The 126542-nt window shown below is 39.9% G+C and overlaps 2 protein-coding genes and 1 long non-coding RNA gene across 7 annotated transcripts; 1 reads left to right on the top strand and 2 right to left on the bottom strand.

Moving 5' to 3' along the window:
- Positions 1-13226: 13226 nt before the first annotated feature.
- Positions 13227-57550, bottom strand: FAM171B (family with sequence similarity 171 member B). 3 transcript variants are annotated; one of them, XR_010071940.1, is made up of 9 exons: positions 57249-57550; positions 35070-35303; positions 34263-34355; positions 32705-32863; positions 30715-30882; positions 27289-27405; positions 26369-26492; positions 20075-26095; positions 13227-19598 (listed from the first exon to the last, which is right to left on the bottom strand). XR_010071940.1 is itself a non-coding variant. In XM_063341047.1 (8 exons), exons 1-8 carry the CDS (start codon positions 57412-57414, stop codon positions 24760-24762), a joined length of 2397 nt encoding a protein of 798 aa, XP_063197117.1. In that variant the 5' UTR covers positions 57415-57550; the 3' UTR covers positions 13227-24759. The 3 variants fall into 3 exon arrangements, 2 of the variants coding, with proteins under 2 accessions (XP_063197117.1, XP_063197118.1); XM_063341047.1 differs by having other exon boundaries at positions 13227-26095; XM_063341048.1 differs by lacking the exon at positions 30715-30882 and having other exon boundaries at positions 13227-26095.
- Positions 57551-57632: 82 nt separating this feature from the next.
- On the top strand, positions 57633-79948 carry LOC134518361 (uncharacterized). Of its 3 annotated transcripts, none has more exons than XR_010071946.1 (3): positions 57633-57794; positions 68191-68342; positions 79540-79948. It is a non-coding gene; the product is annotated as an uncharacterized LOC134518361 (long non-coding RNA). The 3 variants fall into 3 exon arrangements; XR_010071944.1 differs by lacking the exon at positions 79540-79948 and adding an exon at positions 71190-71320; XR_010071945.1 differs by lacking the exons at positions 57633-57794; positions 79540-79948 and adding exons at positions 57802-58063; positions 71190-71320.
- Positions 67495-117474, bottom strand: ITGAV (integrin subunit alpha V). Its single transcript, XM_063341067.1, has 30 exons — positions 117069-117474; positions 112402-112529; positions 100367-100458; positions 99740-99854; positions 98377-98438; positions 96720-96765; positions 95036-95161; positions 94256-94300; positions 94023-94066; positions 93879-93935; positions 93366-93418; positions 92762-92964; positions 89132-89323; positions 88974-89019; positions 88280-88381; positions 87452-87510; positions 86294-86448; positions 83462-83599; positions 82616-82683; positions 81304-81451; positions 79991-80083; positions 78867-78946; positions 76572-76652; positions 75413-75518; positions 74346-74504; positions 72893-73006; positions 71124-71237; positions 70922-71029; positions 69875-69997; positions 67495-69492 (listed from the first exon to the last, which is right to left on the bottom strand). The coding sequence occupies exons 1-30, from the start codon at positions 117218-117220 to the stop codon at positions 69397-69399; spliced, it is 3105 nt and encodes a 1034-aa protein (XP_063197137.1). The 5' UTR covers positions 117221-117474; the 3' UTR covers positions 67495-69396.
- Positions 117475-126542: the final 9068 nt, after the last annotated feature.

The raw sequence follows: 126542 nt of genomic DNA on the forward strand, positions 1-126542 counted from the left end.
GTGGAAAACACACTTTTATCAACACTTAAGATGTCATGACTGACAGCATTTCATTATATGAGCTTGCTAATATACTGTACATCATTTTAGTCTTGAAATACAACATACTGTATGTTCAAATGAGGGAATCTAGAACAAATTTAAGGCAATTCACATCTTCTTTGTTAACTGGTAGTGTGAAATTGGATCTGTTCAGATGAACTTCAATTTGTTATAACTTAATCCCACTGCAGTTTTGCTCTTTACTGAATAAGTAATTATTCTTTCAACATTATGCAGCCCCACCTCAGGAGATGATACCATGTGTAAAAGGATACCTGTACTTAGACTACAGTGATATTAAACAAATGAACCCTTCCCTGATACTGAAACATACAGAGCATATAGAATATTATTGGGTTACAGTACTATTAGGTATATACTACCTTAGCAGAGCTCCATTAGCTTTTAACTAACCTGACGCTCTTCCTGTATTTGTACTTTGTTGAACACAAGCAGGCTCACAGCTTCCTGTGTGATGGTGATAACATATGTCTGACTTTGTTGTTGGCAGCTGGAGTGAAGGGGAAGACAATGCCCTTTGACCTGTGAAAAGCAGTATAAAGCTTATCAGATCCTTTCCAGATATCACTGAAGGAAACGGGCTGGAAGAGTTGGCCCCACATAGGAAATATATATAAAAAACTGTCAGTACTAATCTTTTTGTAATGTCATTAAAAATGTACTTTTGCAAATCTGAGTCCCTGCTAGACAACGTCATTTATACAAACTGAAATGAAGTAGAAGTGGAGACAAAGAATTTTATACCACACATTGAACTTAGGTTCATATCACTTGATAGGACTCAGTAGTCGGTAGTATCAAGACTGCTTCAGTTTACAGTGTCAAAATAATTTTTTCTTGGTGACTATTTCCCTGCTCCTCTTCTGAAGCAGGCCTCTAAAGGTCACGCATTGTATTATTATACACAACTTTTACCACTGAACAGTTCATTTGGGGGTTTTGTTTATCTGCAAGGCCTTCTAGATGAACTGTGATAAAGTAAGATGATGGACTGAACCCTACAAAAAAACCCATATTTAATAAAAAATATATTTGCAGGTAATGTAGGTGCTAGGATAATATCCTTACTGACCAGCCAGATATTGTTGTCAGGATTAGCATGTTAAGCTTTTAACAAGAATCACACTGTTTTAAATTGGTAAAACACCTATCTTATTTATCTTGCACTATATATTAGCAAAACCAGTTAAAGAGCACCAACACATAAGTTTAAAAAAAAAAAAAAATCACTCAAACTTTTTTTAATATGATTGTTAAAAAAACAAACAAACAAACAAAACTGTGACAATAAACAGAAGGTTGAAAAGATTATAAGCAGAGATTCAGGAAAACAAATTCTTCTTTTAGATGTGCTCACTTTGGGGGTATGATAACACCAGTTAAAAAGGAATTTTTCAGTATCTTCACTGACATAAGAGGCAACATTTCTAGTCATTTCAACTGGAGATGGATGCAAGAAAAAAAAAAAAAAGAAAAAATATAATCCATCATCCTCACATCAGGTAACCCAAAGAAAAAAACCCAAACCTGCAGTTGTCAGGTGAGGCATCAGCAACTGCAGCACTTCAAAATCTTCTCATGGAAAACATTTTAATTTGTTGGGTCTTTTGTTGTCTATTGTCCCAATACCAGCATTAATACGCAGTAGTATATAATAAAGTTTTGTGTTTCACACTCAGAGCCCCAGTCCTCTTAAACAACGGTACATTAGCAATGGTTAAATCATTTATTTAAGTAACCTGGTCTAGTGGAAGGTGTCCCTGCCCACGACAGGGGGATTGGAACTAGATGATCTTTAAAGTCCCATCCAACCCAAACCATTCTGTGATTCTATGATATGATTTAGGAGTCAGGAAATCACACTGGAGATCATGCTGATAGTATCAATATAAGAATGTAATCAAGAGTAACTATTATTTCTATATTATTTAAAAATATATTCTAAAATAACATCCAGGCAAGATTATTGGCAAGACTGAACATACAATGTTTCACTGCAGTATGCCCCATTTATCAACGCTGTGCTCCGTTCCAGGCATCTGTCACAACCCAAGCTTCATACTTCTGGTGGAGAGGAAGAGGGGAAGTAGGTTTTTCTGATTTGGGGTCTTTGTTGTTTTTTCTTGTATTTATAGCTTCTGAAATGATGTGGAGAGAATGTGGCTAGCTGATGTCTACCAGAGACCTGTACCTATGTGGCTTTACTCAGAAACTACTGTTCAGTTCCGGGAGCTCACAGAAGTCAGCGTTCTATCGAACAAATTCAAATCCCAAACTTATGATCATTGCCTACTGATCGTTACTAAAGCAGAAACTAGCTGATCAGAACTCTTTTTAGTGTCAATATCTCCTGAGAGAACTCATTCAATATATACTGAGCCCTGAACTCCCCCTCCTTAAGAGGGGGGATCAGTCTGGCAGGGAAGAGGAGAAAGGAAACATTCTGACAGAAAACTGAGGCACTGAGTGATTTTGTGCAAGGTCACTCAGGAAGTCTATAAAAGAATGAGGATGATTAGATTCTCCTCAGTCCTGGTCTACCATTAACCCACAAGGTCATCTTACTTTTTAAGCCTTAAAACGCTTACTTTTTTTACCACTAAGTTAGTGTCTCTGACAGGAGATATATTTTCTATTTCCATGATTTCCAGGAGATTTCAGAAATCTAATAATTCCTAAAATCTTTGATCTGATTTTTCAGTCTTTTTTTTTTTTTTATTAAAGATCTTCTTTGGAATAAAATTTCTTCCTGTCCTGCTCCCACAGTATTTAGTGGGATATAGTGGTTGTGAAACACACTTTGAAAATAGATATAATTAATTTGCAACCAAGGCAGGGAGCATCTGTCAGACTCAATTCCACAGAAAATAAATATTTATCCTGCGAATCTTGTGGGTTTAAGCACAATGTATGTACATATGTATAGAACAGGAGCAAGGCATATAAAAGGGAATACCTAAGCCCGAGGTGGGCATAGACACCTTCTTCTCCCCAGAAATGGGAAGGTCAGTACTTCACAGTGAGTTTCAGGGGGAGGAAGGGGGAAGGGGAGTAATGGCAGAGGCATTCTCCAACCTCTGTATCCAACAGCTGCCACCACATGGAAAAGATGACAAAATCTGCTTGGGGAACATAATGAATAAAGCATGAAATTTATAATTAGGACACTTACCTGGACGAGGAAATATTTAAGACTACATATCTGTCTTCTACTTGCTCGTATTTTGTTCAATGATTTAATACAGAGAGGGTATCCAAAAAACATGTGCACAGACCAGTATATAAACTAGCAAGACAAAAAGTCACCTTCCTGCTCTCTAGCCCAATTAATCTTGACTTAGAGCAGCATAATTTCAACAAGAGAGGGGCAGAGTTCCCTTTCTTGTATGATTTCACGTAGTTTAAATTCTGGAAATTAGAGACTTCCCAAGTAGACAGAAAATGGAGCTTTGACCTCCCACAGAGGTGGGAACTAAAATTGTCTTTGACTTTCTACTTCAAAATTAAATTCAGAACTGGGTTCCAGCAATATTCAACATTGCATCCCATAAGGGCAAAATAACCCATCATTGTCTGGACACTTCATGGCAACCCTTTAGAGAGATGAAGATAGATGATGCCGCCCATCTGTACCTCTTACAAAGTCAACAAAACTTAGGAGTCCAAGAAGCGTTTATGCACTGACATGAAAGATGAAGTTCTCACTGCCTTAAAAAACCATAAAACAAATCAAGAGGCAAAGAACATTAGAAAAAATGTGCTATTGCACAGCAGTTATTTCTAAAGCCCGTTAATACAGCTGGTTCCTGACACATAGCATGAGGGTTCTCACACAGGTAATACGCTATTCAAGCTGCTGGGCATGCTGTCAAAGATCTGCACTAGCTGGTCTACTTTGACAGTGAAGAAAGCAGTGTCATTTTGCATGCTGTAACATTTCAAGAGGATAAGGATTAAGAACGCTTGTACTCTGAGGCTAGTGGGACAGACAGAACAACAGGTGAATAAATACCAGAGCAGCTCTAGAACAGGAATAGCTGACAAGGCAATCATCAATTTGTATGAGCAAAACGACACATCTTGTGTCATGCCATGGAATAGTTTGTATCTGCAAATGGGAATGGTCTATCATGTGTTACATATAATAACCAAATATAACAATATTCCCCATTTTCTCCCTGGAATGACCCCCTGTACCTTGACTTGGGAAAACCCTGTGTGCAAAATATGCACAGTGTAGCTGTTAATCTGTAACATTAACTGCAACAGTTTATTTTCTTAAGCTCTTTCTCTGAAGAAAAATTCAACAAAATCTGAAATTTAGTCCTTTATAAATGTTTGTAATCTTATCCTTCAAAAGTTTAGCAAGGTACATGTACCTTTCTCAAACCTAGCATGGAGAATTGTATAAATAACAAGACAATGGACTGGGCTTCGCTATTCTCAGAACTCCTCTTCCCTCAGAGCAGATACATTTCCGTGTGGCTGTTAACACTATGAAATCTTATGTCGAGTGGAAGGGGGGAAAAAAGTGAAGTGTAATTTTTTTATTTCCTAAAACATCGTTCAGGAGAGATGTCACAGTGGTAAAGACAAGGAAAAGGACACGAACAAGCTGGTCCCAGAGATTTTACAAAAACTCTGTGATACCTAGCTAAAAATTACACCTTGAGGACTTTGCTTAAGAATGTTGCACCAAGCAGCTTTGCCTGCTGATCCTCTGCCAGCTCACTCCCCATTAGCCTTGGTTTGCTGGCAGGGGCCTTAACAAATTCCTTGAAAGAATGAACTCTGAGGATTATTTGACACACCGCTGAGTTAAAAGAAAAACAGTGGCCTCAGCATATTCTGATACTGAACTACACTGACTCGTGACAATCAACTGTTTGAAGGATTGGTACAAATATTTAAGGTAAAGTGAAAACAAACACGTTTTTGCAGACTATGGGGAGTGCAGCACTTCTCCCTAGCGACTGCGGCACAAACCAGAAACCCGCCGCCCTTCCCGCTAAATGTTTCCAGGACTGGCTTACCTTACAAAAAGCACGTAATAAAACACGTGTATTTCAAGTGCGTTAAAATAAATAAATAAATAAACATATAAATACATAAATAAATAAATGCCGCGGAGTGCCGAGGGAAGAGAACAAAACCGGGTGAGGAGACCACCCCCGCCAAGCACCCAGACACCGAGCACCTTCATGGTGCCATCGCCGCCACAGGCTGCAGGCAGCCGGGGGCAGCCACGGCGACGCCCGCAGCAGCCCGAGGTGGGCACAGCGTCCCCGGCAGAGGCCGAACCGCCTCGGCGGAGCGGCGGGAACGGGCCGCGGCTGCCCCCGGTGGGCTGAGGCGGGCGGGAGTCCCCCGAGCTCGGCCTTGCGGTGCGGGACGCGTTCGCTGAAGGGCCTCTGGAAATGGCGGCCGTGCCGTCGCCGTGGCGACCGGCCGGCGAGGCGGTCGCGGCCATGGGGCGGCGGCGGCGGGCCCCGGCTCCTAGCAGCACCACGGGGGTCGTGCGGGAGCCGGGGGCCGCCGCCTCCCTGTTGCGGGAGGAGAGCCTGGTGCCGGGGGACCCGGCTGGCGGGCGGCGGGGAGGCTGTCAGGGCTGAAGCCCTCGGCGCCCTTGTGCCCCGTCCCAGCTCGTTACCAGGCACCGCAGTTATTTCTGCAAAGGAGAACTGTGACTGACAGCTGGGGAAAGTACGCTTACATCAGTTTCTTCTTCGTAGCATGCTGTCAAAAACAGTCTCACAAGATCCATTTCAGACTTCGGAAGAAACCCATGCAGCTTCCCAGCGCCCCAGCCCCCGATGCACCCCAACGGGAGACACAGACCGCTGCCCTGACACGAAGCCTCACGCTGACATCGGGGAGATCGTTTCCTGCTGCCACGGTAGTTGCCCCATTCTCTCTCCGCTGTTGGGGATGTATTACTTGTCTCGGGACTCGATAGGCTGAATCAAACCCCACTAAATCAACTGAAGATCACTATTTTTGGTTAGGCTAGTTTTTTTGGCAGCCTAGTGAGTAGAACCAGGTCACTGAAGAAATCACATAAGCCCTAGAAGTGACTAGAAGAATACAAGCTAGGAGCGGGGCTACACCCTTGATTTGAATTCATTTTTTAAATTTATTTAAATTTATTACACTGAATTTACTACAGTAATAATACCCAGCTCCTCTCATCTAATCACACAACTAATACTTTCTCTGTAAAACCGTGTAAGACTATTACAAGGCCGCTCCATTTAAATTGTCAAGTTAAACTAACAGCTAACTAACTTTACATTGATGTTTTCACATATCAGATATTTTGATTATACATTGTAGGATACTGATGAAAAAGTACCAATTACCACGAGCTCGTGAATATAAATATTAGCCTCTCTTTTATGGCTTGCGTGTAGAACCCTTAAGGCACCACTGATATGAGTGTTCATGTCACCAGGCTGAAAGTTTGCGTCCTTGCTTAACTGTATGCCTCAGTCTTAACACCTGCTTGAAGGCACAGGAAGCATCACGGTGAGAAATGGCAGCTAAAAGAATTTTTTTACAAACCAACAGCAAGGAGAACCTCAATGAAATGATCTGATACGTAATTCTCTGCTAGTAATGAATTGGATTGTTCCTATAGTCTGCATTCTTATTCTTGGAGCTTAGACAAGGTAAATAACATTAGAAACAAAAGTTGCATCAGGGGTGTGTATGTTTTATGGCCACTAGTGACAATTCAAATGTTTTTCACTGTTACCTACTGTTCCTGATGATTACTTCTCTACAGAACAAATTCTAAATAATGTGATACTTCAGGAGCCTTATTCACTATTCATATTCTTCCAATTATGATACATTCTGCAAGAACTCAATAGCATCTCTCTGAGTAGATCACCTTGAACACACTTAAATTTTTAAAAAATTTAAACCACATTATTTTGCAAAGATTTAGACCTTCTGGGATATTGAAATGCTGAAATGCTGCCTGTTCAGGTTTGCTAGTTTACCAGCTGAAGCCAAAATAACCAGATTCTTTCTGTGCTCCTTAATCAGTGTCAGTTAGCACCTTTCCAGTATGTGAGAGGCACATTTACATCCTCTGAGCAGTTTATAATTTCAAACACTTAGCAGTGGAGCTTTGACCTGTCTCAGAATACTTTTTGCAAAAAGGAGCCAAGTTTACTTGAAAGTTGGGGAGCCCTTTGCAAGCCTGCAGCAAGTTTCATAATCTGGAAATACATAGTACTCAGCCAACTTGTGAAGTTCATCTTTGCTAGTTTGTACCAGCACCTTTAAGCAAGTTCACAGAAGATAGACCTTTCCAGATTTATTTAATTCAAGTGTAGCTTACCTGAACAGCAATTTTTCTTCACTGATGGCATGACAGTAGTAATATAAATTTAAACTCCTTGCTCACTTGTAGGATCTTAGTTACTCTCAGTAATTACTGCCCTTTAAGTCCAGAATTGATATGGAACAGAATCAAAAAGACAATTAAGCTGAAAGGGAAGGCTAGCCGAGTCACCACTGATTCCTTATAGCAGTGAATATATGTGTAATTATATCATCTGTTACAGTTAAGCAAGTTGATATTTGCAGCACCTTTGAAAATGGGATTTAAATATCCAGTTTACAGCAGCCAGTAAAATTTTAAGTAGCTTTCTTTAGCTTGTCAGTGCCCGAAACTGAGAATCTATTCATTCTATACATAAGCAACATAGCCCCCTAGCGATCAGCAAAGTTCCTGTGGGTTTGCACTCCTAACATCGGAGAGGCTTCTTTCAATTATTGTTAGATGCAAGAACAATTGATTAGTCCATATTTAGCTAAGAAATATTATGCAACAGCTGACCTTTCTAAGTTTCATAGGGAATGTATTGGCAGTTAGCTACTGCAGCAAAGAAACATGTCGTATTAATGAATATGCTGTATACAATCCTCTGACTTGGAAGGATACACCAGCCAAACGTGGAAACTTTTTACCCAACAGGTTCTCATGCAAACCTTAGCAAACTTGCAAAGCAAGTGGAACCAGAAATTCGCGTATCTGGGAATGGATTATTTCTCAAGCAAATATCATTTGAACTTGCAGCTTTCGTGAGGTAGGGGTGCACAAGGGCAGTGGAGAGACTCGCCAGGAGCCGGCAGCTCTTGCGCGAGATGCTGACAAGGCATTGCTACAGCAACCACGACATCCCCCACACGTATAAAAAGCAGCCTGGGGAGCGTGAGCGACCAGGAGTGTGGCACGGCAGTTCATGCAGGAAGGGCACGTGAGAAAGGCACCTCTTTGAAGGAGAAGCATTCCACTGGTCGAGCACAGTGACAATCTGCACAGGTCAAGGGCACTCATCCTACCTGACCCTCAAGGCAGAATGGTGGTCGCTCACCCAAAAGCAAAGGCTGCAGCTCTGGCTTGGGGGTCTGCACTATCTACCCCATGGTTGGCCGATGCCTCCTCTCAGATGGAGCTGCTGAAGGGAGAGGCTGCAGTGCGGACCTCAGGCTGCAGGAGGTGCCTCAACCTTTCTCCTGGAGCAGGGATAAACAGCATACCTGCCTGCAAAACATGTGCCCAGGTGGAGGACCTGCAGGAGGCGGTGAGGAGTCTGCGTAACATCAGAGAGGCTGAGGAGATAGATAGCTGGTTCCAAGCAAAATCTGCAGTGGACCTACAGCCAAACAGCCAAAAACTCCCACACTGGCACACACAGAAGGGAGGGAGGCCAGTAACACGAAAGAATGGAAGCTTGTGACGGCAAGGACCAGCAGAAGGAAAAGACTTCCCCCAAATCCTGAGGTGCCCTTGTAGAACCTCTTCACAGCTCTGCAGAATGAAGAGGAAAGACCCATTGCATCAGGAGAGGCGCTGGAGCTGAGTAAGGCCACCTGATCTGCTCCCCATATAATAACCAGCACAGCTAAGAAAAAGCAACAGGTGATAGTAGTAGGCAACTCCCTTCTGAAAGGTATGGGGGCACCCATTTGCCAACCTGATGCACCGCTAGAGAGGTGTGCTGCTTACTGGGGACTTGCATCAGGGATGTCACCAGGAGACTATCAAGCCTCACACAGTCCTTTGACTATTATCTGCTGCTGCTGTTTCACGTGGGCACCAGTGATACCGCCAGGAGCGGCCTGAGGAATATCAAGAAAGCTTATAGAGCCCTGGGAGCAGCTGACTCTGGGACACTGGTAGTTTATTCAATCTTCCTGGTCAAAGCGAAGGGGGTTGATAGGGCCATGTGAATCTGGCAAATAGATGGTTACAGGACTGGTGCCACAGTCAGGGATTCAGCTACTTAGACCATGGGACTCACTTTGAGAAACGTGATCTGCTGGGCCCTGATGGGGTCCATCTGTCAGAGAAGGGGGAGAGTATCTTTGGTCAGAGGCTTGCCAAGCTCATGAAGAGGGATTTAAACTAGATTTGCTAGGGGAGGAGAATCTCAATCCATCCCACTCCTACCAGTACGATGCCAGGGCCAGCAACAGATGCCCAGAGCCTGGAGAAGGGTTGCAGGTGAACAGGAGAGAACCTGGAGTGCAGCACAAAGGAATTCCAGCCACTCCAGCCAGTAAGTCAGCCTCATCAGGGGCCCAACTTAAATGCCTCTGTGCAAACATATGTAGCAAGGGGAATAAGCAAGAGAAGTTAGAGACATGGGCATGCCTGCAGGGCTATGATCTTATTGGCATCATGGAGACATGGTGGGATGGCTTCTATGGCTGGAGCATTGGAATGGAAGGATACAGGCTCTTTAGGAAGGACAGAGAAGGGAGACAAGGAGGGGGTGTTGCCCTCTATGTCAATGACCGTCTGGAGGGCATGGAGCTCTGCCTGGGTATGGATGAGGTACCAACTGAGAGTTTATGGGTCAGGATTAAAGGGAGGGCAGGGACAGGTGATATTACAGTAGGGGTCTGCCACCTGACCAAGAAGACCAAACAGACGAGGACCTCTACAGACAGATAGGAGCAGCCTCCCGTTCAGAAGCCCTGGTCCTCATGGCGGACTTCAACCACCCCGATATCTGTTGGAGGTACAACACAGCAGGGCATGAGCAATCCAGGAGGTTCCTGGAATGCATTAATGATAAGTTCCTCCTCCAAGTGACAGAGGAGCCAACCAGGAGAGGTGCCATGCTGGACCTTGTTCTCATCAACAAGGAGGGGTTGGTGGGTAATGTGAAGCTCAGAGGCAACTCTGTCTGCAGTGACCGTGAAATGGGGGAGTCCAAGATCCTTAGGGCAGCGAGGAGGGCACACAATAAGCTCACTACCCTGGACTTCAGGAGAGCATTCTTTGGCCTCTTCAGGGATCTGCTTGGTAGAGTATCATGGGATAAAGCACTGGAGGGAAAAGAGGCCCAAGAAAGCTGGTTAATATTCAACAATCACCTCCTAAAAGCTCAGGAGCAATGCATCCCAACAAAGAGGAAGTTGGGCAAAAATGCCAGGAAGCCTGCATGGACGAATAAGGAGCTCCTGGACAATCTCAAACACAAAAAGGAAGCCTACAGAGGGTGGAAGTGAGGACAGGTAGCCTCGGAGGAATACAGAGAAACTGTCTGAGCAGCCAGGGATCAGGTTAGGCAAGCTAAAACCCAGATCGAATTAAATCTGGCCAGGGATGTCAAGGCAACAAGAAAAGCTGCTATAGGTATGCTGGTGATAAAAGGAAGGCTAGGGAAAATGGAAGGAAACAGAAGACCTGGTCACCTGGGATATGGAGAAGGCTGTGGTACTCAATGACTTTTTTGCCTCAGTCTTCACCAGCAAGGGCTCTAGCCACACTGCACAAGTCGCAGAAGGCAGAGACAGGGACTGGGAGAAAGAGGTACTGCGCACTGTAGGAGAAGACCAGGTTCAAGACTGTCTGAGGAACCTGAAGGTGCACAAGTCCATGGGACCTGATGAGATGCATCCACAAGTCCTGAGGGAACTGGCAGATGAAGTTGCCAAGCCACTATCCATCCTATTTGAGAAATTGTGGCAGTCCTGGTGAAGTTCCCACCAACTGGAAAAGGGGAAACATAACCCTCATTTTCAAAAAGGGAAAAAAGGAAGACAGGCTGGTCAGTCTCACCTCTGTGTCTGGCAAGATCATGGAGCAGATTCTTCTGGAAACTCTGCTAAGGCACGTGGAAAATAAGGAGGTGATTGGTGACAGCCAACATGGCTTCACCAAGGGAAAATCATGCCTGACAGATTTGTTGGCCTTCTATGACAGGGTTACAGTGTTGGTGAATAAGGGAAGAGCAACTGACGTCATCTACCTGGACTTGTGCAAAGCATTTGACACTGTTGCATACAACATCCTAGTCTTTAAATTGGAGAGACGTGGATTTGATGGATGGACCACTTGGTGTATAAGGAATTGGCTGGATAGTCGCACTTAAAGAGTTGCGGTCAATGGCTTCATGTCCAAGTGGCGACCAGGGACGAGTTGCATTCCTCAGGGGTCATTACTGGGACCAGTGCTGTTTAACATCTTTGTGTGCAACATGGACAGTGGGATTGAGTGCACCCTCAGCAGGACCTGGACATGCATTTTAACATTATTGCTGAAAGAAATGATATCAGATGTGCTATTTTCAAATGTGCAATAGTAAAAGCGAGATGGTAAAGAACCTATGTGTAGCATCAGGTACATTCTGCAAGATGCTCAGAAGAGGACCTAAGCCTCCAAATAGTATACAGGAACCACCCACTTAGCCAATTTTAGTTTTCTTTAAGGCCTAGATTCCCAGTAAGTGTAATGAAGATTTATACCTGAATACCTGCAATAAATGTAAATATAAAGCCTGATTGAATGAGAAATACTTTTATTTTAACCCAGTCGTCAGCTCTTGATTAAACAGAAGAAAAAGATATGTGCAATAAGAACCTGCCATTTTTGAAAATTTATTCTGAGAACATAAAAAAATGGGAACATCTTGTTGAAGCTCAGCCAGATTTGCAACTGGACTTTTCCCAATTATCTTTCCTTATGTTTTAATAGAAATCAAAACGTGACAGCATGTCTAACAATGTATTTAGAACAAACAAAACAATATCATCTATTCACGCATACTTTAACTCTTATTTAAATGAGCCATCCGTATAGTTAGGATTTTGTGTTTTCTATGACAACACAGAACAAGTTGAACTTCAGTCAATTTTGATAGAATTATTTGCATTTACAGATTAGCTTATGACTGACATATCTAATTTTTACACGGAGTGAAATATGACAGAAAATACCATTCTCTTTTTTTGAATTGGAAATAAAATTCCTCCTGAGATTGCTTTATCTTCCTGTAGAGAGAAAGTTCACTCCATCTACTTTAAAGTATCTAATGGGTTTGCAATGGTTAAAAATAAATAAATGACTTCTCAGGAAGGTTGAAAATAAAAATGTTTTTTTCTGTGAGAGCAAGAAGAAAACCAGTAGTTTACTAGAAGTCTGTAGCTTCTCAGAGGATTAAAGGAGTGATCATTCAACACATGCAAGCGCTCCCCAGGGCAGCAAAACCTTTGCAATGTGCCTGCCTGCGGTCTTGCAGGGTTTCTGAGCAATGGTGAAAATACTGGAACGTGGCTTTCGTGAAGATCAGGAAAAGAAAAAGACTTGAAAAATACTAGTATTACATATAATTAAGCTCTTCTATATCACAGTCTTGTCACGTTCTTCTACCTGGATTTAAGTACTTTGAGCTTATTCATAGCTGGAACTGTTGCCTCTGTCTCTGCACTGTGCAGACATAGAGAAATACTATTTTATTTATTCTTGGAGCCACAGAAAGTCTCTAAATAAAAGAACAGAGAGATCAGACATCAGAACAAAACCTGAAATAATATTCTCCTCTGGGCACCCCTTTCTAACTGCAACAAAATCAATTTACACAGGGAATAACCCCACCCGCACTAACCAAGAAACAGGAATCAGATTTAAAGTGGATAGAGATGTCTGTGGTCAGTAGAAATAGAACAGAGAATGTGACTGAATTAGAATTGTTAAACTTAAGGACAATAACATTCTTTTGTCTTTGGAATTATGGTGATGATAGAAATACACATTTTTAGTGGTATTTAGGAAAAAAGCGTTAAGCGAGAGAGGTATGTTCCTAAACAATGTGTGACTTCAAAGACCTTTAAATAAAAGCTAAGGCACTGATGACTTTTTAAAACTTTTATTATATTGCATAAGCTATAACATTTTACAAATCTTAGTTACATTTTCAGCAACAGAAACACTGATACTGTAGTAAATAGAGATGAAAAGACACCTCTGACAAAATAGAAAAAGGTAGAAATACTTCAAACCAGGATGCTGAATATCAAGAATGTTTTACATGAACAATACCCATACTAGAGTGTTGTCGAAAATGATTTCCAAGGTAATGAAGTGTTCATTGAATATAAGGCTCCAGTGTGCAAGGTGGTGAGCACAGTCAGTGCCATGAGTTCACCTATGTGTCAGCATTGTAGAGCCGGGCTTTTTATGAACTCCATGCTCTAATGAGCACTAAAAAGTGCCTTTCTACACAATATTAAGATGTTGTAAAAATATTACTATTCTAACATGGACTGAAGTGCAATAAGTGCTTCAAAGGAATTGAATCAATTAACCGGGGAATAAAGTACCAGTACATTTTGGGGAGGGGGAATATAGGAATGTTCAATAAGTCTTAAAATGACTGGAAAAAAAAAATAATTTGGTAAAATAGTTTTCAAGCTGAGAGTGCTAATACTAAAAATAGTGACAGAGTTTTCCCCTGCCAGTCTTAAAAAAAAAAAAAACAAAACAAAACCCAAAAAAACTGAAGCCATTTTTTTTGGTAATCAGAACACACTGAATACAGGTTTTAAAAAAAAATGAAGCTCAGATTAAAGTCATTTAAACCACCTTTCATATAAATTCTTTAACACAAATATAGTTGCCTACTGTTCAAAGAGTGGCACAAATTAGTGCGAACTGCTATAAAAGAATGCTCATTTTTAACTGTAGGCACAGTGCTGTGTTTCGCATAATTCCACTGAATTAAAAAAAATATAATTTAAAAAGCAGAAACTTGGGTTATATGAACAATGCAGGTTAGGCTCCACATTGAGATAAAAATTGGTTCTAGAAAATAAGAATTAAGTACCTGTCTCCATACACTTTCTGTTTTCACTGGCAAGGAAGATTAACAGCTGAAAAAAGGATTTTTATCATTATAATAGTTTTTATATATAAACATATATTCGTTTCATTTTTGAACTTAAAATCCCAGTTTCATACCTGTAAATCCAGTGACTTCAAGACGCTTACTCTTGACTTATGAAGTTCAAACAGATCCCATATGTAGATTTTAAAAAGATACTACTGTTCAGATTGCTAAAGATATTTTTTTTTTTTAATTTCTTTTCAAACATAAAATACAAAAAACCCCAGGGTTTACAACAGTTACCATCATCATCAACATGCAGGAGTCAGTATTCCAACATAAAAACCACTAGATCTGCTTTTTAAAATATTATAAAAGCTACATAACTGTAAGTATGCGCTGCGGGGGTTTTGGCTAACAGAAAACATACCATAGTGTGCTTTTCAGATAGTCAGGTGTCCCACTGATAAAATAAGTCTGATGGAAGAGAAAGGCACTTCAGCAGGCTAATTTATCTTCACATTTTCTTAATATGCAGTGCTAGACAATGGATGTAGTGCACTGCCTTTTAATTTGCAGTGTTAGATCAGTAATACTGTTAACACGTTTCATCTTTTAACTTATGAGAAGAGTTTCGACTGGTGCCCGTTCGTTTCATCCTCTTTGGTACAAATTACTGCATAAAAACAAAGCAGAGAACTGAACATTCTTACTTCCCCAATTATTTTTTGTGCGTCATCTGTAGTTCTACATTGGTAAACAATGTCCCTAATCGTCACGTCAGTTTTGCTTTCAGGTCTATAAGATACCAGAGTTCTTTTATGTTCTGACAGTACTAGAAAGATTTTTGCCGTTAATCAAATGGAATTAAGTGATTTCTCCCTCACACTCTTCTTTAAAGAATTTCTGTAACAGGTGTCATTTGCCAGCAATCTGATAATTACTGTCCATTAGCTTATTCTAGGTAACATATCCAGATTCACGTGCATACAGCTGCATACTATTTAGCCTGATCACTTAATTTATGATACATCAAAGTACTGACCTAGGCTTTTTCCTGCAGATGAATTCATGTGGCCTTCGCTAACTCCATTAACCACCTTATCAAAACCAGGGAAGACCTGGAACTGATAAACCCTTCTGCAAGAAGAATCTCAACATCGTGTATCGCAGTCATGCCGGGGAAACGCTCCTGAAGTTTATTAACCGCCTTTCAGCTTAAATATATGACAAAATTTGGTCTTGAGTGTTCTGTATCTTTCACTTAAAACATGTATGTGGGGTTTTTTTGCAAAAGGTGACAGCTCAAGAAGCATCTTGTGAAGAATTGAGACACAGTTCTGGCAAACATTTGTGTTTTTCAAAAATAATCAATTCCACTGAAGCACAAATACATATCAGTTTGGAAACACACATCAGAAAGAAGCTACATCCTTTCAAATTTTCCCACTCATTCCCCTCTCTTTAGAGGGAGCTTATTTCAAAGGTGCCTCAGGCATGGCCCACTTATTCCCACGGTAATCAACCTCCAGATTCAAAGTCAAAACCTCTGAATGTTTCCCCGGCCTTTCCAAGAGCAGTGTGCCATGAATCCTTGCTACTTTTTGTAGAGACATAATTTTAGCATTAGCATTTTAGCACTCTGTTAGTGCTGCGATACCGAGCCAACAGAAGAAAAAAATATTAAAAAATAAGTTTATTGATTCCTATAAATTCATATGTTGGAATCATACATAAAAATATTTTAAAAGTATGAGTTTGACCACAAAGACAATCTTCATGATAAAATTTTGTCTTTTCCACATAATCTCTGGAATTAAAGTCCATGTAGTCAAACTCCTTTTTTTAATGATCTAAAACCAAAAAGAATTCCAGTCGCTAACAGATAACATGGGTTTCCAGTGCATGAATTCCAACATACAGCTGGAACATGAAGACTCAGATAATATATCCTGCAAATATTGAATATAAATATGAAGTGTAATTCTAATAATGTTAGAGTTATATAGATTTTTTAGAATACAAGATTTAATGCTCATGACAGGGCCAAGGAAAAATTCCCTGTCATTGTGTGCTTAGGGGCATCACCTGTTTTCATGTAGCAGTTAACTTTGCAGATGCAACTGCAGCAGTAATTTCTCTCTACAGAATAGTTTTCTCATATTCTGACACAGAAAACAAGTTACGTATTTATTCTTAATATAAAACTGAACTTTAGAAAAGCCTTTTCAAGTGTTACCAGCAGCATAAGACATTATGCAACAAACGCTAGCAAGTTACCCACAGAAAAGTTGGCGTATGGGATCTACAAAGAAAGCGAAGCTGTTGCATGACTGGCATGGATGGAAGGAACAGCTAAAGACAGCCTCGGAAGTGACATTACCAGAACTGCAGCAGGTGCTCTCCAGAAAAAATTTAAATATTCCACTAAAAGACATGCCCACACCCCCATCTGGCAAGGGAGGAGCTACTCTCTAGTAGAGATACCAATCCTATAGATGATGAGATACCTGTTTTTCAGAAAACTTTATTCAATCTTTCTTTCTACCCCTGAGAAGCCTAGCAGCAAGAAACTCTTGCAAGAAGATCTGTTCCACTCTGACTTGCTTTGTTGGCTAAAAGCTGAAGTGCATCACTGATGCACGGCCTTTAAAGGGGCCATTTTGCACCACAACATGTGCAAGGCAAAAATGAGACTAAATCCAGACAGCCAAAAGCTCTTTTAGAATGACGGTACGGAACCGAACTCCGCTCTTTGCTCTTGATCAGGTAGCAAAGCAGACAAGAATCTGCACTACAGCACTCCCTCTTTTGGCACTGTTACTTCAAAGTCTCAGAGTTATAATTGATCTTTTCAACATTTCTAATCTTTTTTCTTTGGTGACCAGATACCTGCTCTGATGCAGAACAAGAACACTGGAGCGCACAACTTCATGTCTTTGAACTCACAGGAATAAAGCCATTTAAGGTAGTCTGTATTTTTTAATGATACAAGTAACTTGGAGGAATTAGGTCTTTTTGGTATGTACAATGAAAAAGTGCATTAAAAAAAATTCTATAATACATTTAAGTTACTGTAGGTAAATGAAATTTCAAGTAGAGATGTATCAATTTACTATTAAAACCTCAAAGCCGTTAGCTTGTCAGGGATTTTCTGCTATGTTCAACAGTAGGTATATATTCTCCGGCTGAAAAGGGAGTCATCAGAACTGATGCAATTCTCAGAGCAGGGCAGTATCGAACCTCAAAAAATCAAAGTAGCTTTCAGAAGAAACACTCAAAAAATATATAAATGGATTCCTACTCATACATATAACAAAGTAAAGGATGAAAATACCAGCATCTTGCGCTACAGAGTCAGTCATACACACAATCCAGTGGAACTCAATATAGAAAAAAAGTATTGTGAAAATGTATTTGGCATAGGAAAATCGAATTACAATTACCTATAAAAGGAGTACCAAAGGCATGCTAACATGACAAGCCATCTTTCCTGGTTTCAGCTGGGACAGAGTTAACTTTCAGCAGAAGCTGAGAGGGAGCACAGCCAGGACAGCTGACCCAGACCAGCCAAAGGGATATTTGGTACTGTATGACATCATGCTCAGTATAAAACTGGGGGCGTTGGCCGGGGGCAAGGCGAGGGCAGGGTGGTGGTGGTGGGGCGTGGGGAAAGGGCAGGGAACGGGGATTGCTGCTCCAGAATGGGCTGAGTGCCAGGTTCCAGGTGGTGAGCAATCGCACTGTGTATCATTTGCTTAGTATATTCTTCTATCAGTATTATTGTTATCATTTTTCTCTTCCTCCGCTGTTCTATTAAACTGTTGTTATCCCAAAGCCACAAGTTTTACCTCCTTCTTTGTGATTCTCCTCCCCATCCCACTGGGGAGGGGAGGAATGAGCAAGCCGCCGCATGGTACTTAGTTGCTGGCTGGAGCTAAACCATGACAGTCCTTTTATGCACCCAACAGGAGGCTCAAAGGGTTGAGATAAAACCAGATCTGAACAGAACATGTTAAAACATGTTGTATTTGTAATAAGCATTCACCGCCCTGGTGAGACCCCACCTGGAGCTCTGGAGTCCTCACCACAACAAAGACATGGACCTGTTGGAACGGGTCCACTGGGAGGGCCATAAAGATGATCAGAGGGCTGGAGCACCTCTCCTATGAAGACGGTTGGGGTTGTTCAGCCTGGAGAAGAGAAGGCTCCGGGGAGACCTTATAGGGAATGGAGTGGAGAAGAGCAAGAAGATGAGGGGTAGTGGTTTTAAACCGAAAGACAGGAAGATTTAGATTAGATATTAGGAAAAAATTCTTTACTGTGAGGGTAGTGAGACACTGGAACAGGTTGGCCAGGGAAGCTGTGGATGCCCCATCCCTGGAAGAATTCAAGGCCAGGCTGGATGGGGCTTTGAGCAGCCTGGTCTAGTGGGAGGTGTCCCTGCCCATGGCAGGGGGGTTGGAACCGGATGATCTTTAAGGTCCCTTCCAACCCGAACCATCCTATGATTATATTAGTTTAATAGTTGCAGGTCACAGTGTTGCTTTATTTGTTCTCAGAGTTATGTAACACCTTACTTGCTGTATATGCTGTTTATCGGTATTTATGTGCCGCTCTCTACTCGTAGGAGTTGGATCAAGGTTACCGCTTTGCTGTATGGAGCAACACTGGCTTATGGTATAAAAAAAATATCATTGATTTTAAGACCAATATTGTATTTGTATTCAGAATTGCCATCATCTTTGTACTTTGGGAGCCATCTAGTGGAAACTATCAACGATTGCATTTTTTACCTTTTCTCGGAGAGCCAATCTGTGGTGGAGGCACCTTCCTTCATCTTCCTCTTCTCCATGCTAATTACAATAGCTCTTAAGAATTTTTAATATTCTTAGGATGTTCAAGCCAGCACGTTCCTATTTCTATGTCTTCTGAATGTGTTTCTGGTCTTAAAATTGTTTAAGGTTAACAAGCAATTTAGGAATATGACCGAGGCTCTGCCAAAGTATGGTGACAGGCGTAAGGGCATGCAGGAAAATATGGGCAAGTATCTAGAGAACTACTCACCCCCAATGGTCGGAACTTACTTCACTCATGAACGACTACAGGACCCTTATAAAGTGACAGAATGTTTGAAAGAAAAATGCTGTGGCTATTCCAGGGAGGCACAACTTACTGCGCTGTGCTGGGCCCTGGCCAGTATCTACCAAACACTGCATGATACTGTGCAGCACCCTCCAGGAGAAGAGAGGGAAAATAAACCAACAGGTACCGCGATTATTCCAACCCCTGCGACAGGCATTATGGCTACTCCAACCCCTGCAACAGGTGCTGTGGCTACTCAAAACCCGAAGGCAGGCGCTCCAGCTGAACCAGAAAACCAACTTGTGCCGGTATCAGTTGCCCCTGTACATAAGAAGAAATACACAAAAAAATTCAATTTGCTTAGATCACAATGAACCAGGGCCATCGCGAGAACAGAAGAGGTAGGACCAGAGATAATCACCCAGTCCCTATCCCTGAGTGAGCTGCAAGATAGGTGAGAAGATTTCAGCTGCCATCCAGGTGAGCACATTGTTACTGGCTGCTCCAATGCTGGGATAATGGGGCCAGTAGTTTGGGATTAGAGAGTAGGGAAGTCAAGCAGCTGGAATCCCTGTCTAGAGAGGAGGCATTAACAAGGTGATTGGGAAAAAGACACAAGCCCCCAGCCTCTGGAGGGGACTTCTGTCAGGCGTGAAGGAAAGGTACTCCTTTTCAAGGAAGCTCTTACATGTGACCAAAGGCAAGTAGACCACCATGGAGAGAGGCATCCAGTACCTGAGGGAATCAGCCATGCTGGAGGTGATTTAGAATGATCTGAGTAACGAGCAACTACCCACCGATCCAGATGAAGTCCAATGCACACAACCCATGTGGCAGAAGTTTCTGTGGAGTGCACCATCATTGCATGCCAACTCACTGGCTGTACTATCTTGGAAAGAAAACAAGGGACAAACAGTGGGTGAACTGGCTGGTCAACTCCAGAAATACAAAGGAAGTTTCACTTCCTCCCTATGGGCCTGCACCTCAGCTGTGGAGAAACTGCCAGACACATTAGCTGAAAAACTGTCTGAGAACTGTCCCAAGAGTTCCAGTGATTCAAGGACAGGTTCTGACCCCACCTGTACGGAGCAGTGTCTCAGCTGGGGAGATGGCTCCCTGCCCCTGCAGGTCTAACGGTGTGGTACAGGGGGCATGGTGGCTGGCTTGGCGGGAGGCACATGAGCTGCTGGTCATGTACGCAAAGAGTCCCCAGCCACATACCCCGGATACCCAAGGCCACCAGAGACCACCTCAGCCAATGAGCCTATTGAGGAGACCCCTCAACCAATCAGAGCTGTATATGACCACAACCCAAAACAGATGACCACAGTTCAGATCCGACGATCCGACCCAGGCTATAAAACTGGGCACCCACTGGAGACCCGCTTTGAGTGGTTCTCCTCAGAGCAGGGGGGTCTTGTAATTGGAAGCCCTCCCTTTGGGTTGGGACACCGTCCAAACTAACTTCCCGGGATTGAGTGTCCTCACCTTACAGGTGAGTGGTTTGTGCGTTTTGAGTCATCGTTCTAAGCTTATATTCAGTTACGTACCATGTAATATTAGTTCCCAACTGACATCCTGAACCGGTTAGTGTCTGCCCAGGTGTCTGTAATATAAGATTCCTGTTCAGTTTGACTCTTCTACCTTTTTCCTGACACCACTAAAACCAATTTTTGGAACATATTTTTGTCAGTCTTACACTTCTGCGACACCAGTGCAAAAACCTAACGGGGAGTGGAGACTAACAGTAGACTGTCATGGCCTGAATGAAGTGCTGCTGTGCCAGACACACTAGAACTCCAATACAAACTGTATCAAAGGCAGCCAAGTGGTACGCTACAACTGTTATCACTAATGCGGGTTTCTGTCAATCCCTTTGGCAGCCCTACCCTTTTGCCATGGACTAATTCAGGCTGTCCTGTAACAGGGTGAAGCTCCGGAACACCTGCAATACATTGACGACATCATCATAGAATCATATAGGTTGGAAAAGACCCTTGGGATCATCGAGTCCAACCATCAACTCCACTCTACGAAGTTCTCCCTTACACCGTATCCCTTAACACCACATCTAAATGAGTCTTAAACACGTTCAGGGATGGTGACTCCACCACCTCCCTGGGCAGCCTGTTCCAGTGTCTGACCACTCTTTCTGTGAAGAATTTTTTCCTAATACGGGGCAACACAGCAGAAGTTGTTCATGAGAAAGGGAAGAAAATAGTTCAAAGCTTTCTGAAAGGCATTTTTGCCATAAAACAAAGTAAGGTCAAGGGATCTGCACAGGAGATCCAGTTTTTAGGAACAGGCATCTTCAGATCCAAATGGATTTGATCCACAAAACAGCAGCTATTTCTCCACCAACTAGCAAGAAGGAAACAAGCTTTCTTAGGCATGGAAGGTGCATATTCCAAATTACACTCTAATTGTAAACCCTCTCCATCAAGTGACCCAGAAAAATGATTCTTAATGGGGCCCTGAGCAATGACAAGCTTTTGAACAAATCAAACAGGAAATAGTTCATGCAGTAGCTCTGGGACCAGCCTGGGCAGGACAAGGTGTTAAAAATGTGCTCTACACCACAGCCAGGGAGAATGGCCCTACCTGGAGCCTCTGGCAGAAAGCACCAGGGGAGACTTGTGGTTGACCCCCAGGGTTTTGGGGTTCGGGATATAGGGGATGTGAGGCCCACTATACCCCAAGTGAAAAAGATATTGGCAGCATATGAAGGGGTTCGAGCTGCTTCAGAAGTGGTTGGTACAGAAGCACGGCTCCTCTTAGCACCTCAACTGCCAGTGCTGGGAGGGATGTGCAAAGAAAGGGTCCCCTCTACGCATCACGCAACTGATGCTACATGGAATAAGTGGATTGCACTGATCACACAGTAGGCTCGAATGGGAAACCCCAGTTGCCCAGGAATCTTGGAAGTGATCATGGACGGGCCAGAAGGCAAAGATTTTGGAGTATCACCAGAGGAAGAGGTGACACCTGTGGAAGAGGCCCCACTGTATAGTAAACTGCCAAAAAATGAGAAGCAATATGCCCTGTTCACCCATGGGTCCTGTCATATTGTGGGAAAACATCAGAGGTGGAAGGCTGCTGTGTGGAGTCCTATACAACAATCACAAACTGCTGAAGGACAAGGTGAATTGAGCCCGTTTGCAGAGGTGAAAGCCATCCAGATGGCTTTAGACGCTGCCGAACAAGGATAGGGAAGCCCAGTGTGTACCTCATGGGGATTTGATTTTGGGTGAGAATAGCCAATGAATCAAATTGTAAGATGTTAATTGCTAAATAACCCTGCCACTGTATGTCATCACTGCTACAGTCGCTATATGCCATATCAATGGTATTACAGTAAGAATCATCCAAATTAACAAAGGATGAACTTTGACGAAACCAAGCAAAGTGCAGCGGTGAGGGAACTAGAACTGGCTTCAACAGTTAGCACTCTTATATTCAACTGCCTTTATCTCAACCCATGAGTTTTACCTCTTTCTTTACAATTGTCTTCCCCATCCCACCGCAGAGGGAAAGAGGGAGCAGCAGCATGGTACTTAGTTGCCAGCTGGAGCTAAACCATTACGCCTTCTTCACCTCTGAAGCAGGTAAGTTGTATAATTAAGCCAAATTATTTTGGCCAATTAAAATTATGGACTTATCTGAGCACTTATCTTAAACTTACGTGTGAACTCAAGAGGAACATCATATTTTGTTCATGAAGCAACTGCACACCAGAAAGGTGGATTAATGTATTGCTAGTACCATTCTGGTTACCTTGCATATTCTTCTAGAAAAAGGACTCAAAAACTGTCAATCCCAAAACAAGAGACATTTCACAGTAGTGTTTCCTGAGTAAGTATTCCCAGAAGCCCAGCTGCGTAGGAACTCTCCTACAACTCTCGAGTGTTCTACAGGGCAGACCACTGAGTGTACCTCAACCCACAGTTCAGATACAGGCATTGTATGTTTGGGTCTTGGTATAGAACCTTAACCAAGCTCTAAGGGAAACATTTATAAAGCTTTTTTAGGATGATTTATAATCAAATTGCCAGAGCCAAAATGCTGGAACTTATTTCATCAGCGGAACAGATTAAAAGCCACAGAAAGACGTTCTATATACCACTGTATGATGCACATTAAGGGATGCATCTACTTTTCTGTTAGCCAAAGCTGAAACGATCACTTTGACAAGATGAACATTAAAAATAAAGAATATTCTGATGGCCTTTTCCTTCCTCTATACATATCTTAGTTACATTTCATGCATTCATGACTTTTGGTAAATTTAACTCTAAGATGAGTCATAAGTAGTATTTATATTACAGTATAGACCAAATTTTGCGATCTGCTCTCTCATGCTCATAAAAAAACCCCCAACTTTTAAAGCCTGTTTAACCCCTCTGTGATGCACAACCTAGACAAAAGCAGCTCAGGCTGGCAAAATGTAGGCACATAAACCTGCGATGATCTTCCATTTTTTAAAACAAAAAATAAAAAGTAACAGTCTTGAACTTTCCTGCTAAGGGAAACTATTTCAAAGGCTTAATTTGTCTAAACTTGCATACCTTTTCATTATGGGCCAAACTCTAACTTACAAATCTGCAGGGATTCAAGATTCAACTGGCTCAACAGCATGCAGAAGAGATTTTAACTAATGATGAAGCCAAAACAAGACATTGGGATCAGCAGAAGCGGCAGCTCCACATGCTACCAGAACCAGTCCTTTTCTGCTGGATGTGGCCACTTCACAGCAGATGACAATCTTCAACGTCCACAGTTCATAACAAAGCAGATTAAAGCAAAGCAGACTGGCAACATCTTAAGACAGCAGGGACCACGAATTGCAGTGGTCACAGAGCTTGTAGACTTCCCCCTTCTGCCACTGCTATATGGAATGGCAACCTTTTGCAGCGGGATGGGCACACAGGGAGGGCAGTAATGCTATAAAGCTCCGCTCCTAAATCCAACAGAGCTCATCTGCTGGTGTCATGGAAGTAACTGATGAAACATTTTACATCATACAAAGAAGCAGTAACAGATCCCTAGAAAAGTTCACATATAAAATACTGTACAGATGGTCACATTGATTAGGAACAAGGCTGAGGGATGGCTTTAACTAGTCTACCAATGAATTAGCAATAAGTATGAAAAAATTAGAATGCATGCCTACATTTCTCACTGTGCATTCCCAGAGGTACATCCAAGAATGACAGGCTAATTAAAATGTGGGCCTTCCCTATACTGACAGCAAAATCAAGAACTGGAAAATTTTAGTAGTAGCATATCCCTGTTTTCAGTTCACATTGAATATCAACTGCCCAGTTGACATTTAGTAACTCAATCTGTATATTTTAAAAAAATGTAACTTTTCTTGATACTAGAAAACAACATTTCCCTTGTAAATCCAACACTGCAGCATTACAGAAGCAGCCAAGAGGTCAATAACCAGCAGGGAAAGCAACAACACAAAGCACATTGTGTTTTAATTTATAGGAATAAGTGGCCTCTCCTCTCTTTTCTTCCAGATATTGTTTTTGCTATCTCTTTTCATGATAGACGGTCTATCCCTTTTTTTAGCAGAAGGGATACCAGATTCATGACTTCCTGATACGGTTTTTCTTCTTAGACCTTCTTCATCATGCTGCTCTACAGCTGGCCCATTCCCTCCATCCAGAATGTGCCTCACAGCCTGGTCCTCTGGAGTGCAAACAGTAGTCCCACTTTCACTGCTACTCAAATCCAGATCTTCCAAATAAAGGATCTTCGAATGTGGCATATTTTTTATGAAAGTTTTCTCTCTCTCCAGTTTCCTACTGGGATGATGCTCATTCATGTCCACACCAGAGTCCAGACTGGTATCATTACTCTCTGTTTTTCTGCCCTTTTTCAGATCTATGAAAGAATGCCTCACTTGAGCGATCGGCTTCCCATCCAGGGAGACAAACCATGCTCGGGGGTGCGGAGATGGTTTTCCTTTAGAGAGTTCCAATAATGTTTGTTCTGAAATACCTTGAAGTTCAGATGAAAATGGAGTCATTACAACTGCTTCGTTCAATGTCCCAGGAACAGACACAGATTCCAGTAAGCTGTTAGTGTACCGGCCCCAGTTTGATGTTTGAGAAGGTAAGCCCTCTTCACTATCTAATGTGCTGTTTTCATCTCTGCAGACAGAAGGCTGTGGATGAGAGTGCAATGGCATTTTCGGTAACGTTTGCATGTAACTGTCACGATTCATGGGTTCCACCATGGGGCTATATACTAATTGCCCTTTTCTTGGCAAAGTTGCTGATTTAGCAGGATGCAATTGTTCTGGGGAGTGGAAAAGGTCAGAAGTTTGAAGAATAGCAATAGGTTGATTGTAAATATGCATTAGATGTTCTGGGATATGGGAAAGCCCATACATCTCCTCTTTCAGTGAAAGGTACCTGTTTTGGTCCTGAATGTCCCTAGGAACCTGGGAAACAGTACTGTTACCATGCTTCTGCTGCTGTAAATGCCTAGCTACAGCATTAGGCTCCAACGAATGGGCTGAATTTCTTGACTGACCAGTCTGACAGGATGACTGATAGGAAGCATCCTCTGCGTACATTTTAAAATTGTCTCGTGATTTTCCATCTTCTGTGTCTATGGACATCCTTCTTTGGGGGCTGTATGAAGAAATCTTCTGTGTATACAACTGTGACTTATCCTCCAACTTTAAAGACCCTTTGACAGCATTGATGTGATTTATGTGAGTTGTTGATGTTGTCTGATCTTTTTTTATGACCTCCAGCTTAGTTGTATTTTTTTCCTTCTTTTGTGTCCGACCACATTTATCCCTATGCAAAAGAGATGCAAGGTGACTGCAGAGCATACTAGGAAATACTAGACTGTTGCCTACCAGAGCTGAAGATTAGATTTTGGTTACAGTTATCATATAATGCGATGTCACAAACTTAAAATGAAATTCTGTAATAACTGTAATTTTTGAAGAAATATTAGGCTACACGTTATAGCTTAGCTAACAATATGAGTCTCAACTTCAAAAGATTATTTTATCAACCTTAAACTCCATTCATGCTGAGCATATTAGAGCCTCTCTTTTTGCTTACCTGCAGTAACAAAGAAGAACAGCAAAAAATCCAATGATAATGACAACAGTACCTCCCAGTATGGCCGTAAGGAACACCGTGTGATAGGCTGTTATGTCCTTGGAAACCGCACTAATAATAGATTCTAGATTATCAAAAAAACCAGACAAGAATTAGTTCTCAAAAAACAAATAATTATGCTTGATATGCAGAACTGTAGCTAATAAATTAAACTACTTTTCCAGTGTTTTTGTGTTCCTATGGCACTACATTCCTCCTTCCCTTTTCACCTTGCTATTTCAGCAAACTATAAAATATACAAACTGGTTACAATACAATGGATCTTCAAAGGGTCATCTCAAGTACTAAAGCATTAACGTAACATCTACTCAATTCCAGTCAAATTACATTTCTATTAGTTGTCCAAACTTACTTAGAAACATGGTCTACGTTTTCTATTTAGTGATTCTGCCAGAAAGTGCTATCTGTTTTTAAATTTTGACATACTTCTCTGGTAAGAATGAATTTGCAAAACATGCAACAAGTCTACAGAAAACAGAATCCACTGGGACCATTTTTCCCAAGACTAATTTTCTTGTATTTCCTCCTGTCATACATGATCCTCAACAGTAAGGGGTACAGTCCCGCTGATTTTTAGATCTCCATAGTCATGGTTCCCTTGCAGTCCTCTTCCAAAAGATAGTGACAGTATAAACATATAAGTTCAAATACGGTCTGGACTGTTCCCCTTACAGCATTTGAAGTTCTAGGAAATGGTTATGTGCACAAAGGCACACTATCAGGATTCAAACAAAAGTTATCCAACTGTTGAAACCACATGTCATTTTTCTCTGTTGTTAAATAAAGCAATCAAACAGACAGCCTTATGATACATTATTACTTGGGTCACTCAGTAATTTCTCTGCCAGTTGTTGCAATACCTCTTGTTCCAGGCAGCGGAGCTGCTATCCAGTAGCCTAAGTGTTGAGCAGTGTATGCCCATACTAATTGACCATCTGCTTCCTTTACGATTCCTAGCCCACGGCTTACCCAAGCACCTGAAAAAAAAAAAAAAAAAGGACAAAATATTGCTCATGCCATGCAGGATTCTTCTATATCTCAAACAATTAGCAATTAAGCTATTGCCAAAAATACACAAGAAAAACTGAAACTTCTGACCTATACACTATTTATTACATAGCTTTAGCTAAACATGCAAACTTTTGACAATTTCATTGCAGATATCCCTGCGTGGACATTTACTTTGAAACAAGGCATCAACACTACTTACCGAAATTAATTTAATATAATTAATTTTGTATTAACAAATGTCTCTCATAGATATGCACACAAATCATTTGAAAATTCCTATTGTTAAGCATGTATGAAAGCCAAGGTTAAAAACAAAATCAAAGAGCAGATGATTTAAGCATACAAGTTTAACATTAGTAGGAAAGAACTTTAATCTAATAAACTACAATAGGATAAACAATATTTGTATTTAATGTTTCTCTCCTCCCTGCTCCAAGGCAGTAAGAGTTCAGTTAGCTCAAGGAAAGTCTATTGTTAGGGCACAGATTCCACACCATCTGTTTGGCAATGCAAAGGACAGGTATTATGGTATGCCAGCTTCTACAATTAATAAAGCATGCAGTAGAAGAGACAGAATTACACTTAATGCACTTGAACACATTTATTGTGGGCCATCTGTGAAATTCTAAGGACAGAAAACAGCCTCGTATAAACAACCTTACATTTTCAAACTGCAAACGCTGAGTAGAGAGAACCACCAGCTTTTTTAAAACAACAATAACCAAAGCATGCAAAAAGTAGAAGTCATATAAGCCACATAATTCAATTTTCCTCCAGGACCCTTCTTTCAGCAAAGCAAAAGGAAATATCTATCAGCAGGAGGTAAAGATGAAAACTGACACATGCCACATATGCACGCACGCACACACACAGTATCATTCGGCAGTAAAACTTGCAGCCTTCTCCTGGTACTTGTGATGGTTGGCAGAGGGCAATAGCAGCAGCAGCCACCCAGAGCCCTGAAAAAGGTGGTTTCTCAGTTACCTGGAAAACCTTTTGTCCAGAATCAGGAGCAAGACCAGCCGTAAGAGTCTTCCATCCCTAACTCTCATATGGAGGCAACAACAGATCCTCAAATTCTCTGTCCCATCAACTCTAAGGCAAGATGTCACTATACTGTTGTTTTACAAGTATAGAGGGTGGGCTTCTTACAGGCAGATAAAAAAAACAACACAAAACACCACTTATAAAAGACAAAAAAATTCTAGGTCTCTAGAAGTCCTATCTTCACTGAACAAACCTGTAAGAAGCTATATAATCTTTGCTATCCTCTTCAGTAAATTATACCTCCCCCCCAACAGACTCCATAGAAAATAGCATGTATTAGGAAAAACATTAAAATGTGATTTACGAGTAAGCACATATTGTCTATGATTTACTGCCACTCAAACAGAAGGTTATTTGTTCTTAATGTAATGTTGCAATGCAAGCTTTTTTTTTCCTGGTAATTCTATTAAAATCCAGAAAGTACTTTTAGTACTAACGAGGCAAAATATTTAGTGAGAAGGAAGCCACATTCAATACACATCATCAAATCCTGCATTTACAGCAGCTGTAATATAATATCAAAACCTCATTTTCCAGGAACAGTCTTGGTACTATTCCACCTAAAGTAACCCCAGGGAACACTGCACGAGCAGACACGTGAAAGCAGTTTCTATGGTTTTTTCCTACTGCATATGGGTCAATCCACACAACATCAAACACAGATCTGTTCCCTTACCACTATCAATACTGACATCGAAGCTCTAATTAACATTTACCCAAGGACTTCAGAGTTTAAAAGGATGTGTCTTGCTGGGGACATCCTGCGTATAACACCTTGGATGCCAGAGCCTCACTGTTCAGTGCAGTGGTAGCTCTCCATTCAGCTCCGATGGGGGCCTACTGCTGCTTACAGACACTCTTGAATGCTTGCTGGAGAGCTGAGATGTTCAGCTGTCCTCAGACACCAGAACCTTGACTAAGGAATGCCTTGCTATTACTCGGTTACCGCAGGAAAAAGTGGTTATTGGGTCAGCATGCCATGCTCCTGCTCTTGCTCTACCCTAAGGAGGCATGTTGAGTAGGCCCCTCCACACCCACATACACATCACACACTCGTTTATACTCGAACTTGACCCTGTGCAGAGCTTCTCTGTCGGCTTTTTAATAATTTTGTTGACTGAATTTTCTGTTTAGTGAGTTAAAACAGCTCAGTGTAGGTACAGATGAGCACAGGAGCTGGCAAAAACAGCTGTGGCAGCAAGAAATTACATCCCCTTGTGATATTTTACCTAAAAAACCCTTTGATGAAGAATGCTATCTCTTATCACCAGAAACCCCTCTGAAGTCTTCTAGGTGTATAGACAGACTTAATCTTCTACACCAAAAGTTATTCTATTCATTCTTCTCCCAAGAGACAACCTAGCCAATTTTTTGTTAGCACATTCTTAATTCAAATTAATGCTCATTACAATAATCAGGTTTTTTCTTGAACATGTAAACAACACTTCGTTAGTGTCCTCTTCTGTACTTCCAACACTTTAATAACAGCTTTTTGCCTTAATAAGGAGTAAGACGCTTACCTCTTCACTCATTTGCATATTTCAAGACAAAATGTGACGAAAAGTACAAAGTACAATGTAAGACAATCAGGACACTAATCCACACACACCTAATACAGGACATCTAAATGGGATAAGTGTATATAGCTCATTACTCACTCTTAACTAAAATTAGACATGAAGGGATGACAAAAGGTTTAGAATGTTTAATCCCCAGCCTCCCCTTCCCATGCATACTGTAAGAACTATGTTGTTCCCTTTGATAACTCTTACTTCCCCTTCATTTCACTTTCTGAATTACTTTTGTTAACTGAAGTAACATCTATTCCAGTTTTAGCGTCAAAGGATCTGTAGACCTATACTCTAGGAAACAAAGCATCCCAATCTTCAATTCTGATCTGTTTTCTTTTAAGGCAGCATTCAGAAAATTAATAGGCTTAAAATTTAACATCACCTAAAATGTATCTTCCCTGAATGCTTAGCCTCCCATGGATAGGAATGCTAATGAATTTTACCAAAGCTTTTTGACCTAATGAAAACAGGGAAATTTCTTTGAACAATTCAAGCTAGTCAATCAAAAAACAATATAGAACCCCTAATAAAATTTGTGACTATTTACCGCCACCTTATATATTAGTGCCATCACTGTTCCATGTCATACAGTGTCATGTGCCCAAAACTACATACATGTGCTAAAAGGTAGAGTAACAAATAACTTATCCCACTTACCAGTTGTCATATCGAATGTCCATGCAGGTATAGCATCTCCCAATTTTACAGTACTTGTGGAAAGAGGAAGCGTAATCTGAATGGCACCATTTACTTTCAGTTCTTTCCCAGTCAAAAGAACGTTTACGCATATTGCAGCAAGAGGAGCTAATTCCATGCTTTTGTAACCTGAATGTGAGAAATCTTGTCTGTAACTCTCGATCCATAGTGTAGTTAAAAAAAAATAATTTAGAATTAAGAATCTATCACTGTAACTAAAGGCAAGCGCTCATTCACATCCAGCTAGAGAGTCATCTGTCACCAACTTGGTCAAATAAAAATCAACATTTCTTCACTTCTGGACTTTTAAAATCTTGTGATTAAAATAAAAAACAGTAATTTCTATACCAAATCTGTAAACGAGAAACAGACTTTTGACGTATAGGCTCAGTGTTGACTGTAGAACCAATGATTAGGCAAAACTTGTCTTGTGGTGGGGGGAAGAAGGGCTTTTCCCCTCAGATAATTTGATTACAAATATGTTTTTTGTATAATTGCAATATACATAACATTGAGTCAAACTGAAGACATATACAAATATACGATTGCTGCATTTCTCCTTAGTGTAACAGTCCTCAAACTTTCCTGTAAGGATTAACTTTCTAATTTGGCAGTTGTAATTAACTGAATAGTTAATCAGGAGGCTTGTCAAAGCACTGAAAGGAAATGTTGCATATAAAAAGCTTTAAAATGCAGCCTGAAAGTTTGTTTCCTTTGTTTTCCTTACACTAATTTGCAAATATTTCAGAACACACAATATGACAGGATGGTGAAAGAAGCTGAAACAGAATTAGTAAGTACCAGAATAATGTTAAATCTATGCAAGCTGTTAGAAGTTGGTTGTGACAAAACTCCTGGTGCATCAGATATCAATCAGCTTCCACCTCCCCTAGAAGGAAGCCTACTCCTTTAGGAGTGTATGAATAATTTAAAACACATGCCAGGGGAATTGAAAGGAAAACTCAAAGGGGAGAAACACTGCTTATTCTCTTATGCTTTACATTTAAAGAGGTGAAATATAGATAGGAAAGGTTTTTAAATATTTAAGTCAAGATATTAACATATATGATGATTTTAATTCAATGAAAATTAAAGAGAGCATTAAAGTTTCAAATAAGCCATGTAGTGGCCTCCTCGCGTGCTGCAATGAATTGAAGAGCCTCATGGCTTCAGGTCCACTGGGAATAAAAAGAACAAAAGAGAGATGGAACTGCACATAGCACCACCTACCAGAGACTACTGTATTTATGCAAGTAAAAATAGCATCTGATAGACTGACAAATACTAAGAGATCCAACTGCGTATGAGCACAGTTACAGTGACTCATAAAACCACTTACTGCTTCTCCAGTGAAACAGATGCACGGAAAACGTTAGTGCAATTGTGCTCTGTATACACAGTGACTACTTGGTTTCAAACGGGCTTACGCAGATTAACTGCCTGTGAGCCAAACGACATCTTCCATACAATCTTTATGCTATGTGTAAAGCTCTTAGAGCCAACCATTCTAGTGAAAGTGCAAGAAAACTCCACAGCTGAAGTCAACTGCTGCAGCTTCACCAATCTCTTTAGGTTCACCTAATTTCCACTCTAGCCATAACCACATTTTTTAAGGTGTTTACTAAACCAGTTCCACAGTCTCATGAAATCCCGAACATATACATATATACATATACACACATCTATATAAAAGGCGGACTCTAAAGGAGTGCAGTAAGATACGTTATGGTCTCATACTACATGGAACAAGATAAAGAGAGACGGCTATTACTTACCTGATGTGTTTATAGCTTACTCCTATAGAACAAAGCTTTGTGATTTAACGCAATGGAAGCAGGTTCAGGCCCTTTTAATTTAAGCCTGTGCTTTTCTGAAACACTCTGCACTCATATGCATTATAATTTAAAGATTTCTTCTTTTAAAAAAATTCTTAAACACCACATTTACGTACCTGATTTATTAAGAAGAATCCCTGTTGTATAAAGAAAGCTGTCCACTTTCAAAAATTGCTCTGGCACTGTCAGATAGGCGGTAACATTTGTAATATGGTGATTTGCTGGAAGCTTTATTAAAAATTTTGGAAACTGAACACTTGGTTGAGATTTGGCATCTGCAAAGGCGAAATATTTTGTCTTAGCAATGGTAAAACAGAAATCCATTTAGCATAACAACCTGTTTTCATCTATTTTCTCCACGGTTGGTGTATTTCTAGTCTAGCACTTGTCACAGTGTATTGGGTTTGCGTGCTAAGGTTTTGGTAGCAGGGCGGCTACAGGAGTTGCTTCTATAAGAAGCTGCTAGAAGCTTCCCCTATGTCCAATAGAGCGAATGCCAGCTGGCTCCAAGACAGACCTACTGCTGGCCAAAGCCATGCCCATCAGTGACAGTGGTAGTGCCTCTGTGATAACACGTTCAAGAAGGGAGGGGCGGAAAATGCGTAACTGCAGCTGGAGAGAGGAGCAAGAATATGAGAAAGAAGAAACTCTGCAGGCACCAGGGTCAGTGAAGGAGGGGAAGGAGGCACTCCAGGCACCAGAGCAGAGATTCCCCTGTAGCCCATGGTGAAGACCACGGTGGGGTGGGCTGTCCCTCTGCAGCCCATGGCAGTTAATGGTGGAGCAGGTATCCACCTGCAGCCTATGGAGGACCCCACACTGCAGGCGGATGCCTGAAAGAGGCTATGACCCCATGGAAAGCCCACGCAGGAGCAGGCTCCTGGCAGGACCTGTGGACCCGTGTGGAGAGGAGCCCATGCTGGAGCAGGTTTGCTGGCAGGATTTGTGACCCTGTGGGGGACCCATGCTGGAGCAGTCTGCTCCTGAAGGACTGCACCCCATGGAAGGGATGCACACTGCTCCACAGTGGAGCAGTTTGCAAAGAACTGTAGCCCTTGCGAAGGACTCACGTTGGAGAAGTTTGTGGAGAACTGTCTCTCATGGGAGGGACCCCACACTTATGCAGAAGAGCATAAGAAGTCCTCACCATGAGGGGGAAGGAGCACCAGAGACAAGTGAGGAACTGACCACTACCCCCATTCCCCACCCCCCTGCACTGCTGGAGGGAGAAGGTAGAGAAATTGGAAGTAAATTTAAGCCCAGGAAGAACGGAGGAGTGGGGGGAAGGTGTTTTGAGATTTGCTTTTATTTCTCATTATTCTACTTTGATTTGATTGATAATAAATTAAACTAATTTCCCCAAGCCGAGTCTGGTTTGCCTGTGACAGTAACTAGTCAATGATTTCTCCCTGTCCTTATCTCAACCCACAAGCCTTTCGTTATATTTTCTCTCCCTTCTCCAGCTGAGGAGGGGGAGTGATAAAGCAGCTTTGGTGGGCACCTGGCATCCAGTCAGTGTCAGCCCACCACACACATCCACGCAATTAACTGAAAATGTGGCTTTGAGTAGACAGGTATTATATGAGAATATGAACACACCTGGGTTTTTTTTGTATATGTACAGATTGTTAATCACAAAGTATTTAGATTATTGTCTGCGTACACTGAACTTACCAGACAGTTTTCCAGTAATTAAGATAGTATCTTCAAACAGCCATATATTAGCTTGACTTTGTGGGAATAACGAAAGCGTCACAGACGAGTATACTGTGGAAAGTGATAACATGTTACACTATGCAACCAAAAAAAATCCTGTAAGATCTCCAATTCTGAAGGAATAGTGAATAGAGCAGTTAAAAAAAGAGTATATGAAGACTGCATAAATAAATTACTCCTATTGTCCAGAGCAGGAATTTTAGTGGTTAGGCAGGAAGACCTCTGCTGTATGTTTGCTACTGTCTTATGCCTTCTATGGATAAACAAGTGGCTAGAATTCTTAAGAGTGCATATCTTTTAAAAAAATATAATCATTAACTTTTTTTAAGAGCATGCAATAGTTAAACAAGGAAACTTGTGAGGAAAAACTGCTGCAAGGAAGCTGTAACAACAGGTTATATCTATTACACAGGACTCAAAGCACTGGCACTCCAGGAATCACTAAAAACATGATTTTTGTCAAAACACATTACCAGCCCTTTGCTAAGTCTAGGCAAACAATTTCTCAGAATACACTCATGGTATCTCAATATAACCTACTCAGAGTTGGTTGTAATGGATTATTTTCTGTTTTACAATAATAAGCATTTTGAAAAGTCTAACAGATCATTCACCCTTACATCTACATTGACAGGCACCACCTCCCTTGACTGACTTCATTCAGCTATTTTCAGTTGACGATAACTACCCAGACTGCTGAGGAAGAGAGAAATTTAATTACCGACAGATACAGTTTAATAATAGGACTGTAAGACGCTTACGTACTTGGCATTCTCCCAATCTTCCAAGGCAAAGGTGTTAAAATGTAGCCATCCTTGTATGATACGATAGTTAAGCTTAATCCCAATTTGTAGGGAACTTTTATTAACACAGCTCCATTGTTTCCAGTAAGAGTAGAATTTGTCTTTGTGTAGTTAACAAACACTTCTACAACCGCTTGTCGCAGGTACTGATGACTGATGATGTCATTTACTTGAACTTTTAGCGTAAAAACAGATCCTATTAACAGAAAGAAAAAACAGGAGGTCGTAATACATCATAGCTAAGGATCATAATTTAAATCTGTAAAGAAGTCCTAGACTTTACACCTTAGCTACTCATCCACTGTCCAGTGGATCTCTATCTCAACAGAGGGTAAACTCTGGCTAAAGGGAGGGGGGTAATCATACAATTATATGTCACAGAGAAGAAGGAAGCAAAAAACCCTTGACATGGGGCACAAAGATGCCAAAAGGTGTTTACCAAACTCAGCAAATATAATAACTAACTAGTTAAAAAAAATAATAAAAAAAAATCAACAAACAAAACCAAAATTACAAAGCAATTCTTCCCCTTTTCATTTAAACTTGAACAACGCCTCTGTGACAATGTGAGATTCAACGTGCCTTGCAAGTGCTCTGCAATACCACGCTGATAATACAGACGGTCTTGTTATCCGAGCGTAACCCTTGGCTTGGGTCACACATTTAAAGATGCACCTTGAGCTTCTGAGAACAGAGAACCTAACATCTACAGACTGTGGGATAACACATTTATATTTACATATGCAAGATTATTATAAAGTAACCAAACGCGTCCCAACACTTTGACTACTTTAATCTATCATCTCCCATCAGATGTACGCTTCTGGTCTCGTTTTCACCTTTCTGTATTGCAACTTCTAAATAGTATTTGTCTACGGCTGATTAGAGCATCTGACATTCCTTTACAATAGTGTCTCACAGAGATCGTAATTACAGTGACTGACCAGTACGTCCACTTGAACAACAGTCTCAAGATGCTCTGAATTACATTTAATTTCTCTCTCAACTTGATTGTAAATAAGCTATATGGGAGTTATTTCATAGACAGCAGGTATGTAAAAACAGATAGAATTCCATGTTACTTCCAGTGTGAAATTAAGTTGTTAACATAAATTAAAGTGTCTATGGACCACTGTTAAAAATATTTCAAATAACACCAATTTTCCAGTATTTTGGTTACAGACATACTACTATTCAACACCGTCACGCTACTTTATACCCAAATATTGCCAAATATGTTAATTATGAATATGCATTTCTATTTAGGTCAAATGTCAGGCTAAGTTTCTTTGAAATTTATCTACGTAAAATCATAGTTCAATTTCATTATGTTACCTCCTCTATAACCAAGGCTGACATTGCACCAAAAGATTACTACCACTGACTCTGACTTAAAGGAACAGGCCTTGAGAAGCCAAGCGCAATCCATCAAAAAGAACAGTACGTAGTGAAGACATCCAAGTTAGGCCTCTCTGAAATAAATACGTATTTAGATCTATTGTATGCATCCAGCATACCATATATTCAAGCAAAAAATGACCTGCACACAACAAAAGCTACATTGGCCTCATTTTATTACTATTTATTGCATACGCCGCAAAAGCTTAGCAGCTGTGCCAGTTTGGCTCTCTGCAGTATTATAGAAAAATCTACATCTCCCTGTGCAAATTAATACATACTTTCAAAAAAAAGAAAAAATATCCCAGTGGTACTTGAACACATTTGACTGAATTAAACAGAAAATGCACAATAATCTTCAAACAATGTCATCTGTCTTTTTCCTTGTGCAAAAGTAAAATTGCTTCTACATTGCTGTTGCTAGAGGGTTTTTTAATCACATAATAATTTAAAAACAACTTTGTCATCTAAGCAAATTATGGCTACTAAACAGATCTTCTAGGCATTGATCCAGTTACACATATACTAGCATGATTGCAGTGGTTCCCAAAACTTGGAAGCCAGGTCAGTTGCCCTTGGCCAATGACTATTTAAAAGACTATAAATAGGGAAAACACACTGTGTACAATATTCTGACCCTGTAATTGCTTGGAAGCCAGAATTATTTTGTGAAATAGTATTTAAAAAATAAGAAATTCAGTAGTACAAAATTCAAGCTCACGCCAGTAGGAACCAATACCAGAAATGTTGGTATAAACTAGCATTTTAACAGCCAGAATCAAGTCAGGAGGAAAAGACTAGTATAATTACTTATAGCTGAAATTACTTACAGCTGAAGTAATTCATAAAAAATTAAGAACTAGAATGTACTCAGACTCTTTCTTTCAATCATTTCGCACTTTTAATGTATATTTTTTCCATTTTCTCTTAACAAAAAGAGCCTAATGAAAACATGGGGCTGAGGGAATTGCTACATTCCTCCTTCATCTGTTAGTAAATTCAACGGCTATTTCGTGCAAAAATATTTCTTCCTCTCATCTCCTTCAGTTACAGCCATATTAAAACACACTTTTTTGGAAGCTTTTGGTTGAAAAAAGAAATAGACTGCAAAAACGTCGAAACCTATACTATTTTCACTCTCTTAGCTAACTGACAAATATCATTGGCTACTTTTAGCCATGCTCAGCTTTCCTTACTTCTTTCTCCTATGGGTTCCGAAATTGCCAAAGCGTTTTTCAAAACTGATACTCTGCCTGAAATGGTGCTGAGAAGCTGCAGCAGCATGGTTCCAAATGCAGACCGAAATCCCTGGGGGCGGGGACCTGCGTGTGTGTTACTGAGACAAAGGTCTCCCATTAAAAACAGAGTCTCATACAATACAAGCTCTGAAAGTGTAATTACCTGCATATTACCGCCTTATAAAATGAACACCCGTTAATATTAAGACAAAGATTAAAGGAGACTCAATCCCTAGCTCTCATTGCTTTTGGCCTTATCTTTCGTGCTGACACAAGAGTCTTCCTGACAGGAGAAAGTATGCCAATCCGCTGGGAATTGCTCCCTCCCTGCAAGTAATATATATGAGCAAATTGTATTATTTTCTAATATCAACCAGAATATACTCTGCCAACAAGTTGCTTGAAGTTTGCGTGCAATGATTTTGGAAAGAATTTAAAAAATAAAACAAAACCAAAATACTTTCTATTTCCCAACAGTAACAGTACAGAAGATGTGAGCACACAATATTATGCCTCTGAATCCAGATGCTAGTGAAATGATGATGTGTAAAAAAATCCAGTTAAAAAAGCCAGAATCCAACAGCAACAATTTTCCTCCCCCACAGCCACGTTTCACTGTTGTTTTGTATAAAACTGAGTGTAGCAGAGCATCCTACAGCAGGCCAGCTGTAACGGCCCCGCTGAAAGCAACACAATCATAAGGTCCTAAGAGCTCAGACTGTGTGCGCAGTGGTACTCCAACACGTATGACTGATCTGTATCTTTCCAAACTTGATACCCCCTTGACCAACTCCCTCCTCAAACTAATTCCTTCACACGCCTCGCATGCATTTAATGTGCAAATTCATCAGACTTATTTATGGCATTGAGTTATTAATAATATCATATTAACACTCATGACATCTAATTTGCAAAGAAAAGCCTGCTTTTTTTGTTTTTTCTTTTTATAAAGAACTTAATGCACACATCCTTAAGGACACTTTTAAGTCTCAAATACGGTGGAGACCGTGGTAGAATTTTTAAGTCACAATAAAATGTACTGAAAAACATTTCAGATGCAAAAATGAACTGTTGGTTAATTGCTTAATAAAACCAAAGCTGATAAAGTAAACAACAGATGAAACTTGTGCTTTATTCTGGTCACTAACACTTGCCAAACACAAGTGGGTCAGCTGTATCTGAATATTAAACAGATTTGACAGAACTCCTACAATTAGAAGAAAAAGCTCAGTCTTGGCTAATTTGATTTGAGCTGCCTCAGAGGAAGGGAGATTTGTCTCTTGGCAAGTCCACTGGAAATGCCAGCTTCTACGACATTTAAACGTTTGCTGATAAATGTTCATCCAAATGAAGCAGTTATTTAGACAAAGGGAAACAAGGCCTTCTACCACATTTAGCTACTTCAGAAATGTCACAGCCAGTCAAATATGACACCTCATTTCTTCGAGCAACAACATCTAATGCCTGGAATTTGGCTTCACATCACTGTCCTAACTCATAAATCATGTCACAGAATTAAGCCAAAGAACTGCCTGGAATTGGAAGATGGGTACAAAATACAGCAGTGCAAAAAAATCTCTCTCTGTAATACCCTATGTAATTTGTTCTTAATTCTTTAGCTGCAGATAAGCATATCATCCGGTTACCATATTTATCTGAGATTTAATTAACATGATCAAGGCCAGAGACCTTACAAGCAGCAATATATTGCAAACTACACGTATCATTAGCTGTGAGATACAGCAGCGAACACACACACATGCAGAGCACTGCGCAGGCAGTATTTCTACACATTTTGCTACCCAATCTTAAGTTCCTTTTCCCATTTATCACCAAGGTCCTATAGCAAAAGAGGGCCTGCACCTTGAAGGAGGCAGTCACTCTTCTCAAACACACAGACAACAACCCAATTAAGCAATTATCTTATGGAATGGAAGGAACAGCAACTATAATTAAATTATTCATCAGCTCCTTCCTTCAGAGTAGACTTTTCTCATCCTTGCCTAGAGATGTTCAAACCCATGCCAGAAAAGGCACATGCTTACATGTGTAGGAAACTGCCTACGTTTCTCCCAGCTATCCAGACAGATAAAACGCGTGCCGCACAATTTGCTTGGTCTTAGATGACTGAACAATCATTTTCCCATCTTTTACGTTCATAGAACACCATATTTTTTGCTTAGTATAATTAGAGATACGAAAGGTACACTGATCCGTAAAGAAGAAATCACTTGTTCTAAGAATATCAGGTTTTACTATGCATGCAGGATTGCAATGGATATCACTGTTGGGAAAAAAAAAAACAACAAAAAAACAATGACATACACAATCTACACAGTCTACACACATCTGGCTTTAGTAAAAAAAGGTCATATAAAAGCAATCCCCCTGCCCACAAAAAGTAATCATTGCTTCTTAAAATTTCCTTAGAACTACAGTAATGCCAATGACAAACTATAAAAGCATATCTATAAAAAGTAACAGCCTATTATACCTTTAAAGCTCATTAAAAATCCATGTACGTGAAGGTGAGCTGTGGCACCAACTAGTTGACACAGGAATGATTTAATGCCAAAGTAAGCCCTCCTCACCACAGCGCGCCATCAGCCTGTGGTTACCTTTTGTTCTGTATTAAGGTACAATGCATTGACAGAGAACAGATTTTTCTGCCTTGCATAGTGCATTAAAATGACATAATAGGTGACCCTTAAACTCTGGTAACTATTTTATGGCTATATTCTGACAGTTAGTGTCAGACACTAGGATAAGCTCTCTGACCGGTTTTCAATTATGCTTCTCGTAGCTATCATATAGCCTGCAAAATCTCATTAATAACCCCTACATCCTAAGGTTTTCTAGCTATCAGTATTCTTTTATGCTGTCTTACTCCATGCAGTCATTTATAGACCCTACATACAGTTGGGCATGTACACGTATAAAGACATTTCTAACACTACACCAATAATTCTATATATTCCAAAATTGGTAACAGAATATCTCATTTAAAAATGAATTTACGTGATTCTTCTTTAAAAAGATGTTTATATGCTATTTATACGCTCCTCCTCTGAGTTCAAATAATACCATAAAATAAATGCAGTAAATACTTTTTCCTCCCTAAAATGACACAGGAACACTACTAAAATACAAAACACACTGCAAATGTTTTGCTCTGTGCAGTTTTAACTTTGTCTTTATTAATTAGTTACAAGTATAATCAACACATTTTATTTGCAACACACTATAACTGAACTGAGAAGCAAAGAATCTCACACAGTTCACAAAAGGTCTGAGGAAATTCAGCAAACAAATACCTAGCCAGCTGTAAAAACAAATTTCTCTGGAAAAGAGAACGCTAGATTTAGAGAAGAACACCACACACGTAAGATAACAAATATTCTACCTGGCAGAAAAAACACTTGAAAGTTCACAAGTAGCTGACCCACATTCATTCTTGCGCTTAGCACAAGGTTAAAAGTTGTACCACCCCCTCTCTAGAACGGGCCTGGGAGTTAAAACTTTCATCCTGTTAGCGAACAGCCACGTAACTAACTGCAACCACAAAGTGACCACCGGGCAACACGGGTGCATGAGGACTGACCTGGGTTACAGGGACAGCTAAAACTTGCCCTTGTTTAGTTTGAGCTTTAAGCAAAACCGCACCGTGATTACTCTTAATTTTAAAGCAAGTACGGACTGCGCCTTGAAATGCGCTTTGGAAAAAGAAGATATTGACATTTTACTGCCCTGTGTCAGGGGTGCCGTTCAATAGTGTGCAACTCTAGAGACTTAGAGAAAAGTGCTTTTAGGCAATGCAAGGATATTGTACAAAATTAAGTATTAAATAAATTGGAGCCCAGAACTAATCACCATTTGCTCTGTTTGTTTACGAACAGCTAATCCTGTGGAGGTAATACCACCACATGATCCATACAGTACAGTTCTGTAGCTTAGCGTTCCCTTAACATATTTTAATGCACGATTGAACATTAAGATGTATATTTAAGAGAACAGCTTTGGCAAAAATTTCTGCAATGGTGCAAAATACATTACCGACTTCCAGGGACAAATCTGCAAAACAGGGTCTTGGAAAGTAGGACACCACAGTATTCCCATTGCCTTATTTCCGGTCAACCAATTTCCACAGAAGCCATCAACAAAAAATCCCAATTATGAAAGAGCTAAGGCTAGATCCTGAGGGGGACAAGCAGTGCCTTCTACAGAGAGAACGGCTGTTACAGTCATTTTACAGGAGAGAATTTAACCCAATCTAGTCAAATTTAGATGTCTCCAGGAACCACTTGCTTCATATTCAAGAGAAACTGTAACAGATTAGAAATTAGAAAAAATTTGAACACACTGTTACTGAAGTGGGGGATTTGTCTCCCATCAGGCTACACTGGTGAGGTTTTGCTGGAAAAAAAATTATGTTCTAACTTTTCAAACATTTTCTTTTACAATTGCTTCAAATAAAGCACTGTTTCAGATACAGAGAAACACTTCCATATTTCAATAGCACGTTCTGTGATAGGCACGTGCAGACCACAGCGCCAGAGTCATTAAGCATCTGTACATTGATAAGAAAAAAAATGGAAATTATTTACTCGAAGCTCATTCATATCAATACATGCATTATTCCAGCACATATTAGTCTTCAGGTGGCCCTTCTTCCCACCTTACTGAGGGGAAAAAAATAAAAATAAAAAAATAGTACTGCAGAAAACATCTCACACACTATCCAGATTCCTCAGTTCCAAATCAAGATTAGGCTGCATCTCTTGGAACAACTGGATACATTTGCTTTTAAGAACTGAACAAAACAGCAACATAGGAAAGATGTAAACCCAACAATCTACCACGATCTCAAATGAAAACTTCTCATTCTTGCTCATGTTGCTTTCTGCTTGTTCATTGCTTTCGCAGTTCCTACTTTTCTGTGCCTTTCTTACTGCTCTCTTGTCTTGGCGGAGCTCTGCTCAGTCTCCTTCCTCCCAGCATTCATCCCACCCTGGAGTAATCTCTGTGATGATGACTCGTATTTTAGCTCACGAGATCACTGATCATGAAGGAAGATCAATACCTTTCTAAAGATAAGGGGTTTTGCAAGCTTCATAAACTAAAAAGAGAGTGATAAATGCATTACGTAAAATTAAATGCATTGAATCAAATCCATCAGGATGTGCACTTTAAATGGAGACTTGAAATCTATCAGACTGAAAAACCACAGGGTATTATTGCCTGTGGCAAATTAGCACATGATCCAGAGCAAACTTCAAGGTTCTAAGTAAATTAGTAGGTCAGAGACTAAATATTCATTTAGTTCAAAAGAGACCCAAAATCCAGTTTCATGTTATAAAAAAATTGTATCAGACACTATGGAGAAGCTGACCATCTGCTGAAATACTGGGGAAAGTGCTACATATTTCACAGATAAGAACAAGGCCTCTTTCTCTTCGAAGAGGGATTTTGGTAACAGAGAGAAGTAAATGAATAAATAAATCACAGTACTTTAGAAATCAACTGTTTTTCTCATTCATACATTCTAGGGGTTTTTCCAGCAAAAAAAAAATATTTATAGACTCAGCATCATTTTTTTACATAGAATTAACACTGAATTTTTACTAATGCTTTTACAAAAAAAAGCTGCTCACTGAATTTATTTACTTGCAACAATTTTGTTTCACTTAAACAGAATAATTATTTTCCTCTTATACCAACATATTTCAAGGTTTTATATTTTGTATGTATGCGTGTATATAAACACAAATCTTAAGCAAACAAGAGGAAAGTGAGTTTTGTTCATTCATTAGAAGGAGGTAAAGAAAATTACAAAAAATTCTTAATAGAATACTTGCTCTCAAATATTAGTTTAAATTTATGCCTCAGTAGTACTTAGACACTGAAATAATTTCCAGAGTAGTGAACAGTCATCAGATCAGTGTAAATCAATAATCCGATTTTCCTACAACTTTTGGAATTGTATCCTCCAAATTCAGAAGCAACTTAAAAGAAAGATCAAATTTAATCAGGACTAAACATGTCCAACATTCAACACTGGCAAACTTCAGCTATCACATTTTGATAGAGGATGTACTTACCTAGCGTGAGCCAATTCTTCAGAGAAGCGAGTTTAAAAACTCCTAGTATTTTTCAAATAGACATTACTAACTTTCTAGCTATCCACTTCCATGACACACTTGTACAGATACAGACTGCATCACTACCTTGAGTTCATACTTTAAAATTGTTACTGCGCTTCACAAACACACAAACTTTTAGTGCTTGTAATTATTTTATTGGATTTGGATTACTTTATGATCTGGACAGCCTTAGAGTTCAAAATCTGCACTATTGCACAGGTAAATTAACATTTCAGCTTTTTAAATTTTAAGATCTGTTGTATATAAGAGTGGACCGATTTAATGAGTTATATAAATAAATAAAACAACAAACAAAACAACCCTCTTCCACAACCGAAAGCTGAGTAATACCATTGTAAGCGGTTACACTTCCAACCAAGATCTCAGACCAGGTACATAAAGAAACTGAGTAAGCATCATATTCATTCCACAAATGTTGGCACAAACTGAATACTGATGAAATTAAGGTCCTGAAAAATAAAACAGATTATAGGCTGTATCCTTCATGATTACTACTGCGTAATCAATAAACATCTTCCTGGAATGATCATGCTTGTAAGAACTATGCGAGAATGCCATCAGGCTAATCCATAAAGCTACTAACAACTGACTCGCCTATTCAGTGGGAACATACCCACAAACGCTTTCAAGTGCACCTACTAAGATATATCAAGTAGAAAGAAATCAAGCATTTCCCTTTAAATATTTTTATATGGGCTACCTAAGCAAGAGCTATGAAATTTAGGCATGAAAGCAGCTATGAAGTCTAGATGGGATTCCCTGCCCCCCCCCACCCCATATTCCTTTAGCACTGTGTGGTGTACATGTCATTAAAAAATTCACTGGAATATTTTTAAGTGCATATCATGTATTGCTTTAAGGTCCTCATTTGGTTGCATGATGTTTTTTCACCATTAGATGCCTTCTTCATTTAAATTACATATTAAAATCAGAATATTTCACCACCCAAGTCAGAACATGAGAACTCACAGGATACAATAAACCAGAATTTCCATTACAGAGTTGTATTTCACATGCCTTTCTGTACTGGTATATTGGCATAAATAATGAGAGTTCCCATGAAATTCAAAATTGACACCTGCTAGTGAAGCTATAACAATTACAATTACCATAGCAACTTTGCATTTTTATTTGCTGCTATTTTGTTGCATCAGCCAGTCTGGTTCTCAGAATTCTGGTTACTATGGAAGACGGAAGCTGAGAAATTAATCTTCCTGGATCAAGGGAGATATGCAGCAGACAAGATCAAATGCTGCAGTCTGAAGAGCTTCACTTATTTAGGATTCCTTTATTTTAAATATCATCTTCTGTAACCTTAGATAGGTGAGATAAATGATTAATATTACAAGACCAAAGTCTTAAGCAAAACTTATACATCAAAGACAAATTTGCAAGAGAAAGAGATTTAAATGAGCTAGTAAATACTATTAATAGAGCTCCTGAAGCCTACAAAATAGAACACCTTTGCCCAGGCATTTCAGAGGCCATTGTAAGATTATTTTTTTCATCTCAGTTTACTCACTGGCTAATACTAAACCTGTAATACTGCTCTCATTTTTTTTTAAAATGACTGCCTGTATCATTCTACCTTGCATCAGAGTTGAGGGAATGAAAAAATGAATGTTAAAAATTCACACTTTGTTATAGAATACTGGGAAAAAAGTACAGAACGGAAACATGAAAATCTGCATAATACTCTATTTTAAATATGCTATCTTATATACCCACATTACACTATATGCCCTCAAGAAAGACAGGCAAGCGCCTATTAGGCAATAAGCAAACAACATGCATTTCCTACTCATGAACTTTACAATCAAACCTTCATTATATAAACAGAAAAAAAATAAATCGTTCAGCGTCATCTCCTTGACAAAATGAGACCACTTCTCATAGAAAATTTCTAATGATTTGTCAAACCTACCCTTTAACAGTCAACATACTTGGTCAGAGGAAAAATATTCCAGTAACCCTGTAGCATGAATCACCTTTTTTTAACCTAATGGATTAGATAGAGGATTTGTCTCATGTAATTCTTAGTGGTGGCTAGTAAGTGGAATTAGCTGGAAAAAAAAAAAAAAAATATCTGTGCAAGTTCAAACATCCCCTTAATTTGGCAGAGTGAAAAAAAAAAAAAAATCACAGGAAAACACACCTTCTTCAAACATGACATTTAATGCCCTAAAGGTTTTAACCTCAAGGCAGATAGGCCTGTATAAACTCACAGTGGCATAATATAACCTAGAAACTAGTAATTCAAACGTCAGTGCATGTTACTCACTAATCACAAAGGAGAACTATTGATGCATTCAGCAATGTTATTCAAGAACGCTATTCTTTACCAAAAATAGTTTTCTTCCCCAAAGCTGCAAAATTTGATACAACTGCTTAAAGAAAGATATTTGCAATGTTCCGGCCATGTTTATCTTTCACTTAGAGGACAAGATCCTCTAACCCCTCGGAAGAAGGCCTGTGTGTAAAGACATATGAAGAAAATACAATTGGAAGTTTGCAGGCCGTCATATCCTAAGTGTAGTCCTATACATACAGGATGGGAATTTTTTAAACGCGCTACTTAGGAAATCCATATTGCAGCAACAAAACAAGAGTACCCAATAAGCTAAGTTGAGTTGAGTTTCCTAAACTGAATGATAAAAAAAGAGTCACAAAACAACAATAAATATGACATTAGTTTTTAGAAAAATGATTGCAGATTAAAATGAATGAAGATTCCTACTAATTTTAATTAAGTAAAATTCCACAGATGCAGTAAAAAAAAAGTGTTTAAAAAAGAGAAGGATCTGTCAATTCAGACAGATAAAGCAAATAATTGAATCAAGACTGCCCCCATAATAATACAACTCTTCTGCATACATGCATTGAGGTATATAGTAGCAATAGTGAACATATTAATGATTCAGCCATTGCCCCTTTGAATCATTACTGCCTCTCTACAGCCCAGCACAGGATGAAGTGCTCCAGGATCCAGCTAAAGGACAGGTGTTAGAGATGAAGCTGCTGCCCACCGTGTCTCCAACACAAACACCACCAACACAGACACACAAATTCTCCCTTCGCAGCAAGTAGCCAAATTACCGTAGGGAATAACTGAAAAACAACTCAGCACCATGGAAACCTTTCTAGGATGACGGAAACATTTTTCTTGACACCAAGACTAAAAATGGGGCAGCTAACACTGTTTTTTCCCAAAAAAAAATACTCAGATTCATTCAGCACCTCTGATATCATGCCAACTGGACTGGAGGGAAAAAATCTACGTAAGTATTTCTGTGACAATCTCTTCCATGAAACACTGAAGAATACAGGAGACAGAACTGTAGTGGGGCAGGTTTTCTATACTGTGCTTAGGAAAAAAAGAAAAAACATAGAGGGAAAAGGAACCAGATAACTAATTAAATGGCTAACAGCTGTGACAAATTTTTATGCCCAACGCTGCACCAAAACCATGCAGTATCTCAAAAATGTTTTGCTGGGTCTCCAGTCCAGTCAACTTAATTGCAGGATTTGCTCACATCAGTGGTTCATAATCCAAAGAAAATCTATCCTTCAGCCCAATGAGAGTAAGTCTTCTCCCTTGCTCTCACAAAAAATGAAATAAACTTCTGTGATACTTAGCACAAGTCATAATTCATGTTATTAACAGCTTTTATTGTTCCAAATACATGCTCTACTGATGTCATCCACTTACACAACATAAAACTACTCATTTCTCCTATTCAGTCACTTAAGGAAAGACTTCGGAACAGAGGAAAAATATTTTCCACAATGATCTGGAAAAGCTTTTTATAATTCCATTATTTCTGTAATAATTGGAAGGGGCAAGCACCTCCTTATTCATTCCAGCAAAACAGCCCATATTTTCAAATATCTTGACATCATTGAAATTTTTTCTAATTTAGCTCACATTAGCACAGACAAATTATCAACCAGATTTGCTACCTCATAAAAAATAAGTTATACGAGAATGTTCCAATCAGTTTCATTTGGGAGCCTTGCCCATATAAAGTAATTAATAATAAATAAATGTGGTGCCTTGCCAAAATTTCATAACCAGAACTCCATGCTATGCACTGGTATCTATTTCAACAGACTGAACCAACCGTATACATCATATTCATAAAACAGCCCCAAATCAGCAGCAGAGGATAGAATTCCACTTTCTTCTAATTTACATGCATTAGAGGAAAATAGCCTACCCAAAATGAAATGCAGAAGTTTCAAGAAAAACATTAGCAGCTGACACACCCCATAATCACGTACAAGTCCCAGTCAGTGATTTATGGTTGGACTCCATGATCTCAAAGGTCCTTTCCAACCATGAAGATTCTATGATTTGAGGAGGGTACAAAATGCACCCTCAAAGTCTGCAGATGGTAACGAGATAAGGATGCAGCCAATATGCTCCAAGAGACCTAGAAAGACATATGGGCCAAAAAGAACCTGATGAAATTTAACAGGGACAAATAGGAAATGATGCATTTGACCCCTTCCAGCAGTACCTGTAAAAGACTGACTGGCAGGGCAGTACTCTGCTGAACGCATCAGGGCGTCCTGATGAGCAATAAGCTAAACATGTCAGGAGCGCACCCTGGAAGCGACGAAGGCTAACAGCGCCCTGCACTGCATCAACAGAAGCATAGCAAACAGAGCAAGAGAAGTAATTAATCCCTCTCACTTAGGACTCGCTAGGCTGCATCTGGAAACTGCATTCAGTTTTGGACCCACAGAAACAAACGAGCCTTGTTTAAGCTTGCAAAGGAAAAGCTTTGGGGGACCTAAACAATGGCCTTCCAATACCCATGAGTTTACCAAGAAGATGGAGCCAAGATCTCTGTCAAAATGCACAGCAGGAAAATGAAAGGCAACAGTCACAAACTGCAGGGAAGGATCCGACCGGAAGGATTTCCTCTGCCTGAGGAAATATTTTTCTCCCTGAGAATAAACAGTCATTGGAATAGGTTGTGCAGAGAAGTTCTCCATTCTTGGAGGCTTTCATGGCCTGACAGGAAAGAGCTCCCAGGTCTGAATTCAGTGTCAACCCTGCTTTACACAGGTTGGACTACAGTGCTCCTGATAGCCCCTCCAGCCTCAATATCTCCACAGTCCTCATAGGTACTTTCAAATCACAGAAAACACAAAGAAAAAACCCACAAAGAACAAGCCTAATCTTCACTTGATTGTGGTTTACTTCAGCTGCTAATTTTAATACACTCAGCATATCTGGCTGGATGTTTCAGTAGGAGAACAGCATCCTATGACAATTTGGGGCTCACAAACTGATGCAAATTCTACGCTTTATTAAGGAAATAGGATGAAAAGATATACTTCATCTTGCATGGGCTTACTTGATAACACTTGCAGTCAATGAAAACAGAAACACTGAACACTGAAAGTAAATCAGTTTGACTAATGAAAGAGTTGCTCAGATGCGCAACAAAAATAACCTACAACACGAAACCTGAAAGCTACGTGCACACTCTAGTGGGAAAGCTCAATCGTTGAATACAGATAAAAGACAGATGAGAAATAAAGGAATAAAAGTATGTTGTCCAGAAGAAAACATTTCAGAAGAAGCACATGAAGTACTAATGACCATCTAGAAACTAAATATAAAATTAAAAAACCAAAAAATAAATTCAACTCTTTCCTCCAAAATAAACTGCGTGATAATGGGTCAGTGCTCTAGTTTATCTGGATACAACTACACTGTGTTTAGTAAAAGCGCTCAAGCAAATACTCAGTTGTACACGCTAAAGCACTCATTAATCGAACGACACTGTATAGATCTTAGAGTGCTTTTGGGGTGCAGTGCTCATGTCAATAATGCATTTCAATGAGAGTATGCTGGGGACATGTTGAAGCGTTTCTGAGATTCTCCATATTTTGCTGCTTCATGACCTCCTAATGCACATGGCTCGATATGCGCCTCGCACTCATGCCTAGAATCACTGCATCATATTCAACACAGAAAACCCACTCCCCACCACAACTATTCAGCCACCATTTGCAGGTTAACCTACTATAGCTGCCAGTAGCTCAGATAAGACCCACAACAAAACTATCAAATTTTTCAAAACAGGACAATGAAAATCAGAAGGTAGAGGGCCAAGATTTTTTTTGCTCTCTAACCCACCTAGAGCCACAATTTATTTCCACGTAATCTCAATGAGAGGTGACCTCTTGCCTCTTCCACTGGTAGGACTGCACCGTCTTAGGTACCTGGCACTATCAACAGTAAATGCAGAATGTAGAAGTGAGAAGGGTCACGTGGAAAGTCCACCAGGAGGATCTCACCCTGTAACCCATCTCCTTCAACTGTCTCATTTCCACATCGTGAAGGGTAACAATTGTGCCCTGAAGTCTGACTTACATCTTTCGGTCAGTGGAGACTCTCTTCGAGCCCACATGATGAAGCATAATCACAACGTCAGGGAAGAGAAAGAAGGACAAGAAATTGAGGAGGAAAGAATCCCACTAGAGATGTGGTGGGGCTGTACAAAGACATGCTCCATCTGTGCTGCAGCCTCAGTTGTGGTTTGTAAGGACTGCCCTTTCCCAGGGACCCAGCTCTTCTGCTGGATGGATCCGGAGTGCCTATTCCAACTGAAAAGATGAGATACAGCTTGAGTGAAATCTCCCCTTCTAAACACCTGGCTTAGGGAGAGAGGGCGCTCCTAAAGATTAATTCATTCTCTTGAGCTTTCTAACCTTAAATTCCCTAACACAGGTTGTTTCAGCAAACACACTTTCATATTGCTAATTGTTAAGCTGTGCACACTCATATCCTCCCCTCAAGCATGTGCTAGCATGAAAATTGTTTTCAAACCTCATGTTTTCTCTAGAGCAACCAGTGCCAGAAAAGCAAAGCAAGAAGGGCAATAGCTGCTTTGCAGCCTGCTGAATACAGCGTCTTGGAGACATGTGTGGAAGATGACAGTTTATGTGCACACATGAGGTGTGCTGGAACACCTCTAGCAAGCTAGGATTAGGTAGGAGGAGCTAGATCCGGTGGTTTCACCCTACTGAACACAGAAGCGTTATTCAAGAGTGCATTAACCCCTACGGTGCAATGGAAATTCCTGATTATGGGATCTGGGTGCTCCTGCAGCACACCAGATTGCATAGATCTATGAAAATGCAGTATCAGGAGTAACACAGAGGACTCATCTGCTCTGTCACATTGTGCCTCAAATCCCCATTCATTACAGAAGGATATAGTGAATATAAAAATATGCATCTTTCAAGACGACAAAGTAACCTGCGCTATTTTTCTAAGTTTGACATGCCAAAAATTAAGTTTATTTTGAATAAGCTTTCCTCTCAGATCTTTGCCTCCGTCTTCAAAGACTTCATCTACTGAGCTAGTTCACAGAGAAAGCATGCTATAGATCCCCACTGACCCAGATAGCAGTTACATTCCAAATCCTGAAACTGCCTTTTTCTCAGCCTGACAGCAATTTTGTGAATGTTTTTACATACCAATTGGCCTTTGATGATGTATCGTCTGCCAACAGATTGACAAGTAATAATGAAACTTTAACAAAACAAATAAGAACTGCAAAAGCTACCACCTTGCATTAGGTAGCTTCCTGCCATCATTCATTACTCTTGCTTGCTGCCACCTCTCCTTACCATCTAACTGTAGGTCCCGTTTCTGTGAACGTAAACACATTTCTGCCCTTGTCTCTCTCAGTTCTTTACAATGAAAGCTACTATCAACACAAGTTTCTTGAAATCAAGTTTTCTGAAGCATAGAGCATGATGCTGTATAATATATTACAAGCTTCAATAAAAGCAAGCTTTCAACTCAGAAGAGCTGCCCACCCCTTCAGAACTCTTCAGTACCTTTTTGTTTATATCTGTTCTTTTCTTCAAAAATAAAAATGTGTGTGTTTTTTCATTTGTGCTCTACCATGGAAAACCCCAAACTCCTCTTTTTCTTGTATTAGCAACTGAGTGACCTAAACCATGGAACACACGGACAAATAAATTATTTGTGAATATTTCTCTTTCATTATTCAGTTCTGTCTCAAAACGCTGATGCTTTATCACCTCTCTGTGTCCTAGTGCCCTTCCTGATATTTTGTTGCACTACTAAGCCTCAGATCAGCACAGAAAGCTAAGTCACTTAAGAACATCAGCTTCAATAAATCAGGACAGGTCTAAGTCTTACATTCTTTCTCTACTTTCTCACCTAGCTGAGAAACCATTATTGCAAATCCCAGAGGCTGAGAATGTCAAGAAAACTGAAAAGCAAATCAAAGAACGTTTTCTGAGCTTACTTCCATAGGTGGAGTTAGTTGCTTGCATTAAACCATTTTGCTAAGGTGTGCATGTAATTCTTTTGGAGTTCTATTTCATAATGGAAGAATTATTTTTCACCATATCGAAAGTCAGCTTTCCAAAGTTTCATTAAGGTTCTTCATATTAGAAACGCATAGATCAGATGCAAACATTTATTGGGAACCTATCTAAAACAAATCAAAAGTCTTCTTTTAAAGACTGCAAACTATCTCCTCCATGTCCAAATAAAAAACAATTACTACAATTTAACCCATAAGCTTTGACAAGTTAAAAATAAACCTTTTCCCTGACACCAATTATATTCCAAGACCTACTGGATAAGAAGGTTGTGTTGCTGCTTGTATAAAACAATTAACCTCAGTGCTGATCCGAAGGCCCTAGTTAAGACAGCCCTGACTTCTTCAGCAGGAACTATATCCTACACAATGACTCAGTCATGAAAATTACTGAATTTCCTTCTTTATAGGAATGCTACAGAATCTCCTATACATCTTTTAATTCCTCACTCGTTTTCTTGGGGAAGGTATCTGACTGTAACAGAAGTTCCAAAACAGAACTGGATTTATTGCTGCCGTACTAATCCCCTATCCAGTGACTGTAGAGACAGTAAACCATAAAGCTTGTTCCACCAAGTGACAAACAAGCCAGTCACATAGCACTATATATATTATCTTTTTCTTTAAAAAAAAAAAAGCATAGTTATATATTATTGCTTAAATTCAAACCCAGATTAACAGAACAAGCTATCAAAACCAAACGCTCCTCCAGATACCTTATGTACCACCTACAAACCAATATACAAGTCATTAGAAAAAACATTTCACTACCAGAAACATTGAAAACAGAGATTAGAAAAGCAGCAAGTCACACGAGGATGTGTCAAAAATATTTCTGTTCCAGTATCTCAAACAAAAAGGAAGCACGAGAAAGTTATCTCCTCCTTGAATGATGAGGAAGAATAAGACCATGTACAAAAGAGTTTAGAAAAATCTTAACTAGGTATCTCATCTAGAACACTGCTTTGCGTTAAGTAGCAAGTCATCACCACATGCAAGCAGATAGTATAAAGAATGAGCATAGAATCAAATTTCACAGACAGTGTATTTGTCTCCGACAGGTACAAAGGTAATCTCTTTTTCTCTTCTGAGTTTGCCAACAATCATGTATTTATCTCATCGGTCTCAACAAACAGAACTAACTGCACAAATATGCACAGTAATTCCAATTCTCTCCTCTCCTTTGTTCAGGACCACTGTTAGCTGCTACTGCTTTTTTAATTTCACCCTACAAAAATCAAGCTAATCTTCCCATCATACACAAAGCCACCTGCCAAAAAAAAAGCAAAATAAATTTCTTTTTCCCTGAATTCTGGAATGTGAGGCAGATTGGGAATGGTCTAAAATAAATACAATGGTAAGTCTTTTCTTGTTTACGTCTGGGTTACAAAAGGTATGAAGAGTACCCACAGCATAGAACATGCAGTTGTATGACAGAAACTTGAAGAAATAACACCTATTTCAAAACATACTTCAAGTCTAATTTAAGGTCTCAACGTGGAAAAAAAAATTCCAACATTACGATGGTGTATGTCATCCCGTGTGCTGTCTATGTCTATACTGAGTGTGTTATTCAGTTAGTGGTTTCTGCTCTGTTTATTGCCCAATATCTGCATTATAAAGAGAATAACAATGTACCACATCCAGAGTATCCCAAGCATTGTGAACATTAAAGAACACAATTCACACCTCCTGTAAAGATGCATCCCAATAAAGATAAACAAAAGGGAACAAGGAAAACAAGATCAGACTTGCCTGGATCAGAGCCAGGGCTATGATTTACTGAATTCTGTGCTCAAGCCTGCTGACCTCAATGCTGAGTATTTGAAGCTCCCAGCGACTTCTCTTGGATAGCTTCTGCATGCCAGAGTCCAGATTTCTAAACTGCCACACAAAAAATGGAAAAACTCACTATGAACAACAAGGAACCAAGATAGCTTCTCCACTTCAGCAACCACCACTCTAACCAGAGAAGCCTGTCTCTCTCTCCTCAAAATTTTTTTTCAAAAATTGGGAAGAATAGCTACATCAATTAAATAACACAAGTCAAGAGTAACTCCATGAACCGAGTCCCTCTCGTGCACATCTGCTCTGCCTCATCTTTAGAATTTACTTATTCCTTTTGGCAGTGTTTTTTTTTTTGTTTTTAAGGGAGAAGAAAGAAGGGATGAACAAAAAAACCTATTCGGTCATGATGCACAACTACCTTCTCACTACTACATTTACATGTCAGCAGTCGAGTCTGCACCCCAAACCTTTGTACACAGCTGTGCTGACTTTAGCATCTCTTCTCAGAGAGCATAATAATTACACTGGCAGAAGTCTGCTAATCCAGAAGGGAATTGATCTGTAAAACTGTATAATTAGCTTCGACAGAACAGGGACATCGATACAGGAACGTCAAATGAGAAAAGCTTGCGAACTCCAGCCTTAGCTCTGCACCTTCCCTATTTTAGGAGGGTAAGGCTCCTTTGCTCTAGCAACACCGGGATCACAAACACACAGCGTAAATCCACATTCAGTCAGACTCCTCCTCACTTCCAGAAGCCACTGCCTGCCTGGCAGTTCCCAGCACAGGACCTGCAGCTGCTGCAGGAGCGGCCTCTTCAGAGCATTCCCCTTAGGGATTACTCTGTTGCCAGTCTTCTGCTGGAAAGGCAGCTGCCATTTATCCTGCCTACCTTTCGGCTGTAAACCATCAAAAGATAATTTCATGGAAAAAGACATTAGTATCTGATAAATACCTATCTGGAGTTAGGCTCTCCCTTTTTAAAATCTCAAAAATGTCGGTACAGCAAAACTTACATACGTGCTTCACTGAAAGGAAAAACCGCACAAAAACCAAAGGTGCTTTGCAGCTTCTTCAGAATAATGACAGTTTCATAGCAGTGATTACCTTGTCTTTATAAAAGATAAATCGCTATTGGCTTTTTTGAATTTTTTTTCTTGCATAAAAAAATTGATCAAGATCATTTAGAAAGCCAGCCAGCAAGTGAAATAAAGCTCTAACTGTATTTAAAAATAATATAAACAAATGCTGAGGATCAGCTCAAATGATAATTTTTAACATTCACGAACTGGGATTGATCATGAAAGCTGCCTACTATAAGACACCTTCAGGGCTCTCATACCTCAAAACCTATGAAGCAAATAAAAGAAAACAACAGCAACTAGGCACATGGGTCGCAACAACAGCAAACCAGTAGCATCAGCATCACATTGTTTGGTACGAACAAAGATTTTGGCCAGGACTGAGGGCAATAAGGTAACTGAGCTTCTTGAAAAGAAATCAATACCTGAAATCAAAAAGGATCAGTGAATTACAAAACCTGTCTTTTTTTTTGCCACTCAATTTTTAATGAGCAAGATGTTCACTGCACAAGTTAGAAATGCTGCCAATGCCTTTTAAGTGGCGTTTGCTGGTGATTAATGGTATATTCCTCTAAAAGCATGATAAGAAACAAAATCATGATAAATCAAAAGGAAAAACCAAGATGTTTATCAAATACCCTTCTTTGAAGTCTTATGGTTTAAATGTTTAGAACAGAAAAACAAACAACTCTCCCTCCAAAAAAAAAAATCAAACCAAAAACCAACCAAACATAAACCCAACCAGAAAGCAAATCAAGGCATTTTAAGAGCGTATCAGAAGAATTTAAGAATGTATTTGTATTCTACCAAATACAGTTTCTTGTTCTAAATCTTTAAGAAGTTACAAGTAAAGACCATCATTCAAGATCTTTGCTTATATTTCCTAATTAACATACATACTTTGGCAGCTTTGTAAATTGGCTTCGATTCAGCAAAATATTAACCATATGCCTGAAACTAAGAACATTTTATACCTTCTTGAAGTCAACTGGAAATAGAAACACGCATATACGTTAAAAACGAAACATATGCTCTAGTGATATGCCCAAATGGAGTCTTGGTGCTAAAAGGTCCTAAATAATTCATGTTTGAAACCATTTTGAAATTCTTTGGTGAAAGGCAATATGTCAAGAAAAATACTGGATTTATCCTAATGACTTAAGACACTAAGACTTCACAATATACATATATTTTTTAAAGTAGACGATAGAACAAACACTGTATCACTTGCCCCAGTTCTGCAAAAGGGCAACCTCACATGCTTGACCGCAATACCAAGGCCAATACTGAAATAAGCACATTATTTTCACGCTCTCAGTTGCTGGATAAACGACGCATTTCCTCACTCTGCAGAGGAGGCGAAAAAACTAATGAGCTCAGCAGCCCCATCACTCATTTGATGGGCTTAAGACACACGTATCATCTAGGGTTTGTTTATTTTTATACTGATATAAATTATCACAGAAATAAATATATGTATGGTTCATATACATATTTTATACAGGCATATATCTTGCTCCGGTGACTCCTGCCAGCAAATAGGAACGCCTGGAGCCACGCTTCCCGGGAGACCATTTGCCTGGCACTTGAAGGAGCATCTCCAGCTAGGTCAGACACAGGCCACACCATTACTGGCTTGGATTTTTTTTCCACCACGCCGGTGACACGCCGCAGCAGCCGCATGCGGATCTTGTGATATTAAAGATGGATCCGCCGGCCCCGTAGCAGCCGCCACGGCCCCGCTCTACCTGCTTTCGTTAAAAACGCAAGCGGCACGTTTCGTGCTTGGGGAACGGCGCCCGTCCCTTCGCACGGCAGCGCAACACCCGGGCTGCCACGGAGCAGCAGCGACAACCCGGCGCCGGGTTCAACCGACGCGCCCCTCCGCAGCCCGGCGGGGAGCGGCTGGGGTGGACGCTGACCCCCTGCCCGGGGAGGGGAGAGGGAGGCGGCGGGGCTGACGGCGGGGTCCCGACAGCGCGGCCCCGGGGAGGGGAGAGGAGAAATCTCCACAGGGAAGGCGGGAAACGGGCGGGGGGGGAGGAGGGAATCTGCCCGGCAGCGGGAGGAGGAAGAGGGGGGTGGTCGGTACCTGAGGCGGCCGCGGCGGCGGGGACACCCCCCGGCAGCGCCGCCCGCTGCTGCTGCGGGCGGGTGGCGGCTGCGGCGTCGACGGGAGGCGGCCGCCCCATCAGCAGCAGCATCGCGGCCGCCAGCCCCAGGAGCAAGGAGGAGAGGCCCGCACAGGTCCCCGGCATGGCGAGCAGCCTGAGGGCAGCGGAGGCATATTGCGAGCGAAGACGCGGGCGGGAGGCCGCGACCAGCGGCTCCGGCGGCGGCGAGACCGCGGCGCCAGTGGCCGGCCGGGCAGCCCTGCGCCCGCACCGCACCGCCCCCCGCACGTGACGGGGGCGGGCCCGGAGCGCCGGCGGCGGGGCCACCGTCTCGCCGAGGGGGCGGAGGGAGGGAGGTGAGGTGTCGTGTCCCCGTTAGTGGGGAGCGAGAACCCCGGCTGGAGGTCCGCCGGGGCCCTGCGGAGGACGGGGAGGTGCAGGCGAACGGCTTTCTTGAGGAGCCTCACCGCGAGCCGCTGACGGTGGCGGCGGAGGTGTGCTGCGCGGCCGGCCGTGTGGCTGAGGTGAGGGAGAGCCGGGCCGGTGAGAGGGAGGGCGCCGAGGCCTGAGGGCGCCGCGGCCTTAATATAATAGGCCGAGTTATATAATAATACCGAGTTAACGAGGAAATTAAACGGCGCCCTCCAAACCGGCAGCATTTAAATCAATTCTAACCCTTGTTGCTGAGAGTATTAAAGCACATTTGGCAACGCCTATGCAGCACATTACATTATGGGACAGACGTTTATGATTGCCTTGTGTCAACTTGAAAATCGCCTTCACTCAGGCACTGGTAAGTGGCCGTCATCATGGCGAGCATCATAACTGTATTAGGAGTATCTCCTAAAGCTTTGATTCTACACACAGGCATGTCTGTGCCTTATTTACATGTTTATTCACATTAATGGTCCTGATACCAAGCATTACACATTTTTTAGAACGAAGGATACACATTAACATAGGTAAAATTGAGATGCGTGTATAGACACAACCTACGGTGGGATCATGGGAAAATTACTGAAGTTGATCACGGCAGATAAGGCAGCTACACCTGAGCAAAGGCAGCACATCTGGACAAATAAAACTCACCCACAGCATGCAGCCATCTGCGTGGTTGAGAGCTAAACACCCATTGGGACCACCTCACAGCGAATTTCATGTTAGTTTTCACGAGTGTGCCCATGCCATGATTTCAGTGAGGCAAACACCTCATTCATAAGGCTTTTCCGAACTCGATGATACTACATTTTCAATGTGTGTTTGAGTAGTGAATGTAAATGTCTTTGACAAGTATAAAATCACTTTATTTGCCTTTTAATAAAATAAAGATTGACCAAATAAAAATCTTTATTTTGGACATAATGACATATTAGGCCAAATTCTGTAGTTTTCAGATCTCAGAAAATTTCTTCAATGCAGGGGAAAAAGGAGGAGAACAGAGTTACAAACTATAGAAGAATAGAAATTTTCCCATACTGACAGGAGGAACTGCGGGGTTACAGTGCATATTTTCAACAGATATCCTATAAAATCTAAAGGAAATCTAATACATTTTTCCTTATGATTTAATGTCATTCTACACAGTACAATGTAATTCATTGCCATTAACAATGAACTTCAAATAGACTTGGGATTGACATAGAAAATCCAATTTACTTTTGTCGTAGTCGCTGTTAGTTTGTTGGCACATTTTGAGACCGCTGAAGAATGGACTGACTTCAGTCACTTGTGCGTTATGAACAATCACTCCCTGCAGAGTAATGCTGCAGTGGGAAATGTACACCCTCCTCTTCATTACTTTTCTTTAGAATAATTTGAGTATGTCAGTCTCCCTTTTCTTCATCAGCACCAAAAAAAAACATGCCATGAAAACTTTATTTCATTTGATGGGGCTTTTCTTTTAAGTAAGCAAAAGAGCACAAAAAAGAGACAAATAACACCATCATTTACTTGATGTGGAACTCTCCTCCATCAGCTCACAAGGAGGAGAGATTCTCTCTTTTGTTTAGAAAACATGTGTTCAATGCCTACTTGCCTTGAACCAGGATACTTGCCTAGTTAACATCCTCTCACCCAGCTTCCTATTTCAACCTTTTATCTGCACACTGCAAAGAATAAGAGGCTGCTTCTGCACCGCTTTTGTGAGAGTCGAATTGATTTTGGAATCCCTGCAACATTGCGTGTTCTCAGGTGGAAGAAAGGGGTCTACAGAAAGCTCGATGCTTTGAGCAGTTTGCTTCGAATGCTGGTTTTGGCTGGGATAGAGTTAATTTATAGCTGTAATTGCTGTTTAGCAATTAATTGGCAGGCTCCTGGGCTTGCCATGGGGCTTGCTTGCCTTACTGTAAATTAGCCTTGTGCTTATTAGGGGCTGCTTTTTTGCTTTTGCTGCTTGCTGTACTGCTGTATTGCTTGTCATCTTACTCAGCTGTGCCTGGGAACATTTTGGTAATGGCAATGGCGACGTGCGTGGGCTGGCAGACGGCAGAGCATCGCTGCTGTTTCTGTGCTGCTGTACTGGACATGCTGGAGCTCCAGCGTGAACTCTAGTCAGAGGGACTGTCACCTGTGAATGAGTCCATGTGGGAGCAGGACACCTTGAAGCATCTGTGGCTGCGATTATGCCTGTGCCGCTGCAGGTATACCTCTGAAGGGATTGCGGCTCAAGGATAAGTCCATGCTGGAGAAGGCAACACCTCAAAGCATCTGTGGCTGTGGGTAAGTTCACGCTGCAGCAGGTACACCTTGAGGCATCAGTGGCTGTACACGAGATCATGCTGGAGCACCTCAAAGCATGTGGCCATGAATAAGCCCATGACAGAGCAGGTGCACCCCTGGAGAAACTGTAGCCATCGATAAGGCCATGTTGGAACAGTTTCACTCCTGAAGGGACTGTGGCCACGCTGGAGCAGGTACATCTCTGAAGGCACTGTGACCCATGGATAGGGCCACACTGGAACAGTTGCACCTCAAAGCGACTGTGTCTGTGTATGAGTTTATGCTGCAGCGGGTATACTCCTGAAGAGACCACGGCGCATAGATGAGGCTCCACTTGGAGCAGGTACACCCCCAAAAGACTGCAGTCTGTGGGTAAGTCCAAGCCAGAGCAGGGCAAGAGGAGGATTTCATTGCAACGTTAAGCTCCATGGTCTGGTCTAAAGGGACTAGGGGTGGAGATTGCAATGGAAATACCTTTAAATTGTTGTAACCCATGATTTGAGTTGCATGTTATGGGAATTACTGTAGCAGGAGGCCCTTGTTGCTCGCCAGGCTAGGAGCAAGGGGAGGAGTTCATTGCAACGTTAAACCCTATAACCTGTCCCAAAGGGATGAGGGGTGGAGATTTTAATGGAAATACCTTTAAATTGTTGTAACCCATGATTTGAGTTGCATGTTATAGGAATTACTATAGCTGGAACCACCCAAACCAGTGGAGGATAAGCCTTACAAGAAGCGGTGCAAGTGCAGCAGTGACCCGACCTGAGGTGGCTGTGGTACCCAGTAACTCCACACAACACACCTCTCCCGTCCTGAGTGACACCATAACAGATGGACCCCGCAGTCATGGACTAAGTGACCTCGGTGGACATTTTGTGGACATTTTACTGGGGTGGCCCCTAGACTAGGGGAATGGTATCTGTGTACTATATCAAAGGATAGGAAGGGTGGTGGTGGGTAATGAGGATGTATTGCATAACGTGGGACCTGAGCGTGACATAAATGGTATCAAATAAGGGGTGGAGAATGTGCTGGTTTTGGCTAGGGTAGAGTTAATGTTCTTCACAGTAGCTAGTATGGAGCTGCATTTTAGATTTGTGCTGACAGTGTTGATAATACAGGGATGTTTTAGTTACTGCTGAGCAGTGCTTGCAGAGTCAAGGGTTTTTTTGCCTCTCACACTGCCCCACCGCGAGTAGGCTGTGAGTGCACAAGAAGTTGGGAGGAGACACAGGTAGGACAGCTGACCCCAACTGACCAAAGGGATGATCCATACCATATGACATCACGCTCAGCATGCAACGCTGGGGGGTAAGATGAAGGAAGGGAGGGACGTCCAGAGTTATGATGTTTATCTTCCCGAGTAACCGTTACGCATGATGGAGCCCTGGTTTCCTGGAGATGGCTGAACACTTGGCTGCTGATGGGAACTAGTGAATGAATTCCTTGTTTTGCTTTGCTTGCATGCACGGCTTTTGCTTTACCTATTAAACTGTCTTTATCTCAACCCACGACTTTTCTCACTTTTACTCTTCTGATTCTCTCTCCCATCCCACTGCGAGTGAGTAAGCGAATAGCTGTGTGGCGTTTAGCTACTAAGTTGAACCACAACACTTTGTTAATGCATTCGTCTGATGAATGAGAATGTGGCGTTGAGAAAATGTGAATCACACACATGTCCATTTCTAAATCTTTGTAGACTTGGGCTTTTAGAAAGGTATAAATTAAGTTTATTTGGGGAGGAATGGTTGAACAAACTTGGCAGCTGCAACATTTTAAACTGATTATGTGGATATGCACAATTATTCATTTACAAAGTTCTGAAACAAATCTGTTAAATGTGTGATAAAAGTTTTACTGAAAATGGCTCCAAAAGGGGAATAAGGCATGTGGAAATTCATTGTTTGTACTGCATTTAGATAAATTACTGAGAAGGGATTAGAGTACATAGTAACACCCAATTCATAACAAAATAATCATAATCAGGATTACGTTTTCTTAACCAAATTTTCTTTGAAAAGAGGTTAAAGCTGATAAATAATTTATTTCAACTACCTGAGTATTTAACTTGAGGAAGCATGTCCAGCAGCAACTCCTGTACTCTTTAAAGGTTGCTCACGCACTCCTCAAACTTTAAACAAGTTATAACCATTATGATCAGCCACTGAAGGGATGTAACACAGCACCTGATATTTTGTCAGGGACTGAAAAGCGTGTACACAAATGACACATAAATGTAGACAGAGATTCTGCAAAACTCTCTGAAAAACAGTAACACACAGACATGGTGTGCTTGTGAAACTGTAAAGACTGGTAATGTGGTATTTTACTGGTTTGGGTGGGTTTTTTTGCTTCTCACATTTGGAAGGTCTGTATTGTGCATTTGTGTCCTGCAAGCTTAGTCTTAGCATGTCCTGTGTGTCTGTCAAGAGAGATAATGATTCAGCACCAAACTTCTAGAAGGTTTATCATAAAGATGCAGTAAAACTGACTGATTGTGAAATACCTTGTGAGAAGATGGGCTGCTGACAGCACGATCCCTAATTCTTTATGTATATGAGACAATATATTGATGAGATCTCCATACAAATACTTATTTTTTTAGAAAACAAAGTCTTTTCAGTTTCTTTCCACAGTGTTCTTAAAATTACTTGAACTGGCAATTTAAAAATATATGAATGTATTAATATGTAATAAAGTATTAATATATTAGTAATTAATTTACAAACTCACTAATGATGAAAACATACAATAAAATATCATACATGTATGCAAAGAGCCAGACACCTAGCCAATGTAAAGCAGCATAACTCAAGCGCAGGCAATGGAGTTGTGTTGATGTAAATAACCTCATAAATGATGTAAATCATTTTGTGTTGTGTTGATGTAAATAACCTAAATAACCTGTTGATGTAAATAACAAGGGCCATCATTTTATTTAAGGTGGTTATGTCATAAAGATGGGAATTTGAAAACCACTCTGTTACCTTTTTGCTGTAATGAGACACCTGTTGTCCCTAATTTCTCAGTAACACATTAATTTGGAACTGCTAAACAGATGTAGTGATCACTGCGCTGATAACTAACTGAAGGTGTCTTATTTAACAAAAACTAAGCCTGCGTTGGCTGCAGCGTGTATTGAACAAATAGCAGGAGTCCTGTTTTGCCTACTGCTGCTGTGTTTCTTGTGCACATTAGATGAAGCTACTGTGAGGTCACTGGAAGCTGTTAATTATAACACAAGTACCAGTTTTTCATCTTTTCAGTGTCCTTTTTTATTATCTTCTTTAGTTTAACAAATTCTCTAGTAGCAATCCAGGGAACTCAGTAGTTCGGAGTTTTTCTAAAGGAATCACAAGCACCAACATTTATTTATAAATAAGTGTTCTAGCAATGTAAAATAAACATGTATGACTTTATTGTGACACAAAATATTTACTGTCACCCACTCACAAAGATGAGAGTGACTGTTGATCGGAAAGAATGTAATACTAAGATAAAATTAGTCTAATAATACAACAAGAAAAGAAACACCACCTCTCAGAATTTTCCTAACCAAAGGACAAGAATTCACCATTTTCTACAGTGATGGGGCAGCGATAAAATCTGAAATATTTATTTTTAGTATCCACAAATTTTGATAGGAGATCAGTTTTCTGGTGACAGAATATAATTTGTGACTAGATCCTTTCTTGCATGCGATACAAAATTTTTTGACTCAAGGTTAATATGTGTTGCTTTAGCTAGGAATGTAAAAGTTGTGTAAATGTGACCTTTTCATATTCAGTAGCTAATTCTGAATTACAAACATACTATGAAATATTTTCAGGTGAATTAAATGCATTTAAAAAAAAATACATCTAGGATTAAGAAAAACAAAACCAAACAGAATTCCTGTTAATGAAGAGGTATTTTATTCCAAAATTCTAAATATCAGAATCAACTCAACACTTACATTTTTCAGTTTATCCAATCATAATATTTTGAAATTGCATACATATATAGAAAAATATAACCTAATAAAATCAATCAAATTTGAATTAGGATGAAAAGAATGAGCTAAAAAGAAAACCATAGCTTAATAGCTATATATTTGATATCAGTACAAAATTACTGTCACAATACCCACAGGTTTTTTTTTTTTGCAAGATTTATAATTTAATAGAAATAAGGTGACTTCAAATGTATATTGCTCTCCTTAAATGTACCGAAGGCCTTTGAAATAAGTTCATAGTTACTGAAAATATTCCCATTTATGCTACAGCTATTTACTACTACTAAGAAAACCAGAATGCAGCAGTCTCATTAGTATGTTAATTTTCTGCTTGTACAAACAATGCTCTACTCATTTAATGCACGAGCAAGAACAAAAAAGGCAAAAAATCCTATTACAAAGAAATAAAATGTTACAATTTCAACATATTTGTATCATAGCAAATACAGGTTTCCTTCATGGACTAGAAAGGGACACTAAACCTGTAAAAGTTTTTTGAAGATTCAAATGCTACATTAAATCTTGATTTACTTTGCAAAACCCAAGGGTCAAGTTATTCAACCTTAATGCAGCATATTTGGAGAAGGTCATTGCATGAAAGGTTAGACTTCCTGCGTTACACACTGGAAAAAGAGACCAAAATACTAAATACCATAATCACATGAAACAGTAGTAGCACTACAGACTCAAACGCATTATTGAATAGTCTCTAGACAAATTTTCCAGAAAGGCCTAAAAGAATATTGTACCAATTCTCAATAACTCAACAGTTAGTAATGGATACACTTTAGAATATACATCATGTTTCACCCAATGTGGGTGATCAAAAACTTTCCATACCATTCATTTATCACCTCCATTTAACACACTGGTGTTGCTGATGCCCTGAAAAATGTTGACCACTGCAAGTAAACAAATGCTACATCCCTTCCTAGGCAAACCAAAAGAAACAGACGACTTGGCAGTGAACTAGATCTGATTATGTTATATTGCACTTGGGAGTTAGAAGCTAAAGATTCCGTACCAAAGAGGTCAGATCCCACTCAAGTCAATGAGAGTTGTTAGAACTTAGCATATAATCTTGATCCAAACGGTGGGATTTGTTTGTGATAGGGGGCCGCTGCCAACAGAGAACTAATGGGTTCTTCCCATCTCAGAAACAAACAAAACCAATCACCTCTCTGCTGTAAGGCTCATCCGTGGTCTGCCACCACCTTTTTATTTTCTAGATTTCAATTTTCCTTCTATAAAATCCTATTTATTTATTTTTTCTTCATTAACAGCCAGCAGCATTGAACACAAAGGGTCATACTCAACTGCCAGCTGCAATGAATGCCAGGGTTTCTTTGACTTCATTAGACTGTGGAATAGGTCTTAGTCTGGACCAAAGAGAAAACCTGACTGGATTTTCACAAGGGTAATGCTGCTCTGTGACTACTTGTAAGGGTGTAGGAAAAAATACTGCAGGATCTATGCCAGGGTAAACAACAGCAAACCCGAATGTTGCAAAAAAAAAAAAAAAAAAAAAAATCATCTAAGCTCAACATGAATCCTTCAAATCACCAAGAACATGCTGATTATAGTTGAAATATTTTCAAAATACCCGTGGGAGTTTACCTTAAAGACTACTGAAGCATGGACACAAGTTTAGAAACAATATTAAAAATCTTTGCTTGGAATAAATGTTTTATAAAGAAAAAAGAGCATACGTAATAAACTTTCTTAAAGTTTCCACAAACATCATGTGAATCAATCAAAGATCAACATGTAAATCAAAATTTAAAACAGCGAAATGAGACAAAATTATCAACTTGATACTGATATCTGCGAACATTTCCTCAAGGATTTCAACTTATGCTGATAAATGTATCCCGTATTTGACTTTGCAGTCACGCTTAAACAAAAGCCAACTCCACAATTTGGTAGTTTCTTGAAAGAAATGTAAACCTATAAATTCGGTTCCTTGCTTTATGTTTTCTAAATGTTGTCAAATATAGTAATAGATAATATGCATTTAATAATATAAATCACTTTTTAATATTGATGATGAGATGCTGCAATAATTGCAAACTAGAGTACTTATAGAATTTCATGTTTCATTACAAAAGATACAGCTCTTTTAAAATGTTTTCATTGTCTAGTTACATAGCTGTTGATTTAATATTCATTAAAATATGCTTCTGAAACATAACTCAAAAGAGGACTAATTCTTTGTTACTGTACTTGCATTTTTTTTTAATGCTTGCAGTATGCATCTTATGCACATCAATTTTGACTCAAGGGCATTAATTTCATTCCACAATACATTTTTTAAAGTTTCCTTAAACGGTTTAACGTCATTCTACAATATTTGCTCTAAGAATACATCAATGCCTATAGGTCAGTATGAAATTTATACTGACACAAGTACATACGTCGTCTGTAGCCTTATTGCTGAATCTGGAATGTGACATCAAATGTTTCCTGCACCCCCATTCAGGAAAACATCCTGTTCAGCACCTTCCTGAAACACAGATGTTACTTTAAACTGAATTTGGGGTGTTATATCTATGTTCACTAAGTAACCTGCATACTCCATTGACATATGCTACTGGTTGTTGGTTTTTTTAACCAAACTGGAAATTAGTGGACATGGAAGAAGCAACTATTTGCTTTTATTCTTCACTAGAGTGCAAGAAAATAAAACCCACTTAAATAAGTCTTACTTTATGTAACTTCAATAAACGGAAGAAACTTTCCATAGCTACAGTAGTTGTACCAATAAAATGTACCTTTTTATCCTGAAAAATCAGCAAAATGAGAGTTTCCAGTTGCCACACTAAAATTAAGATGCAGGTAGCACTGGCATTAACAACGCCATGGCATCCCTTCCACGTGAACTGAAGAGATCTTGATCCTGCTTTTTTTAAATTTTATTTTAATTTCCTTATAATGCCTAGACATGCAAGTAGTCTAGTAAATTTCAAGTCAACACGGTGTGTACATGTAATGAAAGCACACATGTAAGAATTAGAGCTATAATCTGTCTGACAGTCTCTTAAAACTATTAACCTACTAAGATTAAGACTGGGTAGAAACAATCTCCTTACCTATAGATAATCAGTTGACAAAGCCTGTGAACTAGAAGCCTGTAACAGAAATTGTATTTTGTAGAAGTCACATTTTGAGGCCAGGGTCTTTACTGTATTACTAGTAATAGGACTAGAAGTAAAGACAAAAATAAAACGTTGGCCACACTGAGACCTTGAAAATTCAGTGAGTGTGGAATCATGCCCTATAGCCTCTCATATAACTAATTATATCTAAACAAATTGTCTAAAACAAAAACACGTAAATGGATAAATATGCAAGCCTATATTTGATATACATACTGGCCCCCAAAGTCTTTGTGCTGGCTCTCAATGACTCAAATGCCATCACGGTTCAGTGAGTAAGAATGGACTTAACAACAAAAGCCATTTGTGGATTTGAAGTCTCCGAAAGGATGCAGAAATGAGAGTTGAATCAAACTGTTCATTTCAGATAGTTCTAGGTTTATTGGGCATTACAGTATTTATGGGGGAGATGCAGCTTTGAACAAAAACCCCAAGATACAAAACGAAACCAAAGCAGAGTTTTTGTCCTTTTAAGAGCTTGTCTACGTAGACACCTCACTGGTATGATTACAGTAGAAGTTGTCTCTTCTGTATGTGGCTGCATACAGGCAGTTTATAATGTAATTTACTCCCTCACTGGAATAAACAAATCTCATATAAGGCACCTTTGTAATAGTTTAACTATGTCCACTCTTTCAGATTTGTGCAACACAGCTACACGTGGTTGCAAGCCAACCAACCTCCTGATTTGCAGTTACATGTCTACTGAAATGCATACAGACAATGTTCTTGCGTACTCTCTGAAGTATAAGAAGCTTCATTTTATCACAACAATGCTGAGTGAAATAAGCTAAGAATGACATAAACCCGTGGCTTTAAACCACTGAACTTTTGGTACGTTTAAAAAACAACAATGAAACAAAATATTTAGTGTCTTTTCTGGTAATGAAATGTATTGAACATAACAAAATGTCTTATGCAATGAAATGTCTTTTGTGCAACGAAACATACAACGAATGAAAGGAAATAAGCCAGATCAACCTTCTCTTTTCCAACCCTTTCACACTGCCAGCTATACTCTGCTTCATTTGACAAGCTCCCTGTTCTCTCCAGGCAGGTGCGTGGCTAAAGTACTGATGTAATCTAGAGACATTTGGCTGGCAGATAGTAGAGTTGAAGCAGCCCCTACATTACTCCATCCTGCGCTCGGACATGGTCAACCACAGAATGTGAGAATTAACAACGGCTTCCTTACAGTGCATCAGGTAAGCTGTCACGAAGCATTCCCTCCGTTCTTTTGCCAGAAACTGAAATTTAACCCCAGTAATATACAGACTTCAAACCCTGTGGAGCTTTGACTTGTGAACATAAAGACTATGAGTTTTCTCATCAGGCATGTCTGTTGGCAGCCGCAGTGCAACATCTTGTCCCCGACAGTACCTGCATGGATCCATGCTGCCACGAATTCTGTGGAACACCTGGATCCTGCTCCATGGAAATACACAGCAGACTCTCTGGATCTTGCCCTGAATCTTTTCACTAGGTCCCACAGAAAGTACATCATCCCCAGCTTTCTACCACTCGCTTCCATTTCCGTAGGCTCGATCCCTACAGTAAGAGACCTAGGACCTGGCGAACAATATTTGCAAAGTCTGGAGGGAAATCACAAGACAGATGACTGAGCAGGAAGGGGAAAAGACATGCAGAACAAGCATCAGATGTGAATGATTCCACTGAATAATCTCTCTCATATTTTTTGAGCAGGCAGAAAATCATCAGCAGAGTTAATGGGTCAAAGAATATTTTTCAGTTTTATAAAACAAGCTATGTTCATTTTTTTTGTGCAACTAGCTTTCAAGAGCTAGGAAACGAAATGTAGTGCACTCCAACAAAAAAAAAAAACAAAAAAAACCAAAAAAACCAAAAAACAATCGAAAATAAACATGTCATCCAGCAAGTATCTACGGAAGCTGTTGGCTTCACGAGCAAAGGCAGAATCTGTGTAGCAATTCATGTAAAGTTGGTCCGTGAATCAAAAAAGATGATGTCTCCTACATCCCAGTGAGCAAAATCGTAGCACTACATATTACTTAATTTCTTCACACACAAATCAGTGCAGATGTGTTAGTCACATGTATGAACATAATTAATACAAAAAGAAGGATTTAAATATATTGCTCTTATTTTGAATGTGCTTATACCTTCCGAGACCAGCAGCTTTGCAGTCGTGAGTGTTTTTTCCTTAAGGGGGAAACCAATATTCATAACAGAGATGCAGGCATTTTAAAATTTCAGAATGTCTTACAGATAAAACTCTGCTTAAGCCTCTGATGTTCCTTCCCCATTCTCATGCGGTTGCAGCTGTTCTCTTTCTTGTTCTTCCTGAGGTGGTCTCACACGTTTGAAAAAGCCCATCTGTGATTCAGAGAACAATAAAGAAATTGCATTGTGATTTTCAAAACATACACCCATACTTTCTCTTTGCTTCTTGATCAGATCTTAACTGATTATTTGATTTTTTTTTTCCCCCTCCTACTCTCTTTTTCCTTATTTTTGATGTCCAAAGCCAATAAATATCAGCTGAAAAATTAAACTGAGGAACTCAGCACAATCACAGACATCCTCTTTTATTCAACTTCTTCCTGAAAAAGCTGAAAAGTTTTTATGGTTCTCTAAAAACTTAACTGATTTAGATGATCAGGAGACCAAGGTATTTCCGCAAGATGCTGGTACTGTTTGAGTACACCAAAAGCGGGGAAAAGAAAACAATATAAAAAACCCCAAATCCAGTACTTACCCTGTACATAACGAACACTAGAACAGCCAAGAGCAATAATCCTGCTAGGACAGCCAAAATTATAACCCACACTGGCACAGGCATAGGCTGCGGTTGAATGCCCCATGTAATATTTGTAGTAACCTAATAGAAAAACACAATTACTCACACTTTGCTCAGCAGTGACATGCCAAGTTCATTCATGCAGTTTAAGTCTTGTATGTCTTTATTCTACAGTGTATAAAATTATCTTAATCCAGCATAAATCTCACATTGGGGAGAAAAAGTAAATGGCTATAGATTAATAGTGATATAAAGGCTTCACTGACCCAAATTTAATAGGGTTTTCAAATTAAATAAAAACAGGAGTTTGAAGGTTTGGGGTTTTTTGGGTTGAGTTTGCGTTTGGTTTTTTGCAACCAGAATACCACGGCAACGTGTATTCTGTAATGCTTGATGATTTTCAGTAGAACTGTAGGAATCTGGAGATACTTGAGAATTAGAGAAAAATAATTCAGGGCTTTTCCTTTTTTCCTTTTTTTCTTAAAAGGCAGTATTCCTTGAAACAAAACAAAACAAAAAAATCAGCTCCACAAGGCTTAGTACAGATAAACCCGTTAACAATAGGCATTAGAAACCATATTAAAAATATAAATCAATCACAATCCTTTTCAAGACCTTTCTTAAGATCTTTTATGCTATAGTGCTTATCAAAAACTTTCAATTTGGCAGCGCAAATAAATGGCCTATATCTTCCTTTCTCTTTGCACCCTCTCTTTCTCTTTGAAAGGAGTTCATAAGTTCTCTTTGAAAGGACTGTTCATAATTTTTTTTTCTTTTTTAGTTAAGTCTTTAGAGCTACAAATATTGTTAAATCTAGTTTTAGGACAAAAAAAAATTTGTTTCACCCTCAATTGTATGTGTAGAACTGAAATTAATATACAAATCAAGTATTTGATAAAATTACAGTTATACCAAGCCACAAAAAAGCTACTCAGTCATCCTTGGTTTTGTATTAATTTTGAAGTAATTAAGTGTGGTAACTCAAGCTGGATGTAAATGACTTACTACTGTAGAATTGTGGATATCTTCAAAGGAAAGGTTCTTATAAGGGAACTCTATAACATTGAAAGAAGCAGATGATTTGAGAGAATAGGAGTGATTCTGATTTTCTTTCTGCGTAAGAAAAAACAAAATTAATATTGCATGTGGATACAAAAATCGGTTTTTGTGTTTCAGAAGCACGGACAGAATATTCACAGTCACTCACATTCATGAAAGTTTGGGTCCAAAGGCGTGATTTTAAATACAGTATTGCACTCTTTCCTCTTTCCAGGTGGCCAACTTGACAGACTATCTTTAAACAATCAGCAGTTCCACAGCCCTGCATATAAAAATAGGAAGGATACTGAAAATAGGAAAATATTTCAGAAGTCATTAATGGCATTAATTTACTCATAAACGTACTTCATTGCCCTATTTTCCTGGCAAAGCACCATAAACTATTCTGACGTATTAAATAAACCACAATATTGAATAATTACTTATAGCGTTCCATAAGTTTGCATTCAGAAAAAAAATTCTGTGGGCCACCTGAATCCCAAAGGTGAAACAGCTGCCAGTAGCTTCAAGGTACGTACTTCTACCTACATACTTAGGGAAAAGTTGGTGGGTGGGGGGTGGTTGCTGATCAATTCACGTTACCATCCTCCACGCGTTTTTCAATAGGAAAACTCGCAGCAATTAACTGCGCCTGGTGCCAACAAAATGTGCTTTGTTGCATTCAATGGAAGTCTTCAAACTTGACTGACTGACCTCATCTATAAGCCGTACGCTTAGGGCTACAGAAGTTCAACTGGCCTTTCTCAACCACATTTCCATTAATATCCATCAGATAATACTGATTCTAAGCCATCAGTATTTCAAGAAGAAAGCAGAGCAAAATGGGCCTTCATTTTATAATTGTGATTTTAGCTTACTAGAGATAAAAGCACTGTACAGTGTAGGTACATCTGCCAGTGCAAGTATAACTCCATGAAATTATTATGAATACTGGATATTAGTCTCTGGTGTGAAGTTCTGCTAAGTCATTAGGAAGATCTGGCAAAACCCAAGGCCTTTAAAGAAACAAAAACAAACAAAAAAAACCCACCCAAAAAACCCCAAACCACAAAACAACAAAAAAAGCAACAGACTTCCGAACTGCATTTACAGATACCGGAGAATACTGACAGCTTCTCTCTTAAAAAAAAAAAAAAAAAAAAAGTAACTTTTCTCACCATAAAATCAGAAATTAATTCCTCTTTTCACTTTCTTTGCTCAGCTCTTTTTTCGTACTCTCCAGAGCCTAAAAGTTTCTGGAATCAGGGCTGTACTGCCTTAGTCCCAATGGTCCACCCTAAAGTCCCATGCATTTCTGTCAGCTGCCTGCCTGTCCTGCCTTGCCCAAAGCAGAGAGACCTTCATTTATCTAAGAGCACTTAAAAAGACAGTGATGCAGTAATATATTTACTTCATATCACAGATTACTTCCAATCTTGCTTAGAAAGGACGGGTTCCCCACGTCTGATTGCAGAACGTCCACTGACCAGCGAGGAAACACACGTTGTGAAATCAGCTGTCACTCGTAGCAAAGATGACGGCTGCAGCACACACCTGCTTCTTCGCAGTTACCCCATTTTACCAGCCTTCCTCTTATGAAGTATTGATTTTCAAATTCAGAGAATAGCACAGCACAGGTGACTGACAATGAATTAAGTGCCCAACTTGACCTTGGTTTTTAAGGACTTAAAACACAGCACCACAAAACCGTAGGCGAGCGGCCTCATTGGCTGACTACCCTGAGGAAAATGGATTCACATTGGAAAAAAATAAAAAACCACAACAAAACAAAACAGCTCCAGAGCATATGACCTTTTTGTCTGTTAATCATTTAAATACAGAACATGGATTTTCTGAAATGATTCTTCATCTCATGGAGCTTTCATCTCTCCATTAGAAACCAAAAATATTATCAACATACCAACGCTGAAAGCTTACCAAGGTATGCACATCTCCTTCAATGGCAGTTATATCCCTTCGACTGATACGATGATCACGATTATCTTCCCTGCTAAGTGTTTCATTCTTATCATCATCTTTAGAAGCAGAAATCTAGGATACACCAAGGAAACCCAAATAATAAACAATCCTTGCATTTCTATATTTCAGACTTCAAAGGTAAGGTCAGAAAAATATATAACCAATCAGGTTTCTCTCTCTCCGTCATAGCTATTTTTCAGAACTTGGCTTTACCTACAACTGTAACTAAAATGTCACTCCTGCCTTTTCTAGATCACTGATGCACATTTCTACTAACACAGAGCCTTGAGTATATTAATTCTTCTTCAACTTAAAACTTCTTTATGTATAAAAAAAAATACTCTTAGAATTCAGTAAGTAATTAAATTTTGTAATCTTCTATTAAAGAATTTTCCTCAACATTTCAGTTTTTAACTCTGAAAAAACAGTACTAGTATGGTACTGATGTACCACATACTACTGTACCCGTGTACACATGTTCAGACGTACACAAAAGCTTTTTTAGGAGGGGCTTGAGAAACTATACAGTAGGTTTAATAAATGATTTCAGTAATCCCTTAGAAATTCCCAATGTAAAATTGAAAATTTACATATGGAAAAGATTCTTACAAATGGTATAGCAAAAGCAGGGAAATTTTTATTTATATATTCACGACAGTTGCTTTCTGATTCTCAAAGATACATGAGTATTCTTTGTTGTTCTACAAGTGGAATATCTTCCCTTAGTCTTTTTATACATACGTTTGCTTAAATTCTTCTAGAAATAATATACTGATTTTTACTACTTGTTCTAAATTGTCTTAGAATTCAGCTCTCTCAAACTTGCTGGTTTTTATCTGGTGTTTCTTTGTCTAGTCCAACTTTGGAAAAAGGCGTTTCTTCTGCTCTGTGCTCTGCACACTGCATGTTTTGCTGGCACTGATAGTATATTTTTAAGCCCCACTGAAACACCTTTATTGACGTCTGTGGCATTTGGACGAGGGCCTACATAAATAAGCTAGTAATAGAAAAATTAGTGCCATTTTCTTCTAAGAAATAAAACCAAGAAAATTTACATAAACCGCCCAGAAGGATCTGGAATGTTTTTGTTCACGACCACATTCAATACAATTCCGTTGCTTTGGGTTTAGAACTCATACAGTACAGTCTTCAAGGAAAACAAAAACAAACAAAACAAAAAGAAACAGGACAGATTTATCTTTGGGTTGACAATCTATTGTCTACCTTTTATTCCACCTGCTATATACATTGATAAGTACTATCAAACAGTGCTGTCTTGTTCCTCAGCAACAGATGAAGGCTTAACTTGGCATGTGTTACATATTCTCATGGATTTGGGTATTTTGAGTGTGTTTCCAAAACAAACACACACACTTCATTCCACTCAAGCAAAAAGAGAAGTCCCGCTTACCTTAATTTTCAGTGGATTGATTTCCATATCCGAAGTGCAGTTCATAGGCCCATCAATTTCATACTGAACAATATACAACAGTGTGTAGTTTTTATATTTGTACGGCCATTGCAGAGTCATCATCACCTTGCTGAATGCGCTTGGGCCGTTGTTTCTCAGCTGATTATGAAAATAAAGTTAATGCTGCCTTCTTTATTGATGTGCATATAGTTGTTACTTTATATTTGAGCCATAAATGATATTGCCGCTACCCCAACCTCCAACCACTTGTGGCAATAGCATCAACAACTTTACTTAAAAATGGTAGCTAAACTTCAGTCCCCAACAGGCAAGATTCAAAATTACTTCTGTAATTTGACAAAAACTACTTTGAAGAAAAGCTACATGGCATCAGGCTTTTTGCCTTGAAGAAACATAGATTTATTTTTTTTCCTTGAAAAAAACGTATGGTTTTTGTAGTGTATCACGTGAGTAACAGCCACTGTGTCTCAGTCAAGATACTCTGAACACCCATAAGTTTATTTAGATAAGTGGTCTCTTAAGTTCTAGAACAACTTTTAACTACTCTTATTCGCACAGCGCTCTCAGTTAAGTTTTGTTTAATTAAAACAATCTAGATTAAAGCCGCGATCATTCTTTTAAGGAAATTTTAAGTACTTCAAAAAATTTTTTCAAAGCAAAAGACTTTACAATAATGATTCGAAACAAATGGAATAAAAATGAGGATACTGAATAATTTACAGCCACGAGTCATTTTCTGAGTTCAAGTTACTTCAAATGTTTTATCTAGATTTCAAAGGGCTAGAAAATAAAATATGTGTAATGATGTAAAAAATCAGCTTCTATTTGGTTGCTCCTGTCACGCTAATTGCAGGCCTTCCAACCCTTCTTGCAGATACCAATTATTAACCCAGCATTAAAAAAAAAAAACCGTATCTTTGTTCCCATGCAAGAACAAAATGAGGAAAAAAAATTACCATTTACTACAGAGAAAAGCTACATCAGAATACTTCTTTCTTTTCATTTATCACAGAACTGTATAATTGAATTTGGTAGTGATTGTATACCTCATAGATATGCTGAACTAGAGGCCCAATATCATCTTCCGTTTCTGGATTCTCCTTCGGCTGCCAGTTTGCAATAGGAAGGAATATGTGATCAGGAGATGACACGCTAAACAGTGGAGCAAACAAGTCGTTTATTATAAAGTATGAAACTATAAATGTAATTCTCTAGAACATCTCAAAAAATCAACACACTTAAAATACAATCTCCAATTTGTTATCTTCTGTATATAAAAACAGAAAGAACAGAGACTGAGTAGCTTGTATATTAAATGTTCAGTTTTCTTCTCTACATGAAAAGATGAACCTTGCATTTAGAAACATTTTTTTCCTGTCCTAAACTTTGGATTCATCCTACAACAGCTATTAAACCATTATTAGAATTAAGATACATACGTGTCATCCAAAAAACCATAAGCTGTGAAATACTTTGATAATGAGAAATATCGGTGATGTAGAGACTTATCAGCACAGTCGTAAGAATAATTTAGCACGCACTGAAAACAGTAAAGCTAGCAATAATGCTTTTCAGTTGTGCCATCCCCCCACCTCTCAGATATTAATAAAATTAGATCACAATTACGAATGTAGTGGAAATTTTTAAAAAATGAGGACTCAGGAATCCGAGTTAACTGTCTAAGCAAGAGGACTGTATAGCTTTTAGGTGTGAAGTACCGATTTTTGGTAAGCAAAAGTAATGGAGGTAATGGAGTCATTAAAATATTAATACTATGCTTAAGGCTGAAGAAGGCGAGGGCATTGCAAACTTACCTTCGGTAGGATTTTCAGCTTTGGTTTTAGGAAAGGTTTCAAGGGTTTTCAGATGAAAACCCAGTCAGTTTGCGGAGGAGGAAAGTGATCTGGAGAAACGCGTGCAACTGCGAAAATGAGGGGCAATTTTTTTTTTTTTTTCCTAAAACACCTCTAGTAATCGAGGCACAACATTCCATTTTGGAATTCATTTTGCAATTGTTTAGAATTATTTAAGACCTGGAAGTCTGAAGGGTGGCTAGAGAGAACAATACTTTCTTTATGATTAAAAATTCCATAAGGCTTCCTGAAAACTTACACAGACCTGAAAGAAAGCTCATCTAATTATACAGAAGCAAACATGCAAAGCTCATGTGAGAAAGATGTTTACTAAAATAGCATCAATGCTTACCCTCTAATTTCAACAGCTGCTAAAATGGCAAGGTCAGCCTGATAGAACGCTACTGGACTTAGATTATCATACAGGTTGGAACTGCAGAGAAAATAAAAGTTAATTTCTTAAATAAAATAAACTAAGTATTTAAAAAAAAAAAAAAACACACCTAAAACAAAAAATCTCCACTTAAAATAACTCTATGTAACACCACCACGTGACTCTAAGCCACTGCAGGAAAGCAGATTTACTGAAAACTAAGGAGCACATTCCAGCAAGTTCTCACTTAAATGCGTGCCAGTCCCACCCTCAGGGTAGTTCGGAGGTCCCTCAGCAGGAAGCCGTCCATAAAGGACACGAGGCTAATGCTGACTGTTCCTTAGCTGCCGCGTGTAAGAAAATTCAAGCGCCAGCACTGTGGGATAACATCAACTGCGCAGCTAGCAGAGCCTTAAGTTCCACTTTAGGGCATCTGTTTTGCTCAGGGACCTCTTGGCCTCAAACTAGTCCCAAGGCAGAGAAGTACGCTAGGGCTACTTTTGCCTACCCCTCTTCGCAGTGTTTAAAGCGGTTAACATCCGATTAGATATGATAAACAGTTAACATCAGATACACCAAGAGATGACAAATATTAAGGCACGTAGAGTCATTCGTACATAAAATTTCTTTGGACTTTCTTTGTAAACAGAGAAAAAGAAATACAAAGAACACTCCTAGACCCCTCAAAGTGGAGCTGGGAACAGAATCCTGATCTCCTTCAACGCATCTGATTATTCTACCTGACCAATTTCCTTTAGAAAGATCTTCTTAAATCCTCTAATTATTTTTCACTGCTGCTGTAATCAAAAGATATGGCCAACAGTGTTTTCTTCCCAAACTGTAAATACTTCATCCTTTCAGGGCCTAGAGTTGTTCTGCTAAGAGTTGTGCCAGCTATGGAAATCTAGCTTTGTTAGTTTAACACAACCAGTGTGATCTTTAAAACCTCTTCAAGGTATTACCTTGATAATATCTGCCACTATAAACCGTGATTACCGCGTGCAATTTTGTATTTGCATTCAGAAGTCACGGAAGGAATTTCCTTCTGTAAAACCTGTAAAGCGTTACAGGAGCTTCCTTTCTCTTTTATCAGAAGAGAAGCGTGACTTGAGCAACCTCACTGACTGGTTTTTTCCCCCCAGAGAAAGGCAGGTAGTGACTGCTGTTAGCTTAAGGAATACAACAGACACCCCACAGAAGATCACTTCCCGCAAAGAAGGGGAGTCACGTGCCACTGGCACAGCTTACTAGCTGACAGAGACGAGGGAGAAAACCGAACAGACAGCCATGTGAGATCAAAGAGATATTTAATGCTGCCAAGGCCTTTGATCAGTATAGCAAACCACCGTACCATGAAAATAGAGTGGCAGGTTTAACTTACTTAACTCTTGTAGAGGAAAAATGCATGTGCAGATAAGAATAACTTATTCACTACGTTAAAAAGAATGGAACCCTTAAATGGAAAATAAAAAAGCTTTTGATCCACCATGGGGGGGGAAAAATGCAGCTGTATTGTACTGTCCCTTAAGCAACATAAAACCGTATTGGGTAAAGAGACTCCTATGGGTCACATCTCCAAATCTTAAATGTCATCTGCAGTAGGTATAAATTCATATTTATTATCATATTTATATGAAAGTGCTGTGCTTATCTTATAATTAGCAGGAATACTACTGGTTTGTTCCATTTAATTTTTAGACTCTCTCATGCTGGCTACTGTACAACACTTAAAATGGTTCACTGCATATTGCTTCTGCTCAGACCATCACGTGCATTGCCTTTTCTGAAAGCCTAACACCTCTCATCTGCAAAATACATAAAATTTGAAATTCTGGCTTTACATCAGAAGGAATTTAGAGTTCAAACATCAGTTTCAAAACAGGGCTAGAAACTCAAGGACACAAGTCATTCTGTGTCACTACACAAGTGTCAGGAGATCACAACAGTACGCAGATAAAAAAAAAAACAAAAACAAAGCATTTCTTGAAACACTTTAAATGGTTTTGTTCCTCGTTATTAGTATTTCACTTGTGCCATGGCCTGTCTAAAAGCCGTAAGCAAAAGAAACTGCATTCAAACATAAAACTGTGTTTTCTTACATTCTTTCCTCTATTTTGGAAAACGTAATTGATTAAAAAGGTGTGTTTGTTTTTTAAACAATTAGGAGGCAAAGACCAGAGAACTAGTCCAGAGGGAAACTAACTGCTCGGTTCACAGTCTATTTACTTTGCACATTATCCACCAGGTGAGGTGCACACTCACAGATTCCCGTACCTTCGGATTTGCAAGTCAAACTTCACAGAGGTATCCATTTCAGACTGCTGGTGCACGCTGAAACGCAGGCCAGCTAATAGCTTTAGGAAAAAAACAAAACACCGTGGTTCAGTGGAAGCACAATAAAACACACGAAAAAAGCTTCCTAACACTATTATGCTACAACCAAATTGCTTGAGGCAGGTGGTCATAAAGAGAACACACACAGACAACTGGCAAATAAAACTTGTCCGGTTCACCAAGAGTAAAAATCTTTCCGCAGATGTCAGCCAACGCATCACTGCCACAAAAAAGAAACGTAAGACTTAAGTCATGCTCACCTGCCTTGCTTCAGCCATTTTTACCCATAACTGAGCATCCCTACGTGTTACAAAAAGTACCGTAGAACAGAGCACCCTATAGTCATTCTAAATTCAGTCCTCAAGGTTTGTTCTAAGTCAGTGCATGACAGTTGCTCCAACATCTGTACAGTTCGGTTTGACATACTTTGAAAGACTTTGGAAATAGCATTTATTCATCTAACCAAAATGCCTCTTGGAAGAAAAGCGCCGAAGTGCTTATAATTGTGACTGACTTTCACTTTATTTCCTCAGAAAATAAGACTTATTATGTCATATCATCTTAATATCTGCCGAGTCCCACTAATAGCTTTTTTTAATTCTTCCAATTTCAGCTACATTTGGTGGAAGTGCGGAGGTTTCAACTGGACAGAACTCTCTCTCAAACTCCACATAACCAGGCAGAGGAGAGAAGCGCTATTAGGTTTCCACTAAAATAAAGGCGTGTTATGAGCTAACTCCTTATTATATACTAAAAAATACATGTCAGATAAATCTAAAGACAAACTCGTGAGGGACCAGAGTTCATTAATTCCACTGTTTAATGAACTACTCCTTTCGAGTTGCATCATAAAACTCATGAATACTCCTTTCAGCCTTCAATTTAGCTGAAAAGTTGAAACCAATTACCACCGAACTAACCAAACATGTGGGCAGCTAAACGTCAGCTAGATCTAATCTTAAATCCCCGTGAGCAAACATCCTGCCCAAACGCTGCTGTTATTAAGAAAAATGCCAACTGCACTCCTGTTTGAGCTACCAGACACCTGTTGGACCAAATCTTACCTTAGTTCCTGCTTTCATGGGATTTCCCAGGTCACAAACTACCATGCGAGTTTGATTCTCTGTTTTAAATGCACATGATAGTCTTGCTAAAGCCTGCAATAAACCAGAAAGAAATATTAAGGAATGTCATTCTTTACATCTGGACACTTGTATGAAAGTCTGGAGAAAAACTCTAGATATGCTGTGCTATTAATTTTAATATAATTTCTCAAACCTAACACGATCAAGCACTGAAATTAAATAAAATCTGAATATGAAAGTCTCCATGGAGACAAATATTTTTGATATGAGACAGATGCTCTTTCCAAGATTATAAAAAGAGAAAGTCAATACTCTTATGTTGGGGAGCACTGATGATTTTTGTGATGTAAAGCAATTCTCCACGTGATTCTTTAAAACCTATGCGAAGAAGCTTTGGCAATTGGGCCAGGGTTAAAACTGTCCAGAGGAAAATAAAGACTAGAAGGTAAAATAACACAAATACTTATTAGCTTACTTAAAAAGAGGTCTTAGAGGAGCTATCAGATTTTGGACAAAGCCGCATCACAAAGCTCTAAAGTAGCAAACTGGAGAACCAAACCAAGGCATGGTCCAACATATTTGAATGATGTGGTACCAAAGTTGGAATCCTTTGATATGGGGTGAAAATAGTTTTCCCCTTAACATTCTGCAACTTTCAGATATATTGAGTGATCATAGATTACACTGGGGTGAATGAAAACAAGGGTGAAGAAAATCTGAAAGTATATTACTTATATATAGCTATAAATGGGCTAAAACAAAATTTGGACTATACCCATGTGTCTCCAAAGAAACAGAAGGTATACAGACATTTTATAATACAAGAAGGGAAAGTCAGGAAATAAGTTTTAATATTCTGTGTAGTCAGGACCTGACTACACCAAGGGAACTGACACCCAAGACTTTCTACATACTTTAGTGGAAGAGAATACTAATACCCAACATCACGTTTTGCCTCACAGGCACCCAGCTCTTTACCTAGCACATGACACGCTAAGTCTAAATTTAAATAAATTAATAAGGGCACTGTTCAAATAAAGACTTGTAGCAGGTAAACTCTGTGTGTCAAGCTCCAACACACATGATTCGCCTTTGTTGCTAGCAGTAGGCTCTTAAACTGGAACCATTCAGCCAGGTGTTATATATAGCCTTGGGGCTTGCAAGAACCTTGTCGCTTTTTTTGGTGCCTTAAGATTGAAGCGTAAAAATCACCGCTGACAGACCCTCTCCCACAGACTTACATAGCGGCACCTGCAATGTGACTACCCAAAGGAAGATAGTTGGAATTTTACCTCGTTGTTACGAACAACACCAATGAAATCTGCTTGGGGTGGAACAATGACAAAGAGTTCTGCTTCATAGGCTCCTTCCCCTTGATTCTGAGCACTGACAATTAGTGTCAAGGGATTGTCATCACCAATATAGATCTGCTTCTGATCACTACAAAAAAACAAGTGTAAAAGTGAGCTCTGCATTCAGGTTTTAAAAGTGTATTGAACTGAATGAAGTTACAGAAACAAGAGATGTTCTGAAATTGTAAAGACATTAGAGAAATCTAGAGGCAGTACGTATGCTTCACGAACGTCAGGAGAGCTCTACACTATGTTTAAAACAAAAACATGTCCACAATCGCAAAAGTGGAGCAAATATTACACGCTGTTTTGTAAAAAAATTTTCAGTAAGATTTACAATAAACTGCAAAAACACTGGCACCTTCTTTAACACAGACCTAACACTTATGAACCGCCAAATCACTGAGTGCATATTGAATTACGTGCCTACTTAGCAGAGATACAAGCATACGTTTGTAACAAAACTTGACGGAGGGCTCAACTGCAGAACACAGCCATGACCTCTGCAATAATGTTTGTTCCAGAAACAAAAATAGTTATCTTTCCAAACAATGTATTTTCAATTCCACTACAATGAAATCTAGCCATACCTGCACTGATGTAAAATGTTTCCGAAGCATTTGCATGAATGAGTATGCTTGTGAACTGTACCACCTACATGCACGTGCTATAGCTCTGCGCCAAGGGCATAAAAAACAATGTTTATGAATAGAGATGATACACTGAGACTGGCTTTTGAGCATACAAACCACAAAAAACCCAGAGTCGTGTAAGAATGATGAGTTAAAACTTGTTTCTTTTTTCCGCGTTTAATAAAAGATAATTACCAACACCAACAAATCTTTTCATACTTGTGACAACAGAGGCCTTGGCCACTCCTTGCTGGGGTCCACGTCTTTGTGTGTGTGTCTAGTATTAGATAATGGAACAGTAGTACAGTTGCAGCTAACTGGTTTACGCTTGCTATGCGTACCCAGCTCAGCAAATACACAAGTACTGTGTACTTATAGTGGGGGCTGGGGTGGGGGAAGGTAGCGTGTGCTCTCCCTGTATTACCCGCTGAAGACATCAGGTTACGAAGCAGAAAATGGGTTTTCCTTATAACAAATAAGCATGAGTTTAGATTGTACACATTGAGGAGTCCTACTGACTTCAATATATCCTTTTACCAAAAGTATTACAAGCTCCTGAAGTTTAGAATTTAAGTAGGGAAGTTACTTTTTCCCCTGAAGTATTTTTCTCACGTCTTTACCTTTCTACGGAAACCTCCAGCTTTGGTTTGCAGACATTATCATCGCCACAATCCAGCAGAATATGTGCCTATGCAAAAATCAAATGCATATTGTTTTAATAATTCCTGCATCTGTTCTAACATACATTTCCAATAATACTGTTTCACCATCAAATGAAAAAGTTTCTAAATAGCTGGGACTCCAGAGGTCCCTTCCAACCCCTATCATTCTGTGATCCTGTGAGATATCTTAATCTCCTTAGTCTCAGAAGAGAATAAATGAGGTTTTATATACGGGGGACACTGTGCCTAATCCCGCCACACTGCAATTCTAGGACCGGTGTCTACAGATCTTAATCCTCTTTCCACACTTTGAACAATCTGTTCATCTTGAGTTGCATCTCCAATGTCCTCTTCACAAACAAGTGTTAAAACTTGTATTAAGGGCAGAAATAGAAAAATTATGTTTATTACCTTAAGACAACTCCAGGGATGAACAAAAAATACATAGAGCAGCATAGCACGAGCAATGGATGAAACACTCTAATCCTTCAAATTTAACACCTTCAATACTACTCTAACTGCTTTTCTTCAGAAAACTCTTAATCAGTATGTGTGAAAAGGAAGTCCAGCACTAAGGAATAATGTGTCGAAAAAGAAATTTGACACAGAGAGAAGGGAAAAAAAAAGAGAAGACACACATACAACAACCATCATTACCTCCATAATTCAAAGACTAAAGCCTAAATGTGTATTTTGGTATCTTAATTTTTCAGAAGTGCTAAAATGAACTTGAGTATTGAATAAGTATTGAAAGCTGAAAATAGGTTCTGGGTCCTCTCATGACAGACTGTGTAAGGAGTATACCTGTCTGCTCATATTAGCAGGAGTGAACTGGTTGAGGATAGGGTGCAATCCTGTTGCATCTGCAGCTGTTCTGTAATCCAGACGATATTCCATAAAAATAGTAATGGGAGTTAGTTTGTCTCTAAATTCAGATTCATCCTGAGGAAACCAAAGATTTGAATTACAATTACAACATGTGAAGAAAATAACAACAACAAAAGATATCCTTCAGAAGTCTCTACAGGCAACAAACATCCCAAGAGCAATACCGAGCAGTATTTTCACATATTATTCATGTTGTAGTAGGAACAAGGAACCCAAAACAATATTAAAACTTTTGAGCTCTTTTCAAACCAGAAAACCTGCAGCATAAACGTTGAAGATTTTGAAGATGGACAATTTCAGCACTAATGTGCCTGTTTTACAAGTGGTAGACTGGAGCATACAGAAGTATTGAGTCATAGAGCTGTAACAGCGAGGAGCCTAAAGGGCTATACAATTCCATTCTTTCCCGTCAGACAAAATTCAGTATGCTTCTAAGACCCCTCATAGATATTACTCTTTGGACTTGTGATTTTTCCTTCCTAAAATTATTCCTTTGCACTTGGATTTGCTGACTTTCACACTGTTCATTTCAAATCCTTCTGGCCATCAAATGTTGACCCTGCCTTTCAGAGTACTTATAAACCACCTCTTGGCTTCACGTTAGCCACAGATCTGGCTGCATAAACTCTGCTTCCTTATTCTGTTTCTGAGAATAATGAGAATTACTGAACCTAGAACAGCTCATTGCAGGATCTTACTTCAAAAGCTATCTTCTGTAGGCAGAAACCTATTGATAACTCTTTCCTTAGAGTTTTCAACTGGTTTTGCATCCAATTTAACATTATTTCGTATAGGTCATGTCATTTACTTTATGAGAATGTCAGATGGAAAAGTGTTAAAGCTTTACTAACATTGAGATCTGGGATGTCTATTTCCATATATATCCCACTCACAAGGCCAGTCAAAGAAAGGTATTACCTATCCTCCATGAGTCCTTAATGATTACTAGTATTTTTATTGGGTTTTTTGGTTTTTTTTGAGAGGGGAGTAAATATTGTTTATGTTTGATTTATAAGTGCTCAGAGATAAATCTGAGCTGCATCTAACTTACATAGCTACACTTTCACACGTCTTTCCTTATTTCAGGCAACGTTTCTTCTACTAGGTGACCTTTTTTAATTGTGTTAGCATCTGTCCACATTTATGGGGACTAAAACAAAAAGACAGAAAAAGCAAACTTAAGATTTCAACCTTCTCTGTCTCCTCTGTTATTTGCTGATCTTTGCCTCGTAGTTGCAGATCCGCTTTTCTCCTCCTGGAGAAACTGGCTGCCCATGGCTTGCTTGGACAGGAGTACTCTACGCTGGGTTAAATACTGGCTGGAGAGCCAGGCCCAGAGAGTGGTGGCGAATGGAGTTAAATACAGCTGGTGGCTGGTCACAAGTGGTGTTCCCCAGGGCTCAGAGTTGGGGCCAGTTCTCTTTAATATCTTTATCAATGATCTGGATGAGGGGATTGAGTGCACCCTCAGTCAGTTTGCAGATGACACCAAACTAGGCGGGAGTGTTGACCTGCCTGAGGGTAGGAAGGCTCTACAGAGGGATCTGGACAGGCTGGATCGATGAGCCGATGCCAATGGTATGAGGTTCAACAAGGCCAAGTGCCGGGTCCTGCTGTTGGGTCACAACGACCCCATGCAGCGTCACAGGCTCGGGGAAGATTGCCTGAGGAGCTGCCTGGCAGAAAAGGACCTGGGGGTGTTGGTCAGCTGCCAGCTGAATATGAACCAGCAGCGTGCCCAGGTGGCCAAGAAGGCCAACAGCATCCTCGCCTGCATCAGGAACAGTGTGGCCAGCAGGACTAGGGAAGCAATTGTCCCCTTGTAGGACATCTAGCACTGGTGAGGCCGCACCTTGAGTACTGTGTCCAGGTTTGGGTCCCTCACAACAAGACAGACATTGAGGTGCTGGAGCTTGTCCAGAGAAGGGAAACAAAGCTGGTGAGGGGGTCTGGAGAACAAGTCTTATGAGGAGCAGCTGAGGGAGCTGGGGTTGTTCAGCCTGGAGAAAAGGATGGTGAGGGGAGACCTCATTGCTCTCTACAACTACCTGAAAGGAGGTTGTAGTGAGGTGAGGGTCGGTCTCTTCTCCCAAGTAACAGGCAATAAGACAAGAGGAAATGGCCTCAAGTTGCACCAGGGGAGGTTTAGACTGGATATTAGGAAAAAATGTTTACACTGAAAGGGTTATTAAGCATTGGAAGAGGCTGTGCAGGGAAGTGGTTGAGGCACCATCCCTGGGGGTATTAAAAAGACGGGCAGACATAGTGCTTAGAGGTATGGTTTATTATTAGTGATGGTTTTTGTCAGAGTTAGGTTGATGGTTGGACCAGATGATGTGAAAGGTCCCTTCCAACCTAGACGATTCTATGATTCTGTTTCCCTTTGTTCTTTTACCTCCAAGTAGAAGTACAACCTCTGCTTATTGACTTTCATGTTCCTTGGAAATTATAACTAATTTTGTGCCTAGATGACTTGTCCAAGAAGTCTGTAACAAAGTTCAGAATTGAATTTCCAATCCACTTAGTGACCAGGACCTCAGTCACAGTAATATCCATCATTCATCCTTTGACAGCAGTAATAACCCAGGACAGACAGATGAATTTAGCAATTTTAGGTCTATCCATTGGGCATGAAGTTTCTCTAGCATTTATTTTTTCTATTTTTTTTTTTTTTAAAGACTTAACACAAGAAACTTGTAACAGACAATACACCAAAATTATTTGCCTAAAACGCAAATGGCTACTTACCCTCAAGAAGGCATCAAGTTCTTCACAATTCATTTTGCCCCCCTTTGTAATAGTCATGTTCTTAGAGTGGCTAGGCTGTTTGCTGTGGAGAAAGAGAGCTCTCCTTATGGCTCCTTTCTGCTTAAGTTTATCCAACAGCAGCTCCACTTGGAAATCTGTCCAATCCAAAGCATTTAGGTTAGGGATATTACATTCAATTAAACATAGTGCAGGTTCCCATCAGAAATGCAGCTAAAAGCTGATTTCAGCTACAATAAAAACCTAGTACTTGGAGTTTTTAAAACTTCCAGTTCTTTCAATATAAAATCTGGTACTACATTAGTTCTCAATACAGTACTTAACAAGCACTGTTGTTGTCCTAAATTAGACTCTGCTTTTTCCTTAAAAACTGGAAACACGTAAGAGCACCAAAACATTTATAATTGCTATAGAACTGCAAGAACAAAAGTTAATTTCCCCCTCCCCAAAAATTTTAAAGCAATCTTTCACATAAATATTTCACCGTATTGCTAATCTAATTCCATCACATATTTGATATAGAATGAAATTTAAAATATGTAACAGTTATTTACATTAATCTTCCAGATCATACCACCTCTACACATATCATACAGAAAGTAAGGAAAAGTTTTTATAATCAGTAGACAAAATGGCTGTCCGCCACACTACAAAATCTTAGAGACAACTTAAAAACGTGTTTGAAACAATCTTTTCCTGATTCCAATACAGAGAATCTGATGCTATCAATCAGAAGGTCATGATTTCAACAGAAATGGGAGAACTCCCTTGTGGTTTGTCTGTATTTTTTCAGGCCTAACAATGCACATACTTGAATATTCTTGTCGAAAACTCCCCTCAACGAGAGCTGATCTCAATTCTGTAAAGTACAAGGGACTTTCCAAGACTAGTTCCACTAAGAGATTAAACGTAAACTTGGTACTTTAGTACCAAGTATGCTCAAATCCCACCGATTTCAACACAACTTCAGCAAAAAAACCTGCTTAAGACAGTCATATAGATGTATACGGTTATTGAACTGGTAGGATTGTGCTGTGAAGGGTAGCCAACTGTTTCAATAATGAAAAAGAACGATGACCAGTGCTCGTGTCTGCTAACAATATGAAAAGACTTTAAAGTTTTTAAACTATCAGGACTTACTGAGGGTATTAGGGAGCTTTCCTTTGCCATCCGCTTTTAAGCAGAACTTTACTTTGAAGCTGTTTTGGAGGAAAGAAAAAAAAGATTAATTTCACACACTTTTTCTCTCATTTCCTTCTAAAATTCTTCACTGTTTTTCTCAGTTCCAAAGCATTCTCTTTTGAGACCCTAGCTCACTCCCAAAATCTGTTTTCTACTGGTGGCAGATAAACTATAACCTAAAAGTAAACAGCAATGCAAAGCTTTCGAGTCTTGACTCATATAGGTATAGTCACCTGTGAAGCAGAGTGTTTATTCCTGAAATCAAACATGGTTCATTTATTTTTAAAACTAGAAGGAACTGGCATACTGAGCTGAAAATTAAGTCAGCACTAGAAAGGAAAAGTGGGTTTGGATAATAGTCCAGGAACAAGAACCAAAACCAGTTTGCAGAGCAGGTCATTTTCTAAGCGTCTTCCATAAACCCACTCTATTTTTCACCTAAAAATTAAGTTAATGGGTGAAAACATTGCAAAAGCTGTGTGCTCTGTTACCATCTTGGGAAGATCTTACTCTACTCAACAGAGACAACTGGCAGTCTCTGCAGGCAGGATGTAAGTGAGCAGTCAGTCTAGCATCTGTTGAAGACAATGTTGGTCCTTCCACTGCTGTCGAAGAGTTCTTATTTTCCACTGTCCGTTCTTTCAGGAAAAAAAAAATAATCTGTATTTGATCGTCTTTTTTTAACTAGCTGACTAGACTTCCTGAATCCTTTCAAAATTGAAAGCCTATAAAAATAAAACCCAAAAAGGTCCCCCCCCCAAGGGAAAACAAAGATACGCAACTTACCAAGAAACTTTTACATCTGACAGCAAACAGGCTTTGTTTTCGGGGTTTAGAATGGTTGGATTAACTTCCAGGGCAGCATTTACTCTAATGACCGGTCTAGCCCTGCAAAGAAAACATCCTCTTGAACAGCATTCAGCACCATGCTCGACAATATCCTCCCCATCAAACTGTGAAATATACACATACACGCTTAGAGAATATTTAGTAAAACTGCAAGAATAACAAATAATCATTTAGTAGATTAGGGAAAAGCAGGAAGCTTTTCCGTGCCCTTTCATTACCATCAGAGTCAGAACGTGGACAATTGTGTTAAGAGGTTGTCCCATCTATTTCTAGCACAGTCAAATAAGGTATTTGCCCAAAATGAGCAAGTTTGGATGAGAACGTCGGGATTGCAGTGTAATAGCTAGCAGCACCCTGTATGTGTCAGAATCTAGAAAACCATCACTCAGAAAGCCTTGAAGACAGCTTATTTACCTTTTAACTATAGATTACTGAGAAACATAAGCAACAGATAGTAGACTGTAGATTTACTCAGTGAGAAGAGCAGTACAACTTTTTTTAGCCCCAGCAGTTTGGAAGGTGAAGTGGCAGGATTTCAGACTTCCCCTATCCTGCTTTCTTTTGTAACTCAAGGATGGGACTGAGCTTTCGTTCTGCTCGCACTTACGTAAGAGCATAAGGGGATACCCACCTATACAAAACAGCTGTATCAACACCGAAGGCTCCAACAATCAAGTCTAGGAAGAAAGGAGACATAATACACATTGTAATTTATTTTTTAGAATATGCTGTTAGTCACAGGTGGGGCTACTATTAAGTTGTTCTGAAGTGACATTTAGAGCAAAGGACCTGGATATCCATTTTTGTCCACATCTGTGGCTCCTTTCAGCGAGTACCCAAAGCTGGGTGGCATAGTGCGAGCGGCCCACTGCCCTTCAAGAATTTGAGATGGGACAGCATTCAAACCATTTGCTCTTCCATTGTAGATATAGACAAGTCCTCTCTTGTCCTCTCCACCATATGGTGCAGCAACTGCAATATCTGTAAACCAAAAGAACGCCTGTCAGCATCTCCAGACACGGGCTAGGAGAACATTCTTGTGCTTACATTGATCAATAATTTCTGATATTACAGTTTCAATGTGTGTCAGCAGGGAGGAAATGCAACTGGCCTTTGAACATCAACACCTTTTTTTTTTAATTGGATGCTGGATTTTCCAGAAAGTACAGATGTTTAACAAGAGCATATATCATACACTTGCATGGGGAGGGAAGAGGGAAAGGAATAGTTCTGCAAACACTTCTGCACTTCAGTAGCTGACATACAGCCAAATCATATGGATTTGAGATGCTTTTGAGAGTATTAAACACCCAGAATTAGTCACTGTTGGCACCAAATCACAAAAGTAAGCAGGATTATCTGCCCATTTCATTAACACATTCATGTTCCTCCAAAGGGTGCGACGTTTTAATAATTCTGGAAAATTTAGATCAGCCTAAAACAATAGTAAATATCAAATTCCAACCTATCCTGATCATGGCTTGGCAACATATTTTATGGAGAACTTTCAATTAGTGCAATTACACTATCTCTTGCAGCTTAATAAATTTGAGAGTACTCATTATCAGTCAGTAATAAACACTAATAAACAAAATGCTAATTGGACTATTTGTAAAGACAGCTTTAGAAGTGTACTGCAGTCAAAGACCAAACATGAAAATGTTTAGATACTAAACACCATACAGAGTAATTACATTATTCCCTCCGCTTTCCTTAAATTTGAGAAACTTTCATGAAAAGAACAAGGACTCAAAAGTTTACCATTTTGTATTTTTGACTCATCCTTACAAACTTTGTGAAAACAGTAGAAATTCCAATCTTGCACCATACTGTGATGGAAAGCATTTTAATTAGCACTCCCAAAATGAAACAGAGCAAGGAAAAACAAAATTAAAAAAAAAAACAGACTAAATAATAGCAAAGTAATCACAAAGGGGCAGCTTTTGCTATGACCTTCTCATCTACAGTGTATTTCAGATTTAAATATGATGGAATCAAAACATTGTTTGGATAATCTCATCAAGTGACCAGATTTTTGGCTATCAGCTGTAACCCTTCCAATGTCTTCTGTAAATAGCTGCAGTGATATTGCATCTTCACACTAATTCTGCATACTATTAGCAATTAAAATCTAAACATTAACCTCATCAAAAACAATGGCATAAAATGGCATTTTGAGCTCCGAAATATACATCCTGTTCAAACTGCTACACTACAAAAGGATGGACCACTTGGTGGATAAGGAACTGGCTAGATGGCCACACTCAAAGGGTTGCAGTCAATGGCTTCAACGTCCACGTGGAGACCACTGATGAGTGGTGTTCCTCAGGGGTCAGTGGTGGGACCAGTGCTGTTCAACATCTTTGTTGGTGACATGGACAGTGGGATTGAGGACACCCTCAGCAAGGTTGCTGACGACACCAAGCTGTGTGGTACGGTCGACACGCTGGAGAGAAAGGATGTCATCCAGAGGGACCTGGACAGGCTTGAGAGGTGGGCCTGTGCGAACCTCATGAAGTTCAACCAGGCCAAGTGCAAGCTCCTGCACCTGGGTCATGGCAATCCCAGGCACTAATACAGGCTGGGCAGAGAATGGCTTGAGAGCAGACCTCAGGAGAAGGACTTCAGGGTGCTGGTGGACGAGAAGCTCAACATGAGCAGGCAATGCACACCTGCAGCCCAGAAAGCCAACCGCATCCTGGCCTACATCAAGAGAAGTATGGCCAGCAGGTCGAGGGAGGCGATTCTGCCCCTCTACTCTGCTCTGGTGAGATCCCACCTGGAGTACTGCATGCAGCTCTGGAGCCCTCAGCACAAGAAGGACATGGACCTGTTGCAATGGGTCCAGCGGAAGGCCACGAAGATGATCAGAGGGCTGGAGCACCTCTGCTATGAGGACAGGCTGAGAGAGTTGGGGTTGTTCAGCCTGGAGAAGAGAAGGCTCCGGGGAGACCTTATTGCGGCCTTCCAGTACCTAAAGGGGGCCTACAGGAAAGACGGGGAGGGACTTTTTATCAGGGAGTGGAGCGATATGACGAGGGGTTTCAAACTGAAAGAGGGGAAGATTATTAGATATTAGGGAGAAGTTGTTTACACTGAGGGTGGTGAGGCACTGGAACAGGTTGCCCAGGGAAGCTGTGGCTGCCCCATCCCTGGAAATGTTCCAGGCCAGGCTGGATGGGGCTTTGAGCAGCCTGGTCTAGTGGGAGGTGTCCCTGCCCATGGCAGGGGGGTTGGAACTAGATGATCTTTAAGATCGCTTCCAACCCAAACCATTCTAACAAAAGGAGACTATGAAGTTAACATACTTATACTTGGCCTAAAAATCCATTTTTATCCATTAATGGATAAAGTCACTTATCCACTTAATATCACTTAATGGATAAGTTGCTGGAACAAATTATACTGCTTTCTACATCTCTTCTGCATTTCTTACAGGGTTTTAAAATATGACTGGTTTAGATATAGAATGAGATCTTTCCAAGATAATTAAAGAAAGCTGAAGATTAAATGCCAAGGATTTAATTAAAAAAAAAGTTAGAGCTACCTGGGGATTTGAAATATTAGCCTATTATAATTTTTGATCTTTCAAAAAATACTTAGCTTGCAGAATGGAAAAAACAAAATTGAGCATTTTTTGTGGAACTCAAATTCCTACCACTCTTCAGGAAACACTGGAGCACGACTTGCACAAAGTGTTCTCCCTAGGATTCCTGGAAGTCTCTGTCCCAAAACTATATGATTCTTGTCTGCTTCACTGCTCTCCATTCCTAAGGGAATGCAACAAGAAGCACTGGCAACAGGTTTGAGAGTCCACAGCTTCAGTTGTATCAGACGCAGACTTCTCATCCAAATACTTGCTCAAGACACTCAGCTCTTGGTACAGTTGGCTGTAGTTGTTATGGGATATTTTCACCAGACTCTTCCATTTTGAAATAAAAAAAAAATAACAATCCAGACTTTTCTCAGGAAAATCTCTTCTATCAGAAGATTTTTAACCAGCTCTCTGAAACAAATCCTTCTTTTCAGTCATCATTGTATTTCTGGAGAGGAAAATTGGCTTTAAGCAATGGAAACCGGATAATTATATTGAAGATCCTAACAAGCCGCAGTGGAGAGTCAGATACTTCATCGAATTTCTACTGTACTTATCACTTAGAAAGTAATAAACTGATCCGTGTAACAGCTAAAATAATCCATACTGTAGTTTAAATGGTATAGTCTCTGCTCGATGCATCCATGTAACTCCTGTTCGCATTCTTGGGAGTAGCATACAAGCATCGAAAGGAGTCTAGACCTTAGTGTCCAACATTCAGTCATGGTTAGAATGCCTAATGTTTGTGTGCTGAATCCACATTCAGTGTGCTGTCTAGATTTCATCTATGAGCTGAAAATACCGATCAATATATAATGTCCTACCATTGAAGCCATCCTGATCTAGATCCCCCAGAGGTGCAATTGAACTGCTGAATCTTGCAAATATCTCAAAACCATTCAGCTTTGTGATCTGAAACGCTCCAGAGGCTCGCTGAAGGCAAATGGAAACTTGGCCGACCTCCTGAAGTTTCCCATCAGAACCTCGATCCATAAAAAGAGGGGCTCCAATAAACAAATCTGTATAACTGGATCAAAGAAGGATAAGGTTCTTCAGTAAGAGCATGAAAATTCAGCTTCATTCTCTTAAGCATTCATTAGTAGGACTAACTCAGCACCAAAGTCAATATTAAGATGAAAGTTACCTATCTTTAAATTGCAACTGAATGCAAATATTTATTGACAAAGTAAGTACAAATATACCAAATACCAAATTTCAATGCATTTAAAGCATGTCAATACAGACACAAACAAATCTACAGTTGTTAAAATAAATGTAGAGTGCTAACGAGGAAGTATGTAGCGCAGATACATGTTAAACCAGTAATGAAAACAGAAATCTATGTTGTAGGAAAGACCTTTTAATAAAAGCTTCTGGGTTTATTTCCAGAAACAAGCTGTGTGGCAGTGGGGAAAAGGGGGCTCTTACTTGTCTCCATTGATATCTGTGGCAGCCACCGAATACCCAAAATAGGCAGCCATCTGGAAAACAAAATTCAAACCGCATTTGTGAGTTGTTGTGATATAAACACACAAACAAGCTTATAGAAAGCTGCATAGGGAAGATGTTAGGGAGATTATATATACCACAAAATTTTTTGTCTCCTATTTTCCTTTCTCTTCCTCACTCTGTTAGAAAGTAAACTGATCAGTTACCTTCCCCATCCTCCCTTTCACGATCCAGTCCTCCTTCCCAATTCTCAAAATAGGCAACATTTCCTTCATTTAAATAAGACTGGTTTTCCAAGTAGTACTACAAAACAGGCACTCACAGAATACGTATTTTTAAGATTCCTACACGCTTTATAAAATTTTTCTTTGGCACATAAGTTAGTAACATACAGAATTTATATGTTCTAGTACCCTAAATACTCTCTCCACATATCACCTTTCTGTAAGAATAGCCTCCTGGTCACCCACCACGCTGAACAAAGCTACATACCTGCTCTCCAGTGAAGTTGTACATGGAAGACATGTTTTTCCCATTGTAAATAGACACCTGCACATGAAGAAATACACATTACAGCATACCAACAATATTAACCTTTTTTATTTATTTTAAAGTTTAATGTTTCGAATTTCCTACCATGCCCAGAGTTCTTGCTGCTCTTGGGACTCCAGATACAAAGTCTGAAATATAAAGCAAGACACTCAGGTAACATTCAGGACCCAAAGCACAATGACTGCCTTGAACAGGGCAGCTCGCTCCCAGCGCTTTATACATTTTCCTGTGCACTGTATCCTTTGTTCTATACCGTTTATTTGAAAGACCTGCCCAGCATATGAACGTAGTTTTTTTTACTGAAGCAAGGGTCTTACCTTCTGTGCCATCACCATTGAAGTCTCCAACAGCCACTGAATAACCTGATCAACAGACAAAATTAGAAAATGACTTTAAAAACCTTATTAAACATTTCCATCTCTCTTTACTCTCTTCATAGGTCTCTATGCACAGTCCTCTCACTTTGTCTTAAAAGACAATAGAATAAATATTGCCTCTAAGTAGCTTAGGCTATGAATAGCTAAATAAGTAGACTGTAATTCATCAGCATCCGTGAATTTGAGATCAGAAGATGAAAATTTTAAAATTATCATCCTGGAAACTGTCCTGGTCTATCCTTGCTTTTTTCTGAAACCAGTTAGACATATGAGAAGCTAAATGATGACTTCCCACTCCTCCTCTAAGGGACTCTCTTCATTATTTTTCTTCCCAAACATGATTCTTTCACACTTTTATTTTGTTTTGGTAGACTATTTAGAAACAGCTGCTATTCTAAAAATAAATAAGTAAATAGGTATGAAACTAACTTCTCACGTAAAAATCATACCTCCACCATTCCTATATTCGGCCTGAATCACAGAGCACAAAAATTCCTGGAAGTATTTCCATTTATTTTTTTTCATCAGGTGCTTTTTGAAACAAGCCTATGGCAAGATAACCAAGCTTCCGTCATATGTAAATTTGCATTCTTAGGTATGTAGCTCTTTAGTAATCTGTCAAGTATTGCATTAATAGCAGTGTGATTTAGACTTAAATATGAAGAGCGCAAGGGAGTTTTTCAAGTACATCTAGGTTTTCTTTCTCTTCAAACTACGCACCCAAGTAGCTGTCATCAAAAGCAGCACTGGCAGGCCTGGTTGCTAACTGGTCATCATACTTTGTACTGTAGACTTTGGAGTCATATTTAGCCACAATCTCTGTCACTCGATCAGAAATAAGTTGGCCTAAAGAGAAACAAAACAACTTAAAACCACATATAAAATACGCATGCACTCATTCAATAGGCAACAGAACTCATTACAGAACGCTTGCTTCTAAGGCAACAATTCTTCCACAATACCGACCAGAAAATAGTCAACAGCAGCAGCACTAGGACGTGTGGAAGCGAAAATTTGGATCCTACTTCAGCAGAGATTTATGCCCATATTTAATGAAAAGCAGACAAAGAGCTCTCACTGAAAATAGAAGCCGCTCCTGCATGTAAGCCCAGAATTACATGGGACTGCTCCGTTAGGTAACAGTAAGCATATGCTTATGGTATTGCGGAACTGAGTCATCGCTCCTTGTCTAAATACCATAACGCGTGAGCTTAACATGGCAGAGAAGCAGCTAACAAGATGAGCACAGTGTATTACGGCGTTCTCTGTTTTCACTTCATTAGCCACTAGATGGTGACTTCATTACAGTCTTTTCTTTGAGTTTAAATTCAATCTTGAATCACAAAAATTAATATTTTTTTTTCAGAAGAGCAATTGCTTCATATACGTATTCATACATGTATGAAGTATAGGGAAAACTACTCCTCCAGCATCTCAGAACGTGGAATAAAAATTTGGGGTGAAAAACCTAGTTTTTAGAGGTATAATATTGTCTTCTATTCACAGCTGAGATTTTTTTTTTGGCAGTAGTAGAAGAGAAGAAGGTTGTTTTGGCAGATGAGATGTCACTTCTGCCAAAAAGCATTAAAATGAATACACAAACAATCTATATTGTACTGTATCTGCAGTTTAGTTTCAATCATTCCATTTTGTTCAGAATTTAAAACAGGGCTGGAAACAAGTCTCCTGTGCTGCTGCATCTACATGTAAGGTGGCGTGATACAGAAGATCTTTCATAAACATCAGTATTCGCATTAAAAAACAGGCAGCAGAGTTCGGCAGCTATGACCTGATGGTAGCAGGACCATCTTTTCAAGAGAGAGCTATAGCTAAGCGCTGAATGATCCTGCAAACAAATACTGTCTGAAGCCCACATGAGCAAAATACATCGGTAATATTCTGTGTACACAGTGCAGTTAGAGGTAAAATCTGCACCAAGGCACAAAGAGGTCAGTATAAACAAATGCAATACATGTTTGCCGTCAAAGGAAAATACAGTTCTCTTTGCAGGGTACATTTCTCCTTGGAAATACATGCTTTGTTCGTGTGTCAGAAATTACAAAACATGTAGATTTTGAAACAACTAGCGAAATATCCTAAAGGAAACTTATCCTGCTGGTGGAAACAAACTCCATATTCCTGGGAAAATGCCTTTAAAATGGTCATAAAGTTATTTCAAAGACCAAAGACCTAGCTATAAAATTATTACTTCAGCTTTCATCTGTGGTTGCCTTGATTATTCAGGAAATATTTTGAAGGATGAAGAAAAAAAAATATTTCCATTATTTTTCTTACTGACAAAGATTTTGACAGTGATTGAAGGAGTGTGGATACAAATGACTAAGAGGATAATGAGACAAATCAAAGTAGTCAACTTCTCTGTGACTCAAATGACATATCTCACCTTGCCAGTAAAAACTTCCAGGTCCTCCCAGTAGCACTCTGTCTCCCTTGGAGGAAGAAAAGAAAAAAAAAAAAAAAAAAAAAAAAAAGAAAAAACACATCAAGCATATCTAAAGACAAGAAAACATGTCCTATGTTTATGGGAAGTAATCCCATGTATGTATATCACAGCAGCTTCACTGACCCCAATGCATTTTATTGTTTGAAGGAATGATTCATTAAAAAAGCATCTTGTAAAATGCTAAGATAACAAACAATATGCCTTCAGTAACTTGCTTCTTTACTTCATCCATTTAAAATTCTATGTAGAATTTTGCTTTTACTGTAATAGACCCTTCTACCCACACAAATCTAAGACGACAGAAACATAATTAGGAGGAAACTTTAAGACTGTGACAAGGCAATGATAACATGTTTTTAGGTCAGTACACACAAAACTAGTTTCATTTTTTGGCCCTGCCACTTTCTGTGACTTATCTTTAGAAAAGTTTAATTCAGAAAAGCTGTGAGGTAATTTCCCCACTCCGTATTTCTTGGTACAACTGCAATCCACAAACGATTTTATGAAACCTTAACCACATTAGCTATTCCAATGCTGGGAATTTGCTCCATAAGTACTGAATTGGGCCATAGGCTTTGCTGCATAATTAAGCCACTTATTCGGGTTTTAATCTTAAAAACTCCCATATTCACCACTCAGAAAAATCTAGGTCAGAGATTTGGAGATACCTTACATCCAGGTTTGCCCACTCAGCTTGGGTTTTGGATTAGAGCCCAAGGTCGGTTTTAACTGGGGCTGGAGTCTGCACAGTAAGCCTGAGGGGTGGATGCAAAGTAACTCAAACGCTTACAGTCCTATACTGCATTTTGCACTTTCCTCTGGAGGAAAAACAAGTGTCCTCAGGCAAAGAGAGAAGGGATATGACCCAATCAAAAGATGTGAGAAACCCAAAAAATTGCCACATCATAAATAGGACTTGCATGGTCTTAACATATCCAGACTGTGCTAAACAATTTAGCTGCACAATATAAAAAAAAGCTATAGTTAGTTCTCAGGTTTGCGCACAGTTTTATTGTGCTTGGATTTAAAAAGTAATTGTGAATTTTAAAAGAAAAAATAAGTATAAAAGGCAGGGAGAACATAAACGTATAAGAAACATACGACAGGTGGCAAAAAAAGTCTACTTCTGCTATCTGATGAGAAAAACAAAACATAATTCACAGAACATTGTTTACCAGTTCCCTTTAGCAGTAAGTTATTCTTCCTCAAGAAGTAACACTAGCTATGCACTGATCTCTTCAAAATAAGTGTCTCAAAAAGCCTGGCTACTACAGCTTTTTTCACTCGAGGACCAGCTGCAACACAGGTTTATAGCATGAGGCTGGAAAAGCGGATTATTTGTTCAGGATGCGATTCCTGAAAGAGGTGAAAGCATGCTGCTGTGAAGATGTAGAGAGAAACAGGTTTATAATACCAGAGTGGTTTGAAGTTATTTTTGTTTATTCACAACCACGCATTTGGTTGTGTTTCCCCCCCCCAAGGAATGGTAGTTTACATTTAGTTTCATAATAGCTGTGCTTGTATGTGGTCCGTATCAGGGTTGTCGTTAACTTCCAACTGTCGGCTGACTCGCAGGAATTGAGAAAGAAACCCATACCTTCGTAAAGTCAATGCTAAATCCACCTTGACAAAATCCCTGTCCATCTGCATCGATAGTGGCTACAAAAAAGAATGGATAGAAAAGAAAGTGAGAAAAAAATAAATAAAATAAGTATTATCAGTATTAGGCCAGGTGATTATATGGATACTTTCCAACGCATCTTCCTCAGTAACCTTGCGCTCCTCAACTTGAACTCTTTTTTTCTCCTAAATCAGTATTTTCTCTTCATCAACAACTCACAGCCAAATGCTGTACCAACTTCAGGCCTGGCCTAACATACATATAACATTAACTTATGGTCTAGCTTAACACAGTCAAAGTAAAGAACAACTCCGTGTTTCTTTGTATTTAATCTTCAAAAGTTTTGGGGAAAAAGGTTTGCAATTTTTATTCAGGAAATAAGAGCTCTGGAAAATAGGGAATAATTTTTTTCTTTTGGTATGGAATAAAAATGTGAAAGGTACATAACTGTAAGTTGTTTCAAGTATTGTCTTAAAACCAAAAAAAATAAAAATCATATCTGGCTGAAAAAAATCTCTAGACTCATCCCAACAAGACTTGTTATGGCTGACTTAATGTTATTGTTATACAGCTCCAGAGTATGAATGTTGAGACCCCTTTATCTACAAGTGTGACTACTTAACTACCATGATTTAGTTTAATATATGCTTATTTAACAACTTTTTATGTTGGACCACACTGGATTTCATTCCTGCTGCTCACCAATAATTTTCAGCAAATAAAAAAAAAAAAATCCTAGCTTGAACATTCAACTTTTAGACTCCTGTATTTTAAAAAAATGGTTATAAGCATCTGAATAATCTACCACCTCGAATACATGATATGGATGCAAAACGTTTGGAAAATAAGACTCAAGATGTTCAAGAATTAATATAATTAAACGAATGCATCGCTACCTATGTATGCATACCTGGAAATCAGAACATACTCGCAAAAAACCTTGTCTTCTAAAATGAGCTTTCTCTTTAAATTACTTGAATAACAATAATTAAGCTTCAGAAAATTCTAGAGCTGGTCTTTGAAAAAAAGATTTGCTACATAATTTTGCTTGAGTGATTACTACAGAAGTGGTCCTTCCAAAAACTGAAGTCCTCAATTCCAACACCACTTGGATCTAAGATTTTCCTCTGGCCTACAGTAGAGAAAGCAAGGTCTGCATCCCACGCGACAACTGGAGGAGAATTCAGATGTCTGGATCTAGCTGAGTGGGGTTTTTTCTTTTCTAATTGCTATGAGGCTATACATGGAAGGGGGAAATACCTGTAAAACACTCCACTTCAAACGTACACAACACGAGAGAAATTCCCAACGGAAAAGCAACTAAGTGCTCTACACTTACTTGACCTGCAGGGTGCATATTCCACAGATTTAGATCCTGCGAGCAGGTAACAAGTTCCTACAGGCTCTCTCTCTTGTTTCGTTTCAGTCCTCCAGTGGTACAATGGGGCACAGGCCTAAGGAAGGTATAACATGACAGTGAGAAATCAAACTTCTCTTCAAAATGTTGGGGAGGTATAGAATAATACAATGGAATTCCAATTTTCTACAGAATAGTAACCAAAAGAAATTTTGGCAGATGTACCATGTGTTATTAGAGAAGATTTATACTGTGAGCGCTGGGGCAGAAGTATCATCATCAGTTTGTATTTTTAGAAATAGCTGATTTATTGCAAGAGTTTTAGAAATAATGACTTGTTAAAGCAACAGGTGTAAAGAGTTCATCTAGAACTTTTAAGACATTCTAACTTCAGGAAAACTAATTCTACTACTTTCCTCAAAACCAGACAAAAATGCTACAACCTTTGTTCATAAAGACTTTAAAAAGGCTATCCGATAAATTCTGAAAAAAGACAAGTCACACTCATTAGTGGGATTTTTCTAAATTCAGAGTTATCCATATCTTTTCACATTTTCTTCCACTAAAGTATCCCAATACGGCGACTTTTGAAAGGCATCAAAAACCTACCAGAATTTTATCATTTTTGGATCTCACAGAGGCTCCAAACCACTGATGAGACTTAAATTCCAGTGGATCATCAGGAGCAAAATCTCTGTTGCCTACAAAGAAAATGAAAAAGAAGCATAATTTTACAGGAAACTGTACAGTAAGAGTAAAAAAAAAAAAAGCTAAGTCATTGGTTTGATGCATATAGAGAAAAGCAGAAAAGAATAACTTTGGAGGACATCACGCTTTTGTGGAAATAGGTTTTAAAAACAATTTCTTCTTATTATTCATTTTTACATCGGGCGCCAAATACAGCTATTTTTACATACAAAGCATTCGTACAATACTTATTTCTTGTAAGAGCGCAAAGTTCATAGCACCTTTGACGTTAACACAGTAAATACCTCATAGTTGAGATATTGGACTTTCAAGTCAGATTGCAGCACTGCTCAAGAATCAGTGCCAAAGCCAAGTTAGGACTAACGCTTCTAGAAGAAATGTTGCCCTGATTAAATCACGTGAGTTTTGCCTTTGGCTAGAATTGGGACAGAAATTCTTCCACTATTCTACCAAGTGTTGACATCTCTATTCTGAATGCCACAGCAGTGTACAAAGCATGGCAAGTAGCACGCTTACAAGCCACAAGTAAAGTCAAAGGGTATTCAGAAATAAAAACGTTAAGAGAGTTTGTCATAGAGAAGAGTAAGTTAAATACAGGATAATTTGCCCTGGTGTCTGTATGTTAACTGTTCAGTGATGAAGGCTGGAAGCAGCAACTTAATGAGTGGTATTTCCGCAAGTGTGAATGTCAAAAGTCTTTAAATCATCTTATGTTTCTTATGTGCTTTTCATAGGAACAACAACGGAAACTTTGCCAGCCTAACAAGAAAATGGATGTAACACTGGGAAAACATATCTTTTTAAAAAAAGTCACCTGAATGGCTGTTTTAGAGTGCTTAAAGCTAAAGGAGTCAATGAGGCCAACAGCCATGCATCACTTCCACAGACTGCTGGGGGAATCCCCAAACCCAACCCCGCTATGAATCAGAGACCTGTGACTACTTGAATCAACGCCTCCTTGCTTGTCTCACACCTTGTAACGAATGTTTTGTCTCCAGGAACTGTGTTGCTTCCATTAGGAAAATCCCATGAAACAGACAACAAAAGTCATTCTAATCTGCAGTCAGTCAAAACAAGCAAGTATCTGGACTACTTTTGCTCTTACACTAGAAGTATTTAAAATAAATGCCGGGTGCGAAGCATCACAGAGAACTACTGTGGTTTTTCTGATTTCATCAAAGGTAATTAAAAAACTCCATTTCCTTCTGTCACCCCCTCCTCTACTCTCTTATCGAGCAGGTGCTAAAGACATGGAGAGCCTGACGATGAGCTCACCTGCACAGGTTTATGTACACTTGAACATTTGTACTGTCACCTTTGCACAGACAGAAATGTAGTGCGAAGACCTGCATGTCACAGTCTCATAGCACAGACAACCAAAACTAGATCCAAGATGTTTTCCAAACAGGTAGTTGTCTCAAGCACGCTTCTAAAATCTCTCTTCCATCATCCTCTTTTCTCTTCCTTGACTTTAATTCATGAAAACCCACCCACGGACAGCTTTGCTCAAAGGATGCAGTTGCATGACTGGGTTAGTTTCAGATGAAGCTGCCACCAAAAGGGGTAGAAGATCCCATTTGCTCCTGTCCATATGTTCCTGCTGCCAGCCCCTGTCTTGGCACTGCTACCTTTTCGTCACCTTTTCACACCTTACCTACTAAAAAAAAAAAAATAAATATTGAACCGGATCAGGGATGAACCCGGCTGACTGCATGGGGAGGGAAGTAGTGCTAACCTGCTGGGGAGACGACAGGAACGTGTGGCTGAGAACTATAATCTTTCTGGTAGCATCGGGAACTTAAAATTGGTTTATTCTGCTTGTAACCACACGCAAGGTTACGCGGCCTAGAAAGTCAGATTTGGCTTCTATCACCTATTTGTCCAGCTATTGTCAAATACAAAGAAATCTCTCAGCTTTACTTGCCAAACAAAGCTTTAAAGAATATAAAACTTGGGATTAGTTATGGCATGGTATTTTACACCTTGCTCTACTGTTGGATACTTACGCAATGCTATATATCTATGACTAAAATGAAAGATGGTATAGCAGTTTTATAGTGTAAAGCAGAGTCCTAATGTGCTAGGTACTACAGAAGTGTTTAGGAGGTAAATATCCCTGTTAAGTTTAAAACAACAGGCAACAAGTAGAAGGAATGGTCTTGCCGCAACAGCAGGTAAGCAGCCATTCAGCATTATCAGCAATCTGATTTTATCGCAGATGCTAAGGAAATTAGTTCCTTCAAGTTTCAACCGAACGCATCAGCTGAGACAGCATAAAGGAATAAAATCAAATAAAATTAAAAAAAAAAAAAGAGACAGATTACTGGTGCCCTGTACCTATGGGCTATGTTGATTGCACTGGAGAAGAGGGGACCCAGTAGTTTAACCAGCACATGCTGCTGAAACAGCCCCTCTCTGCCTTTTCCCCGTCTATCCTTGAACTGCAGGCACTGCCCCCGGCCAAGGAAGAAGCAATGTCCAGCATGGCAACTGGACATGGATTCCTTCTCTTCTCAGTCTTTCTCTCTCTCCCTCAGTCTTTAGGAGACAAAACTATTTTTTTTCTACAGAACTGGAAAAAGCCCTGATTCAGCTCTAAATTGAGAATATTATTGGAAACCTCTCTTCAATTCTATTTTAATAGGTAAACATCTAGGCTTTGAGACACAGTCAGAAGCTGACGTATAAAAAACTGACATCTCCAAATCAGAAAGCAAATGAACATGACCCCAAGTTTATTATGTTCCAAATGTCATGACTTCAGAAGCTAGCATCGTAGTTTCTGAAGGCCTAAATAACAGATTAGGAATTCTTATGCATAAAAAAAATCGCCACCACATAGTAAAACATGCTCCATTAGGCGATTTGGCTAAACAAATTATATTTATTTATAATACACTACCATTGCAAAAATATTTTACATACTTCTTAGCCAAATTGTCTAATGTCAGTGCAGATAGACATACCATAAAAGAACATCTGCCACAAGGTTAAGACGCCTTACATTGAGCTTATCCTGTATTCAAAGCTTCAATAGTTCTCTAAAACTAAGGGTGGGCGTCTTGGGGAGAGGAAGCTGTTGTTCAGCTTCGGACTGGCTGTAACACAGGAAACTGCACTAAGACAAAACTAGATCCAGTAGAAAGTATGTACGTTGGAAACATGGAGTTCGCAAACAAAAAACTGCAAACCTTAAGTAAAAGTCGAATCTGATGTTAACTCTCTACTTAAGAAGGAAGGTAATCTTTATTTACCCAGCCCCATTTGAAATTCTCCCCAGGAAAACACTGTGTAAAGAGATTATGAGCCTTTCCCTCAGGTCCAGAAGATAAACTGATTTTATGAGGAAATCTGGAAAACACCTGTCATCGAAAATCCCCTTGCTTTTAAGGAGAAACCATTTATGTTTCTGTTCTTGACGGGGGAAAACAAACATAAAGTATACTTAAATGTGAGCAAATCAGAGTTAAATATGGTGGTTTAGCTATACTGTAAAGTAGACTTGCCACAGGAAGATATAAGACCGACTTCAGCATTTCTGTGTTTTAGTATAAAGGCCTTGACTGTATTATTATATTACCATGGTATAATTTTTCAGTGTTAGTTATAAAAACACACACACACACCCCCCCCCAAAAAAAAAAACACCAAAAAAACCCACCAAAAAAAACCCATAAGCCTTCCCCCATAACCTTTAAAAAAAGTACCCACATTAAATGAAGCAAACTGTAATACAGGTAGGATTTAAACCTACAGGGATTTATAAATTCAGATCAACATTTTGATATAATACAGTCAGCCTTACTGCTATAATGGTTCTTATAGCCACTGCTGTTTTCCTTTATTTCTGAATTCTGCTCAGTTTGGAGTGCCTCAAGAATACCTTAGAAATATCTTTAAACCAATGATGCACATTTTAAACAGGCATTCAAACAAATATATCTAAGCAATACAAAGAATGTTCTGACTAGATTTATTCACGAAAACGTTCAGAGTTTTTACACAATGCAATTTGTCAGACTAAAATGCAGCCGCTACCGGGACCTCTGCTTGATGGGTCGTTAATTCCAGGATTATGTCATTTGACCATAGGGTATTTTTTGCATCTGTAAAGGCAGCTCATGCCGTGGTTTTTCCTTTGCTGCTCATTGTAGTAGCCATCACATGATGATTTTACATAACTCTTTCATTAGGGAAAAAGGGCCGACGTGCCAAGTCAACTGCGCTTTGTCTCACAAAGTACTGTCCAGGTGGGGTGATGGGCTTGTCCAGGCAGGAACAGAACTGCTTTAAAAATTCACTACATGGGTGCGTTGCTGCTGCTGGACCAATGGAATATTGTCACCTCACCGCGCGACACAGGATTTAAATTGATAAATGGGAACTGATGCGGAGCAACGCTGAGTAGAAATTGCAGAAAAAGGCAGAAAATTATAGGCTAAGCCATCTTCCAAGTAATAATAAAAAGATCAAAAGTTCTTTCAATGCTGAATTTCTTTTGGCTATCAGCTTGGGATAATTTGCACCTTCCTTTTCCAGTGTAAATGATATCAGTTACAGAAACAATGGTATTACCACAAAATGACAGCAGTTGAGTAAGCGGATCGAGTCGTAACTTGCAGGCCGCCGGTTTGCATGGCAATGAGAAAACTGAACTAAAACATTTGCCACTGATGTTGAGTACCAGACTTAACTGAGATAAACGTGAGGCAAGAGGCAGTGAACTGATGTCATCATACTATGAATTCTGTGAAGTTGTAAAATGTAAATAGTCACCCAATTAACAGAATTTCCATTGAAATAAACCTTTTTGTAACTAATGACGCCAATTCAAAGTAAATCACGTTCCCCCTTCCAGGCAAAGGGAAACTTTATGCTGCTAGCCAATGAGAAAGACAAACTTAAAAAATACACAAGAGCACTGTTTTCATAATACGAGAACCTTGCGCCGTATAAAGCTAGATATCTTCCACCCAAAATCACAGCCATTTCAACCTTGGTTAATGAGGCAAGAGCGGGTGCATACAAGCTTGTATTTACTTGAAACTCCCCACACCGTGAGGCAGTGGATGGTTTAGCAACTTTGGTGTAGCCACAGTGTTTTGTTAATGACTCAGGGAGAGACGGGAATACAGAGCTTCCCACACAACTCCCCTTCCCTCTTCTGAGATACGAATCCTGCTTCTTTCCCCGGGCGGTGCTGGAACAAAAGCATCTTTTCCCTTTGCCTAATACAAGAAAGATGCTATTTTTTATTTTTTTTCCAACTCGTCATAGGGTTGAGATCCAGCTACACACGCGCAGAGCCAACAGTATTCATGAAGGAGTCTACCTAATCACAAAAGCATGAGCATTTTTCCACTGTCAGCTATAACAACGTGCGAAGGAGGTTTGATACATTCTGCCGCCCTCTTTTGTATTCAGAGCAGTACCCGGAGCCCCACGCAGAATTTGGTTACAACATCACTCCCGATAAGGATAACAACCAGACTCCAATGGGACCGAGGCAATGATAGATTTGGCGAGATAAAAATCAATCCGTTTTACTACAAATGAATGAAAGGTCTTCGCAAGATTTATGACTTTGTTGCTGACTACATCGATAGCCTTTGAGATTGAAAGCCCCATACAGATTGCACCCTAATACCAACGAAACCGCCAGCTAAAAATAAAACAGTACTTTAACAAAGCATGTTATTTTCACAAAACACCAACCTACCCCATATTTCCTTATTCCAGATGTGGAAATGAACAACTGACTCATTTGCACAAATGATCAAAATCTCCAAAAGGCAAATATAAGCTCATGACACCCCGCTCCAGACATAACTTCCCAACATCAGGAGATGCTGTGCAATGCTACGGCACGAAGCTGCACAACGCAGTTAAAATACCCACTTCAAACTAAATAGGTCACAGATAGATACAGCCGTGCCAAACTGGTGGTTTAGGCTTCCAAACAAAGACTCCTATTGTCTAGAAACACCCACTTGGGGACAGAAGAAAAAAAAACAAAAACAAAAACAAACAACCAAAAAACGTGGAAAAACGTGGAAACATAAGGAGGAAACAGGAGAGTTTTTGTAATTATTTTCCTTTTCAAAACCTTCTTTCTCATCTTTTATCACAGATCAAAATAACCAGTCTTAGAAGAATTTAAGAACAAACCATTTCTCTAAAATTACTCTGGTGCGTCAAAACACATGGGAAATGGAGGAGGGACAGGCCAACAGTCAAAGTGATAAAATTTTATGTAGCCAGAGGCTACACTGAATTCTTTTTCCAAAGCAATAAAAAACACACCACACAGAGATGAAAATATTTGAGCTGCTCTTAGTTTTCAGTATTCAACAGCTTCTGTAAGTTTCCCAATTCTTGAATTTTGAGGTCTGACATAGAGAATGAAAGCAGTAGGGAAAGCTTTTACCAAAAGCAGGAATGACAATTTAGCAGCGCGTCGACCCATTCTACCGTGTGTCTCAGAAGAGCAAAACAATACACCGTCTGAGCAAGCACATCTTTCTGCGCTAAAAACGAGATCTGCTCAAGATATCTGCAATTCATTAGCACAGAAGTTCAAAGTTGGTTTACGAGCATATTTTCCTTTGTAACAGTTCGTAGAGCTGTCTGCATTTCATCAGATTATTCCAAATGCAGAAGCTCTCGAAGCAGTCTCGGTACTGCACTTTTTAATGCTGCCATAAAGAGCTATGCTTTTAAGCATCCTGTACTGGAGCAGGTACATTTCACAATTAAGGGTTTCATTTAAAAACTGGCAGGTTTTTCAAAGAGAAACTTGATCGTCACAAAACTGTTTTGTTACGCTTTTAGGAAGAGCCATGGGAGCATGAAGAAATGCTATTTCCACCAACCCACTTCCCAGTGTTCTTGACTGATGAAGAGCTAGAACCCCAGAGATGAAAAGTAAAATAATAATTATGAAGAAAATTGTTTCCTTTTGGAAAACAAGCACATAGGAAACTCATTTGGTTTACATTATTTTGCTACATATTGCTCACATGTGTACAATCTGATTAACTCCAACTGGTTACATGGGTCTCTGAAGAATTTTTCATTTGTCAGAGTGAAAATTCAGAGTGATTCTGCTCTCTAAAATTCCACGGCCAAATAATGGAGGTATTTATCTAGATGTCAGACAATTAGCTAAGCGTATCCACCCTGCTATTCCATGCATGCCAAACTGACTTGTTGATTTTCCTAAAAAGCATGTTTGACCACCCCTCCGCTCACTGATTTAGTTGTCTGGCTCAACGAGCTTTTGATCCTCCCCTGGCATAGAAAAAACATGGTTAATTTTATGCACAAAAAATGGACAACTACACAAAATAAATATAACTCGCAGAAAAAACTAACTTTTCGAGAATATTTTCCCTTAGCAAGATTATGGAAATACTTTCAGTAATATTCAGGTATTATCTACACAAGCTTTGCTGTGCTAGTCTGTGAAGGCTAGGGAAAGGACAGAAGGGGAAGGAGAGTAGAAATCTTTAAATCAAATGTTTTTGGAGCTCTGTCTCAAAACCGATCAGAAAGAGAAAACAGACTGCTATATTAAGTGCATTCCTTATACAGTTTACCCACAAGAAATATGTTTTTCCTGGAGAAAGCTGCTGGCAGATGAAGCCAACTGCTTGCTAGAAACTGTTAAGCTTTCTAAGAGAGGAACCATCTCTCCCGTCACTCTTGCAGAAAGAGTAGTACTAGGGCTCGGAAAGCTGTAAGAGCGGTTTTCCCACCATTTGCTTTCCCAGATCCTTTATCCTTTGTAAGATTCAGAACGCTCCCCTATTGCTATGGATTAAAACAAAAAATAAACTGAACTTTCAGTCACAAAACTATCTGGTGTGGAGAAGGGTTAAGAATGAAGACAAATATTTACCCGCCTTGACCTCTAACTTGTGGGTTTTGGTAATTTGGATGTGAAACATAAAACACCTTGCAAACGAAAGGATTTACTGATATTGCTTACGCTTATGACAATTTTGGAGAATATACAAACTTGAGAATGTAAATTTCCCCCCCAGCGCTTTTCCTGAAGAAATACAGCCTCCTACACACTCTGAAAGTTAACAGAGGGGAAAAAATCCTAAGTATTTTACATAACAATTCAATTGAAATTGTGGTAATGCTGTGGCAACTGTAGAAAGAAGTCAAGATATAAAAGAATATAAATATCGAATACAATATTGAGTACAAATGAAATACTGAGTACAAATACCAAAGGCTGGACCAGATCATCCTTGAGATCCCTTCCAACCTGGTATTCTATGATTGTGCGGCTCAGAAACTTTAGTTTTGTGACAGTGGCACGTTTAGCTTCTGGCCATGTACACACAAGCACATGCAGCACAGCTATATGCACCCCCGAATTTGAGGGCATTTTCTACCACACATGTTTGTCATGTAATTTTCACATAGTCATAACTACGTTAAATCAAAGCCAACTGATGTCAATGCTAAAATGCTCAGAAGCCCCACAGCGAAGCATCTTTACATTTGGGAAGTGTTAATGTGCGATATAAACATTTTGTCTTCCAAAGCCACCATGTATACCAGAACGTCAAAAGCAATTAGTACAATATGCACAGAAACACACGCACATAGACATATGTAAAGAATATTCTCTGAGTGTATTTTTAAATGTGTGTAACCTCTGTGCTGGGAGACCTAAGACAAGGGGAGATCCACCTTCCCCTTTGCAAGCATATCACTGATTTAAATGAGAGAACATGCTATGTAGGAACAGTGAAAGAACAACTTCTTTCCAGCCAGCAGCTTAAAAATTGTAATATATGCCTCTAATGAGGGAGTTTTATGTTACAGGCTGGTGGGGAGGGCATGAGAGGCATAAATACATATATTTTCAGCATGAGAGCTATGCGAGTTCCATGAATAGACTCCTATTGCCCAGAGGCCCCCCTAAAGAGCCAACCTGTCATGCACAGGAAGGAAGAAACAAAGTGGTAAAATTGGTACTACCAGAACGATCAGCTTAATGACTTATCACTTTCCTCCAGAGGAGCTGGGGTGAGGGTAAACGCAAGTACGAAGCAGTACTGTCATACGGCAAGGGCCTGAACAACTCCTCCTCCAAAGATGAATGCAAAGCAGCTAGTACCTTCTCTCCCGGGCTACGTAATAGCTGTTGCATTTGTCTCATGTAAAGGACCAGGCTTCTGTGCCAACATGATACGTAAGCCAAAAGCAAGCGTTAGAAAATAAAACTCAACTCTGTGCAGTCACTGCTGCGCAGCTGAGCTCAGCGTGTCCTTTGTATGGATGGGGAAGAGAAAAGGACTAATAAAGCTGGTGGAAAACTGAACTATAAACAAGTAATGTTTAATAAGAAAAAATAATAATTGAGAGAGGAATAAACCTCGCTTGCTAGACGTCTGTAAAACCCTACTCTCGTATTTATCAGTGATACAACCAGGAGACGAGCGGACAAAGGCAACCTCACACAGTCAGAAGATGACTCGCTCCTTCCTCCATTCCCTTGCGATGTTCACAGCACAGAAACACGGTCTCCTCCTTGCCCTCAGACACTGGGCGTCAGATGCAGTGACCTGGCCTGGTCTGGGATCCGCCAGCTATGCTATCTGGTACAGCAAAACAGCAGAAGGAACACTGACATGCCTTCTAGTAAAGATAATTTTGCAACTCCACATATGGAGTTTGGCATCAACAGGTAAACAGAGAAAAGCCACAAGTACGAATGTTCTCATTATTTTCATGGGTCAGATTTCTCACTAGCTCCGAAGAAACCCATCTAATTAATTTTGCAGAACCTGTGCTGCTTTTCCCAGTGACAAAACAGCTAAATAATCTTGGAGGGGAAATGAAAAATAAAAATCTGCCTGTATTGCAAGGCTAAGCAATACCTCTGGGATTACAAATCATATTACACAAGTGTTGAAGTAGTGATGGACGAATTCTTGCAGAGGTTCTGTTCAGTCATCTACAAAAAGCACCTTGGCATTAGCACCACGAAGCAGTGGTCGAATCTTCTGCTACGTATTTCCCGCGAAGCGAGTCACAGGTCTTCCCTCAGCGCCTTTTACCACACGAGGCGGGGGCAGGCAGGAGCGCAGCTTTACACTGTGTTGGCAGCAAGACGCTGTCATCGTAACGTAGGGAGTCAACCATTGTATTATGTACAAAGAAAAAGTCATTTTATTTTGTCTCAGGGCATTTATTATTTTAGTATACTGAAACACAATGCCCCTTTTCACCCAGAGAATAATTGACAAATGCATTATTTCCCAATTCGTTGCCACAAAGCTGGAATGAGTTAAAATGTGCCTGAAAGAAATCCTCTTAAGCCATTATGACCTGCTATTTTTACTGTTCAATTTCAAGCGATTAACATGCCCGTGACTTAAAGGCAAATTATAAGCAAAACACTATTTGTTTGCCCAGTAGTATATACCTTGAGCACAGACACACAGCAAAGCAGCGTGGCCTCTGTATCTACTCTGCCTGGCACATGGAAAAGCCTATTGCAAATGTTCACAGTATAAACAGATAAACACACTGCAATTCCCACTGGAAGATGCATCTAGAACCTACCCAGGTAGCTCATCTTTCCCTACCAGAAGGTTTTTGGCTATTATTTTTGTGGTGATTATTAATTAGGGACATATAGATTCGTTCTTTAAAACAACCACCACATTTGTATTCTAGTAAATTATAATCCCAAAGTAAAAACAAACAAAAAAAAATTAAAACCTATTTTTGCTGTCACACACTGATGCAGCTGAAACGTCACACTTCACACCTTACCAGAGATTTTAAGTAATCTGGCAGAAAGGCTCCTGTAGAGTAAAGTGACATGACTGATAATGACATAGGTTTTGTGTGTACCGTTACGTACTTGTTTTCTTCCCCCCAGTGGAACTGGTAACATAATAGTTTTCAGAAAAACATATGGAGATTTCAGAAATCTGAACACCAACAATATTTTGTGGGCATACCTTGACAATGGAATTGGAAGAAGAGCTTCTCCACTGCATCATACACAATGTACGAAGGCTGCATAATAGCCTTTAGGCTGCCAAGTCAAAATACCAGCAAACACAAGAATGAATTACAACCAACTAGACGTTAAAAGCACAGGTGCTTCCTCTGCCCTACTACATGGGTCTTGCTAATCCAATCCCATGACACGGAAAGGTTTTTCCGCTGGCCCGAAACACGCTGTGGAAAACAAGATTCAACACTGAGTGGCTCAGGCTGAAAAGCACATGCAGTGTGTTCTCATCTGACCTGCCACAGTTTGTGGAAATCACTGTGTGCACCGGAGCATGAAGACCAAGGGAGATGTTTAATGTCAGCATTGCTGCCGCTCAGCTTTAGTCTACTTCAGAACTGACCTGAGGCACCCCGAGTGCTGCTATCGTAAGTGTCACAAATACTATGAAGCCATCCAAGGGGAAAAATAAAAAAGTATTTTTCCCCAGTTTGAAGTTTATACGCCCAGTTTCAGATTCTTCTTCTTCTGAATATCTCTGCATACACCACCTTTGCTGATACTAAAAAAGTACGTTTCCTCATATACCGTGTTCTTAACAGGCAATAAATCCCTGTGGTCTATTGAGAATTAGGTTGCTAAATGTTTTAGGATTGCTGGAAAGTACAGAAGAGAAATGTAAACAGGTTAAAACAAAAGAAGAATAATGTATGCTCACTCAGGCTCTCAGCACATACCAAGGACAACAGAATTCTCAAAGGGGGGGGAACAAACAACAACAAAAAAACCCCCCACCCACTAAGCCTTGACTAGTTGCCAGTCCAAAACTGGCTGCATTCACATCAACCATCAAAAGGTCCCCCATGAATCTGAATCCCTTCTGCACTCTCACTCTAGGAGTAGAGCACAGATACCCCATCCTCCCCCACAGCAAACTACACGTTACCTGTGGAGTCAAATATAATCGGCTGGCAATTTCTGTTGGAATTCCAGTTACATTTGAGCACCTGGCCTCCTTCTACAATGTTGTGCTGGGTAGTGTTCGCTTTTGGAGCTCCCACCAGAAGAAATATCCTGCAGTAAAAAGAAGAAATAAAACCAAGGTTTCAAAACCTAAGGTACAGGCATTTTTACTTTATGACACGTGAAGGGTTAATAAAGCAAAAGCCTTGCCCAATCAAATCTCAATCTGACTATAACTACTTCGAGTTTCAGAGAAATTCATATTACGTTTAGTTCTTGGGTCCCTCTTTTCTGCAAGCAAAAGCACGCAAAAAACCTGAAAACATTTACCACAAAAGATAAAAGTATTCTGTCCTACTTAAAATGATTTTTAAAATGAGATAAACACCTTTTATATTCTTTTTTCCCTTTTAAAAATATGTATGTATGCAGCAGAACAGGAAATTGTGTTACTTCTGTAATTTAAGAAAGTCATCGGCTGGCATAATTTCTGGTTAATTTTGTCCTAACTAATTCAATGAAGTCAGTCAAAAATGGAAACAACATATAAACAAAACAGTAGTGCTTCTGAGCTCAGAAGGTACTAAGTGGTGAGTCAGCCCAGCGTTAGCGAATGCTCTTTTAAGAAGAATCTCCGGGTACTCAAGTGACTGTCAACCCCAGGTTCACCTATTAACGAATCTTTAGTGAAATTAATTACACAGCAATCATTTTTCTGATTAAGTTTTGTTGCGCTTTTATAAATCTCTGATTATATGAACATGTTAAGTGCACTCTGAGCAGGAACTGCTACAAGATTATGCCTGTGCAGGTGGTAAAATTCAGAAGTTGTGAAGTAAGGAACAGACTTAATGAAAAGCCAGACCAAACAGGGTTCTTCGCATCTTCCAACAAGGCCATCAGAGGCCTTGGAGTTCCTGGAAGATGCTGAGATACACTTGACTCATCAGCACTTTCCTTAGGAAGCCAATCTGAAGTACAGAAGACGACAGATAGGAGACATAAAACTAAATGCTTCCTTTTATCAGAATCTTCTCTGTTGTTTCCATTTAGCCTGTTTAAGAGAGCTTGCAAGTCTTATCATCCCGTATCAGGCATGACGGTTACTTAATTTTCAAACCCTGTTAAGCAGAACAAGCCACAAGACTGGTTGGAGAGAATGTCTACAGGTAGGCAGATCCAGGGTGAACAAACATGTTCTGGTTTTCAGAGTCATCTTCCAGACTTCACTTTAGTACATGGTTAAGCCTATATTTCTTAATATGTAAATACCAGGTATAAACACATAGCACCTCCTCAAAGCTCGATTCGTATGAAGACCAACACAGACACAGACTACTAGTTTCCAACTCGCTTGAATTTGCAGAACTTTAAAAATTTCCCGGTGTGGGCCCTGACAGGAAATCTAGGCTAGCTGGCAATCCATTTGTTTCCCTTAGTTGCCATTCGTCGACTCTCTAGATTCCAAGAGCAAGAATTTGAAATGCTTTAATCAACTTAAAACATTCTCTCTGGGTGTAACAGAAATGCTTAAAAATAGACATCATAATGCCAAGTAAAGAAACACATTAATTATTACAACTACAATCTATTAAACAAGCGGTAGCTTGCCTCCCACTTTACTCCTCTATCATTAGCATTTGGGAAGCCCCCCAAATTAAATACTTGTTTAAAAAAATAAATCATTCCCCTTCTAATAATATAGTTTAAATCTTTCTTAAGACAATCTTTATGATGAAGTTTATTAACAAGATTATCAATAAAGGAATCATTACGGGACTCCATGAAGGTTTAGTCATCTCTTTTCCCAAAACAAACCAACAAAAGATATGCATTTTTATCATGATAGACCAAATCAGCAGATTTTGTCATAGGTTTTATAATAATATACAAATTACCTAAATACAAATAAGTCTCTAGTCCGCATACTTTGGGAAAAGGGGAATACAGAGGGAAGTGCATTATTGCCATGGGAATACACCAGCTATACTTTGATACCGCCCATCTCCCACATGGTGCAACCACCTGCCCCAGCACAACGCTGCCAAGACTGGAAGTGCATCGACATCCTCAGCAGTTCACGTTACCCAGGTGGACTTACAGGAATAATCACTTGCCAGTGCTTTGCCAGGGGCCAATAAAGAGAAACTGGTATTTCCATGTACTTGTATACTGGAAGACAGACTATCAAATGCAATTGTTTCAAAACACGGCATGTATGAGAAGCCTTTTTCAGTTTTTATAAAGTTATGTTCAGTCACTTCGTGTTGTGGTTACGTCCTCCGTCAGGCACCGCAGAGCACCCTGATACAAGACTACCGCTTTGACTCCTGGATTAGGTCTTTCATACTGGACTTCTAAATATGCTTTATTTTGGTATCCAGCCGGTCAAAATAGACTATGAAACAGCAGCTTGAGCATCCAAGAACTATTAACACTCCTTTGATTGTCAGGCTAGACAATCCAAATAGCTTTAGCATAACTAAATTTACTTCATCTCTAGTACTCATGTAAAGAAAAAGTGATAAAACAGAAATTCACCAAAGCAACAACAAAGGTGTAGGAACCAAGTGACACACACGACACTCAACAAGGCTCGCTTTACTGAACAGTTTTTGCTGATCGTGCCGCAAAACAGGTCACTCCGTTTTCTACCTAACATTTAACTGCAGCCATCGCTGAGCTCGCTGTTCATCGCCATGTTTCTTTCCCCTCCAACAGCTTGAGGGAATCTGCAGGCGTTCCAGTCTGCGGGGCGGGTGTGTTCATCCTTCTCAAATGATGGGGAAGACGGGGCCTATGTCTAGAGGACACGGCACACATGTATTTATGGCTATTTCAGGAGGCAAAATGATCAGTCTCCATAGGCATAAACTCAAAATTTAACACTGTTATGAGTCTGTTCCTGCAAAAATTGCATAGCTATTTTGTTTCAATTATGAGCTTAAATTTAAGATAAAGTACAGTATTAGACTTTAGCTTAGCAGACACAGACTAACAGGTAAAAATTTAGTCACAGCTAAAAATTGAGCAGAAAAAATTTGCTTAAAAGTATGGAGTCTTCCACGCTGTCTGAAAACCACTAGTATTCAAAGTTTAGAAAAAACAAAAACAAGGCAACACTATTTCTTTTACAGCCACACACTTTGAGGTCAATAGTTATTATAAAAATAATAGAAAGGTTCCAAATAGTGATTTCAAGGAGAGCTGGGTCACATAATTCCTTATCGGAAAGCAAGAAAGAAAGTTTACTACGTGCATTTACCAGTCTCCTGACAACCCTGCAGCCACACATGCTTACTAAAAATAAAGGGAGGAACACAAATAGAACCTTTTTTCTTTTAGTACTAAGACTTACAGGATTAAGATAGCACAGAAAGATGTCGCAACGCACGCAAGTTAAAACAGGATAACTTCTAGTATTTGTAGGCAATAAAGAAAAGCAAACAAGGCTGGATGATGTACTGCAAAAAGGCTTGCTCAATAGTTAGAGAACCTGTTTATAAAGTTTTATGAGCTAAAGACTGAGAGAGAGTGGGAGAGAAAATCCCCTCAGCATGATGAAAGCCAACAGCTTTTCCAGCTTTACAGCCCTTTCTTAAGATGGGAAAGGAGGGAAAAAAAGTGGCAAAAGCTGGATCTTAATGTAGCCCGCAGTTGAGAAATACAGACTAATTCATTAAGGCAACACCATGACTTTGAAGCTAATGACACAACTATTGAAAAGCCTGAAACACACCAGCTACTAAACATTGCCTAATTTTCGTTTACCGTGAAATGAGACCGTATTCAGGAAGCAGATGCAGAGGGTATTTACACGGAACTTTTTCTTCTCTAGACTGCTCAGCAGCTTTGTGACCCGCACAGAGCGAGCGCAACTCACACGAAGCGCTTCTGCAAAGAGCGGTCAAAAAGGAGAACAGCAGAACTGCTGAAATTTCACGAGACAAAACCTCAGGTGCCACAGGAAGGAAAACGCCATGCCTTCGTCTCTCTACGTGGCATTTACCGGCACTATCATTTACTTAAACCGCAGACTGATAAGGCAATTCAGAAAATCCAGCTGTGCAGCGTACGCCGTGCTACCGAGCCTGCCGCCCGCACGGCATTCAGGTTTTGAACTTCCCGGCAGAAGGGTGTCGGCGGGCAGAGCCCCCCGGCGCGGGCAGGAGACGGAGACGGGCTTGGGTGCCGGGGCTGGCTCCCACGCCGGGGTCCCGCCGCAGGGACCCCCCACCCGCCCTTGGTGCCGGCCCGGCTGAGGGCGGGGCACGGCGGCCGCCGGGGCTACCAGCCCTCCCGGGGCAACCAGCCCTCCCGGGGCAGGCTCGGAACGGCTCGGCTCCGTGGCAGCGCTGCGGGGCCGGAGCGAACGGCTCCATCAATTAATCCTTCTCATCCCAGAGCCGCCCTGGTGTCAGTCCTCCCCCCCCCCGCCCCCCCAAGCCCGCACTGTGAACTAGCGGCAGCGGCTCGGCTGCTGGCACGGGGTTCTCCCGGCCCCCCGCATCGCCATCCTCATCCTCCTCCCGGCCGGCCGGGACACCGCCACCCTCGGCCACAGCCCCGCCGCCAGCGCACCACAAGCGGAGCGAGGGGCCGCCGGGACGGGCCCCCGTCGCCCGGGAGGGGACGGGACAGGGCACTTACGAGGATGGGTCGGGAGCGAAGAAGTCCACGGCGAAGCCGAAGTAGCTGCCCGCGGGGCCGGAGTAGACGGCCGGGTGCTCCACGTCCAGGTTGAAGGCGCTGCCCGGGGCCACCGCGCCGCCCAGCAGCACCAGCAGCCACAGCCGCGCCATGGCCCAACGCCGCGCAGCTCTGCCCTGGCAGCGCCCGGCCCGGCGGGAAGCGGGGGGGGGGGTGGCGGAGGGGCCGCCTGTTTCCCGCGGCGGGGCGGGAAAGCGGAATCACTTCCTCCCGCCCTGCGCCCAGTTCCCTTTTCTCCTCGGGACAGGGGCGGCAGGAAGGAGAAGCGGCATCATGTGGTGCCGGAGGCGGGCCCTGCTCCGCACCGGGCCGGGGCCGCCGCGCCGCGCCCGCCCGCGCGCCTCGCCCTTCCGCCGGGAGCCGGCGGGCCCCAGCCCGGCCCCGCCGGGGGAGCGGCGGAACCTGCGGGGCCGTGAGATCGCAGCTGGGGCGGGGCCGGGGAGGGAAATGCTTGCCCTGCGATCGCCCCTTGGTTAAGGCACCCGAGCTTTAAAACTTAAATTTCTGCTGGGACCCGAACCCTTGCGGGGGGTAAAGCGCTATTAAAAAGTGCCAGACATAAGAAGAGGGGGACACATCCACACTCTGTCTTACAAAGTCTTCCTTAGTAAGACACTCTCGGTGAAGCCCTTCTTACGGAGTCTCGGAGACAATCTGCTTTGGTAAATCTGCTGACATAAGCAAAGAGTGAAGTTAAGTGCCACTGTGGCTCCATCCGTGGAGGAAGACAACAACGATTTTCAAACAAATAGGATATGAAATGAAGTACTTCCAAATCCCAGGGTCACCTCTGCCAGGGAGCGGAATGCCAAGCGGCAGGTGCAGGGCTGTGAACCTCCCTGATGGAGCGCTCGCCTCCAGTTTTAGCACTGCGCTACCCATCTGGAGAAGAGGTGTCCAGCGTCCAGCTTGAAACTCTTCACTCACAGTTTCTGGCCCTTGTATCATCTGTCACTAGTAATATTTTTGCACTGTCATCATGGTAGGCTGCTACCAAATCCCTCGTAGCCTTACCTGCATCAGCCTACGGCGGAGTCCAACATGTGCTTAGTATAGCAGTGTTTCAGGAAAAGGAAAACATGCTGGAACGCCTATAAAGTTGAATTAATTCTTATTCATTCAGAATCTTATTTCATAAAACCCAACGCTGTTACCATGTAATCCGTTTCACACTATTGCCACCAGAAGTCTAAACTTTTAGCTTTGCTTTTCTCATGTGAGCATGATAAAAAGAACATATAATGATACTTTAAACCCTAAATACAAGTTAAAAATACCCCATATATATTCAGTGAGGGACAGATTCCAAGTAAAGGGAATCCTGAAAGAAAATAATTTATAAAATAAGCATATGAAAACCCACAAGCTATACAAGAAAAAGCCTCAGAAAACATGTCACGTTGAGGAAAGGTTATGCTGAGGCCCTCTTAACTTCAGTGATTAATTCGAGTACAACAATAGCTGCAACAAGAAGTTGAAAATCCTACCTTAAAGATATTGTTAAGTCATGGCTTGTTTAATTAAAGAGTGGAAATCACATCAGTTGAAATGTCTTTCTAAAATAACGGTATAACTCCTCCCAAAGTTTTGAACAGGGTGTGGGAACCACTGGTGAAATTTTGGCCTTCTATTCTATGAGACAAATCTGTCAAGTTTATGCAAAGTAACTTTTGCACGTTCAGTTCTAAAAATCGGGTGCATCAGGTAGAGGTAACAAGATGCAGAATGAGCAAAATTAGATGCCACATACTGAGAATGTTTTCAATGGAGAGAAATCATCGTGGCAGAAAGTAACTAATCGGGACTACTGGTAGGCAACTTAATGCACTCAGAAGCATTATGTCTGTAGAACTGCTAATTAACCTACTGAACAAGAGAGACATGATTTCGTAATCATTAAGTATTCTTGAAGTTTTGATGTAACTGCCTTAATTCAATGTAGGCAAATTAGTATATTAAAACTTTGACCTAGGTCCATTTAACATTGTCTGTCTTCTTTTCATTTTAATGAATTATTCTTCATAGAACCCAAGGACCTTTTCACAGCAAAAAAAAAAAAAAAAAAAAAAAAGGTGCTTTCTTTATCACCCACTAATGAATCACATCTCAGAATTAGTATCAGTTTCCTGTTTTCCCTCGTAGTGCGAATTTACAGTCACTCTTGGGGTTTTTTTAAGTTATGTCCTATCAGCTTACATTTACTGATACCACGGTATTCAGGTTTTCAAGAAAAAAAAAGATGTGTAACGTATAAAGAATCCCAAGAGGAAAAACTGAACATTGGTACTGAGCGATAATTTAAATTTACTAAATGAATAAAGTTGCTTTGAATTAAGAGCGTTAGCATTGTTGTATCTTAATACAGTCAGACTTTATATTAACACGCAAGCTAAACTAGTCTTGAAGCCAACAGAAAATACAATAGAGTAAGAGAAAGAAGCAGAATAATAGCAACATTTTAGAAGCTGGATGTAGGATATGTCAGCGATATTGTTCACCATGGACTCTTGACAAGCCTACTGCTACTTGCCTGCTATTAAAATTAAAAAAAAAAAAAAAATTGGAAAAATTATAAGTACAGGAGGAAAAAGAAAACAAGGCTAGAAAGCAAGAGAGGATTTCACAATAAATTGTTTCCATTGAAAAGGGGTTGAGAGTTAGCTTTTCATTTTAAAAATCCTTTATATCTGAACTGTTTACTCCCATCTGGAAGTACGTGCATCGCCTCGATTCTTGCACAGCCCTGCGGCGCTGTTACTCCGCTGTAAGCAGTAACTAATATGTATTTTTCATCCAAAATCTATATTTGTTTTAATGTAGGTTTTGCATCAGCCTCATGGCCTACAAGGAAGAAAGCCCCAAACATTTCAATTTATTCATTCTCACAACTTTCCCGTCTGCAGTAAGTATATCACGACTTGACAAACAGCAGAATACAGACGCTAATTCTTTTGTTGCAGTAGACCCGTGGCAGAGCCAGCAAGAAGAATCAGGTAAGCCTGTGTTCCAGTCACTCGTTCTTGCTACCAAGTGATAATAATAATTCCTTAAGGAAGCCACATCAAAAATTCTTATTCTGTCCAGAATAGGAGGAGAGTTCCTACACCTAGACCTGATACTTGTTGCTAATTTTCCTAAATTTGCTGCCTCTTCATAGATTAAAAAAAAAAAAATCATTAATAAGATTAAATTTATTGTCATTTACTGACTACTCTCGCACAGCTATTGTACTACAGACCTGATCAAAGCAAAACTGCAGATGGGTTAATAAGTTCCCAAATTCTAGCAACTAGACAGGGCAATAAACTAAAAGAAAAAAAGTTTTATGTGTACTTTGATCATTAAGTCATCAGCTTAGGGAAAAGGAGGATTTATTTTCTCTACTTGATTGTATAGCTTTACAACATTATACAAACAGTGAAGGGTAAGTTATTTTTAAGATATTAGAATTGTTTTACCAAATGATAAGTTTTGGCTTCCTAAGGATTGTCCATGCAGCACTACTGCTTGTCGTCAGCGAATTGCTAAAAGACAGGCATAACTCAGGCTTTATTACATAGAGCCAGGGGTTACACATCCCTAAGGAAGTCTTTTCTGAAACCACTTCCTGTCTTCAAGAAGATAATCACTTTTTCAACAGCTGTTTTCGTGCGTATCTGCTTTCTGCCATCATTTGGGCCAAGAAAGGTGAAGCAGCCTGTTGTTTTCCTGACTCAGCACCGGGCACCCTGCTCCGCTCCCACCGAGTTTAGTCACCAGTGTCAAACGGAAGCGGTGGCGTCACGGCTGTCTGGCCTTGATTCAGAGCACAGAGGCAATCAGTCTAGACTGCCTGCGAGCGTAGCCACATATCCCTATATGGTATTACACCCCCCTGCCTCAACGTGGGAAAAAAAATCAAAGCGTACAGGCTTGGGATTATACTTCTAATCGAAGCCAAGCTTACTGTAAATGAGGGAAAGTATTTTCTGTTGCAGAAGAGACCGAGTGATCCCATTGCTTACGTTGCGCTGCTACGTCTGACAGCATCGCGGACAGAGGCATGAAAGCCTGAAACAGACTTTGCTGTTAATGGAAACACCCTGCCAGTGACAACGTGATTTTTCTTTACTAGCTTGTTTGGTTCCCAGCACGACTAACAAATAGACAAAGAGCAGCTACTGAGATCATATTATGGAATGTAAACAAATGAATTATATGTTTCTATATTTACTCTCCTGTTATCTCTAGCTTTCAATTTACAGGCCACTAAGCTATTAATTGGTGAAAAATTAACCACTAAGAAGTAGGCAAAGAACTGGGATTCCTTTTAACAACAATATACTGTTGTATAACATACGTAGCTCTTTCATCTCGCACAGAGTGTGTCTATTGTGTCCAGAAGGTGTTTCTGTATTTCTGCTTCTCCTTCCCCACTGAAACAGCTCCATAGATGCTACGCGATGTCAGGCCACTAGCTGAAAAAGCTCCATCGCCCTTTACTACTGCAGTGGAAGCTCCTTTATGGGCTGATTCTGTCTTCAGATTAGAGCCGTGCTTCTGGTTTTATCGTGCAGAGCTAGTAAATACACAGCAGGCACAATTAATAAAAGAGTACTAATACTACACTTGAATAAATAATCATCCTTACCTACTATCTCTTCATTGCTTTCGCCTCCACCTTTTTCTTCATTTCCAGAGAAGGTAAATTGCTCGCTGCGTGCCATGAATTTAACTGCACCTTCTTACACTCACACAAGATCCTCTAGAAGACTCTGCTTTTGCACAGTTCCCTAAAGGTGAGGAAGAAATCATTATTCATCCGTCATCATATTCTTAGTTGTATCTAAATTTCTTTCTTAACCTTTCCCTTCTTTTGGCTGTCATTGCTTTCATTCAATTTTCAGTACCGTCCTTTCTGATGAGACCATCAACCATAGCAAATGCATACGGAGCACATTACTAGAACACACGCACAGTTTTTATTTAGAAAGTGGAAGTGACTACACCTGGCAGAGACACTTGTGAAACAGTATTCTACTAAGAGCAAAGAGAAACAGAACACTCCCTGTAGCCAGGATCTATAGGCACGGAAGACAAGGGTCACTTTCTAGTAGATTTCCATTTATGGAGAATTCCCAGAAGACAAGAGGCATCTTCTAGTTTTCTTACATTCCTGCCTGCTCCTGGTTATACAGAAATACCAGAGATCCCTGGTTCCTGTTACAGAGATATTGCCATTCCTGTCATCAGTGCAAGTAATCCATTTAGTAAAAGCATAGCAATTTATGTACAACTTTATTCCCTGGTTTTTAAGAATTTTTCCTATTTTTTTTTTCATTGTGCATTTTCGAAGTAATCTAATAAAGCTCAGTCTCAAAGAGCAGCTGTCTTTGCTATACCAGAAACATAATGCCACATCTTGCCTTGAAGCATCTGTCCTCTAGTGCTCCTGTATTACAGCGACACATCTACCTCGTTGCTAAAGGACGGAACAAAGCAAAGTTTAAAACTCATGAAGAGTTCCCTGGTTAGTGATACAAAAAAAAAATTCTTCAGACTGCTGTATGCTTAGTAATGAGTTCAGACTTTAAACATGTTGAAGAACTATATGGCAAAATAATAGTAGCATGCAGAGCAAGTAGGATTGAAAGGCAATGGAGTGAAGTAGAGCCAAGATCCTTGCTATCTGATAGGGAAAGGGATATTATGATGTGTTACCACTTCAGAAATCCTCTAACAAATTAAACCTGTTACTCTGAATGTTCTTTTATACTCAAATACTGCGACCTTCTAGTGCTTTTGTAAGACAAACTGACACAGAAAAAGATATTTCCCTCCTCTCAAAAAGTGTTTCAGGACTTTGAGCCCAGGCATCCTGTGCCGCGATAAACCAGATCAGCCATCAGCTCTAGTCTTTTGACTTCAGAAGACACGTTACCATCTTACAGAATGCCCCAGAGTTCAAACTTCTCTCCTCTCCATCCAAAAATACCCTTTCTCCCAAAACAAACCAAGACCTAACTTCACCCTCAATTTTAAAACCGCTACATTTTGATCTTCTGTATCCACAGAATACTGTCCTGTCTGGCATTAACATTAAACCAAAGCATGTTGTTACCTACTGGTGACTACATCTTTGCTGGGTTAAAGAATAAATTAATGTTTAAGTCAAGGAATAAAGTTAAAGAAAACAGATCAATACAGAATCAGGTCTCTAATCATTCCAACAGGCAACTTCGGGGGGGGGAGGGGGAAGTTTAGTGTGTTTTGTTGTTTGCTTTGTTTGGATTTTGTTGGGTTTCTTAAGTTATTATTGTCTGCTTTTAAGACATCAGCCGGCAATTGCCAGGCAGTTGTTCCAGGAGACTCCTAGTTAGGTGCTTCTGAGGAAGACTTCTGAAATACACGGGTTTTCTTCAGCTATCAAAAAGAAGCCTGCCAGTTAATACTGACAACAGTTATCAGGGACAGAAACTGAAGACGCTTCTGTGCTTTGAATAAAAAGCCTATTTAAAAGCTTTTTTCCTTTTTGCTGTCTTGGGGTAAAGTCCTCATTCCACTTCTTCCTGCCTCCCCAGAGATACAAAGAATGGGCAATTATTTATGTATAGCAAGTATTCTGTGGAATGCTAACTTCATACTTCTGCGTGGGAGACACTGTGCGGGAGAAAATCTAGAATCACTATTTATAGAACGTAGGTTTTTTGTATTGACAAGAAAAAGACTGAAAAGCCTGTGGTATAAGGCTAATACTGCTGACGCAAAGTGTAGTTCTGACACCCACCAGCTTCTTATTCAAGGAAAAAGTTCACAAAGGTGAGACAATGGCAGTTAAACTCCTTCTGGTTCCTTATAGTTTATCCCCTCTCTGCATTTTTTAGTCTAGTCTGGTAGACATTTGAAGAGATAAGGTCTTTGCTACGTCCTTTCTGACCAACTTTCCTAATCCTTCTCTCTGTTTTACAAACAAAACTCTAGAGTGTTTTGAGCTGCATTAGGAGAGCACACTACGGGACAATATTGTGCTTTGCTCCATGCCCATGGAGGGACCCAACGGGAGACAGCTTAACCAACAGTTACTACACCAGTTGATATGGATTGGAGAGGTCAGTCAGAAAAGCCTCCCTTATGTAGTGTTTATACTTGGAACAGGGAGAACACAACAAAAGAAAGTGACGAAGAGTCAAGATTAAAGGTTTACTGACTAGAAACTTTGCTGTTACCTGACTTTAAGGAGGCATTTCATTACAGCTATAGAATTCTCGAAGTGGAGGTCAGTTCGTCTTTTTCTTTAGTCTACTGGTCTGAAACCACGACAACTGAACTACTTGACACGTCAGACATTACTAAGATTGGTAGAAAACATTGACTGAGAGTTTGCAATGGATTTGTATTATTGCATAGAGACCAAACTACCATAACGTCTTCAAGCCAGTCTTCACATGCAGTGTTCAGAGCACAAGACTGGCGGCCTCAATGTAAGAAGGTAAACCAAGGAATAAAACAGGAGCAGAGATTACACACGAACAGGACAAAAGGTCTCCTAGAATAGCAAGCCTGTTAAAATTTATTAGATGTCTGAGAAATGTAAGGTTTCAGCTGGTTTTCTACAACTACAAAAGATGCACTACACCCGTATTATACGCTGACAAGACGGTTTCATTCCAGCACAGGTCCAAGGATGCAGCATCCGTAGAACACGCTTCCCCAATGGCTGACTGTACAGAGAATATCCTTTTGCCTTGTGAACCTTTGTGATAATTTGCTTCTCTCTTCCCTTCAGGAATACTTCTTTCTACTTTCCATACATTTTATATAGCAATTTAGGTGTTTTGTTTGGGGTTTTTTTTTGGTTTGTTTTTTGTTGTTTTTTTTTTTTTAAAGGAAAGTTGTGATGCTCTTCTCCATTGTATCTTGCTTTAATTTAGGAGTCCATCTCATTTTTGAATTGTGATTGGGTGTATTTCAGGAACATTTCTAGTTTTAAGCCAGTCTTGCTCAAATTTACGTCCAGATGTATTACACTCTGTAAAATTTTTCAATCACAAATGTAAAATAAAGAGATTACCTCTGAGGTCTCTTTCAGATAAAATAGCAGCGTTTCATTTGCGTTATGATCAAAAGAACTGATTATTTTTGCCATTAATTTCAATAATGTGCTATGAAGGAGCCTAGTGTGGTCACATATTAGGGCTATAACATCATAAATGAATAAAACATTTTGGCCTTATTGCTAACACCAGCAACAGCCACTCTCTGTAAAAAGACAGAGCATCTATTGAAATGAAAGAACTAGAAGTGACAGACTAAGCCAAGGTCACTTCTAAGCCTCTAATACTAGTGTGAGGGGAAAAAGAGAAGGGCGATTTACTGGTATCACTGTAAAAGCATTTAATGTGATGGTAGCTACATAAAATACAACCAGTACATAACCAGGAACAAAGACTATTTGCTTCATTAATGATTTTTCTGACTAAGGCCCATTCGTAGCAAAGAATCGAGCACCTTAAGAGAGAAAGTTTCTAATTTTGTAAAAAAATATTTCTAGCACTAAAATACATGAAGAGATTGTGTTCTTCGTAACTTAAAAACATCAATTCCTTTTTTTATATCCGCTTTCTCTACTTCACATCAAGTCAAAACAGAGGAAGGCATAGGATATATATTATAGCAGCCTTCCAGTACCTAAAGGGGGCCTACAGGAAGGATGGGGGGGGACTCTCTGTCAGGGAGTGTAGTGATAGGACACAGGGTAACGGCCTCAAGTTGAGAGAGGGTAGATTTAGATTGGATATCAGGAAAAAATTCTTTACTGTGAGGGTGGTGAGGCAGTGGAACAGGTTGCCCCGGGAAGTTGTCAGTGCCCCATCCCTGGAAGCGTTCAAGGCCAGGCTGGATGGGGCTCTGAGCAACCTGGTCTAGTGGGAGGTGTCCCTGCCCATGGCAGGGGGGTTGGAACACGATGATCTTTAAGGTCCCTTCCAACCCAAACCATGCTGTGATATCACTTCCTCCAAGTATGTTTCCCTAGAGATCTAGTAACACAAGCTAGTAGAGTCATGTTCGAAACACGAGGTAGCACAGCTGTGGAACTGTTGGGTTTCCAAAAGATGGTAAAAATGTATAGGGATTACCAGGAAAAAACAGGGGACGTACTTGGAAAAGAAAGCCATCACAGGCTACATGTAGTAGAGGAAGTCTTCCAGATTAAAAATCATTGGAAGCTATGTATGACAAGCACTCCTGAGAAGTACATGACCTCGTCCTTTTCTTACCTTGCTTCCCCACACATCTGGTTTTTGGAGTGTGATAAATGGTATCTCGGTCCAATGCAGTGCAGCTGCTGTTACTTTTTTCTTTTTTGCCATTCCCAGATCTCATTTTCCCAATTCTTTTCCTGTTGTTACTGATGTTATTCAGCGGGTAGTCAGG

Source organism: Chroicocephalus ridibundus, chromosome 7 (genome assembly GCF_963924245.1).
Source record: "Chroicocephalus ridibundus chromosome 7, bChrRid1.1, whole genome shotgun sequence".
NCBI lineage: Eukaryota > Metazoa > Chordata > Aves > Charadriiformes > Laridae > Chroicocephalus > Chroicocephalus ridibundus.

Bases quoted from the DNA above. Each gene is read 5' to 3' on its own strand.
- FAM171B (XM_063341047.1), bottom strand. From the start codon at position 57,414: ATGCCGGGGACCTGTGCGGGCCTCTCCTCCTTGCTCCTGGGGCTGGCG. The intron at 35,304-57,248 runs GTACCGACCACC...TTCTGTTAATAG, and splicing joins CGCCGCCGCGGCCGCCTCAG to GATCTGTTTTTACGCTAAAA. The intron at 26,493-27,288 runs GTATTGCAACAA...TTGATAATCTAG, and splicing joins TCCGCTGCCTGGAACAAGAG to AATCTATTATTAGTGCGGTT.
- ITGAV (XM_063341067.1), bottom strand. From the start codon at position 117,220: ATGGCGCGGCTGTGGCTGCTGGTGCTGCTGGGCGGCGCGGTGGCCCCG. The intron at 96,766-98,376 runs GTATGGGTTTCT...TCTTCCTCCAAG, and splicing joins TTAGCATTGACTTTACGAAG to GGAGACAGAGTGCTACTGGG. The intron at 95,162-96,719 runs GTGAGATATGTC...GTTTCTCTTTAG, and splicing joins TGGAAGTTTTTACTGGCAAG to GCCAACTTATTTCTGATCGA.